We start from the raw sequence: 103777 nt of genomic DNA on the forward strand, positions 1-103777 counted from the left end.
ATATCCATGCCAAATTCCAGCGCAACCTTTCGGCATTCCCGCCATACATTCCCTTATATTTCAAAAACCTACCAACGCGTAACGTGGCAGGAGCAAGCTTGCAAGACCAAGGCTAAAGGAACCCTTGCAAGGAAGGAGAAAGATCTAACTATTTCAAAAGCCAAGGTTGTGATACAAGGGAGAGATCAGTCTCCCCCATACTAATAAACTCTAATAAACTATCAGCCAAAATCATTAAAATGAAATAAAAATAGCTTAACTTTATCTAAAGGCACTGAGGCATATTCATATACATTTACTACTCTCGGTAGTGTAAGACCAGCTTTTCATAAGCCTTAACGGCTAATGAAATCATGTAAATTACATTATATTAAATTAAAGCTTACTTTTATTTTTGTTCACAATGTCACTGCTTTTTTTTTTCTATGTTCCCATGTTGCTCCTGTTTTTATTGGCATAACGTACTTCATCTTACCTAGCACTAAGACAGCTGCGACTGTTGAATGGTGCCTTGTAAATAAATCAAACTACTCTTTTTCTTATTTATATCCAATTGTGCAAATCATTATATTTTACGAGGCCGGTGGATTACACAACATCCATAAACCTACCCCTAACCTTAAACCATTAACTGTAGAAAGGACGATAATAGACGTTATAATATCAAGAAATTTAAATCAAGCTGTTCATTATAGCCGAGACAAGTCTTTTAATGATTCTTACATGGCTTACTTTAGTCGTTTCTAAAAAATCTTCACTTGGAACCTCTGGAAATCTTCATGTATTAGAACGTAATCACTTGTTATATTATTAGCTTGTGTTAGGATAAGTTCAGCGTTATAACCAGCTGCATTAACAATGAAGAGTCCGGACATTCCAAGTTCATTTAATGGTCTTGTTTCTATACCAATTGATCAAATTTCTTTTTTTAGAATTATTCGTACACAGCTTGATTTAAAACTACAAAATATCTAATTTTCCATAGTATTTATTTGGAAATTTAACTTTTTAAAGAAGCCGTCAATTAATTACATGCAGTTTATCACAAAGTATCACAATAATGGCAAGCATGAAGACCTTTCAAGACTAAAAAACATAAAGCCGTGTTGAAGAAACTGCGAAACCCTACCCTACGGAGAAGATGACAAGACGGCGAAGCGTACCAGAAGAAATGTCAAAAACGCCGAAGTGAAGCCGAACTAAAATCGTGGAAAACAACCTACAAAGTAAACCTTACAGGAGCCTAAGGGGAGGAATCAACCAACCCGGGGACCCACTAGCTAGGCTAACTACAATTATGTTAAGCCGAACAAGACGTCTGTGGACTTCAAGCCGGAGGTGTGTGGATGGTATGCTTTGCAAGGTTCATCCAGAGCTGATACCCCCCCCCCCCCCCCCCATTCCCAACCGACAATTAATTTACTGACCGGGGTGAGTCGTTTTTTAGAGAGATGCAAAGATGGGCAAGGGGGAGCTGGTAGGTTACATTGTTGAAGACAGTGGTCTGATATGGACACAAATTAAAGGTTCTGTGGCTCGAGTGGATGGACCATGGGTGACCCGTGGCTGAGGCGTTGGACAATTGAGCTTTACAGTTCCGACAGAGAACTCTGGAAATCGTAGGAAAACTGGAAACATAAGAAAAATAGTCATCAGCATTTACATCCTATAAATGGCTGACGCTAAACCGAGGGACCTGAGAATTGAGAAAAAAAGAATTTTTTTATAAGCATTTCCTCCACTGAGAGCTCGATCTAATCCTAACAAATAAACACTGGGTCGTATAAACAACACTCACTCCCCCACCGTGGTGATTAGACGCCCCCCACCCCCTCTCCCTGGTTCTTTGATCTTTTATAATACTGCGATCAAGTGTCGATTATCACTATATTGTATTCGCGCCTCTTAATAGGATATTTCTATCTCAAGAAAATTACTTTGATTGAATCAAATTGAGAAAAGATTCCCACACAGGCCCATACATTTATTATACATGCACTATTGTCATACTATCCCTCTTACAAAAACGGCGAACGCGAATAGAGTTTGAGTTGGAAATGTATGGATAAGTAATGAATGCAAAAGTCTTGCACAAATTAATTCAACTCAATTAAGCTTTTCTAAAATAGACTTGAAAAGTAAAAATACCACAGAAAACTAGGCTAAAACGTCGTTGCCAGGGCGACGTCACGTGTCGTACGAAGAAAGATTTTCATGACAAAAAGTGTCAGAGGAAAAAATAATCAGCTACTAGAATCCTAGGCCTCCCAAAATGAAGGTTGTAAAGTGAAATACACTCGATTGAAGAAACATTTGACCAGTAAGTTTATTTTGTATTCTTCTTTCTTGAACAGAAGAAAATAAGCTTAAAATTTGCATATTTCACGGCTATTCACGTTTGTGAATATTTATGATTACGTAAAGTCATGCAAAACGTATAATTCACATACATGTATACTCCTGCTTCTCAAGTCTTCCATTGTGAATTTTACGTCTTGCACGGCTTCACCTTATAACAAGTATTCAAGTCTAACCGCTTGTAGTAACAGAAAAATGTGTAGGGGCATTTTTAAGATATCTCGATTGGTGCAAAGTAGGAACTTTTTTTACTGATCTGCGCTTTATTTTAACTGTTTTTAAACATAAATATCTTAAAATTAAAGACACCCATGAATCTCAATATACCTTTAGAATGTTTTGCTATGAGATAAAACCTTTTAACAGAGAGGATAAAGTTTCAAGTTTTATTTTGCCAGAGATATTGGTGAAAAATACGGGAATAAACAAAATCACTCCGTAAAAGTTGATTCATTGTTTACTTGAAAACGCTCTTACAGGATTTTTTTTTCTAATTTCGCCTGCAAGTTGTCCAGATTGAGTACTTTAAATCCCTAAAGTTTTGTCATAAAGTCTCTGACTAGATTTGCGATAATCGACAATGTTTAAAATGAGAGGCTATGCGCTACCGTTGCTATGGTAATAGTTGTTGCTTGGAAACCGAAGGCAAAATTAGCTTTGGTCATATGTTGAAATTATGATGTAGTATGAAGGAGATTGAAGTTTGTCTTCTTTGCGAGATAATTTCAAAACTTCCACCCTAAGTCCAGAAAAACTGCCGCGAGCCTCCTTAATTGCTGATGAAATTAAACCTACGCGGCTTGTTCGACCAATATTCCTGGCTTCATTTCAACAGCAAAATATTACACAGAACTCTTTCAAGGCTACAGGACTGAAAATATAATAAAGCTTAATTGTTTTAAATAAAAAAAAATTGTAAACTGATTCTTACCTTTATTTAATTCCTTGCCGTAAATAAACACCGTCCCTTCACGGTAAGCTTGGCTGATTCGATGTTTCAATACCACGCAAATTCGTCCGGACATTCATGTTTCAGTGAACTCCGGTTCGACTTGACTTCACTGGCTTCCCCAGCCGTCTATTCTGTTTTAAACAGAAACTACAGGTATCTGCTTGATAATTTGCAAAGCTAAATGCGTTCAGCGAGGAAAGGCGAATTTTGTGCATTGCACAGTGAAACTGGCTTACCGACCCTTTACCTGTGTTTGAATGTCTTCTTGAGCTGCTCCTCACTAACAATACGTTTGTTTCCTGTAGATAAGCCAATAAAGAAGGCAAATTCAACTCGCCATTTCTCTTTCGTCTTGTTTGCACAGAACAGTTCCAACATGTCGCTGCTTCGTGTTACTTCGTCAACTGAATAGAGTGTGTGCACGGCGGCCATGTTGGAGGACTAAAACAATAGAGGATATTTGCAAAAAAATGGAATATATTTCCCAAAGGAAAATCATTGTATTGGTTCGGTCCTCCAACATGGCCTTCGTGCACACACTCTATAAATGATTTCAAACATGGCGCGAACGTGCCAACGTGATTAACATTCTCTTCACTGATTGCTTCATTTTAATAAAAGGCTTATAACGTATACGTATGGCGCGCTTTCAGGGTCCAAATTACGTATGTAAGTGTATGGTTACCACACAAATTAAATTTCCAAATAAATTGTCAACTTACACCATGATTTTCAGTTAGCGACCTCTGTTGACGTTGATGGAATCGTTTCGTTGCGTCATGACTTTCAAATGCGCGCTTCTTACTGGAGTTAATTTGAAAATGGGTAAGGCGCATGCATTGTTGCTTTCGAAATCTCTTTGCGTGGTTACTTGCAAAATATGTAACACTATGATTATTTGTTGATGAAAACAAAGGAATTATTTTTAAAAAAATACGACTCATAAAACTATGGCCATCTTTACCCGTGTCACATTCGTGAATAAAAACGCGACTCGCATTGACTTTTAAATCCACTTTCGTCACACTAGAATGACTTGCGAAGTTTCAGTGCCTCTTTTGTTAGATGGACTGGAAAGGCAAACTAGGCTATTGTAGGTTAGGCGGGTTTGTCCCCACCTTCGCTGAAAATAGATAAGGGTTGCTAGTAACTTTTTAGTTAATTCAGTTTAGTTCTTATAAAACAAACGGCCGCGAGAGCATATGGCAGATTTTGCTCCCAGCGCGATTATTTTCCAGCAAACAGAGCCCAGTCTTGGCAGTATCGATCTGCAAAGCGAGTGAGAAGCATAAGTTTATTTTAAAAGCTTAATACAATTTATGTTATAGCATTCTGTACAGTCTTCTACTTCGATAGGGCAGTCTGTATGAAATAGCAATCTCTCCATCTACTTATCATTAACGTGAATTGTTTAAGGAGCCTTCCACCTGCTACAAACGTATTCAGAAGAAACCTTTCAAGGTCACAGTACTCCACCAGATTTATTGCAAAACAGAAAAAACATTGATAATAATTCGTGCGTCAAGCGAGAAAATCGGCATGTATGGAGGCAAAAAGATTCCAGCACTTTTCGTGTGGTGTGTCTATAGGCTCTCAGACAATAATTAAACTGTGTGTGTATTTTAATGGTTTGTGTTTCGTGTACCATGATCACCAGTTGTCATCATCAGCAGCAGCATCAGCATCATCATCATCACCATTATTTCCTTCCAGAGAACGATGTTTTCACCCTTGAACTAGATGAGTGAGGCGACACAATGTTTGCGTTGTTCTGTGACGAGATTGCAGCCACTCATAAACAACCAGTTGGAGAAGAACCGCACAGGTGGAGGCATATGAAGAGGACAGGAATGTTCTTTGATCACTTGACAGCGGTTCTCCACGTGTGCTATGACCAGACTAGAAAGAGATTCAACATGGGGCAGCAGCATCCCCGTCAAGTTCAAAAGTAAGCAAGGAGGAACTCAAAAGGGCTATCCATTAGCAAAGTATTTCACAGAGCAGCTTTAGACACTGGATCGATAGGGAAAGATATCACTTATTATACTCAAAATAGGGCCACAAAGGCTTTACGAGGGTAACATTTTTTGGGACGAATGATCACCGAACCCGGGCGCAACCGAGTTGACATTGTCTTTTCCACATTCTAGGGAAAATAGACTAATTTTTTTATACAGACAACAGGATAATTGCAAAAATTTGCAAACGAAACCTAGCAATTTGGGGTTGTATTCTCGGGGTTGGGATTGTATATCAATTTTATTATTTTTTTTTTACTAGGTACCTAGCGAGTGTAACAGGTGTTTATCCTCTTGTAGAAGACGAGGATTAAGCCAATCATGCCCACACATTCTCAATAGTCTATTGTGAATGTCTTCAAGTTAGTGCTATTGACCAAATTAACTTGTTCAGCTGTCTGCCATACATCCATCCCTGTACTCTTCAATTTACGAAGCTAACCGAAACAGTTGTTATTTTTTGGAAATATATTTTCCTTAATAACAATCTACAAATCGTCGTCAAAATCACCTTTTTGTCCCTTTAATTTCTTAAATTAACAGCTTGTTTCCCGACAATAATACAGTCACAAACGTTCACTCACAGAAGGCCCAAATAGCTCAGGGCATATTGACAAGCCCAGTCTATACTCGCCTCAGTGCATCAGGCGTTCAAGTTTAATAGCAAAAACAGACCCAACGCCACAGTTGTAATTGATGCGGTGGAAGCCCTCGGAAAAGATGATCTCGCCTTGTTGAAAAAACAGGAAAGGACAACTGTCTTTTTGCAAGAGTCAGTGTCTGTAGCCTACACGACAATGACCTCAAGGCTTAGGGTCTAGTACTCGATTCAAGTACTGACAAGGTCAAGAAGAGATTTTCGCCAGAACCTCTTTCTAAGGAACTATTTAACAAAATTTTGAGAACGTCGACAAAAAGATGAACTATCACACGTTTATTTTATTGATGAAAAAATCTAACTTTCATCCTTAACAAACTTTATGTCTTTTAGATTAGAGCATCAATTTATGTTATTCTTTGCAAGCAACAAACATCGATTGAGCAACGTTTTATATTGCTATAAAATAATCAGTAATTTCGAGTGAAAAACGCTAAACTGTACTACTAAAGCACCAAAATAGTGCTGACTGGATGTAACTGCAAATTACAAAATATCATAGAATACAAAAATATTACAAGGTCTCACATCGTCAGATTTTCGCAAGACTGCTCTCGCTTTCCAAAACCATATTAGAGCCTGCTTAAAAACTGTAAATTGATAATGAATAAAATAAACATTGAAATTGACATTATGTCAGTGATTGTGTATGTCAAGGACTGCAGGCAACATACCATCACACATCATTTTCAAACGTGCTAGCAAATTTCAGAAATGGAGAGCTAATCCTTTTTGAAGTTCAACATTCAAATGTGGTTTGTTTGTTTGTTTCTCCCAATTTATGCTAGGACGCGCCTAAACTGTTTGTTTTGGAACATTGTCACAGGGCACCATATGTGGTTTGAGGTCTATACACTCCCCCGGATTCTTCAAGTGACTCATCATCGTAAGGGGGAGGTGGTTCAATTGCCCGTGATGTTTCAGGGATGTGAGGCCCTGTGACCTCCGTTTGGTGCTGTTGGTAAGGAGGTGGTGGGTAGTTACGGTTGTCATGTTGGTATGACGGTGGTGTCTGTTCCTGGTAGTGCTAGTTTCCCTGTGTTACCGTAGGTGCTGGTGCATGTACCTCTCTCTGTCTCATTAGTTCTCTTTGCTGTCTTCATTTTTTTCGCCGGCCATGGATGCAGACCACGATAGGAGTCATTACAAAAATAAGAAACAGCGAACCACCTATTGCAACAACTGCAAGAGCGATTTCGTGTCTTTGCCTACAGCTAATGTCGTCAGTACAGGTACCGTCACAACAGTATTCGTCGTTATTAGTTCCACAATCAGAATGCTTTGAGCAAGGTAAACCAGAGCAACTATCCCACTCGTTACTGCATTTCTTGTTACAGCGGCAAAGGCCATTGCCACAATCGGAGTCAGAATTGCAGCTTTGCCCGAAACAGTTTGATCCTGTCACGCACTTACTATTGCAACAAATTTCATCGGGGGAATTGGCACAATCACAAAAGTCGTTACAGTGCAATCCCAAACAAGTTGATACGTTCACGCATGTCTTACTGCAACAGCTTTCACCGCTCTTTAAACAATCCAAATTGCTTACACAGTCGCACCCCAAACGACCGTTTACGCATCTGCCCTCGCAACAATCTTCATCGTTGGAACAATCCTCAAAGCTGCTACAGTTTTGCCCCAAACAGTTTGATCCATCCACGCATGTTTTGCTGCAGCAAGTCTCGCCATTGGAGCAATGAGAATTGCTTTTGCAGGGGCATCTTAAGCGATGTGACACGTTCACGCAAATATTACTGCAGCAACTTCCACCGTTTGAGCAATCCGAGTAGGACTGACAGAAACATCCTAAAAGACCGTTGACACAGGTACGGTTGCAACAGTTTTCACTGTTAGAACAATCATCGAGGCTCTTGCATTGTGATCCTAGACAGCTTGATCCGTTCACACACTTATTCACACATAACTGTCAGCAACATAAACATCGTCATCGTTATCGCCTGCGACATTGTCATCATCGTCACCATCTTCACAAGATCATATTTAAGGTTCCATAAGGGAAAACAGCTACCATTAATTGTTAATACAAAAGAAAACACGATGGCAAAAGAATACATTAAAAAATATCAGTGGAAGAGCTCGTCTGGAAAGCTAATATTAATAGAAGTTTTAAAGAAAATCTAAGTGAAAAGACTTCGGGTGGTGTAGTTGTGGAAATCCGGCTACAGTCAACTCTCTCAAAGTGACCACCTCTCGTAAGCGACCACTTCGTAAGCGAGAGAGCTTGGATTTTAGTAACCAGAAATTATCACCGTAGTTGCAAAGTTGAAAGGAACTGTGACTTTGGTAGCATTTGCCGAGAAACCAATACCTACTTCTTTGTCCCAGTAGAGCGCAAGGATAAAGATCCTGCCTTTTATATGCGAGCAACAGGATTAATGAGCGGCTTATCGAGAGCTTACGACTACCTTTCTACAAGGCAAAGGCTAAGATCAACTCACGAGAATTATAGCCTAAACTTCGCGGGACCAAACACAGGCTCCCATACAACGGGAATCGGAACCACATACTGGCAGGAAAGCGACTCTTTGGTGTGACTATCAATAAAACGCCTATCAACCCATTTTACCTGACAGGGGTGGGATAAGCTTAGTGTAGCTTACTCCACCCGGATCAAGTCACAAATTGCCCGTCCCGAAGTTCATACAGGGACTGGGCCCTAGTTTACACATTGTTCAAATTGCATCCTATGAAGAAATGAGCCCCATCGCCAGAAAGATTAGGTACCAATTGGTACGTTTACCAAGTTTGTTAAGTTCAATCCCATTGCGTAAGAACCAGGCTGTGACCTGTCAGAGGTCGCCCAAATTCCATACAAATGTTTCTTACTCTGAGATGGCGTCCTTAAATCGATACAAAGTCTAATTTTTTTCCGATTTTTGAAAGCCTTCTACATGGTGGCAATCTGAGGACACAACCTCAAACTTGGTAAACTGACTAATTTTAATGTGATCTTTCTTGTGATTGGCTCCAATTTCTAATTAAACGTTACTTTAAAAACTCGTCCCCGGGCTCCATTTGAACTTTGGAACGGACAATACGCCAAATAAATAAAACTCGTTCCAATTTTGCAAGCCTTACCTAAGTTACCACCGAAAAAAAACATATAGAAATGACCCCTTTTTTTCCAATATGAACCATGACTAATTCTACATAACTTTCCCTACCCAAGTTAAATTTCAATCTCAAACATTTCCTTGTTTGAAGTCTAAGCAAAATGCAAATATTGACACCCTTTATAAGGTCTGGCTTTCTCCGACACTACCAATGTAACAATTCTGCTAAATTTTATTTTTCTTTCCTCGTTATTGCGTTAGACGGCTTGCACGTCTGAGGCGACTATTTAGACGTCTGTTTAGTGCGGACGCTTATACTTTCTTCGTATGAACTCCAAAACGCCCGTCTAATTTCCTGTGTTTACACTTGACGTCTTCTAGTATTAAAACACATCAAAGCGAACCCAGAGGCTGTGTGAACGCGACAATTATCGCGTATGAACGGATTTGCAAGAAAACAATTAAAATTGTTATTATTGTGGTTAGCTTTTGAAATTGTAAATTTTAATTTGTACTCACACATGTATTGATACATGAATGATTGGATTTCCTGGATATTTTAGATTTTTAAATTTTTTAGATTTTAGATTGTTAGCTAATTTTTATCTTTTTTTGTTTTTTTAATTTTATCTGTATATTTGTGGGCTTCCTGTAAAGTAGCTTTTAGCTAAGTGGAGTGCCACGTAAAATAAAGTTCTTATCTTATTATCTATCTTATCTTATCCTGGGATAATCCGCATGAATATATGGATCTTTCTGAAGGCATTGCTCAAAAAAATTTTCAAACTTGGACATTGCAAATTTAAAATGTAATGCATTATTTGAAGAATTTCAATTTCAAATTTGGGCATTCCCTCTGCGAACTGGCTGGTCTGGCCGACTGAAAGTTCTGACAAATGGTAAGCGCCTTACGGTCTAAGATCCAATTTTAATGGTAGCAGACCTGCACCTTTCAAAAGCAGTATTTTCACTGGACCCTTATAACTTGCAGCTGTATTGCTTTTTTAGGGTTGGTAGCATTGTTCTGTTGTTCAAAGTTCTTTTGTCCTCTCGACCAACCATGTAAGACGTTTCAAACGGTCGCCCCATGGATTGGAGCTTTGTTGATAATGGCCTTCTGGTGGGTCTCCTATCCCATAGGGAAGAATTTTAATCCCAGAATTCTGCAGTATCTTTTGCCTGCTAGATCGGTCTGACATGGAACATCGATTTAATGTCAGATTTTGCTTCAAATCGTTTGGAGACAGGGAGCGAAACTGGTATATTTTGGTTTAAGAGAGCGGAGTTTGGGTTTTGAAACCCCTTGGACACCTCCATCCAAATGTCCAAGGGGTTCTTGGGTGATTTCAGTAACAGCTACTGAAATGGTCGAATATTGATATAAACGGATAAATAGTGAATGTTTGAACTGACCGTTTTAAGAATGTCGCAACAGTTATAGGCTGAATCCATGGATATTTTTAATACGTCACCTGATAGCCAAGAAATAGCAAATATTGAAATTAAAAAATGAGGAATTTAGCACCGGCATTGATATATACCCGGGGTTTTTACGCTTAATTAAGTTGAAAAGTATGCACTTTAATCTTCCTTCCCAAAAATTTAGCTTATTTTCCGTGAAAACGAGCCAAAATTGCAATTACACCAGACAGTGGTTAGGTATAATGCAGCATATTTGAAACCAAACCAACTCAAATGAACTTTTAATACATATAGACCAAGTACCACCTGTCCTACTCCCTCGAGTATTCAGCGCATCTAACAACAATCTATTTGTGATTTGTGGATAAATCATTTCCAAATAAATGTTTCTTTGGTCATGGCCAGTTTCAAGGGTCACAGAATCTTCAAATGAAGTGTTTTAAAATACCTTGCAATATTGTACTTATAAGCCGTAGAATAAAATGGAAAACCTATATTGAAGTAGATAACTAAATGTATTTTAAAGGCCAAGATTTTAGACGAGCTTTCTGGCACGAAAACAAGCTATTGTTCCATAGAATTGAATAGATTCTGTTCTTCTTCAATATAGTTGTTTTGACCTTCTTGTCTTTGTGCGGGAAAGCAATTATATTGAACGTACTTGTACTTTGCTAGAACGGAATTTTCCTGTTTGATGCAGCCACAACGTGATTTTAATTTTAAACAGGTAATTGTATTATTTTCATGCTTCACCTGAAGTCCTTACAAGTAGACATTTTTGCACTCAAATGACGAATGTGGTGAAGCGTTCATAACTGTAAATAAGGGATTCGTTCTTCTCTGAATGAATGGTTGGTTAAATTGTTTCAACATTAAAATAAAAATTATTAAAACGACCTTTCCTGAGACAAGTTTTTTAGCTGTAGAAAAAATGATTAAGTTCCATCTTTTGAGTCTGTAGACGAAATCCTTAAGTGTGACCATTCAAATGAAAGCTGTGAGGAGATCTTTTTCTGTTGTGCGGTGAGCTTCTTTCAATTTTCTTTTTAACGAAATTTGCTTCATTTTAAACTTTAAGCGTCTTTGGGATTTGAAGGTTAAAAATCCTGCTTGTTTTTGTACTTGCGTTTGTCATGGCAACGTCATTTCACGCATTAATGCCACCCACCTCCAATGACGAACACGGTTGAATACACAAAATCAAAATAATAGTCCACTAAAACAATAGCATATTACTTAGTTCCTGTTTGGCAATATAAAAGATCGGTGAAGCAACATTGCGCTTTCAATCGGAGACGCGTAGCGAGGAGAAATAACTGCACTGAGCTGTTCGTCTCTCTCCTGTAAGCTCGCCATGAAGTCGTTATGTTTTCTGGTCTCTTTTTCGCTCGCCATGCTCTTGGTGAATGCTTTCAACACCGAGGAACATGTAAAACGTTTCTTCCGCCCAGAACACAGGCCTTACTTGCCCGAAACAGGTCAATCTCTGCTCCAAGATCTTGAAGATGAATCTGCTGTAGCGAACGTTCCGCAGAACGACGATTCTACCAAGTGCTTGGCAGTTTGCGAGCCAAAGTGCGATAAGCTGGATATACCGGATTTTTTAACGGTAAATATCGCGCCGTATTGTCTATTCGCTTAACAAATACAGCCCTAGAGAATAGCACTAATAACTTGAACTCCTACTTCGTAACACTTTGTTCCCACACCTTTTATGATCATTTCTCCAAAATGTGTTATTAGATTTGTAGTGCTCAGAAACTAATTTAGATTTCTTCTTTCAACAGCGAAACGCAAGCTTCTTCCAGTTCCAATACAGGCCAATCAACTGTGTTCTTGCGTCCACTGTGGTGTTTAAGAAAAGCCACAAATGTCAGTGGCTGTGCTTGTACCTCTTCGATTGCTGTCGGGCCTGCAATGCCAGGTATTTTAAATGTCTCAAACGACTTGGAGGGTTCCTCGGAGGTCCAGAGTTTTGTTACCGCGACAACTACACGTGCATGTGCAAGTGCCTGGAAAAACACAACCCTCCAGAGAGTCCATTCCTACCGCGGCAGTAACCCTTTTGGTTGGCTAACCTGACGCTAAAAACATTACAATGTAGTATGCCAGTGCTCGGATACCGTATTGATAGATTTTTGCGAACCATAAGTTCATCCATTCAGTTATAATTTTAGCCTTGTTTGTATCTGCAAAACTAAAACATTTCAGTGCTGTTGTAACTAACGAGTTAAATAAGAAAATAAAAGTATGAAAGGAAAAGCTTGTTGTTTAAATTCGGTGTGTTGAAAAACCCCATAATATCAATCAAGAAACCATAGATGAAATCCCCTACCTTATTAGAACGCTTGAAACCTCTCGCCCAAACCTTCATTTCATTTTATTTCATTTTTTAGGGAGGGGGAGCGGGATGGGAGGGGGGCAAATATTTTTAGAGTTTTCACCCTTCACAGAAAAAAAAAAGAAAACATTCCATTCGCAAAGACTGGATGAAGCCTTTAAGATCATCGTCAATCTCAAGTTTTTTTCTTTCTTCCTTTTTTTTTCTCGCACGTCCAACAATTTTCCGTGACTTATTTTCTCTTTCTTGTCCCAAACTTCTCGAACACTAAAAATATTTTGCACTCGGCTCACTATGCTTCAGATAAAATTAACAGCGTCAACTGGAAGCAAAACAACATATGAGAAACCACAAAAACTGTGCAACCAGTCTTTAAAGTAATTATCCCTTTACCACTGATTCAATATATTTAATAAACGCACGTTCATAGACAGACAACATTGTTCTCCTGGCCGCAGCGTTTAAAGTTGCCCTTAAAGGTTAAAGAAACATAACTTTTCCGTGATCACTGCGATCAATAGACGAGGTTATTACCTTTGTCGAGCACGCCATCGGCTTGTAATACTAGCCGCAAACGCTTTTGTTTCTTTCAAAGGCACAGAACCGTAACTTTTTCCGCAATCGCAGCAAAATAAACGAGATGATAGCCTGTCACGTCCTTAGAAAATGGCAATGAAACGTTTTAAGAACGAACACTTGAATTCTGTTAATTCTTGACAATGACCACATACGCCACAAAAGGTTGTAAATAATCTTAAGCAACTGGCCCCCAAGAAGCTTTCGTACAAACTAACCCAAAAAGGCCTCAATGAAGCAAAAAGAAAAAGAAAAAAAAAACAATTAAATCTTCGATGAACAATTACGACAATTTCATCTATTTTGCGTAAGTTCCACTTCAAGAACGTGCTATATTGTATCCGAATATCTTGATTAGCAGACCATCAATCTCGGCCCATTGCGGAAAACTTAACGGGCCTGTTACTAGATACAAATAAAGAGGCTCTTCCGAAGCCCAGCCCACAAGATGTTCGTAAGTGGATACCTCTCACAAACCAGGAAAAAATTCCGATGGACAAAAGGGATCCTTTTGTTTCCAGTGATGAAGTCTATTTTGCACGATTTTGCTTCCAGAAACCCCCGATTTTGCACCCGAAAAATGCAGAGTTTTCCTATGTCACGCAACAAACATAAACAATTTTTCAAATTGAAACTGAAACATTTTGCAGTTTGCTGCATTCTGACTATCAAAAAGCAGGGGTGATTGTGTATATCGCTTTTTAATAACAGCAGCCGTGTTGACGTTATGCGCTGATGACTCAATTAACTATTGTTTTTCAAAGCAACGAATCAACAACAAGAAACAAACATGTGAGTGAATCACTGTTCCGCCTTCGTAATATAAAAGCTTTTTACACACCCACAACATATTCAGTGCGTAGATACGTTTTCGAAAGAGCGACGTTTGCATCCGTAGCTTCGTTCTCGATTTTCTCGCCAACATGAAGTCCTGGATTGTTGTTTGCCTCATTGCTGTGGCTATTGCTATCGTGGGAGATGCCCAGTCTGTCTCACCTGCACAGCAACTAAGAGGTCCGGCTGTAACACAGGAATGGGTTCCACCATCAACTCCAATGCCAACCACCATGAACCCGCACAACTGTGACTGCAAAACAGAATGCAAAGACCTTCACCACAGTCGGGTTCCCTTCAAGGAAGGGGTAAGAGACTTCAAATTTTCAGCTTTCAACTAACCACATTTCAGTACCTAATCATCCCCGAGTAAGAAACCACAAGATTCGTCTTTCTGAAAAAAGATTCTCTGAGGCACTCGTTACAAATACCTAGCTGACAGTAAGTTTAAACTTAAACTAGACTAAATAAAGATACAGAGGCTTTTGTCTAAAGGAAAAAATGGAAAGTTTGTAAAGTAGCATTTTAATATTCGTTTACAACCTTACTCACAAAATATACAAATATTTTTGTTTTGTTTTAATTTTAACGAATTCCGGAATAAAATAATAACTTGAATATATTACACTCACTTAAAACTCCATCCAGAGACTGGAAAATTATCCGTATTGCGTTCAACGAATCAATTTGCCAATTGGAGAGGAGCATTCTAAATAACGATTTTTATTCTTTTTTCTCAGGATATACATGAATATCTGAGCTACGAGAGCTTCCCAATATTGTGTCGCGATGCCTCAAGTACCTTTTTCCAAGGGAAAAAGTACACTTGCAAACAGACCTTCGACTGCTGTCGAAAATGCAACCTGATCTTCTACAAATGTTTGGACGTTTCTATGGAGCCCTACGGCAACTGCATCCGTGCCGCTTACAAGTGCATGTGCGATTGTATCGACAATCGCTCATTCGACGAGCTGCCTTTTAAACGTTAATAGACATTGCGTTCTAAACGCAATCAAGTGCATAAAACGCGTGCGTGACGAGGTCGTCCTAGATGATCTAGTATTAGCAGGTTAAATTTAAGTTTTTTGAGCAGCTTTTTCCCCATATTGTTCTTGTTTTGAAGAAGATTTCTGAATTAAATCGTTTCGCTTTCCGCTAGCCGACAGCTAAAATGATGTAACTAGTTTGAAATTCCTGTAAACTACGAATAAACATATTTGACAGCAACTTGAAATGTTCTACGTGCACTCCATTTGGCATCTGTTGTGTTTTCTTATTGTCATTTTTATTTGATAATTTTATATTAACTCCATATTCTTCTCCTTCTTCATCTTCTAGCTCCTTCTCTTTTTTTATTTATTTTTTCTTTAATGGGAGGGGAGGAAAGACAAAGAGCCAGAAAATCAGCCAGCTGTAAAGCCTTTGCAAAACAAACCAAATTGTATACAATTAAAGAAACAAAACATAAAATATCTTGCAAACTCCATCAAAAATCCATACAAAGAATTTTGTCGCGAAAAAATTCGACAAAAAAAATTTCTCAGCCCACTCTCCCTCCCGCTTCCCGCCTCCCGCCTCGTTTTCCCGAACCTGCTATATTTCGATCTTCTTCCCTCGGTACCTACAAAGTCCGAGATCAAGGGATGCCAATGTACTGTACTGTGTTATACATCACAGAGCTCAGGCTCTGTTAAATAGAAAAAAAATTGACCAACTACGTGACATTTCAGAGGCGCTTAACGAGAACACTTAAGCAAAACAATTGTAATGTTCTCCTCTATGTTGCCAGATCGTTAAATTAAGTCATTTTTTTGTTTATGCTCATACATTTTGATCTTTTGGATCAACTATAGCTGAAGATTTAGGTAGCAGGAAATAGTATTTGGGAAACGTAATCTTATTCAATGAATTTACAAGCTGTTGTGGGGTTTATGGAAATATTGATTTGTACTCTGAACAACCAATTTACCCGTTCCGCAAACAAAAGAAAGAAGTTTTCAGTGCCACAACATTTTAAAGTGACATTTTGCCAAAGACGCGTACGTTTTCCTTTAGAACTAAATCTGACACAATTAAGGTCTTCCGCAGAAATATAAAGCCGAGATTTCTGTTGGGTATCCCTGACATTTGCAAGATACTGCAAGACAAACTATTGGAAATTACAATGCTTAACAGAGTGGACAACCAAATCACAGATTTAGGGTCTTAATCTGTGAGAACCTTTAATGCAAACCGGAATGTAAATCAGCGTTAATTGCTGCCATAGATTTAACTACCAAGGATTGTACGCTGAATAAAAGCCAACACCTCTAGGAAAGTGATGTTTGCGTATGTTTATAAACAACTTATTCACCACAGCAACAAAGTTGACAAACACCAGGCTTAGTCGTGAGCTGAGTAATATTATTGCTCATTCAAACAAAACCCCCAAAATGGGTAAGCAATAAACAAGTCAATAACAATTCAATAATAAAGAAGCTCTTCACTGTTCCTTGGAAACAAGCTTTGATCAGATTTCTAGTAAACTCAAAACAATTGTGTGTCCCGAAGGTGCATGCATGTCGACACGAAACTTCCTACCAAACTAGGAGTTAAAGTGCTACTGTGATCAAAATTTTACCTTTCCTTTTATCTTGAGCATTCGAAAGTATAGGAGAAAAGCAGTACCCATGCCAAATTTCAAATTGGAATTCCAACGGGAAGCTTGATTATTTCAAGCGTAATTTCCACATTTGGTTTGCCGCCATTACTCACAACAAACCTGTCCGTGAACCATAAGGAGAGTTGGGACGAGTAGAATGTGACGTCATGTTATCCCTTTACTTCACTGAGAATCATCCCAGTTGTCTTCAAAACTACCACGCGCGTTAGAACTGAAATCAGGGCCATATACTGATTCGGTAGAAATAGGGAAAGAACTTGAGCATTGAGACTGCTTTTTCTCGCTTTCGATGCCACCAAGATGATAAGATGACGTCACGAGAGGGAAGCCGCTGTACTAAATTTGTCGGCTCATGTAATTTCTGTTTGAGTAATGACGGACGCATTTCACGTATTCAGGCAGCCTGTCGTCAGGTTGGTCTGATTTATATTTTTTCTTACAGTTAAAGGTCTAAATATTACTCGGTAATGAAGCCCAAAATTTCCTTAACAAAATTTTCGATTTTCGTCGCAGTGGCACTTTAAACTTGTGTAAGTACTTGGCAGAATCCCTCTAGGAAGGAAACCACTTAATACTGATCGCTCACTACAGCCTTCTCAAATTGAAGCGATCGCAATCTACTCCTTCAAAACTTCCTTAGACTAAATTGATCCCGAAAAGCGCGAACGTAGTAGCTGAGGACTTAAGGATTTCATGAACTAACTGCCTCACGAATCAATAGCTTAGTTTTTGTCCAATAAAGCTTCCCCAAAACTGACAAGTTTATCACCACTTTATTTGTTGTTGTTTCACAAATTCATGTCACAAATTGGCTTCAGCCCCCCTTCCGTAATTCCACCAGAAATCTTAACCCTCAATTCAACTCCCCCAACCTCCAAACCCGAGCCATTCCTACTCTGCATTAGACCTCTAGCCGTTTGAGTCGCTTTATTCGAATGACGAATCGATTTCTTTAATTATTTTATACTTTATCGGTATCTTTTACCTTTGTACCCATTGCCGCACAATGACGTACATATGAAAATAAATAAATGATTGTCATTCAAGTTATTGCATACAGGATGGAATATTTGCCACAATATTTCAGGTTAAGTGAAATTTGGTTTGTTTGTTTTCTCAAAAATTCAACCAATTTCTTTAGAAGTGGTTATAGTCATATGGTGAAAAACAAGGTGTTCTAAAGATGTAAAAAAAATCGCAATTATTTTGAGATCGATGTAATTATTATGTACCGCCGGAGAGTCCCAACAAAAAAATAGTTATATAGTCCAAAATTTTGTGGACACATTTTTTAAATATAATTAAAATCCACGCTTAAATGTCACGGCGTTTCGACCTCTCCGAGGCCATTTTCAAGTGCAAGTAAAATATAAAAACCGTAGCATAGATATTTTACAAACAGTTAAAAATCGGTAAGAATGTCATGAACGCTAAAATGTGACAAAACATGTCAATAATAAGTATTATAAAGTTAAAAAAGGACATAAAACAATGAAACAATGAAGCAATAATGAGGCTTGTAAAGAACTGATCTAACCAAATAATTTAGCTTAGATGGAATCACACTGTTTGTTTAGTGATGGTTTCAGTTCTTTGATAAAAAGCATTTCAAAAATAAGACAATCAAGTTTGTTCTGACACTTTCTTAAAATTTAAAACTTTGCGCAATGTCATTTGGGGCCATATTGTGCTGCTCCCTCAGGTGGTTTCCGATTGTCGATCCCTTATGTTCCTCAATTCGCTGGTGAAGGTGTTGGCACGTGTAGCCGACATAACCTGCGTCGCACAGGCTACACTCGCTCTTGAAAATGGCCTCGGAGAGGTCGAAACGTCGTGACTTTTTAGCGTGTATTTTTATCACAAAATCTATTTCTAAGAAATTACTCATCAAGATAATTAAAATCAGTTTGGTAAGCGGCAGGATTTTTTGCTTATTTGTCTGTTTTTTTACTTTATCTTCTCATAATTGCTCTCCGCTTGACTTTGGTTCCTGTTTGTAGCAGAGGCCGTCCACAATGACGAGGTTTTCGTAAAGCAAGCAGTCCCTTACATTACATATTTCTCTTCAAAGATGGTGGTTTGAATGCGATACTAACCAGAATGGTATGATCTGCAGAGGCTAATCTGTAAACCGTGAGCAAAGCCCCCCTGAATGTTCGAATTCTCTCTCGTCTAAAACTATTGGCAAACATGGCTAAATCTGTTGGTTGCAACGTCCTTGGACGCGCAAAGCGTCCACCAAAACTTGTTAGACAAAGTGAAACGTTTGATCTAAAACAAACCGTCTAACATTCCTCAATACGGGGTGCTGTTGCAGCGTTAGTGGACCATGTGGCAAATTGTTCTACAACAGTGTTAGAACGCTTCGCCAGGGCAATAACGAGTGGTCGCAGTTTTCGCTCCTTAATTCCCGCTTAGCCGATAGGCACCCTGTTGCATGACGTTCACTCCACCATCAATGGATCCTTCCACGGTTTTTTATACTTTTGACATGGACAAGTCATCGAACATCCATCGACACCGCTGGAAAGAGCGCCTTAAAATCAATAAAGTTACTAAGTTTGAGAGTGATTCGCGAGATTTTACAGACGTTTGTATGGTGGGGGCAAGTTTGTGCCCTCCACCATACAACCATACAAACGTCTGTAAAATCTCGCGACTTTGCAGAGCTATATCTTCGCTCGCTTCTGAAATATCACTTTCATACTTGGTGAGTTTACTAACTTTAAGGCGCTCTTTCCAGTAGTGTCGATGGATAATCGCTAACTTGTCCTTATCAAAAGTAGAAAAAAAAACGTGGAAGGGTCTATTTGAAGAGGAACAAAGGATGAGTTAACTGGAATTCAGTTTTTCACCATCCTTTAACTTTTATATTTAACAAGCTTTCCTTCACACAATGGCCTGCACATTCATAAGCTGTCTTTAAGCAGTATTCTCTGGAATGTTTGAGCTCTCGGCAATTGTAAAAGTCCATGTTGCATTTTCGACAGCAGTTAAAGAAACAGAAAGCTATATAGGGCTTTTCGTCTTGATCAATCCTTGATGTTTCCTGGCAGAAGATGGGATGGTTTTCAATCCAGATTAGTTTCTGTGGAAGAAACAATCAACATTAGTTATCTGAACGATTATGTAATTCAGATACGTATTTTAACCCCTCTAACATTCAAAAAGTATCTCGACAAGAATATTAAGTTAAGGAATTATACAAGTGTTGGCTTAAGTACAATTTAGTATTATTCAATTGTGAGCACCTACATTATTTGAAAGAAAATCACTTATCGATCTTGATCGGGATAGCAGACCTATATTGCATGGCACAGTTTGTATATTTGATTCGCATAGACGCGATGAAAAAAATAACAGCCGAGTTGGTTTGACTTGAAATACACGTGTTAGCTGAACTTTCCTTCGAATTTTGAACGATATAATTACCCCTTAAAAAAGGAAAGGAATTAATTTTCCAGTTTAACGAAATTTTGAACTGAAATTAAGCTGAAGAAAACTACAGATTTCCTTTACGACTTCATCGTCCGACCGAACACGCATTCAACCGTTGGGCGCCCCTGGTGATACCTGAAATCCTATTGTTAAACATTAGGGTGAAATTATGACTGCACTTTCGCCAAATCACATCAAACAACTGAAAACTAACAACTGCTAGTATCGAGTGAAACGCCAGGTCAGTTTTATACAAACACCTTTTTTAGCCGCCTTTTTAAGGCGATTTTTAATATCGTTGTGAATCTTTCTATCAACGTTGTTTTAATGAGAAAACTGATCTACATATATATAACGAATATCATTAAAAGACAGAAACGTTAACTTACGTCAAGTTCAGAGCTTTCAGAATCCAGGCAATAATGGTTACAGTCGCATACGAGGTCTTCTTCCAAATATATTTTTCGTTTCACTGCGGGATCTGACACTGTACTTTTGTCGTCTACTTTCATATCCACGTTCCCCAGCTCGGACGCTCTGGAAATTTGTGGGTCGCCGATCTTTAGCGAGCTTCTACTTTCAATTCGATGTACTTGGTGAATCATTTCCAGGGAGAGCCACAGAAATGCTGCTAAAAAATGCCTCATGGTTCATTTTTCCTGTGCCGTTTGAACGGCGTGATGTAATTTCAGTATCACTCTTGCGCTGGTCATTGCAATAACGCAAAAATACGAGCGAAAATATAAACAGCCATTAAGGATTAACAAGCCAAAGAACTCGTAACGGTCGACAGGTTTTTTCCGCATTGCGGTTAACAACCCAAGTAATTTAATAGAGTGAAATAAGCACAGTGTGACTAATTGACCATTAATAACTCAAATTTGGTCATCGTTTTATATAAAAAAAAAAAAAACAAACGTAATGCCAAAGTGTAGAATATGGCCCAGTAATTGTCCTCGCTTGGTGATTTTGTCGAGATTAATATTGCCCAGAGCACGAACTTGTTAATTTTGTAGTTCGATAACCACTGTCTTTTGCAACCATACTTTGTGGAAGTTAAAGATATAGTGAGTTCGAGCATCGGTTTGATTTTGTAGTTTTAAGTCAAGTTTGGGTGAAATTTGACATGTTCCACTCCACCAGTCCAAGTTTAAAACAACACTCCCTCCTTCTGTGCACAATATTTACGTTTTAATTAACAGCCCACACATGACAAAGAATTTTCAAGGTTTGCTGCGTGAAAAATATTGAGAAACGATGCACAGCATTTTTGAGCTACTTCCACTGAAAGTTAGCCCGCACAAACCATATTTCATCCTTCCTAACTATGAAAAATTACTTTTTCACAGCATGTAAATGGTATCAGAGTTGAATGGAATTGAATGACTGGTTACTCGAAGTAGCTTGCTTGCCTGTGCACTCATAATTTAAACACGTGCTGATATTGGTAAGGGGAAATGGGGACCCCATCACGTTTCTCAACAAATGACACTGTCCTTTTACGTTAGACGAAATAATAAAATGGGCATTTTGCGTGAAAAACTGATGTTATTTTTGATACAAGCTAATTAATTACTAGAAACATTTTCCAGAATTACATCCAAAGCACTGTCTCGATTCTTTTTTCCCCTTATGAGTTCTTGTAAGATTAAAAAATAGCAGGCGAAATTAAATCACAGTTCACAGCTACTGAATGAAATAAAAGATAGGAGGAGGTTACTGAATCTACGTATACATATTTTAAAACAATGTACACGGCCTGTGTAATGAACTGTACACGTTTGAATTATTATTAAAGGAGAGACTATCTCAGATATGTATGAATTTCATATATTTCGCTTCGATTCCTTCACCTCCGGACGGGTATATAAATGCAAGACAACGACCAGCTTCCAGTTGGCTTGATAGTTCAACTGGTAGAGCACTGCACCCGCAACCACTTTTTTGTTTTGTTTTGTAGTGGTTTGGAATTCTAACGAAATTGTAAATGGACACACTCTTCAAAAGTAGGGCTAATATTTAATATTTTGTCGACTATAAATGCTAGGACAGATTTCAAATGCACTCTGCAAAGAACCAATGTGTGTTGATACTTTAAAGGTATTATTGTGCTAAAACGTTTCATGTACGTGAAATTATACAAACTAATTGTGAATGATGTATTATTCAGTAATGACACAGGCAAACTCGGAAAAATAAATTCCGAGTGCTCCTATCAGGAGTCGAACCTAAGACCTTACGATTACTAGTTCGAATGCTCTACCACTGAGCTACAGGAGACTCGTGGGAGCTAAGGCCATTAAACTAGGTTCATGGGAACCGAACTAGTAATCGGAAGGTCTTAGGTTCGACTCCTAACAGGAGCACTCAGAATTTCTTTTTTCCGAGTTTGCCTGTGTCATTACTGAATAATACATCATTCACATTTGTTCACCAGGCTTATATTCAACATCATACCTTCTCTTAAAACAGAACTCCTGCTTTGTAATGGTTTGGAATTTTGTTTTTAATTTAATCTGAACGGAAAAACTGTTTAAAAGAAGGGTGAATTTTTTGTCGAAGTAATTAATGTTTTCTGAGACAGATTCTGTAATGAAAAAGTGTCTGTTGATACATTTAAGGTAGCATCGACCAAAATAATGAATATGGGTTTGTTGTTTCACTCGGTGAAAAATAACAACATTGACAGTTCGCTAGCCGCAAATGGGTATAATATATTTGTGAAACAAAGAAACAAAGCACTTCAAAACGGAGGGCAAATATTTGGTCGTGGTTTAAAAACACTCAACTCAGGGCCAACTATAAACGAAACATTTCTTTGGTAATATTGGTTGATTTGTTCAAACAAGGTTTTGCACTTAACAACAATAATACAACGTGCAACCGACGCTCTTAGTCAGCAACCCACGAAATACTTCATGTAATGTTTTTGAAAATACATGTACTTTGTGGGTTAATCAACCAGCAACTGGGGCCGAGACAGTTTCCTTAGTTAACAGCCGCATAGGTAAATTATTATTCAAATTTCAGTTATCTGGGAAGATATCGCCGAGATTTGAAACCTGAAAACAGCAACTCAAAATGATGGATCAGTAGTTAATACTTAAAGCCCTTAAACTCGATGGAGGTGCTTCAAGAGAAGTCATCACCTCTTGGTTGCTTATAATGACAGACTCTTCACATGTAATTGGTCCTTTTCATAGCTGTGGGTCATAGGAAGCCCTAACTTTTTACTTTAAGACGGAGTGTAATGCATGGATTCCACAAAATCCCGGGGGAGGGGGCATTACCAATAGTGCGCCAACTACCCAATACCCAATCTTTTGATTCACAGCATCAAACTGGCGCACACAACCACCTAAAACTACTGCACATAACTAACAGTAACTCTCGTTGCAATAGTCAGACATTAGGACTTCACCCACAGATTCAAAAGTCTAAAGCACCTTGCACAGAAAAATAGGCGACATCAAATTATCGTGCTGCTCAGTGGCCAGTAGCTTTAATGTAATGATCACCGTCATGGATTTCAATCAATTAGAGCCATATCTAACTTCTACGTTACCAAACAAAAAAGTTAGAACAATCTAACAAAAGATCGATGTATCTTTTCAGTCAATGACACACATATTCGGAAAAAGAGAATCCGAGCTCTCCTAGCAGCAGTCGAACCTAAGAAATTCAGATTACTGGTTCGGATGCTCTGCCACTGAGCTACAGGAGACTCGTGGGAGCTAAGGCCATTAAACTAGGTTCATGGGACAAAAATCCTGCATACTGCTAGGATTTGAATGTCGAACGTGTGGTATATGAAATAAATGTGATGGTATATTTCCAGCCTGGTGAATAAATGAGAATGATGTATTATTCAAGAGAGTGACGCAGGCATACTCGGAAAAAAGAAATCCGAGTTCTCCTACCAGCAGTCGAACCTAAGACCTTCCGATTACTAGTTCGGATGCTCTACCATTGAGCTACAGGAGACTCGTGGGAGCTAAGGCCATTAAACTAGGTTCATAGTACAAACATCCTGCATGCTGTTAGGATTTGACTGTCAATGAGTGGTGTTTGTGAAAGAAATGTGACGTTTGTTTAACAATCTAACAGAAGTTGGAAGTTGGAGCAAATTCTGACTTGGTCAAAGGTTAGAACCACCTAGTAAAGCATAATAAACAGCACAACAGTAAAGAATTGTTTTTAACAAATTTTCTTAGAATGGCCACTCACACTTTAGGACTTCATCGACAAAGTCTTAAGTTATAGAATCATCTTGTACTGCATCATGAATAGTACCTCACTAACTTACTAGACATAACGATTGAAATCAAACAGGGTTGCCATTTATCAATCTAATAAAAATTCCCTGACTTATTTCTACTAAATACCAGTTTTCAACTTACCACACCAAACCAATTCTATCCCAATAAAACCAGTGACGAGGCCACAGAAATCAGCTCCCTCGTAGCTGCCTTTTGAAACAATATTACCTTTGCGAACAAAGAAACCCTTTCCCAAACCAAGTGGCTACCTTAAATTACAATTCCCTGACTTTGAGGTAGAATTTAGTATTTTCCCTGACTTGATACAGAATTCCCTGACTTCCCTTACCTTGAAAAGAAATCTGTTTTCCCTGGCATTACCCAGCTGACCGTTGCAACCCTGCATGTGAAAGTTACTGAGTAGGATTTTACACGCAGACTCAAACGTTACATACAGTAAGTGTTACTTCAGAGTTCAACAGTACGAGTGAATGAAGTACAAAAATAAATAAATGAAACTCAAGTCTGACGCTAAAGCGTTTCCCAGTTTATTGGTTGGCAGTAAAGAAAATATAAAAAAATCCTAAACGAATGCTCTTGACCGCAAAAAAATAGCGTATTTACCTTGCGTTATGAATATCTACATTACTGATTGAAAATTACATTTTGTTTCTGAACTTCAAATGTATTCTATTTACAATCACCGACTGGATAACCAAAATAAATCACATTGTTTATATATAAATGATTCTGATTTAGTATATTGTTGATCTAGAGTTCTTCTGAAGTAAAACAAACTGGATAAAGAGATGTTTTCAGAAAGTAGTAAGTTTTCTAAAATTTTCAAATTTGAATAACACGAAAAAGAGTACAATAAAAATTTTTAAATTAAACTTGCTCGCTTCAGCGTTGCATGTTGTCAAGAAGCTAAGATAAAAAAATCCCAAATTTTGACAAATGCGTTAATGACATTTTAAGTCTAAATGTATTCCTCGCAATTTCAGTCGCATTGTCGTAGTTTAAGCCAAGAAAAACTAACGAAAATCGCTGAGATAGTCCAAAATACCGAACAGCACAACCAAGCAATGTACTGCACAAACCTGCAGTGCACCAACTTTGCCATGCGAATGACTTTAAATCTGAAATCCTTTTAATTCACTTTCAATAGCCAAAACATCATATTTACATTAAACAGAAACGTTGAAATGATGGTCCAGTGTTAATACTTATTTTTCAAGTGCACGGAAACTACTATTACCGTAAAAGCTATCTACGCCCCATTTTTTTTTATCACTTTCAGGTCTCAGGATAATAATACTTCTCGCCAATGATCTCTTAACGGGTGGACGTATTACAGAGGGGGCTTAATAAACCTTTAAGGTGTGGATAGCCAACATTGAAATGGATTGCAAGTCGAAAAAATCGCTCATTTTGTTTACGTTTTTCGCATGTGTAAAACAGTGGACTTGGTTTGTTCTTTCTTCGAAAAATTACGACTTCGTTTTTAGGCAAATGTATTTTTTTGCCAGATACACTCGATTGAAAAAATGTTGTCAGATAAAAGGTATAAACACTGAACGATAAGACCAAACAGCTTTTTGGGAAGTGTTTGATCTAGGAGCTTATTTGTATTCTTCTTGTTGGAAAATAAAAACCGGTGCGATTTGGGGGCTTAAAATTCACATATATTTCTGGCGGACAACAAGAAAAAAAAACACGAAACATGTACATGCCAGTTAGAACACCCCATACTTCTTTGCACGAGATAAGCTTTATTTTTTTGTTTGCTTGTTTTTTCATTCCAGTGAACACCGTATCCTACAGATGACCAAAACACAGCGAAATCCGCGTGGCATTTCTCTTTAAGTCACAGATTCAAACCCGCTCAGAATTTACACCCTTTGGAGTGGCATACATTTATGTACTGGGGGATGCCATTAAAGGAAACATGCATGCACTCAGCATCTACGCCTTTACCCAAGAAAATACTCCTACATAACAGTGACTGAGAAATTTTGTTTTCCCCCATTCCCCCGCCCTCCCCGAACTCGGTTATTTACACTCTCAGGCTTCGAAGACGACCAGAAATTACGAAATTTTAGGTCTTGGAATTTGAACAAATTATTTCTAGTTACAGTAGTTTACTTTTTATAGTACCGTATTCAAATATCAATCTTATGATATAGCTAAATATAAATCTTAATTACTTCTAGACGTTATAGCAATGCAATTGGTACATAGTCTCACAAGTTAGTGCAGCTGCTATCGGAAGTCAGCCATTTGCCTCTTGTGTGAATGATTGCAGCAGCTTACTTACAGGCTCAACTTTAATAAAAGTTGTTACTGAAAACTAGTTCCCGGTCTGTCAGTCTTCACCTAGCATGTCTCCGTCTCTTGCCTCTGGCTCGTCCGCCTTGCTTATGACGTAATCTTCACGTAATTTGTCCAACTCAGCGAGTTCGCGCTGCAAAGACACAAGTCAGAAATATTTACGTTATTTTAAAACAGAGCAAATTTCATTCATCTGCAGTTCAAATAATTATTGTGTTCGACGTAGAAAGAACGCAATCTTAATACAGATTGGAGTCGAGATTGTATGGGAGAACGTTGATTGAATGGATCTTGGGACGCGTATCTGGCATCCCCCGCAGATTTTGCAGGGGGGGGATGACTTCATCACCAACTTGGCAAAGGAGAAAGAGCCTGGTGACATCGAACGCATTCCCTAATCTTTGATTATTACTGGTATGTATTTCATCTATTTTCACCGGCTTCCATTACCATTCAATATCCAAACTAATAAGACAGTATTTTGAAATACAATAAAATCCGACGTTTCGCCGGGCCATCATGGCTTCACTTTCAAGGTAATAAAATATGACAGCTGGCACCTTGAACGCTTTAATATATTTCTGATAATTTTTCCAGCATAAATTACTTCAACAACGGTCATTTTTATTACCTTGAAAATGTAGTCAACGTTTCCGAAAATTACCGTCCAAGTCGAGAACAGTTTTGAAAGTTCCATTCGATTTCAATGTCACTTAAGAAAATGGCGTTGAATTTCTGGACACTTTCGAAACTTGCCGTTCACTGTCTTGTCACTGTCAAAAATTACCAAAGGGGCGGCAAACATTAGCGAGGAAGATTTTCCCGTCGCTTTAAACTCACAAGGAAAGAGTATAAGGAGAAGTCTTACCTTGACAATTTCCAAGTGATATGCTCGCTTTGTTCGGATCATCTTCATGGGGAATGGATTAAGAAGCTGGAAGGCAATCTGAAATAAAAACTCATCGTTTAACTACACGTTTCTTTGCTACAATACTGTTGAAAGTGACGTTCCCAGAAGAGTCCAAGAGGGCATGGATTTAACCCATGCTGAATTCAAAATATAGGTGAGCTCCGTGAAATCGCTGCGAATGTCATCGCTAGCATACAAGAACCATTGGATATCACTGAAATATTTCACAATTGTAACTTACGCGGGTTTTAAACGTGTTTCAAAATCCCATAGCATTAAAAAAGGAAAAACAACAACAAAGGAACCACAGGATTGATTGACATGAATACATCACTTCCTAACTCTCCTTACGACATAAAACCCACAAAATTAATAGCATAGCTGATTGGAATAGCGAGAAAATTATCCAACGGGTATACTGCCCAAATCATCACATTCTCTCAACTAAAATTCAGAGCAATGTATCGAAAACAGTGGGGAGAATTTAGAAGTCGAAGAATATTACTAGCCTGGAATAAGCTGTTTGCATCCGTGATTTTCTCTGGCATTTGTCTCAGGAAGTTGAATATACTCATGTGATCCTCACACTTCAGAAGCTGCTCCTCGCTGCTCTTGAAGACTGCAAGTGCGAAACGAAACAGCACCTGGTACACAAGAGATAACGAAATATAAGCCTGGGTTTATTATTTTATTTTATTTTATGAAAATAATAATAATAGTAATAATAATAATAATAATAATAATAATAATAATAATAATAATAATAATAATAATAATAATATTTTAACAGGAAAGCCTCCTCACCAACAGGTGATAGAAGGAGAGGTCCTGATATAAAATATCACTAATTACTAGAATTACTAAATTAATGAGAGGCTTAACAATATATGTATTACAAATAGAACTAAAACTCATATACTTAAAAGAGATTCCAAAAATTTACATCTAAAATGGGATATAGTATTTGAGGTTCTCAAGTCTGTGTCTAAAATATTCCAATCTTTGAAGGCATAATAACACGTTCTTTGCTTTCCCCAATTAATTTCGTTTTACAGATGGAAATCTAAGATCGTCCTTGCTACGTGTACTGTATCTATGCACATCGCTGTTCTTCATCGCAGTTCGATACAGGACGACCTGCACCGTTTGCCACATCTTGCATCGTCGATCGAGAGAACACAAGAACGAACAACAGAACAATGTTCCCTACCCTAAAAAGCAATACAGCTACAGGTTATAAGGGTCGCGTGATAAGCGATGGAACTAACCTTGTTTCCTTCATAAAGAAACGTGTCCCAGACTCGTAGTGTTGTCTGCAACAAAAATGATCTAATTAACACCGTGCCTCAGATGGAAAGTACTATATCAATCACGAGAACTGAAGTTTGCCAAACATCGAGAAGCAGGTCGAAAAAAGGACACACAGCCGAGTTTTTATTTCACCAGCTTCGAGGTGTTTGGAAATTGGATGAAACACTATTTCGAGTGTTTGATAACTTTTCCAACCGTTGATAATTCTTGGAGAAATTCAAAGCAAAAGTTCACAAAATTCTATGATAATAAGCATCATGTTTCCAAACCTCCTTCACGGTAGTGATTTCCTTTGTTTTCTCTTCATGAATTATAAATAATTTGAGGAATACTGTTCTCAAACGGATTATTAATTCATAAAGGGAAAGCAAAGAAAATCACCGCTGTAAAGGAGGTTTGGAAATGTGATCCTAACTGTCATAAAATTGGGTGAAATTTTGCTTTGAATTTATCCAAAAATCATTAAAGATTTCAGAAGCCACATCAAACACGACAAAGAGTGTTTCATCCTATTTCCAAGTACCTCGAAGTTGGTTAAAAAACAAAATCTCAGCTGCGCCTTGTTTTTTCAGACCATTTCTCGGTGTTTGGAAATCGGATGAAACACTCAGTTCCTCGTGAAACATGTATAAGCACTGCGGATGAAAGATAATAAAGAAGAATGATTCTCGCAGTTATCTGCGCAACAAGAGCTTGAACGGGATTCGAACCCATGCCCTCTGCGATGCTGGTGCAGTGCTCTACCGACTGAGCTATCAAACCAACTGGGAGCTTGCCTGGCTTGATAGCTCAGTTGGTAGAGGTCATGGGTTCAAGTCTCATTCAAGTTTTTCGCAACAGTCTGGTTGCGTAGATAACTGCGAGACTCTTTCTTCTATACACTCTTCCCCATGTTTTTGATATGTTACTTTCACAAAGCAAGGCAAACTATTACAGCACACACACCTGTACTGGAAAATTATCGACGAAAACAGTCAAAAACCAGTTGAACGACACCAGCGACAAGTCAACACTGACAATGAAAAAAAAAGCATCAGCAACGATTGTTAGATTTACTTGAATATGGCGCTCTATTGCGCAGAGAGGTGGGAAGTGGTTGTAGGATCAAATTTTTGCGATTCAGACACACATAATTTCTCGGCGATTAAATTTTGGCGATTCCAGTTTAAAAACCGAAAAACAACAACTAAACTTAACTTTAATTAGACTTAACGCAAGTAGGAAGTTTGGGAGTTTGCTTATCGCCGAACTCTGGAAGTTGAGGTATACACATGACAATCTATAGTTAGCCGCCAGTCAAACGTAAAAAATGAGAAAAGTTTGTTAAAGATATTGGCCCAGTTGTTCGAAGCACGATTAAGCTAATCCTGGATTAACGTGACCTTTGATTCGAGTTTAATACCTAATCAATAAAGAATCTTCCAAAAGATTTTTGTCCTTCAGTATTGACTTAGACTTCTCTTTACCTTTAGCTTAACATCAGCCTTTAAACCCATTTTTAAGGAGCGTGATGAAGACCTTGATTAACTTCTAATCGTGGATTAGTGTTAATCGGCTTTCGAACAACCCGGCCAAGGTTTTGACTTTGACAGCTCAAAGCTGATACGTTCTTTTGTTAGTCTGTGAGTTTACTAAATCGTTTAATGATTTACTATAAAAGTTTCACAATTAGGTGAATGCGTCCTCCGAATGTGCAGTACAGACACCCAGTGTCGATCAATCTCCAAATTCTTCACTATAAAAAAAACATCAAACATTTTAAGTCGATCGTGAAATCGTAATTCACAGACTCACAAAAATCTTATCAGCATTAAGCTGTAAAGTGAAAACCTTATCTTTAACATACATTGACAGCAGAGCTGGAAGTAATTTTCTTGCTTGGCTTTACCGTATTTCTAATCGGAAATACGACAAAATTGTTCGGACATCGCCATCCTAGATTTTTCCACACCTACACAAGAAATAATTTATCGGCATACATGACGCGTAAGACGTGTAAAAGGATTTTTGCAAACCCAAAGCACACTCTTCAAATCGTGACTCAAGTAAATCGAGCTGCGAGGAATGCTTTTACAGCTCAATTAAAAATTTTTGAACACGACTAGTTAACAACTTTTCCAAGACATTTTTACGTAATCTTTCTACCCGCATTGGAGCAAATATTGGTCTATGTCGGACAATGTCCGCAGAGGATGCGCGACTGTTATTTCTAGGAATTAATGAATTCCTGGAGTAATTAGGTGCTGAAAATATTCCTAAGAGTAAGAAATTTTTCAACATCCATGTTTTTGACCCCATAAAGAAATTCACAAAATGAATTTAACTAAGTAAAGCTAGAAGAATTTCAAGTCATTCAATACTCGAACAGTATTTTCCCAATAGAGACCCCATTGTCATAAGTACGTAAATTATGATCATCTGGGTGAGTGTAGTCCTGAGAAGGACTGTTTGTGGTGACTTTGACTGACGTTTCGACAACCTGAGCGGAAGTCATCTTCAGAGTCAAGTGAATTGTGGAACGTCAGTAGGTGGTATATATGTCTCTGGTTGTTAACCCGATTGGTCAACGACGTCGAGATGTTATTGGTCGTTTGTCAGTAAGCCGTGATGTTATTGAAAAAGACCTATGTATTTCATACTTGAGAGCCTCAAAGTGTGCATGGAGTCTTGGCAGTTTATCGACGAGCAGATCTCTCAGTACTCTCTGATCCGCTTGTGATGCCACTAAAGTCTTGGAGTAGTAATCTTTTGGAATGAGATGTTCAACGATAGCAACAAGACACCTGAAATGAAACAAGAACAGTCGAAAGTTGGCTAACGAACACTACTACAAAACATATCAAAAACATGTTATTCTCGTTTTAGAGAACGAGGACGATTATGCTGAATCGCCCATACTACTTCAAAAAATAGCGAACTATCGGACGGACACACAGTTTAATTTATAAAGTCGACACTGAAAATCTTATTTAGTTTAGTTTCAAGAAAAAATTAGTTTATTTTACAATTCACTTGTTAAAAGTGGTTGATTTTGTAAATGTTATTTATTTACGTTTGTATATGTCATTAATTTAGGTAATTTATAACTGACTGCTGTTCCCCTTATCTCCGCCCGCCTCGACTAGCACCTGCTATTTGTGGGCGGAAATGTTTTGCTATGTAAATAACTGTTGTTAATAATAATAAAGGTAATAATAAAGGTAATAATAATACTGTATACACGGTCTGCGCATGTCGCGATGATCCGAGAAACATCATGGGGTTTTTAACCTCTTTTGTTAAAAATGGTGGAATAAGACCTTCACTTAGCTACAAAATAATTCTAGAGCAACGAGAGCAAAGCAATCAACCCAATTCTTGGAAAGAATAACTCGTGACCTGTTCTAGGGCATTTTGGAAACAAAAATGCGAGAACTTGAAAAACGTTAGGCTAATTTTTTTCAAGTTTCAATCCATACCGGCCTACTCTGTCTCCGGCCAGAGGCACTAATCGACAGTTTTATTGCACTGAGGTGATAATGTATAGCAAAACTAGACAATTACTTTTTGCGTGGTCATGACTACGCGGGAAAAGCAGATCTTAGCAAGGGGTTTTCAAATGTAACATTAACAAATCGACGGCAGTTTTCTATGTTCTATACTCTTAAAGACCATAAAATGACGTCAAAAAATGTTCAAAACTCACGTGGAACCACGAGCCGCAGGCGAATGGTTTCACTGCCAAGTTTTGGACATTTTATGGCGTCATTTTATGGTCTATAAGAGTATAGACCATAGCAAACTGCAGTCGATTTGTTTTTTACAATAACATGGAAAAAGTACGAGCGGAATTGGCTATTTTTTTCGTTGAGAAAGCATGCGCGTTACATCTGACGTCATTTTTATTGTCTGTACTCTTATAGACAATAGCTACGAGCCAATCAGCGCGCGGGAATTTGGACAGTTATTGTAAAAAGAAAATTCGTGATAACCGCGCATTTTTCAAAGATAATTAATCTTCAATTCGGGAAAAATGACAAACATTGTTTTATGTTCTTAAGCTTTTGGAATTATAGTTGCAATGGACATTTCATAGAGTGTCTCCTTAGTAAAGATGTCTCCTTGCTGGAACTGCCTATGCCTATGGCCAATCTGTTTTGACAACTATTTCGCCACATATCCAAACATTTGCCAACATGAATTCATTAGCATGGTGCGCAACTTCAGCTTGAATAAAAAACTACAGCCTCTTATATAAACACAAAGACACAATAAACAAAAGAAACAATAAAAATGTGACCACCACCGCCCACACCACCACCACCAGGTAACCGGTTATTTTTGTCGTTTATCCACCTAAATGTACCGGCTATCGTGAAAAAATAAATGTTTCCAAAATAATCGAAATCGCTTTCAAAATTAATCATATTTGGGGAAAAAAATTCGTACTTGTTTTGGGAATTTCCTGCCAAAAATATTGCAAAAACATCCAGCAATTTCAAAAACAACGCTGACTTCAAACTCCACCATGTTTGGTTTCCATTCTTCCCGCGGCCATCTCGCTCCCATCATTCCTTGGGAGACAATAACAAGATGGTGTCCACCCCTATTGCAAATTTATTACTTCCTCTTACAAATCTTAACAAGAACACTGGATTATTTTATTTAATTAATCATCAATGAGAACAACAACAACAACCGAACATTACAGCAACAAGGACGAGGACAACTACAACAACAAAAACAATTAAAACGAGGACAGTGACAACAATAGCAACAAAAAGGATCAGTAAACATGGCAAAGAGTAACTAACCAAAACGATTCTTCTTCGTCTAGATAAAGTAGAGCGATGGCGACTAGCCGATTCAATCCCTATAAATCGAATCAAAAGGAAAAGTTAATTGATGCGGCCTGCGCAAAATGATAGTCACGGAGGAGTACCTCCCTGTGACACTATGCTGCACATGTTGTATCGTTGGAACAAGGCAAGCTGAACGTAGTCACTGCACGTTAGGTTCTGATAATAGGCCATTTCTGAGTTGCTTTGAACATCGTTATGAATGCGAGGTTTCTTGCATAGTTTTTATTATGAAAATTAGTTTTCATTCGAATGCAAAAAAAAAACTAATTTGCACATTAAAAGCTTTGCACTTAGCCTCGCTTTCGGAATGAGGTTCACAGCAACTCGGAGATGGTCTCCTTTTGACTGCACCGTCTACCAAACTCCTTGAATTTTGATTGGTCAATTTGAAATGATGTCGGCCACCAGAGACTTGTCAAAGAGATGTCAAAACTTTGTCACACGCTAACTAAACATTTTTGTCACCACGACCCAGTTGTTCAAAGCTTGATTGAGCCAGTCATTGGTTAACGTGAACTTTGATTCGAGTTTAATTACTAATCAATAAAGATTCTTCGAAAATATTTTTGTCCCTCAATTTGACCGGCAATTTTCTTTTCCATTAGCTTGAAGTTAGCCTTTTAAAAACATTTCTAACGAGCCAGATTAAAATCTCGGTTAACTCTTAATCGGGGATTATCGTTAATCGGCTTTCAAACAACCGGGCCAGGGTGACGATAAGGAAACGACGATACCAGATTTTCAAATCGATCCGATACGAGAACTATATTTTTCGATATAAGCCAATGTTTTTCGATGTGGATATCGATATTATGTCATCACACAAGAGCGGCTGTACTCAGCTTAAAAGAGTCCAGAAAACAATAAGTATTAGGCCCTGAAACGAACCGCAATATTCAGCTCGAATGAAGAATCAACAGCACACACAAATAGGTAATTCTTTTTGAACACGAAAATGCCGATACTCCGCTAACAAGAATTAACCTTGAAGGAAAAAAACAATTTCTTCCAACTCAGCATGGAGTATATACACGTGGCAAGTTATTCTCAGCGGTCACGTGGGTAGTATCGAAAGGTATCAAAACAACCAATCAATATTTGTCACGAGTATCGATATTATTCAGGGAAACCTAAGTATCGCTGAGATAGATATCGGCCTAACTTTAGAGAACTGTTCGGTCCATAGCACTGTAACCTTTAGAAAATTTATCACAAAAAACATTTGCACTCTTAGATATTCCTCTCTAGATCAAACAATCAGATTTTTTCTGCTTACCTGACAGTATCCAACATCAGGATTATGCCAACTGTACGCCAGAAGAACTTCCCTTAGTTTAGCAGTCTGATGCAAAAGAAAAAAGAACAAGATGAAAATAATAAATAAACAAAAAAATAAATAAATAACATGCAAAAAAAGCCAAGTTTGTGATCACATCGGGCCAACCACTGACACCACAGCTGTAAGTATACACACGGCGACTCCTTTGCTGCTTTTCATGGCCTCAAATGAAAAAAGGAAAGACTCCAGGGACCTGGTTGTTCGAAAGTCGATTAACGCTAATCCAAGATTGAAAGTCAACGGAGGTTAACTTTCTCGCTCGTAATATATTTTTTTTAAAGCTAATTTTAAGCTAACGGTAAAGAAAAGTCTTAAGTAAAAACTGAGGGACAAAAATCTTCTGGAAGAATCCTTATGAACAAGTAAATAAACTCGAATCAAAGTTCGCGTTTATCCAGGATTAGCTTAATCGGGCTTGAACAACTGGGCCTGTTGTTTTCCTTATCATTATGTAATTTATTTAATGTAATTTCTATCACGTTAACTCTTTCCTTTCTTTCAGTATAACGAGACACTGCAAACTCATTCGTTCATTTGAAATTAGAGAGGTTTTGAATTGAGTGTCGAAAGTAATTTCGCGTTTGCTTTGGTTTTGCATTACTACGCTTTGTGATTGGTTAACAAAACTCGCGCCACTTTCATAACCAATCGGAATCAAAACCAAAGCCAATTGTGTTTTAACCGCACGCGTTTTGCCGCGCTTGGCGCCAGTTACATGCATTTACTTCGAGTTCTGATTGGCTCGTTGTGTTGCTGACATCTGTTGCGATTAGCCAGAGTAATTACCTTGGTTTTGTTTTTACGACACTCAAAAAACCGCTCTAAAATAAATGAATTTAAAAAATTCAAACTTGCCCCGTCAGCATCCAGTTTCTCATAATGCTTGTTATTCGGTAATGTGCGTAACAGGTCCAACTCTATCTGCTTAACCGCCGGTGACGGTCTTCCTTTAATAGATTCCAACAGCTGTCTGTAATACCCATCTCCAGCGATCTGCCTTGTCTCCTGCACGCACTGGTCAATACAGTGATTCCATATGGTGGCCCGGTGTTCGTGTGGGATTCCAGCTCGTATCAAAGCCTTCAACTCAGGCTAAAGAAGAAAAAAAGGAGAAACTTCAAGCCCAGTCTACAGAATGACAAGACAACCTTTTTTAATCTATTCGGGAGAGTTGTGTGCAAAAAATAATTTCGGACGCGTAAAGCAATCGGGACTGTCGAGAAACGGGCGCTGGGCCTTCAACCATAATCAAAAGCAAACAAAAAACGTTTGGTTGAGATTTGGTTTAAGCACACGTCTCCTTTATTGTGTGTGTGTTTTTTTCTTTTTTACTTAAAATGACCATTTTATCAACATGTCTCTTTCCACCAAGATGTATAGCTAGGCAATGTTAAAGTCCATTGATGGCAAAGTCCAGTCAGCAACTCCGTGGCTTGAGGCACCCCTAACTCCGTCATTGGTATCACTCACTTTCATAGGGGAGAGAGGAATGAAATTTTATCCGTGGAAAGTTATTTTTACATGCCCTCAAGCCCCAACTCATGAGAATTCTTCCCCTTTTATCAGATGACCCCATCTTCACCAAAAAAAAAAAAAAAAAAAAGGAAGAAAAATGGCTTACAAGTTCGCGAGTTCTTTTTGTTTGTTACTAATGAAAATTGTTTCGATGGCTAACAGGCCAACTGATTCCTTTACCCAGCTTTGAAGGCTCCTTTTTTGCATGCCCACTTACACCCCCACCCCACTCCTCACATACGACCAGCCCACTCCTCCTCATCAAAATTCAACGACCCCTTAGGTAAGTTAAGTATATAACTGATTGGCAAATGTGAAGAGATACGCGGGCGACAGACACTCATAAGACCCGTGGCTCAATTTTGGCCTTTGTAGTGTTAAGAAACTACAAAGGATTTCTGTTTACCGCTGTGTGTGCGAGTTCACTAACCGTTTTCTGAAAGTCTCTGTTTTTGTGTGTTATCATATAGTTTTCCCACTTGACTTCCACTGACATCTCATGAGTACTTAGATTTGCCTGGAGAGAATGAAATATGTTCATCTTAACGCACCCTGTCACCTCCAAAAGCGCCGAAGTTGGCAACAAACCAAATCAAATAACATTTGCAAAATATCCAGAACGAAACAATATCACTTCAAGATTTCATGCACAGACAAAAGTTAGAATCACTTTGCAAAGCATAATAAACAGTGCAACAGGAAAGTACCGCTCAGTAGCTTTCATTTGAATGGTCACACTTAGGGATTTCATCCGCCGACTCAAAAGTTAGAACCACCTTGTACAGCATAATAAACAGCACCACAGGAAAGTACCGCTCAGTAGCTTTCGTTTGAGTGGTCACAATTTAGAATTTCATCCACAGAGTCAAAAGTTAGAATCATCTTGTACAACATAATAAACAGCACCACAGAAAAGTACCGCTCAGCAGCTTTCGTTTGAATGGTCACAATTTAGAATTTCATCCACAAAGTCAAAAGTTAGAACCATCTTGAACCACATAATAAACAGCACCACAGGAAAGTACTGCTCAGCAGCTTTCGTTTGAATGGTCACACTTTAGGATTTCATTCACAAAGTCAAAAGTTAGAACCATCTTGTACCACATAATAAACAGCACCACAGGAAAGTACTGCTCAGCAGCTTTCAATTGAATGGTCACACTTTAGGATTTCATCCACAGACTCGAAAGGTAAAACCATCTTGTACAGCATAATAAACAGCACCAAAGATGGTGGGATGGGGAAGGTATCGAGGAAAGTCTGAAATTTTTCGCAATCTGCTCTCCGCCAACCGAGCTTACCTACCATAGTTTTGTTCGTTTACCTTGAGTTGTTCTGATCTCCTGTCCATTTTCTTTGCCATTGACAAGAATGCTTCTTCGTCATCACCATCGAGGTTTTGTCTGAAGCCCCAGCGGTCAAATGGCTGAATGCTGTCACAAGAAAGAGAATTAAGCAACGTAAGTATGGGAATGCTTGCCGGCGAAATGAAATGATTAAGGGGAAGGTGGAACAGACCGGTTTCTGATATGACGGCGCCAGTGAAACAACCCTGGATGCCAGGTCGTGGTCAAGACGAACCGCTACCCGTTTAAAGCGTGGGAAAAAGAACAATTACTGCACAGCGCGAGAGAGCACACAAACACAGCCAAGAACGGGAAATGTGCACCTGTTACCAAGCGCGGAAAAACACGCTACCTGTTCAAACTGCGGGAAAAAATGCAATTATTGCACAGCGCGAGAAATCACTCAAACACAACCAAGAACAGGAAAACGCGCACCTGTTACCAAGCGCAGGAAGACATGCTACCTGTTTAAAGCGCGGAAAAACATGCAATTATTGCCAAGCACGAGAAACCAAACAGGTACAGCTGAGGACCGAAAAACACGCAGCTGTTGCCAAGCGCGGGAAAACATGCTACCCGTTTAAAGAGCGGGGAAACGTGCAATTACTGCACAGCGCGAGAAAGCACACAAACACAGCCAAGAACGGGAAATGTGCACCTGTTACCAAGCGCGGAAAAACACGCTACCTGTTCAAACTGCGGGAAAACATGCAATTATTGCACAGCGCGAGAAATCACTCAAACACAACCAAGAACAGGAAAACGCGCACCTGTTACCAAGCGCAGGAAGACATGCTACCTGTTTAAAGCGCGGAAAAACATGCAATTATTGCCAAGCACGAGAGACCAAACAGCTACAGCCGAGGACCGAAAAACACGCAGCTGTTACCAAGCGCGAGAAAACATGCTACCCGTTTAAAGAGCGGGGAAACGTGCAATTACTGCACAGCGCGAGAAAGCACACAAACACAGCCAAGAACGGGAAATTTGCACCGTTTACCAAGCGCGGAAAAACACGCTACCTGTTCAAACTGCAGGAAAACATGCAATTATTGCACAGCGCGAGAAATCACTCAAACACAACCAAGAACAGGAAAACGCGCACCTGTTACCAAGCGCAGGAAGACATACTACCTGTTTAAAGCGCGGAAAAACATGCAATTATTGCCAAGCACGAGAAAACAAACAGCTACAGCCGAGGACCGAAAAACACGCAGCTGTTGCCAAGCGCGGGAAAACATGCGTTAAGCGTGGGAAAACGTGCCACTACTGCCAAGCGCGCGAAAGTACACGACCTCAGCTGAGGACGGAAGAACGCGCACCTCTTGCCAAGCGCGGGAAAACATGCACTAAGCGTGGGAAAACGTTCAATTATTGCCAAGCGCCAGAAAGTACACGACCACAGCCGAGAACAAGAAAACGTGAACCTGTTGCCAAGCAATTGAAGACGTGCAGCAGTTGCAAAAGCGCAGGATAACACGCAGAAACCTTTCCAAGCACAAGAGAATGTGTAACCAGTGGAAACGGCAAGAGCATGTGAAGCCACCACAAAGCGCAAGAATACGTGAGTGGATAAAAACTAGGCTGTGATACCGACCTGGAACGGGAAAGAGTCAAGATCTCACGTGACTCGCTATCGATAGCGTCCTCCACCAGCCGACTGATGACCTCATCATCCAAGGGCCATCGCTCACCATCTGCAAATAGAACCGCTCACCAATCAAAACTTGAAGCATTGGAAAACGCGGCTAAGTCACGATTCTGTAGGTTACAATGAATGTTGTGCCGCTAGCACTGATGACATAAATGATTGATCAGAGAATTAACTCTGAAGTGTAAGGGGTCCGATTCCCGCCGAGTTCAAAGATTGCTTCGTTGCCTCGTGCGGTTTCTTCATTTCCTTACTAGAGCTAACGCTCAATGGTTCAGTATTGTTAGAGATTATGCACCACGTTTACGGCAAACGGCAAAAATGACCACGTGACCATGTTTACTCTATATTTGCCATTCGCTGTCTTCAGTTTCTCAGAAAAATTGAGTAGTTTTGCGATAGCATCAAAGGTCAGAGTTATCTTGTAGTATTTTCATCAATGTACTCAGTTTTTCAAGAAAACATAAACGCGAATGTCACGTTTGCCGTTTGCCGTAATCGTAGTGCCTAATCTCTCCATTGTTAACAATTACTCTATGAGTATATATGTTTTTTTTATCTTTTGCTGTGGATGGCTTTGATGGACTGGGATTACAACTGGAAAAAATTGCCAAGTTTTTCAAGTTTTTCCTATGCAATTTGGAGAAATTGATAAAACTGATTTATAGTTTGTTCTTCATTATTACAATCAGTTTATATTTTCTTTCGAATGCTCTACAAACAATTTCATGTCATAGAAAAGGCTCTGTGTTAAACATTTGGGTAGCTCTGATCAAAATACAGTAAAATCTCACTGTGACACTGCGCCTTCAAGTTGCGACCGTAACTGCGATTGTCTCTCATTTGTTGATAATCAGTATCTCTTACCTCTTCGTGGTTTTTGGAATTCCCTCAGCACAAGGAAGTACTTGCTCTTGTATTTACACATCTCTGCTTCAACTGTGGCCAGTCGCCTGAAAGAATATCGGAAAACGCGAATATTAATGTAAAGCTGTAACCGATATTCCGAATAAAATCAAGTATGACTTAAGCAGTACTTTCCTGTGGATGAAATCCTTAAGTGTGACCATTCAAATGAAAGCTACTGAGCAGTACTTTTCTGTTGTGCTGTTTATTACGCCGCACAAGGTGGTTCTAAAATTTGAGTCTGTGGATGAAATCCTAAAGTGTGACCATTCAAATGAAAGCTACTGAGCAGTACTTTTCTGTTGTGCTGTTTATTACGCCGTACAAGGTGGTTCTAAAATTTGAGTCTGTGGATGAAATCCTAGAGTGTGACCATTCAAATGAAAGCTTCTGAGCAATTCTTTTCTGTTGTGCTGTTTATTACGCCGCATAAGGTGGTTCTAAAATTTGAGTCTGTGGATGAAATCTTAAAGTGTGACCATTCAAATGAAAGCTACTGAGCAGTACTTTCCCGTGGTGCTGTTTATTGCACTATTCAAGGTGGTTCTAACTTTTTAAGTCTCTGAATGAAATCTAAAGGTATGAACATTTCACTAAAAGCCACTGAACACCACTTTCCTCTGATACCGTTTTGATCTTCAATATTTTGAAGAGGGAAGTCTGAAATTTTCTCAATTTTGAATTCGACACATTATCAGTACTTACATTTGCTGTGCCTTAACAATCTCTGCATCATGAGCTCTTAGCTTGTTGAACTCCAGAATCTCGCTATTCAAAAAGCTGTTTTGTAGCACGTATGCTTGGCAAGTTTCCTATGGAAGAAAAAAGAATGAGCTCTTTCTTTTCATCATGTCTCGAGAATGCTCAAGCCTGATTTTCATCAGTGATGCTAGGATACGGTCAAACAAAGCAGCAAGCCTAATAAAACGCGCTCGCCGCAAGCATAAGTAAAAACTGCTAGGACTACAAATTTTCCTATCCTCTGTGTTTTCACTTTGAAGCGTTCGAGCTCGGTTTTGACTGAGTGACGAAGGTAGTTCGTATTTGTTTTGATTTTGCATAACTGCGCTCTATGATTGTTCAGCAAAACTTACGCCACTTTCTCAGCCAATAGGAAGCAAGACCACGTGATCGAGACCAAGGGCCCTTTCCCATTTGTCATAGCCTCCTACGCACACGTTCTTTGGGCTCGTCACGCATTCATTCCTCCCCCACGAACGAGGCTATATTTGTCAGAACTGGCCCGGCTCATTTGAAAACGTAATTCACCGACTTGAACAACAGTTTAAAGGCCACTTTTTTTAATTGCATGAAAATAGCGCAGTCTACTCTTACAATGCACCATTTTGAAGCAGTCGTTGAAACAGTCCTTCAAATTGGTACAATCGATTTACGGATCGACCGCTCTGGCCGCCAGTTATGACAAATGGAAAGCGCGCCAAGATCACGGCTTGATTCCACGTTTTCCCGCGCTTTATGCCAGCTACATGTATTTGTTACGAATTCTGATTGGTTCATTGCCCTGTTAAAGACCCATGTTCACCCAAGAGACTTTGCGCGCTTGTTCTGTTTTGTTTTGAAACGGTTCCATTGGCAAAAGCAGCGTTTTGTTTGGATGGCACATCTACCGGGATTTTCACACACTTCATCGTGTCGCGCTGGCACATCGGCGGCACTCTCTATCAGAACTGTTTTGATTGTCCAGAGTACTTAACTATTTAGTTTACAATAGAGCTTTGTCACTCGGCGGCCATGTTGAGTCTCAGGAAAATAAAAAGCTTTGTTTTCGCACGGCAAGCCTCGCACTGAATTCGCGTGTGGGCGAGGCTTGCCGTGCAAAAACAAAGCTTTTTATTCTCCTGAGACTCAACATGGCCGCCGAGTGACAAACGTCTAGTGTGGTAACTGGTTCGAACTACCATTGCTTTGGTTTTGAGATTACTGTACCCTATTCAACAAAAAACGCTCGACAAAAATTCTTTTAAAACGTAGTCCGATGTAAAATCTGCATTGTAGTAAATACCTTGAGTTTTCCTATCTCTTGGATCTCATCAATGACGTTTTCTGCGGACTTGGTTTTTAAAGATGAGCTGCAATAATACACAAACAAAATATTTCAACATTTGTTAATCTAAGGGGAATTACTGGTGGGGGGTGGGGGGAATTCCATCATACCGGTAGGATTTTCATTCCGGTAGGAGATGTAAATCCAATAGACCATTTCCGAGTTGCTTCGAACCTCATTATGAAAGCGAGGCTAAGTGCAAAGTTTTTGTTATGAAAATTAGTTTTCATTCATATGCAAACAAAACTAATTCATGCATATTTCATAGGTTAGCAAATATGGCGCAGTGGTGAGAGCACTCGCCTCTCACCAATGTGGCCCGGGTTCGATTCTCGGAATCGGTGTCATATGTGGGTTGAGTTTGTTGTTGGTTCTCTTCCTTGCTGCGAGAGCTTTTTCTTCGGGTTCACCGATTTTGCCCTCTCCTCAAAAACCAACATTTCCAATTCCAATTCGATTCGGAATTTGAGGGCCACAGGTTTGTCAGTCGTAACGGATTGTTAAGTGTCACCCTCGTTAAAAAAAGTTGATTGATTGATTTTTATTTTATGCAAATATCCCCTACTGAAGCAAGAAGGTGAAGGATAAATGAAACAATGCGTTCGGTAGATAAGGTAAACAAGATACCTGTCAAAGGCTTCGTCATTTTCGTCGTCCGGTTCATGAACTTCAACTCCTTCTACTGTAGACTTCTCAAGTGCGTACAGCTAATGAAGAGAACAAGACAAATCAAAAGAAAATGCAAAACGCCTTAAAACAGGACGGTCAACGCTTTTCTCCACACTGACTGTGTTAATGGAATTTATCAACAACAACAACAACTTCATTTATTTATCTTAATTTTACAATAATTGTTGAATGTTTACCCACAAATAGCTAGCGAGCTAATCGAGGCGGGTAGCGACACGAAACTTGGTTAAAAATTGTCCTGACAAGTTATAATAAGTATTATTACAACAATAAATATTCACAAGTTTCAATAAATATCATTACAATGGTAAGTCAGTATTCCTACGTAACAATAAGGTAGAAGGGTAAATGTTTTTAAAAGGAAAGAAGAACACAAAGTTACAAGTTCCACATATCTATTTATCTTTCGATTGATAAGTGATTTTAAAGTAAATTCATTTTTTGAAGTACAGTGGGTGTGTCAAGACATGCGTATTCCTTCTTTAGGATCGGAATGAGCGTCTCATGTAATTAAAGCATGAGGACGATAATGCGACTTTCAGCTTAGGATGGTGCCTCTAGTTTGTACAAAAACGGCCATTTTCTCTCTCAACACAGGTGTATAATACCCTCAAAAGTCCCTGTTATTGTTAGGGTTTTATTTTTCACATTTAATGGCTTTCAAAGCCGTCTAATTTTAGACTAGAAACACAAATTCTTTAGCGTCTAAATCTATTTACCTGGTTTGTAAGCGAGACGACAACTTGGTCCTTCACAGCCGTCATCTCCTGGTACATCTGAATTTGGTCCCTACACTCCCGTAGTTCCTTGTCATTGGCTCTGTCATAAAATAGCCAAATTTTATTTCAAATAGCCAAATATATGATTTATTCAATTAACAATTAATACCTCCAATGTTTCTGAATTTGTTTTTGACAAGTAGCCAAGTGCATGATCATTGCACCAGAACAGCCAACCGCTATCGATCGCATTCTTGTCGCACAAATCTTAAGCAATTTACAATCCTTTACCAAGGTCCCAAAATCTGAAACTCTCTCCCAATATCAATTACTTCTTCATCTAGTTTTTTCACCTTTAAGTAAAAAATGTTGGAGTTTTTATTTGTAAAATAATGAATTGACCAAGCCGCACTTACGCAGCACCATATTTTCTATTTATTAATGACAGCCGAAGTGGCCTCTCTTATAAACTTGTAATTTGAATGTTTTCTAAATAAATGATGATGATTGATACACATGATCCATAAAGTGGTTTTCAACTAAGTGTTGTAAAACAAAAAACAACGAAATCACTCCAACCAATCACAACAAAGGTAAAACCCACAATCGATGAATAACCAATCACAACAGAGGCACAAACAACAATCAACGAATAAGAACACGAGTCAAATGCAAACTGCGCCAAGCGCGGGAAAATACAAGAAAGTCACCATGCTTGTTGGTTTGCAAAATCAAAATGTAAGCAATCTGATTCCATCCGCGCAAAGTTATTCGTATAGAACTGACAACAGCACAGGCCTTAAAGCATCCTGTACTTAGTATTTGCATATTAAATCCAGATGCTTGTAGTTGTTGTTGTTTTATTTTTTTTAACTTCACAGTGATGTTGCGAAAACATCGAAACGTTGTTAGTTCAGATTTAATTGATAGCTCACTTTCATTTTTCCATGACCCCCCAAGATTGAGCAGGATAATTGTTTTATTTTTCAACACATTGATAACAAAGCACAGTTTTATTGTAGAAAAACTGAAGATGATCTTTATTTCTCCCCGACACACGGAATTGCCGTACGTATATCGCAGGATATTTGCTGACTACGGATGACGAATCTTCAGTGCACCATGACCATATTTGGGCAGTTTTACGATGTGTTCAATAATAACATGGGTTACCTGTTCGTTTCGTAACAACCTCTAAGTCTCGGTCACTATCCTCCGACATACCCACTGTCTAAAGGGGTTTATTTGCCAATATTTGTACACTTACTTTATTTTATTATCAGCCTTTTTTAGTTCTTCTGTCTGTTCTTTTAATTTTTCTTCCAGCTGTAGTGAAAAAAAAACTTTAACGGTAAGAAATTTGAAATGTCCAAGACAAGCAAAAAACCAAAAACGTGATTGTCGTCCCTGCCTCGTCCCCAAACGTCTCGTCTTGGTCCAACGCGGCGCGCATGGTGTTGTGGGACTGTCCCATCAAGCCCTGCGCCCCTATTTTCTACGCTTTGCACGGAATGCGCAAGTGCCTGGAAACGAGGCAGAGACAACCGACACTGAGATTGAGAATCAAGAGACGAATTCCTGAATTAAAGAACGTCGGGTCCAATTTGTTTTCTGTCATACGTAATAAGAGGCGATGAAACTGTTGATGAAATACTGTCCTTGTGTTTCCTTGTCTTTTCATACAAGCCACTAAACAATGACGAGCTACTGTTGATTTTTTTTCAATGTTAATAGAAAAGGATTATGCAAGATTCTAATTTCTGAAGATTAGGAATATTCGATAACAAAATGCACCTTCCCGACAATTAATAAGCAAGTCACATGCCAAGTAACTTTGAACAAACGCCGACTTTGTTTACATGTTTACGCTCAGTAGCATAAATTAATTAGGATACACGACAAAACTATAACTTAAAATAAATGCACTCCGTAAATTGAAAGAGCTTGGCAAACTTGTACTCGCTGAAAATTTGAAAGTGACATGTTCAATAGTTTTGTGAAATGAAGTATAAAAGTGGAAAGACTTTCCAAAGAATATATGGCTGCAAGCTATATATTTTCTTTGTAATTTTCAGTTTTTGAAAGCTAGTTTCTTCAAGAATATTCAACAAATCACCTATTTCCAAGAGTGACATGCCCTTTAGTTTATGGTATCCATGTATTTGGAACTTATATTTTGATACATGCTAATAAGGTAAAATTTTTAAATTGTTTAAAAACAATGACGTCAGCTAACAGAAGGCGAAAAACTTCGTTAAACCAACCTGAGCAATGTAAATCAATTTGTCTTTCATCTCTTCAGAGAACGATCTCTGTTCATCTTCGTCTCTTGCTCTTGAAGTAGAGAAAATTAAACAGTCGCACAGGTAAGTTTATTTAAAAAAGTTCAAAGCGAGAACGGAGCACGTGATACGCACGTGGAAGCCATTAAAACAGCAGTAAGGATCAGGCCTAAGGTAAGCTGCACTTAAGGACGGTGCCTACTAATACGGAAGTATTTTTGCGAGGTTTATGACTATGCAGGAAAAGCAGATTTTAGCAAGAGCTATTGGAAACCAAAAAGAAAATTGGGGGTAACCACGCATTTTTCAGATGCTTAAGCAACAATAATTAAAATAAAAAACAGTAAAATACAAAGTAAGTTATGGCGTTTTTTCTCCATATTAAAGCCTTGTTATCTCTGACAAATCCATGGTTACCCCCAGTTTTCTTTTTGGATACCAAGAGCACTTGCTAAGTTCTGCTTTCTCTGCATAGTTTTAAACCGCGCAAAAGTATTCCTGTATAAGTAGGCACCACCCATAGGAAACCTGAGTATCTCGAGATGCGTAGAACGTATGCGCAGTAACAAAAGTAGGCACCGTCCTTAACTGTCGCTTAATTTTCACGTGCGCTGTGATACATCACCTGATAATTAGCGGGTTAATTTAGCACTTACCTGATATTACTTTGTTCCAGTTCAAATTTCCTTTAAATGAAGTAAAAAAAAAACCCAACCAAGTAAGTGATAAATGCAACAACAACATGTAACCTGAGGCCAAGCGACGAACGGAAAGACATTTAATAGAAAATCCAACATGACATAACAGTTTTTTCCTCACCTCAGATGCTCGTGGAGACTTTCAATAACATCTTGTCTAACTTGCACTTCACTGTGAACAACAACACCACCAATTGGTACAATCACAAAATTCAAAATTCCTTTCTTGACCGTGGGTTCCCATAAGCCTGTGAAGCAGTAGTTTCCTTTCCAAGCAAGCACGACAAGCGAACGATTTGATAGCTTCTTTTTTGTTCCTTCTCCCCGGAAGCCGCCGTTCGCTTCTCTCGCTCGCTTGATCGTGGACGAACGTACTTTGGGCAAAGTCTCTGGGCTCAACTGCACGCGTTTCCTTTCCTTACCTTCCTCTTCCCTCCCCCACTATTTTTTTTGCTCCTATGATACGATACGATAACTTTATTTAGACACGGTATCCCATCAGCTACATAATAGACCTTTATCACACGGCGGCCATGTCGATTCTTGGGTGAATAAAAAGCTTTGTTCTTGCACGGCAAACCTTGCACTGAATTGGCATCTGGCTGTGCAAAAACAAAGCTTTTTGTTCACCCAAGAATCAACATGGCCGCCGATTGATAAGGGTCTATTAATACCGTTCTTCTCCCTCTCTCCGGAGGCTTTCGCTCGCTTCTATCGCTCGCTTGGAAAGGAGAGGACCGCAAGGCAGACTAAGCTCGCATCAAACTTATTAAGATTAACACAGCAACTAAAATACGAACAAAATTATGGTACAAAATGTTGCAAGAGTAAGAATGTTCATCTTTGATTAGGTTACCAGGTACTTACTCCTTTGCTGATTCCAGTTTCTTTTCAGCAGTAGCAAGAGCATCCTGAAGCTGTATTTGCAAAGAAATTTAATTAAAACCAAAGTAGCGGTGTCACAGGAAGCGAGCAGTAAATTCAGTGACTTAAGAGAAGATGGAGACAGCTCCAGTTTATTACCCAGTAAAATAACTTCTCTACTTCAAACAGGTTTAATAGCACAACGAGCCCAGGGATTTGTTTTACCTGGAAGCCCGCAACAAAACGAGGCTGACAGACCACAGGCAGCCCAATCAAAGTATATTTACAGATTTGAAGCTGTCGATCGCCTGCTCTAGACACACCACAGAGTTATAGATTGAAATTTTTAACTACACAAGAAATTCGCACACAAACTGTATAAAATGTGATCAAACATCTGATCAGAATCACAGAATTTGATACCTTTTCACAGTCCAAACATCGAGATGCTGGTCTTCCAGCTGCCACAGGTTGGCTTCCTGTTCGGCTGTTGGCGAACTTTCTGCGAAATTAAACACTTGTCACCTTATGGTTGTTGGCAATGATCATTGAAGAAATTAGTGTAGCTACACTTGCTGTGGCCGCAAATCCTTATAGGACGGTGTAAAATACAATGTAGCCTTCACCCGAAAACGTAACCTTCAGTTACCCTTGGCCGGTTTCATCTAAGCGTGTACATATCACGAAAAAAACATTACTTAATTTAGTACCAAACAGGGCAGATTTTGGCAATTAGTCTAAAGTCTTAATGTGCATATTTGGCAGATAGTTTACGGTTCTCCTATACGGGCATTCTCTCCCAATTAAATAAAAAAAATAGCGCCCATAACATTCAGTCTAAGGCTAATAACGTGAAGTGTATGAAATACTTCATGAAACGTAGCCCTTACTGACTTAAGCAAAATGACTCTAAATTTGAGATTGATTCAGTAGTATTCTGGTAACAGCAAAGCAAACTGAAGTTAAATGCTGAATGTCTTCTGCGTTAGCGAACGAGCGAACCTTGGAGATACCAGCAAGCCTATTTTTTTTCACATTTTTTATCAAACACGTAGCTATTTCAGACCAAATTTATGTAATTGTTCGTTACCCTTCTACCGAACTGACCTCTAAATTCAAACCCATTTTCTGACCTACCTGTAGTTTCTAGAATCCACACCAATTTCTGTACACTCGATACAATCTATACCCTATTTCAAACCAGAAAGGCTCGATAACCATACCCTTTGGGACCGCACATAATGTAGGGCTCTTATATGGAGGGGACCCCCCCCCCCCTCCCCATCCCCGGCATTGGCCATTGTTTCGCCGATGATCTTGGAACATACTTATGTACCGTTTTCTTTCACTTCAAGTTCTCCTCTTTCCAAATTAAAGAAAATCAGTATTTTCTTACCTACGAAGCGTACCAGCCTTGAGAAAATTGGAACTGAAAATTATTAAGAAAAAAAGGAAGTTACCAAAAGTTAACTACTTTGAAGGAATTCCAAGGATTGCCACTAAAACCATCGCTAAAATTGATACTGTTTGTGAGCTAACAGGCTCGTCTGGCTGGCTAACAGTTTTGACAAATCGAATGCCCTCCTTAGGATGTTTACCAGGCGAGCTTACTCTGCTACACACCATTTGTGAGTGTTATTGCTAAACAAGACTCAACACCCTGCCATTGCTATGCAAAGATTTGCAATAATTATTCAACACATTGTAATTCTGCCCAAATATAGTCATGGTGCACTCGATATTCGTCGGCTGTACACAACAGATATCCTGCGATGTACGTAATTTCGTGTGTCGGTGAGAAAAATGGCAAAATATAGATCGTCGCCAGTTTCTCTGCAATAAAACTGTGCTTTGTTATCAATGTGTTGAATAATAAAACAATGATCCCGCTCAATATTGCGGAATATCCCCTGATTTTAGCCAACTCGGCCTACAGCCTCGTCGGCTAAGTATCAGGCAATATTCCGCGCGATTTCGCAGGATAATTGTTAAGTAACATAACACAAATTTACCACATATTATTATGCATACAGTTTCTTATGTTATTCAGGATGTCCAAGCAATACAGTCAACTCTCGCCTCGTGGACACCTCGCTATTACGGACACCCCAATAATACGGACAGCAGCTAAATCCCCGGCAAAAATAGAGTACAGACATTTGATTGAAATAAATCCCCGCTATTACGGACTCTCGCCATCAAGGACACTAACGCGCTGTCCCGAGGCTGTCCGCAATAAAGGGAGTTGCCTGTAGTCCTGAACTGTTGTTCGTAGAACTACACTCCTTCGCGGATGATCGTAATTTACCGACTTAGAACGGTTTCCACTTGAATGCTATAAGACCAAAACCAAACTAATTACTTTGGCCAATCACAACAGAGGTAACACAGCAAATATACCAATCAGAACTGGAAACAAATTCACGTGACTGGGGCCAAACGCGGGAAAATGCGTGAGCGCATGTCATGATTGGTTTTGACTTTGTTTCTGATTGGTTAAGAAAGCGGCACGAGTTTTGTTTGCTAACCAATCACAAGGAGCGTAACAAAGCAAATGCCAAAATACTTTCGACATTCAACTGACAACCGCCCTAGTTATTTCTTTATTCATTCGTTCGTTCGTTTATTTATTTATTTATCACCTGTGCCAGTCACACAATTACAAATTCTCTACGCTCCCGTTTTTTTGCCCTACTAAGACCACTGCAAGTATGTTTCTGTGTACAAACAAATAGTGATCACACCTGAATGGTCTTGTCTTCTCTTCCGCGCTTTCTTGTTGTTGGTTATTGGCTTTCGTGCACGTACTCTCTCCCTCGTTTTTGATATGACTTTGAAATGAACTGGTAAATGATTCAGATAGTAAAAAATTAATTAACTCTTCCGCAAAATTATCAGCTCAAATTTCACTGGGAAACTTAACATTCCTTTTGTTTTAGAAAGGGCAAATCCCGGGCAGGGGGGAGGGGAGGGGGCTCCCATGTAAAAGTGACAGGGGTGATCACCGTACCTTTTAGGGGTTAACATTCGTGGTTTGGTACCCCTTAGGGTGCTAAAATCTAAATGACTTCCGTGAGAAGCATGGCGGTACCTTTTAGGGTTTACCGTATTGAGCAGAAAAATATGACAAGAAGTAAATGTTAGGTCGCTGATTTTTGTGCAAGAATTTCCCTATAGCCCCTTTAATTTCTGTATAGAGTAGAAGCGTATGTCTAATTTAAGTATGGGATTGCATGGAAAATTGCCAGAAGCGTTATTTGGAGTACATTTGCACCGCTAGATAGTGACTTATCCACTGGATAAAGTTGGCCGCCCTTTTAACAACAACGGGGGCCTGGTCTTCACCTAACCTGCGTTCAGGCGTTCCTTTTTTTGGGGGAGCACGAAAGTGTGACTCTCGCGCTGCCACACTTTCGGGCTCCCTCGAAAAAATGAACGCCTGATCGCAGGTTAGTCTTCATCAGGCGATGGTTTCAGCTGGGTGAAAACAACAAGGATCCGGATCCTCCAATCAATCAAACAAATATCAAAATACGTTAATCACCACTAACCATGGGGCTACTTCGTTTTGAGCTATCATTTCAAAGCACGATGCTTAAACACATTTCACGACAATAAAAAGAATATTCACACAAGTGCAAACCGAAACATGAGTATACCACTGTATTCAGCTATTAACCATGCGGGGAAAGTTAACTTAGAAATAGAGACATTTCATCTTGGCATGTTACTGTTAGTTTAGGCAACTTCTGATTAGCCTGGCGAGCAGGCGTGATTTTTGTGCGTTTTCAGGCGAGCGGAGGAAAGCGCAAGCCACGCGCGGAGCGCGCGTCACGAGCGTGTCTCCGCTCCCCTGGAAAACGCAAAAAACTCACGCCTGTTCTGTAGGCTACTTCTCATGAGCTAAACAAGTCACTGTTGGGCCTTAAATGGAACATAATTACAGACCATTACCTCTTGCTTTCATCATCTACAGGGTCATTTTTCTCATCTGACAAAGATTGGACTCCCGAGTTCTTTGTTTCTTCACACAATTGCTGTTCTAACATTTCGCTTTCCATCAAAGGTGCCGATATGACGAGGGGAGGGGTCTGTTGTGATAAATTCACTGATGATCTTTTGGCACTAAAGAACATTTTACAACAATATTAATTATTACGAAATTTACAAAACCAACAAGAAAACACGTGGACTTTACAACTGAGCTGTCTTGTCCCACCCCACCCCAGTGAGGTAAAATTTTTGAAGACTCAGTATTTCAAAATGTGTGATTTGCATGGAGCTTGAAGAGGTGTATTTTATCCATAGCCTTAACATATGCTGTACTTCATTTGTAGCCTTAATACAATAAGGTGTATTTTATTAATTTGTAGTCTTTAAATTAAGGTGTATTTTATCAGGCGCTAAAGGACGGTGCCTACTAATACCGAAGTATTTCTGCGCGGCCTATCACTTTGCGGAGAATGCAGATCTTAGCAAGGACTATTAGAATCAAAAAGAAAATTGGGGGTAACCCCGCATTTTTAGAAATAATTAAGAAACAATAGTTCTAAAAAGCGCCAAAATACAAAACAATGTACAGTGTATAACATTTTTTCCCAAACTGAAGTTTAATTATCTTTGAAAAATGCGTGGTTTACCCCCAATTTTATTTCTGGATTCCACTAACCCTGGCAAAGATCTGCTTTTCCCACGTAGTTATAAACCACGCAAAAATATCTCTGTTTTAGCAGGCACCGCCGATAGAAACCCTACTTCATTGGACCATTGCGAGATATGCAGAACGTATGCGCAGTACCAAAAGTAGGCACCGTCCTTAAATGAGCTAAAAGAAAAAGACCTTCTTATACGTACCGCATATTATTTATCTCAGTCTTTAGGTTTGTGAATGAAAAGTTGGAGAGAATGCTTTGTGACGGAGACTTCAATGTCGCAGCTTCTTCGCCAACAGACTGTGGAGCGGGTACTGGCTGGATGATAGGTAGGGCAGGAACATCTGATAAAATTAACAGTTAAAGAAACATTTAAATGATGACTTTTGTGGCTTAAAATTATTGAAATTGCTCCAAATAAGCCCTATATTGGCACAAAGACTGGTCGTTATGTAAGACTAAACTTAGTTGCGTATTTAAAATTTGAGCAAAATGCTAGTAAGATAAACGAGAAATAGCTACGTGTATTTACTTTTCTAGAAAATGTAAGTAATGTTCACGTCGGTCATGTGGCTCTCAATTCTTTTGATAGGAAATGTTGCCGAGATCTTTTTACTTGGAGTAAAAACCCGCGATAATTTTACAATAACTGTCCAAATTCACGCGCGCTGATTGGCTCGTAGCTATTGTCTTTAAGAGTACAGACAATAAAAATGACGTCAGATGTAACGCGCGCACTTTCTCAACGAAAAAATGGCCAATTTCGCTCGTACTTTTTCCATGTTATTGTAAAAAACAAATCGACGGCAGTTTCCTATGGTCTATACTCTTATAGACCATAAAATGACGCCATAAAATGTCCAAAACTTGGCAGTGAAACCACTCGCCTGCGGCTCGTGGTTCCACTTGAGTTTTAAACATTTTTTGACGTCATTTTATGGTCTATAAGAGTATAGACCATAGAAAACTGCCGTCGATTTGTTAATGAGCAAGATTTCCATTTTTATCACACTGAAAACAAAGTGCAAAGAAGCGGATAAAATATTGAGGCAATGTTATGTGACGTCTCCCACACAACTGTATAAAAACTATTCCAGTTGATAAGACACAACCTGATTGTATTTTGAGTTGATCCTTGTGAATGTGAAAGTTACAAACCTGGGTTCTTTTGATCTTCTACCTCTTCCTCCTCTGCTAGTAAGCCACAAGTGGACTGCTGTATAAACCAACAAATGCACAGTGAAAACTGTCAGCCAGTGGTAATTTTCCCGCACAAAAAGTGCACACACCTGCTCATTCTATAATTTTAGACTACTCATACACATCAATCTTGGGGATGGTCAAAAAGTACAGTGTATGTCAGGGAGGATGGAGAATGCTTTCAAAATCACTTTTAATGCATGAGATTAAGACCTTGGTTAACTTGTCATTGTGGATAAGCGTTAATCAGCTTACCAACAACCATGTCTAGTACATTCATTTTTATTCTTACCCCGAGAGCTGAGATGTCTCCTCTGTTCTGAACAACAAGCGTTGCTCTTTTTTTACTGTACTCACGTCTTCTTCCCTAAATTTGATTTAATGAGAAATATTCAATGAGCAATCTCTTTCATATTCATTATCTGCTGAGGAAAGTATTGTTGATAATTTTAATTTTCATACAATAAAAATGTAAACCCCAGTACTTAAGATTATATAATAATCAACAAGAGGCTAGAGCAAGCCTTAACTTCTGCCTTACACCTAATTTAAAGACTTTTTACAAAGACTCATAGAGCTTGGGGTACCTGTGGAAATTCATGACAAAAAAGAATTCAAATGTCGGCCATTTCTAGACTTGTGGTCTCGTGACACAAGCAAAGAATGAGATCTGACCTGCAGTTCTTGAAGCCAAAACATCATTGTTTGTTTATCTTTTGCTTGAAGTTGGTATGTCCTTCCAGACGTGCTGATTGAAAAAAATATTGTTTACAAGAAAATTTAGTATAAGTTAGATTGGTTGAATCACTATTGATAAACGTAAACCATACTGCATTTGGAGGATAAGTGACAGAGATGCGTTAAGGTATCAAAATTTGGATAACAAGACTTAAATACAATGTACTTTAGGCAGGCCTGGCCCTAGTTGTTCAGAGAGTGGATTAACTTTATCCAGTGAATATGTATTAGTCGGAGGGGATAAATTGAAGGGGTGCACGGAATAAGACTTAAGTGACTGTTGATGTAAGGTCAAATTCTCCTTTTGTTACCCAAGCGAATACAAGAAAATTTGGAAGGAGATTCTAGCAATTTTATCACAAGTCACTTAGGCCTTTTTTTCCAGGCACCCCTTAGATAGCAACTAACTACTTTGGCAACTATTCTTCCATGAAAATCATTCTCACTGTGAAATTTGAATCAATAGTTTGCACAAAGAACTGTTGAAGTCAGAATGCTTCAAGATTCTACAGGATCCAAATCCTTGAAGTTGAAGGTGCCTCACTGTGGTACAGAGGTGTACACAATGCTCCAACAATTCCATTTAAGTTTATGAGGCAAGGTGATACTCCTTATGACCAACCACCCATCAAGTGGATGACAACCAGTTACAGGAACCATTGCATCTTTTTCCTGTCCTAGACAATCCTGTAGGAATGAGTGACTGCTGGCATTGAACCAGGGCTCCAGACAAACCATCTTCCTTCAAGGCCAAAGCTGTACTGTTCCCAAAGTACAACAACCAAATTGAAATTTGGAATTTATTTAAGTAAGACTACAAAATCGATATTGTACCCCTGGCAAGAACTGAGCAAACCAGCTAGAAAAGGAAATAATTAAGTGGTTCAGGCTCACTATCCTTGGAGTCCTACTTACTATATGTATTTATAAGGAAAACATGATGGATGGGAGCCAGAAAGATAGAAATGACATCCAGAGACTGAATAGAAAGCAAAGACTTGGTGATTCCAGAATAATATTAGACTAGTATAATTATAATGTTATGGCTCTCACGAGTTTTTAATTAGCACACAAATGCTCGATTGTCCAACATTGTTTCAAATTTATCAGAGAGGGGGGAATTGGAGGGGGGGGGGGGGGAGCATCCACTTACCAAATCTCAAACTGAGTTAGTCTGTCTGCATCTTCAACCTCAAATGAGAATGAAGCATTTGCTACATCAATGTATCTGAAAATAAACAAGACGACATTTATAACTCACAAGACAGGTAACTAATAAATTGAACCTAGTCACTGCAAAATGTCCTCACAAATTACTACTTAACAGTACCTTTCCCCAAGAAAACAGTTTGCCAAAAGCTAGTTGCAGAAAATACATGTAACTCCTGGAAAGGTATTAATAGCATTATCTGAAGGCATAAGAGTGACTGCAAAGTATAGCTTCCTTGCAACTTACAAGATCACAGTTATCAATCTGAAGTAATATATTGTTGCCATAAAAAAAAATTGAGATCAAGTTTAACTCGCTTTCTTTGAAGCTATTTTAGAGGACATCTATGATCAATAAAATATTTTTAAAACACAACATAAACTAACTGGATCCTTCAAAAGCTTGTCGTGAATTTAAGGGCCTAGCTATAAGTAGAGTGTACATGTGCATTTGAACAAAAACAGAACCAGTCATCTTTAGTAATTTTGCAGTTCCAGAAAAAATCCATACCCACCCCATGGAAGGTCATCAGAAATACCGGTACCTAAAGGCCGGGAGGGGGTTCTTAAGAGTCAAAATTTTAGAAGCAAAGTATGAAGCTAAACTGGAATTTCCTGGGGAGACAGAGGTGCAAAACGAAAAACCTTCCATGTGGGGAGTATGGATATTTTCTGGAATTGCACTTTTTAAGAAGAATTCATTCCATTCTTAGCGGGTTGATTTAACTGTACATGTATATTAATGCTTTGATTGAATATAAATCTACCAAAGCAACTTTTCCCTATCAAACGCGCATACTACAACTTAGACTCTTTCTCACTCTTTCTAACAATAATATTTTTTTTTTAGTTCAATTTAAAACTGGAAGTTAAAAAAGAGTAATGCAATTCATTGTGGATGAATGATTAGCTAACTCACATTACAAATTAAAGAAATATGCAAAACTGTATTTTGGATGTGTCCTAAAATTCTACAAGTAGCTTACCCAAGTGGTGTGCAATCTTGTGGAGTTCTGAAATAGTATAGTCTGCACTTTCTCTCATCATACACGAACCTAAAAGAAAGAAAAAAGACCGTTTTTGTGGTAAGACTTTGACTTTTGTTTGTTATTTTATTTGTTTGTCTCATTTTTCCATTGTTTTTTTTTTTTTGTTTTGGCTTACAGTTCTGTAATTATTTCTTTTATTAAAATTATTGGCTTTGTAGACAACAGAGAAAAACTAAAGACAACAATAACAGTTTAATATTAGAAGGAGGCAATGTGGACAAGTGGTAAGGGCGGCAGACTTGTAATCTGGAGGTCCCAGGATCAAGTCCAGCTCCAACCACTAACTGGAGTTGTACCTCTCATGGTAGCTCTAAGTTCAACTCCTCTGCATGCAGCTATATAATGTTAATAAAATTCTGTAGAACAAACTATTGCTAGCTGAATATGCAGAAAGTCTCACCATCTTGTTTTCCATGTTTTTATTCCCTTGGCTAAAAAAAACAGATAAATAGATAATTAAAGAAAATTATTTTCTAAAAGAGCTGTCAGTGATAATGTGCCAGTGGGATCCAAGTGGAAACAAATCATTATTTGGTTTTATCAGCAAAGCTGGTAAGGTAACTGATTTGGCCACCATATCACCTTTCTATCAATGTAACTCATGTAATAAAAATAAATTTAAATTCATTAAAAAATGAGAGGTGGCAGAATTATCATGATTGCAGGATTCTGCCATCTCATGCATGCACTCAGAATTCAAATATTAAATTAATAGTCTACATACAGTTGCCTGCTTAGTGACCTGGCCTCTGAGTGGAAGTGAGGCTTTCCACTCAAAGGCCACTAAGCGCAAAACTGTAAAATGGACCATTGTCACTCTAGACTTGGAGATGAGCAGATAAACAAATTAAAATTATAATAATTAACTAAAGGTGACTATTGTAAGTCTGTTCACTGTTAGTTTATTTACCTCCAAGCTTGTTTAGAAATCCACAGAGCTTTGGAGTTCCACTGGTAATTCTCTGAATCAAATAAAGATTGCATATAATCAGGTACTATTAATAGAAGCTGACAGGTGGTGCAACAGGCCAGGGGGGAGGAGTGCTGGGATATATTTGTATTTATTTAAAATAAACAAATTGAAAATAATCACTATAGTTATATCTTAGTTTGGGTGATGACTGTAAAACACTCAAATGTTGTATACATATGACAAAGCTTGAAATAGATTTTAAGGTCAAATAAATTGTAACTAGTTTTAAATTTATTTATTAATAATAAGTTTACTGCCCTTTGATTGTTCTCAAGTTATGGTATATATGGAACAAAGAGATTGATCATGAAAATTATTTTATTAATATTATTAAAAGTGTTTCAAATCATTTTTACCAGAAATTCATCTTAACAGACAATGCATAACTTCCCCATAAGAAAATTCTTATACCAGCTCTGATTCCCATGAGTTCCCATTTAAATCATGGAAATATTGTATAACCCATGATATTACATGTATGTGATGGTTTTTAAAATCCTCATGGGTCTTAGATTTTGAGTTGTTAGACGACAAGTTAGTCATTTAGGTGTTTTATTTATTCATTTATTTTCTTATTTAATTCTTTTTCTCTTTGTTTAATGAATCATTTCTATTTTGTGCTGTTAATTTTCTGTTCCTTTTGAGCGTGTAAACAACTACAGTGTATCAATGCTACCCACCTTGAATAGCCCTTGCTAATTGTGGGTATCTAATATTGTAATAAGTCTTCTCTTATAATAAATAATTGTTGTTGTTGTTGTTAAAAAAAAAAACTGTGAAAATTAAGATGGATCTAGCCACAGGTAGCCCAAGCTCTAAGAGCGTTTATATAAAGACCTTTGTTTGACCTTTGTAACATCGCGTTGTAATTTGAGTGTCAACGATGGGTTTTATGCAATGACATCAATTATAAGGGTTTGCATGGGAATTTACAAACGTGTTTAGGAGTCAAAAATAAAGAGTATGAATTACAATGCCTTACCTTATCTTCTCGATATCTTGCCAGTGTTTGTGTGTCGTATTTTGGATGTTTCAGCATGATTCCAGTAGTTTTAGGTTCACTGTTTTCCTCTCTCTATATATAGAGGAAAACAGCAAATCTAAAACCTACTGAATCATGCTGAAACAGCCAAAACACGGCCGGATATGAACACTGGCAAGATATCAACCCCCTCAGGGAGGAAAGCCGGACCAGAGGGAGTGGCAGAAATCGAGCCTAATTCCCATACAAACCCTCATAATTTACACCATTGCCCAACACTAATCACGACACTCAAATTACAATGTGACATTACAAGGGTCAAACAAAGGTCTTTACATAAACGCTCACAGAGCTTGGGCTACCTCTGGTCTAACATGCATGCAGGGCTTAGCAAATTGTGACACCCAGCTATATTGTGCTGCAAGCCGCTCATAATTCCCATGTCACTGTATGTTACCGCGACAAACATTAATAATTGACAGTGATTTCAAAATACTTGTTGATACTTTGATTAACTACATTCTCAGTTGAGCACATGTTTTCAGGTTAGGATCGCAGATCATCAGTTTTCAGTATTTCAGTTCAGTATTCAGCTAACCAGTTCCAGTCCAATTAAAGTACAATGTCAAAAGAAAACCCATCACAGAAATCGAATGTTGTGGACCGTTGGAGAATCGACACAATCAGCAAATATTCTCATAAAACCCCAATTATACGATTTACTGGTTTTCTAATAACGTTGCTGATTGTGTCCATTTCCAACAGTGCATTGTATGTTATGGCAGAGGTCACCAGCTAGGTAAAGTTACATTATCCAGCTAGCTGCCGAGCTCTACCGTCATTTCCTGGATGAGTTCTACCAGTGGCCATTGTCACAAATAAAGAATAAATTCAAGGTTGGAATTTTTTCATTCTTGCACAAAATGGAAAATCAAGGGCCTTGGATCCCTTCTCTCCCTTGTTTGCAAAATCAACATAACACCATATTATTACTCAAACATCATCTTCATACATGCACTATAGGCCACCTAACTTGGTGCAAAAACAGTCGCGTCTATCGATTGTTCATTTAGATCATGAACCTCAAGCACACAGAGTAAGCTTAAATAATTTGTGGTTATCAGCATACCTAACTAGTGACGATCTTCTCTGCACTGGGTTATTAGTTCCTTTAGACTTGTTCTGGATTAACAACGTTGTAAATAAAACACTTAAATGTTGACGTCCAATACCACTTAAGCCTATTTCCTGGTCTAGAGTGTTGTTCTAAACAAATCGATACTTAAAATTTTCGGATAACGAAACTCGTTTAGGGGCGTTATTATCAACGCTACAAGAATGATTTACTGGTGTAATCAATAACTATGGCTGATTAAAGATGCCAAGGCAAAGATTTCATAACGTGATCTCGAGCTAATTTCTGCAGACAGCGAAAATCCTCAGCGCAATCAACGAGATGCCGTCAGAGAAAACACTCTCCGAGAATTTCGCGTATGGTTTCGTACCTTAGACTTGCTATTCCCTTCGTTCTTTTCAAGCGATGTCTCAGAGCACTCTGGAGTTGTATCTTTACCAACTGTGGAGTGCTCTATCTCTGCTGGAACCGCGACAAGCTCCCACGAATCCTCCATGTTTTTGGACACTTTACCACGAAAGACTGGGGTTAGTAGATTTTCAGTAGGAGTCGGGGGCATGTCGGTGGGTGGACGGAAAAGTGGGACTCGTCTGTTTATTATTTAGTAATTAGTTTGAAATTTATAAAATTGATAAACCAGAATTTGAAAAAAAATAAGATACATTAAACAAATAAGTAAATAAATTAACGTTCTACAGGTTAAAACGATGGAAAATGAAACTTTAGAGATAAACAAGGATTTCCGGCTAACTTCCCGAACTTTGCCGACATCGTCTCCGGACAATCTTCGGCTTACTCGTTCCAGACCCCAACTTGGCTCGCACTTTGGACTCCCTGGTCTTCTCGCTTGGTCCACTATCCCGATCTCCTCGACTTTCCTCGTTCATGGAAAGTCAAACATTCAAAAAACGCAAGAACATCAAGAAAGGAACCAATTCTTCGAAGAAAACGTTTTTTCAGGTAAGTTCGCTTCGATTGTCATAGTTAGCTTCGATCAACTATATTTTCAAGCCTTCTAAAACTTTGGGACAACTTTCGCACGTGTTAAAAATTGACAACATGGCGACCGGCTCGTTCATTGCGTCAACTTTTACTTTTCTTTTGTGTATGTTTCAAGATTCAAGCAAAAAAAAGTTACAGCGTTCTTGAAATTCTCATTTACTGATAAATTTAAAAGCTGTAGGTATTTCAATATATCGTGTGTTTGCAATCATGCACGTGGCTATCCAGACCATGTGCTCCTCGCGAAATTGACAAATTGAATTTTTGGAAATTGATTGTCGTGAAGAACGCTTTCGCTTGCTTAAATGTTGGCAACTTGAATCATTAATTCTTCTTTAGGGATAAAAGTTTTGTATTAAAAGTTTGCTTATTCTTAACTTTCATTTTGGTGTACATACAAGCGTATAACTTTATTAGCTACACTTACTAGTTCTCGTAAGACGTAAGCTTATAGTTGTGACATGCATGGCACACATATGGTTAAATGAGCTTTTACTTAATATAAATTGCCCGAAAAGCTGATTAAAAACAGTGGGAATGACATCTCTGCAAGAACCCTATTTGAATGTATACATGTACGTAGTTATGTCATGATCATGTTTAATTTCAAGGCCAAAGTTTCGTCACCTGTGATGCATTCGCACATACAAAGGCCGTGTTTTCACGACGCCAGATGTCTCGCTTAAAATTCTTGGGGGCGCTATGTTTACAGACTTCGTTAAGCGACTTAAAATTGATGGGTGTTTTCACGAGTACGACTATATTTCACTCTTGAAATTTGAGGAGAGCAGGCGCGCGAAATTCAAAATTTAGGTTGAGGAAGCCACAATTGCTAATTTTGCCGTGCTGGAATAATATACGGCCTTAAATGTGTAACATCGGCAACATGGTCACCATAATCACTCACTTGAGATCATGGCACGGAAAATTGTTCATCTTGTTTCGGGGGAGTCATAAAAATAGAACGCATGTTCTGTTTTCGCTTTGACAGCCTTATCAGATAAATGACCGCAAGTTCCTTCTCATTGGCGGAAATTAATTACCGAGTCGCTTAAGCTACCTGGTTTGGTGGCTTAAATTTAATGACAATTGCATTGAAGTTTGCCGACTCGCTTAACTTTAAGCGAGTTAGAAAAGCAACTGTTTTCACGAGATTTCCGTTTGCCACTCCGTAAGCGACTTGAAAAATTGCTCGTGAAAACACGGCCAAAGTGCCTTGGACTTCACAGGAGATAAAGAGATTCCAGGCACAGCCTGAGCTGTTTTATACCATCTGCAAACTAAGGGTGTGTTCGATTGACCCTATTCCGGAATAAGAATACCCACAATGATGACAAGAAATCCCTCATAAGAGGTTTTTTGGAGTCACTGGAGTGCAAAAAATTTAATGCTCTTAAATTATCATATTTCAGCGATAGTTTGCACAAATGTCTTCCCAAATTTACTTAAAAATAGAAAACATGTAATAGCTATTCCGCTTACAGGGCTGTTACTAAGATGTCAAGTTGCTGGATAAATACAACAAGTAGGCGGGGAATCAAACAGCTAGGAATTTCTTTTGGTTCTATTTCTCTTCTATTTTCCTATGAAAATAGCCAGGGTCCACGTTCTTAGCAACCGGGGGAAATCCCAAGCCCCCGTCTCTTAATGACAGCCCTGCACTTACTCTTATTCCAGAATACGTTCAATCGAACGCAACCTAAAAATCCACTTGCTACAGTTATGATTCCTATATATTAGCAGGGCTTGGAATGTCCATGTAGGAATGCTATATCCATAGGCATACCACACAGTCATTCTTTAGTTAAGAATCTTTGTCCTGCCCATTTTGAAACACGTTTTCCTTTAATACCCCTACTATCTTCCCTTGAATCTCTGAGGATGTTACACTGTGAGCTGTGTTCCTAATTTAAAGGGAGGTGCAAGAGGTTTTAACACAAAAAACAAGAATGTCCAGTTCAGTAAGAAGAGGAGGCATGGTGCTGCTGTCAGGAATGAAGAACCTACCGCAAAGAAGCAGCGCAAGGCAGCTAAGAACCATATATTCTTTAACAAAGAGGTAAATAGTTTGTAATAATGATATAAGGCTTTTACCGAAATTATGGTAAAATGTTGTTAATGGCACTTGGCGTGTAAGGGGGTGGTAGGACAGGCAGGTTTTTTCCCCAGACAACAACATATATGTGAAGGCCTTATTCATAAAGGAATGCTCTCTGTTCAGTATGTTTAGGATAATAGCCTTTCATGGCCAGGAAATTGTGCCAATATGTATGCTGCATGACTGTTTAGAAATTAAAATATCTTACCCCTTCTTGGATTGGTTCTTTGTAAGCTCTATTCATTGCTAGAAGTTTGCCATCTTGTGTCGATTTAGTTTTGGTACAATTTTACTTATTGGTTGAACTTTGAGTCACTGTCTTACTATAAAAACTGCAGAACACTATCTCAGGGCATTATCGATATCCTGGCAGTACTGCACAAACACAAACACGTAGTATATACTAAGCAACTTTTTGTACCCACCCTCCCTTTCGAAGAGGATTTTTGTCTAACTGGTTGTGGCTCATTTACATCTGCATAGCAACTTGCCCCAAGCTCTTGGCATTACTCGTTTCTTGCCATCTTATATCTTTTCTCAGAGGAGGAGTGAATAGTATCCCATGATGCATTGTGTTTCAAACAAATATATCGAGAATTTTGGTGACGTCATCACTTGATTCAGCTGCTTGCCTCGAGAGCAGAGATGGCGTCGTTCAACACAATTCCAGGTGAAAGTGCTTCTGCACTGCAAAATTGTCGCATGTTGTATATACATTGTATTTCAAAGGAAAACTTTATCGCCCGACCTCGTGATTTATATTGTGTGGAACTCGTCTGTCGGGAAGTTCACGTTAGTTTCTTGGACAAGATGGCAGAAAGACGAGTTGCTCTCTTACCTGTTTCAAATGGCCGTCACAACGTGGACGTTTTGTTTGCTTCCGAAAGTACTCCTGCGCTTGTGTCATTGAAAGCAAGTTGCGATTTTAAGGTAAGAACGATTGTATTAGTTCAAAAACAATGCAAAATATTTTCTCAGGTTGTTATTTACCATGTATGCTCATCCTTTGTTTGCGAATTTCTTTTGACACTGATCCGAGAGCTGCACCTTTTACTGCTACTCTATTGTGGGATTTTGATCTCGTTCCTGCACCAGCGACAGCTTCTGTTCGCCCAAAGAAAATTGCAAATAGCGAGGAGATCGACCAAACACTTCCATCCCTGAATCTCGATGTTACATCATCATGCAATTGCTTCGATCACGAGAATGGCCTTTGTCTCGCCAGTTTTCGTTCTCACAGAGATCCAGAAGACGAGCACGAAGAAGAAGAGATTCTTGATCCGCTGAGGGACCTACTTATTAATTCAGAGGACGAAGATGATGAATCTGACAGTGATCCCGACAGTTCAGAACCAGAGCATTACGCTGATACCACTCATAGCACTGAAGAGCAGGAGTTTGTGGAATATTTCCCTATCATTGGATCGAACTGGGAGGAACGATACCAGGAAGGTCTTAACAAGTGTTATGAAGTGAGAGTTAAAAAGGAAACGGTACCAATTAGAGTTGAACATGAACCTGAGAACATTGCAGATTGTAATGCACTAAAATTTGAGGTTGTTGCAGATGGAAAACGGTTTATCCTGGGGTATTGTGGGGTGAAAAAAATTCCAAAACTAAAAAAAGCCCTGCACCATGGTCAAGTCATGTCTGTAGAATTGTGTAAGCTTAAAAGAGTATGGTATCCAGTGATATCAGAGTTTAGATTCTCAGGAGGACTGAACATTGTGAAAAAGGGGAGATGGGGAAAGGATGATCCACACAATGTTTACAATTCAGTAATTGACATTTAATATTAGAAGAAGCTGAAATGATTCTATTCCTCATTTCTCATTCCAAATGCAGCTTAGATAATGATGCAAGATATTAAATTTTTTAATAAGCTTGGTACATGATCTGAAAAACTATACAGGTTAAGGAGCATTTTCTTAGGAAAATCAGAAAACACCCTCTAAAACCTGTGTAATTTCTCAATACCACACTTAACCCAATAGTGCAAACTACATGCAGGCAGCGGACTAAGAACCTGCAATTTATTAAAAGGTGTTATTCTAACACTACTTTACCGATTGTTTGTTGGTGTTGTAGAAACTATTGATATTGTGGTCAATCTTTTAAGCAACTGTGGCAATGTACAACACAAAGAAAATAATTTTTTCAGTTCAATACCACTAGTCAGAGCAATTTTTGTTGAAGTTTGATGTCAATAAGAAATAAAAAAACATATCATTTGTAATAATAATAACTAATTGGGCGAGTTTTTCTTTCTAACATGACCACATCAGAGGGTCACACAAAAACTGAGGCTTGATGCCAATTATCAGTGGCACTGGTAAACTGAACTGCTGCAGTGGCTTATACATGGATTGATGACATTCATGTAAACTTTCAAACAAAATTGTATAGAACAGACTAGGAAGGGCCAGCCTTGAAAAGGACAATGTTGGGAGCATTGACTGTTTTTCTATCTTTGTCAAAGCAATGTGGTTGTAAATGTGAATTTCAAAGGACAAGGTTTTACTGTAAAAGTTTTAGGATGATTTACATGAGCATTGCAAACTTATCAGCTTGTGAATAAACAGTATAAAATATCATCTAAACAATAGATTGATCAATTCCACACTAGTGATAACACGAAAGAAAAAATTCCAAAACTCAGAGCAAAAAAACTCAGCTATGTCTACCTGATCACATCTCAATTTATTTGACTGTTCCAGCAAGTGGAACGAAAACATTCAAATTTGCTTTGAGTTTTGGAAGCTTTTTTCTTTCAAGTTAAAAATATCTTACACTATGAACAACTTATCCAATGAGGATCTACACAATAAAAAATTGCTAAAATTGTACAAAATGCATTTTTTTAATTAACATTCCATTGCTAGATTTCAAATTTCTTGCTTCTCCTTTTCATAGTAAAAACAAGGAAAGTCTACACTACAGTTTTATTAGTGTAAACAGCTAGAGCAACTGAAGAGAACCTTAAATATTGCAATGGCCAATTTTCCTGACATGATTCAACAGAACCTCACTGAATGACCCATGAACACTGAGAATTCTATCTGGAATTCCACCAGGCCAAATGGCATCCGGTCAAGTGGGAACAATGACTGTCCGGTACTAGGGCGTGTTTTGGCAATACACATAGCCAACTTGTAAATCAGATTGCCTTTGTTGTGGTTTTTGAGGGTTTTCATTCCCTTCACAGCCAATGTAGCAAAATCTGCCAGATTGGTGTCAATTCCATTTCTTGTTGCAAGTTCAAGAAATGCCAAGTTTGCAAGTTCACTCAACTTTGAATCTTCAATGGATGAAATTGTGCGGAAGTCAAGGTAGGATGCTGGTGCCCTGGTACTGCTTGTGGAGTTTGCCACTGGATCTTGAAGGGCTGGCATTTGAGTAACTTTGTCCACAAGTCTGCGGGGAGATTCCACAACACCTCTTCCTCCAGTATCTAGAGTTCCCTCCATCTCCTCTAGATAGTTGCTCAAGGTCAAGTTGTAATGCTCTTCTGCAGCATCAATGCTTGGGAAATTCACCTTGAGTACATTAAAAACCCTGGCTCGTATCCTTGTATCTACCAAAGGGAAAACAAATACTATACATTACCATTTATGACCGTATTTCAATAAAGTAGCCATGAGCATTAGAAAGTTGAGAAAAAAATTAACCCTGGCAGGGGGTACACCCTTTAATGGTCTATAAGGGGAGGCTCTGCCTGAAAGGGGTACTTTTCTTCAGATATATGAAAGGGTAGGGATTTCACGAGTTGAAGGATATGAAAGATAGGGAATTTATTCCTTATGGTAGTTAGAAGGGTTATTAATAATTTTAAAATAATGCAAACAAATGTCACTTAGGTGGCTGTAACATTAGGAAACCTGCTTATGACCTCTCATGGCATCTTGTACAAGCAAGTTAAAGGAAGAAATGTACTTATTCATAAGCTGGTGCAAATAAAAAAATAAGAACAACAGTGCTCCACTTTATTGCTCATTTAAATGCAGTGTATTTTGATTTTGAAAGAATGTACAGTATGAGCTTAGGCAATCCTTTCACATTGTCATATTGTCTAAAAAAAATGCAATAAGACAGATTCAAAGGCAACTGGATAATGTTTCTTACTTGTCAGAAGCACACTTGACCGTGTGCTTGCCTGGATGTGACGTGCACAATTTTTCCAGAAAGGGTGATGGGCTTTAAATGCTGGCCACTGAGTACTTTCTGGAATACCATATTCTGGGTCCATTTTTGCCAGCCCCACAAACTCAACTACAGCTCTCTCTTCTTCAAAAGACCATTTATGGTAGCGTACAGGCGATTTTATCAAAGATGCAGAATTGTGAATACCAGAACTGATCACCTGATTGAGATAGGGAAAACAAAAACAATAATTATTAAATAATACACATTAATATACAGGAGGAACAAACCTATCCTTTGAAGTCCCATGAATAAGCTGTGAATTCAGGATATGTTGGCCAAGCAAAAAAATCATAGTGGGTATAAAATGGTCCAAGCATGGAGAGCTCAATAACTAAAAGATTTCAGAATTATTGAAAAGATCGAGGAGCAAAAAGAAATATTGAGCATACAACTAGCAGGACTTTCCAAAGAAATGAAAAATGCTTACCTTGTGTCTTGGACTCGCATCAAGAGAAGACTTCAAATCTGTGGATTGGCTTTCATTAACATTTTCGACATTTTTACCCGAGAAATCCAACGGCTTCCTGACGCTGTGGCTGCAATGCCTTTGCCTTTTTTCTGAAGGCTTATTTGGTGTTGAGCCAGTGGAGATGTGGCTTCTTCTTTTCGACATAGAAGTTGACGAAGAAGGTGGCGGGTCCATAAAACTGAAAGAATTGATGAGGACCACGATAAATAAAGAGCCAATATCAATCGAACTTGAAATTTTTAAACGTCTATCGAAATTGAAGCGGAAACTATCCCCGAACACAACAGCACTCGTCTTTCGTAATATCATGCGAAGTGTGAAAATTAAGCCATATTCGGAAGCCAAAAACATGAACTAAATGAGGGTTCTTTTGGGTTCTTTCTGGTCAAGACTAATAACTCGTACCAGTTAAACACATACAAATCAATATTTGAAAAAGAAATAAACTCGCTATTTGCATAAATCAGCATATTCATAACTTCGTCGCGGGTCAATGACCATGCCCTCTTGCGAAGGACAATTACACAGTAAATTTATGCCTGTCCAATTCCCGATCTGGGTTGTTTGAAACGAGTAAATAAATAAGAAAGAAATAAAGAAGAATATACTTCTGGGTACGTACCTTTTAAAGCGAAAATAAATATGCAATCACAAAACGAAAAACGGGCCTTTCTTCAGTCGAAACCCGCCATTTTGGATGTTCTGCTGTGATGAGCTGTTGCATTGCATTGTGGGATACTATTCATTCCTCCTCTGATCTTTTCCTTTATTTTATCTGATCCAGCCTATACGGTGCTGGGGAGAAAAGAAATTCTCTGCCAATACTCTTGTCCTATCCCACATTAGTGCAGTTTCTGCGCCAAATCAGAGCTTATCTGGAGCAATTTGGAATTTAAGACAAAAATGTGACATACTTATTTAATAATACATGTAATTAAGAAACTAATGTAAGGAATCTGGTTTATTCCACAGGCTTCCCAGCCTTGTGAATTGCCAGCTGCCTAGAACATTATCTGTTTTGAGACCTGCTATCAAGGTATTAAATACAGGTTTTCAGTGAGAGAAAATTGAATCATTTTTTTACCAGCGATTATCGTCACTGACATCAATCATACTTCTGTTTTCATAATACACGTAAATGCTTCAAATTTTGACATTATAGTGACATAATAAGGTTAGTGGTGGATCTCTAGTGATGCATGTCTACAGGTCTGGGATGCTCCCGTGGTCCCATCTTAAAATTCCTTATAAAAAAATGGTATGAAGGGAGAATTTTATTAATATCATTATTCTAGCTGAAAAATTTTCACTCCAAACCCATTGACCCCATCGACACACAATGTCCTGAATCCATTGCTGATATATTGTTGCATCTTACAGTGTGGACACTCGAACCCGTGAACGGCTAACTAAAGGCTTTTTTGACTTTTTCTCTCTCTGCAATATAAACAGACCAAAGAAAATTTATCACTGGCTAAGAACTTTACATCTTTTTTCTGTTTCAATGTTGTTAAAAAAAGGTCAGATTCACTTTTTTCAAGGGAGTTACTGATTGGACAGCATTTGAAAAAAAGGCGAAGAAAAGCCTTGACTGTTCACGGTTTGAGTGTCCGCACTGTAATGTAACCCTTACAAAACTTATAGGATTTAAATGATTTAAATCTTTCAGGCTTGCAGTTGAAAGACCACATACAGTATACATGTAGTGGCATGATTGTACAGTGTCTTGCTGGACAGTTTACTTTATTTCTTTTCATCTATTAATGTTTTGATAATTTAGCAGTGCATTTGAATGCCAATTAATTGCTCATCTTCAATATTAATTTTATATTTAAGCTGGAAGAAGACCAAGATGTGAAAGAGTCAGGAGACTTTTCTAAGTTTCGACTGTCAGAGGAAACTGTAGAAGCACTCAAAGGTTGGCTACTGGTTCTATTCATGCAGTCCTTCAGTTTGTTACAATGTGTAATGAGATATCAAAGCAGCGATTACATGTATGTGACAAAAATGGAAGGAGCTATGAATCCCTTAATTTTCTACTACAAGTCCTTGTTTAACTCAGTGTTTTTACTTGTCAACATTTTCTTTTCAAATAATGAAGTTGCCACAACAGCTATGGAATATTAGTGTCTTATAACACGAAGACAATATACAGTCAACTCCATTTATTGCGGGCACCCTCAGGACCACGAGTTAGTGTCCTTAATAGTGAGAGTCCATAAGAGCAGGAATTTATTTCAGTCAAGTGTCTGTAATTTATTTTTTTCCGGGGATTTAGCTGCTGTCTGTATTATCCGCGTGTCCTTAATAGTAAGTTGCACACAAGGCGAGAGTTGGCTGTATCTGGCAAGAATATTATATTGCTGAATGAGGAACTTGCACATACAAATACAAGTAGAAAAGCCTCAGTGGTGTTGTAAGAGGAACTGCAATCTCTTGGGATTTTATTTTATTTAATGTATTTCTTTTGTTGATGAATATTTTGCTTTGATTTGTAGGCAAAAAAATCAACTATTTATTCCCTATCCAAAGTGAAACATTTGACTACATTTATGATGGACAAGATTTAATTGGACAAGCAAGTAAGTAACTTCTTTTCTTACACATTCATCTTGTTCAGTTCCCACAATGCCTTTAATTTGTCCCAGGAATGAATTCTTTGCCCATCATTTCCTGCAATCTGACACCCTTGAGCCATATTTTTTAAAAAAAAGTTTAGTGTCGGTTGTGATTTATTTCTAATGGTGATGCTTTTTTTAAATGAGTGTAATGTATGATTTGTTTGTTATAGAAAAAATGTCTTACTCATGTCAAACATAAGTCAAACTTTAAGATTCTCTGATTCTTCCTTATATTTGGCATTTAAAATTTCCCTAATCATAATTTTTTTGAGGTACAAAGGGATGTATGTACTTGTAAACTTTTTTTGTGATCTTAATATTTGAATTGTGTAATTTTTTTCTTTTTCCTAGGAACCGGTACAGGAAAGACGGTATGTCTGAATTTGACATTCATCACACTGATTATAAATTTAAATGTTTCCTAATTTTGCTCGTGAAAATATAATTTATTATAAGAAAATTGTACCAAAGTCATTCATCTGTAACAGCCTAGTGTGCATACATGTAGCTTCATATTTTAAAACAATCATGCATATAATAATAATAATATTATTATTATAGGTTCGGAAATACCTACTTAGCGTCCATCTATGGAGTTATTAACTTTGCAAAACTTATACATACTGTACAACCTTTCAATGGCATTTTTGACCTGTAATGTAAAATATGGCTCTTATAAGTTTTTTTTTGTATTAATAAATTTTATTTCAATGTCTTATAAGTCACTTCCCACATAATCATTGGTTCAAAGATGAAACATTGCCCATTCATTTGACATCTGTTTAACTCCCATGCATGAAACTCCCCTTCATGAAAGTAAAATGCCCTCTAAAATTTTGAAAGGGGGCTTATTGGGCCCTCAGCCATCTGACAAAGTCCCAGTTTCATGTAATACACACATTTATTTTGGTACTTGCATGTGTGCATACCAGTTTTGATTATTTATCCATGGTAATAATATTGTTTTGGTCTGTTTTGTAGCTGTCTTTTGTCCTGCCGTTAGTTGAGAAGCTCAAGTTGGAAAACCTCTCTCAAAAAAGGGGTCGGCCTCCAAAGGTAATAATATTATAATACAGTCCAAGCCAATGCAACTGTACACAAGTACAGGGATCTTAATTTGCCATCATCTGGACTGCCATGGTAGCTTTGAAGAAGCTGGCTTCACGGGGAAGCTAATCCATCATAAACTAAGAATTAGTCCCCAGCCTGTTGATTTAGTCATTTTCAAACAGTCTCAGTGTAGAGGCTCGTTTCATTATCCGTGCAGGCCATAACAGGCAGACTTTACCAATCAGTGATGACTACAGCCCTGATATATTTCCAACTACTTTTGCCCTATCTCAAAATGTGTTCCCAGTTAAATTCTTTATGTCTAAATGTTCTAGATGATACAACCCTTTCTATGGAGCTAAAAGCTAATGGCAAACTCAAACCACTTGACTCTGATGCCAATTCCTTGCCATTGCTCAAACTGAGGTGTACTTTGTTTGGTTTGGGTGGGGGAGGGGGGATTGGTGGAGGGGGGGGGAGTGTCCCAATTGCCAGGTTTACATACCCTACCCCTTCACAAAATTTTAAACATTGGTTTCCTTGAGAGGTAATGTCACTTTGTGGTGTAGTCACTTAGGTTCAGTGTCAATGTTTCTTGCATTTGGAGAGGTGTATTTACCATTTCGTTTTGTATAGGTCTTGGTCTTGGCTCCAACTAGAGAACTTGCTAAGCAGGTAAGATCCCAAAAGAAAATGCTTAACTGCTCAGGAGATGATGAAATAAGTATCAGTACAATACAGCATAGGCAAAGATAAACATTCCAACACAACAGTCAACTGCAGCTGTTGAACCTTGAAATTGAGACAATTTATTGTGGTCATCCAGATCCCAGACCTTTTGATTGATGCAAAAGTTCGTTTTTTTTTTTTGTTTTTTTCTTTTTTTTACTTTGTTGCAGGACATATACATGACTTTGTTCATGTAGTTACTTTTTGCAAGACATCGATATCCTTGTAGTTCACATTATCTTGCATGTATTTGCTTTTATTTTATACACTAACTTTGTACATTATTTATTTTTAATAAGTTCTCAATAAATCCTGGTTGTATGATTGTGTTATAAACACGTGGCTGCAGTTGTTCACAGAGTGGATAAGTTAGTTTCCAGCGGATAAAATGTGTTAGTTGGAGTAGATTTTATCCGCTGGATAGAGTTATCTGCTCTTTGAACAACCAGGGCCTGGCAAATTGATGACATATATGGTTTTGTTTGTAGGTTGGTGAGCAGTTTGACTTATTCAAGTCAGATCTCACAGTGCACTGCATGTATGGAGGAGTCTCGTATGGGCCACAAGGTACCTGATAAACCACTGAATAACATTGAAATCCTTTAAAAGCCTCATTAGTGACTAACATGTGTTTTCTTGGCACGCTCTCACTGCTGGATCGTTTATTCATGCTAATGATACCTTTTTTTATTGTTTTTCCGTTATTTCACCAGCCGCAGCAATTAGAGACGGGCTAGATGTTGTTGTAGGAACACCTGGAAGAATTCTTGATCACATGGTTAACGGCACTCTTGATCTCACTCAACTGAAGTAAGTACATGTACCTGTTGCTTGTCAGTCTTAGATGTTGTCCTCTGACCAAAGATTTGAATTTAACCATAAAGTTAGATAATCATAATAAATTTTTTAACTTTTGGATTTGGCAGCCTTTTGCTGTCCTTAAGAGATCACTTAACATTGATTTCTGTATTTTGATATCAGACTGTCTTTGCTTGCTTGGGAATGTTCTTTGTATACTACATTCATTATCTCAGTTACTCTCAGTCTGGCCTTAAGGTCATTCCCCTAAAATAGAACCTACACTCAGATTTTTTCCAAACTTTGCCCATGTGTGGTTCACTATATGTAAACTGCAAAAATGAAATGAAAAGAGGGGGTCCCCATGCTTGTTCTTCAGCAACGAAGCATTGAAATATGGTAATTTCTGCATGTTTGGACAAAAAGGACTATAATAGAGCATTTGCCAAAAACAGGAATTATTTTCTGAAGAGAACAGTGAACAGCTCATTTCACAGAATTTTTTCCCTGTTCATGAATCATTTTCAATGTGAAATCTGTTTTGAAAACTATTCCTAACCAGAACTACTGAGATATTCAACAAAATAATCTAATTCGTTGCCTCTGAAGGTAGGCCAAAATGTCCATTGGCTAGGTATTAGGCGCAAGATTTGATATTTCTAACACTAGGATTTTCCTTGAATTTTCACGGTAGTTGGCAAACGATACTGTGGTTAGAAATCTGAAAAGAGAAATTAGGTTCACCGAGTTGGTTTTGCAGATATTTCACAAAGCAGTGGTAAATCAAGCTTCAAAGCTGGTTTCTCCGTGAAGGGACTGGGGCGAGTCTTATAAAAACACCTTAATTTCCACGCAAAATGCAAATTAAGAATTTTGTTGTTAGATGTAAGTCAGATTGAGTGATACTCAGTAGTTAGCTATACTAGAAATGAGTGTAATTTTTTTTTTATTTTGCCATTGTGCGCAGTAGAGTTGCGCATTGCAAAACAGGGGAATGACCTTAAGCTTGTCACAAGAGTGTTAGGTCGTGCTTTAGATCATTAGATTAAGTATTAGCTTTCAGGGTATGGGAATTTTACTTATTGAGCCATTTTCTGTAACTTTGCTTCTACCCCACCCCTGGAGCTAAGTGTTAAATAACTTAATATTTCTATGTCTTGCAGACATGTTGTTATTGACGAGGTTGACAGGATGTTGGACATGGGTTTTGCACAGTCTGTTGAAGATATCATAGCAGAATCATATCGTGGCTGTAAGTATTCATGACTAGTTTTTAATAGATAAATTAAATTAAACAAAAGGCAAAAAAACTTTTTCCTATCATGTGTGCATGTACATGCCTGTCTTTAATCCTTTCACTCACAATATTTTTCATGTTAATTCTCTGTACTGACTGCCAAACATTCCTTTTAATGTAAGTTCTGAGAATTTGGTGTTACATCAGACAATATCCGGTAGTTGATGATCAATTTTCCTTATTCTCATTAACTGTCTTCTTGGTAAAGTATTGACATTGTAATGAGAAATTACATATTGACTACCCTTGGAAGTCAAAGGGTTGAATCAGTTGGAAACATTTCAATCCTAAAGTAAATTAAAGTATGATCTTCTTCTGACCTTCAGCCAGTGCAGACAAGCCACAGACACTTCTGTTCAGTGCAACATTACCACCGTGGGTTCTTAGAACAGCAAAGAAATACATGAGCGAAGACAGGAAAATAGTGGATCTTATTGGAGACCAAGAACTGAAGGCATCAGAAACTGTGGAGGTAATAATATCGTTATTGGACTTCAATGATATGGCATTTGGTTTAATGTACAGTGGCCAAAAGTTTTTATTTGAGGCAAGGCACTGTAGATAGAGGTTTGCTGTGAAAACATCAGTTATCAGTAAACTACATGCTGAACAAGAAATAATCAAAGATTAGGAAGTGCGTGGGTGATGACAACTACATTTGATGATTGATAAGGCTCTCTCGCCTTTGTGATGTCATCCACCCCAGATTAACTGACGTATTGTTTTCCTTTTCAGCATCTAGCCATCAAGTGTCCATATGAGGCGAGAGCATCCGCAATAAGAGATGTTGTACAGGTTTGTACAGTGTTTAAGAGTGCAGACAAGAAAAATAATGTCTGTAATGCGTGCGCTTTCCCAAGAGAAAATAATAGCAAATTCAGCTCACACTGTTTCCACGTTTTTGTAAAAAAACAAATCGACGACAGTTTTCTATAGTATTCGCTTTTTTACGATAACTATCAAAATTCCCATGTGCTGATTGGCTCGTAGCTATTATCTATAAGAGTACAGACAATAAAAATGACGTCAGATGTAACGCACCCGCTTTCTCAATGGAAAATAAAGCCAATTCCGCTCGTACTTTTTTATGTTATTGTAAAAAATCAAATTGACGGCAGCTTTCTATGGTCTATACTCTCATAAGCCATAAAATGGCACAATAAAATGTTCAAAACTTGGCAGTGAAAGCCCTTACCTGTGGCTCATGGCTCCTTTTGATTTTTGAACATTTTATGGTCTATAAAATTAAGAGTATAGACCATAGAAAACTGCTGTGTATTTGTTAATTAGAATTTAGATAGTTAGCTATTTGTCTGTCATTTTATTCCTCTTTCTTTTTGCTTGTCCATAAATTTAATACATGTTTCTATTTAAGAAATGTCAGTTAGAGATAAAACATTAATTTAATTTCCTTGTGATCTCCTTTTTTTGTAGGTTTACTGTGGTGCCCATAGCAGAACTCTTATATTCACTGAAACAAAGAATGATGCAAACAATTTAGCATTGAATTCTATTTTGAAGCAGGTTAGTCCAATTTTTTTATTAGAATTACATGTATGCTGCTTACCAGATTTATTAGATAGTGCCAGATAATTTATAATATTATTAGCCATGTGTGTGTTGTTTATTTATCACAAACTTTATCTTAAAACCATTGCAAAAAGAAACAGTGGGCAAAAGAAAGTTATCTTTAATCTATTGATTCCAGAGTTAATTATTATGTGTGGGTCCATATTGCCCAGCAAATGTTTATTTTACAGCAGTGTTTTCCTTTCAGAACAACAATTTGATACAACATGTATTTTCTTCATTTTTAGGATGTACAAGTTCTACATGGAGATATTCCTCAAGAACAGAGAGAAATTACCCTCAAAGTAGGTCTTCCCAATATTGTTATTTCTCAGTAAAAAATATTATTGCATCGTTAGAGCACATTTCAATTGAGTGTCGAAAGTAATTTCGCGTTTGCTTTGGTTTTGCTTTATTTTGCTCTGTGATTGGCCACAAAACAAGCGCCACCTTCTCAACCAATCAGCAGCAAAACCAAAACCGAGTGAGCCTTGCTCGCACGCGTTTTCCCACACTTGGCGTCAGTTGCAAGTATTTCCTTCAATTTCTGATTGGTTCATTGTGCTGTTTGCATCTGTTGCAATTGGCCAGTCAGAGTAATAAATGGTTTTGGTTTTACAACACTCAAATGAAAACCTCTCTGTATATAAAAATATGTAACATGAGTAGATATAAACCCATTTCCTGTTGATAATTTCAGTTCAAAAAGGGTAAAGGTTATATGGAGGATTCGCATTGTCTCCAATGTAGACAAAAATATTAATAAAAAAACAAAAAAACAAGAAACGAGGAAGATGTTATGTGTGAGCAAAATCGATGCCATGATCAGACTAAGTTAAAATACAAGGCAAGTGAATTTAAATGTTGGAGATCGAGTTAGGTAGTGGTCCGGAAATAAACATGAAAGGCAAATTTTTAGACTGAGGTGGACCCAGTCAATGCTAATAAAATTATTTTACAAGACTTGCTCTTAGAAGCCCCATGCCAAGTAGTGACTGGCATCAAGATTCCTCTTTCAATATGCAGTAAACTTTTTCACTTCTTGATCAAATAGACAGGCCAGTGGCATGGAAAAAAAGAGGAATTTATCAGTGCTTGTGGCACCAGTATAACCTGAATTTTTTCAGGTTTTCTTTTTGTAGCTGCTTATTAGTTGCATACATACATGTAATGACAATTATCAAAACATAAGAAATACTTGGGGAACACTGGAGAGATGTAAAATAATACTTTTTAACAACAACAGCAACAACAATTTAATATATAAAATTCAGATGATATGAGTGGCTTGTCCAGCAAATAGCCACAAAGCTAGTCAAGGCGGGACAAGACGAGCATGAGAACATAATAGAAAAAAAAATACAATCAAACATGCTGGGAAACAGAAAAACTAATTAAGAGTCCTTTAAATGTACTGTGAATGTTATGAGCATGTACTTGTATTCAAACAGGGAGTATATGTTTTCTTTCATTTTTCACCTACTTTTGTGTCGTCAGAGTTTTCGTGATGGAAAGGTCCGCTGTTTGGTAGCCACTGATGTTGCAGCAAGAGGTCTTGACATCCCAGAAGTGGATCTTGTTGTGCAGAGTGAACCACCAAAGGTGCAGTTAACTTAACCACATATTCTGTTTCAATAACTTCCATTTTTTTAACTGTCTGGAACTTTGGGAATTCATCCATCAATTACAACAAATTACACCAGCCCTACCCTTTACAGCAAGTAAATGACCAGTGCCACGGGATGCTACTAATTTTCTTCTCAGTAGCTTTGCTTTGTACAATATACAACCACAGTTAAGAATTCCACCCTCGCACGAAAAACTTGGTGGGTGGCGCACAACTCCTTAGAACCTCTAATTTCATTGGATCTGTATGTGACTTGGCAGTTCTTTTCCTAACTGAAGAAACAGTGAACTGTGGTGCAAGTAAGGAATGATTGTTTGGGTAGACGGATGGACATTGTTCTGAAGAATAAGTGCAGTTTCAGGCATTTGAATCTCGAGGTGGCATAGTTCTTACTATTAAATAGTTTTCACCTAAAAGACTATTTCCTATACAACTGATTACCGAGAAATGCACTTATTCAGCGGCGCAATTTCCATCTGTCCACCCAAGCTATCCCAGACTATCTATCCCATAATCCCTCACTTGCACCAGTACAGGCCCCAAAAATAATAATAACTTTTAAATTATTGACTTGAATGGCAAAAAGATTTGAAAAACTCAAGTTTACAAAATTATAATAGAATGCATATACATGTAGAAAAGGTAAGAGCTAAAAGCGTCAAAGGCTACGATATTATTCAAGTTCAACAGATATAAAAGAAATAATAGTTAGAAAGAGTCTGTTAGTAATTATCAATACAGAAAGGTTCCCTTTAGTTTCTGGGATGGAGAATTTCAGGGCTAAGGTCCATTGTATCTGTTTTTCACCCTCTGATCCATTCTAAGAGCTGTGTGGTGACATAGGATTGACATTATGCCTTAGACTACTGCTTACATGTACATGTATGACCACACTTAAGGATTATTGTGATTGGCATATGCTCACGTTTTAGAACTCCACTGTTTGGCATGAGTAGCATACTTGAATGGGAGCACATCGCAGGGAATTTGCTTAGTATTTGCTTTCTTTTGCCAGGATCTTGACACATACATCCATCGTTCTGGAAGGACAGGAAGAGCTGGTCGTAGTGGAATCAGCGTTATTCTTTACAAGTCAAATCAAGAAGCTCAGTTACATGCAGTGGGAAAAAGAGCTGTGAGTAATTCTGTTGTTTACACAGACCATTGCCGATTGAGCACCAGTTACCGTGACCATAGGGCAACAATAATATGTATTGGTAGTTGCTTGGTTACTGATGGCAATGTTAAAACTGACCAGAACCACCAACAGTCGAGGTTTTGATCCTGAGGTGTGGGGTGAACCCTTACCCTAAAATGCAGGAAGTTCAACTGCATTTTGCAACCTTTTACTAGTCAGACTAAAGACCAACAATCCCTACCCTACATATGTAGATCCCAGACTTGCAATTTTCCAGAAACTTGTTCACCATCACAGTCCAGCCAAAATAAAATCTACCTTTTTAAAGTGTCAGTTGCTGGCAAACCTAGTCTAGGCTAAATTCTTCTAGCAATTGATTAGTTTCCTGGAAAGTGATACTCTAATCTAGAACAAAACCCTCTGATTTCTATACTCTATCCCAGACTAAACTGCTTGAAAACCATACCCTTCACAGCAGCACTTACCCAATTGGCATATGGCTTGTATATGCATGGGAGTACCCCCACCCCCTCCCGGGTCTTGAGAGCCCTATGTGTGATGGCAAACAGGTTGAGATTTGAATTTTTACATCTTTAATGAAATGTTTTTTGTTTACAGGGAATCTCCTTCAAATTTGTATCACCCCCACAACCAGCTGACATTGTTAAGGCTTCTGCTGCGGATGCTCAAAAGTAAGTGCAGATGAACCTTTTACCTCTTGTGATTGGACACCCACAGGACCTGATTCAAATATCCAGATAAGAGAGTTGTTTATATATGGAAGGTCAAAAATCAAGTGCTTTTGTTTCAGCTGCAGCCTCTGCATTAGTTATTGGTGTAATGTAACCAATTGCCAAGTGCATTGGCCAAAGAACTGTGTGCTTCATGTGATTAACTGGTATATGAGAGGAGAATGTTGAGCCTTCCATGGCCGGAGAAATCTTTTTCATTCTCTCACTGATCGAGTGAGACACATTTGGTTTTAAATGTACCAAACACGTTTGAGCCACTTTTTACATTTTGATACAGAACACAGTCATTTTTTTTGCTGAAAATGGCGTAAAGTTAAATAAATTCAAAATTGCTCCATAACTTTTGATTGGATTTCAGAACTTTTGTCAGCTTTTAAATGCTTAATTTTTATATCTTTTTTCAGACTGGTGATCATATTAAGGATTGTGTGTGAGCACCTTAAAGGGTGATTACGTGTAGTGAATTATAAGTTACTTTCTTCCTTTTCATTTACCTGTACAAGGTTTGTGGAAGCAGTTTCACCCGAAGTACTTGAGATGTTCCGTGAATCTGCCCAGATGCTGGTTGATAAGATTGGCGCAGTGGAAGCAGTGGCTGCATCCCTGGCACACATTTCAGGGACAAAAGAAATTAAATCACGCTCTCTCATTACTGGAAGAGAGGTACTAAGTTATATAAGTCTTGCAGTTCTAAGCATGGTGGTAAAATTAAAGTGTACATGTACATACACCAGTGGTAGCTACTGTCACTGGACCGGATAAAATAGGTTTTAAAAGGTTTTGTAGCCTTTTGCAATGATCATCGGTTGAAACACCTTCCACTATCATGAAATACTTTCAAATTTAGCAACGTTTTAATATTTTACGTTTGCGGGCTGGATTTTTTTTTTTTTTTTTTTTTTTTTTTTTTTTTTAATGCAAATCTTTATTGGAAATAACAAGATTACAATTGGTAGTTTTACATTTCAGAAATACACACAGTTACACAACACTGGACACATGCACAAAAAACGTACACACAAACACAAGTTGTAACAGGCATGTTAAATATAGACCAAGTAGACTAAGTAAATAATGAATATTAAAGAGGTTGAATTATGAAAGGCCTTCAATGCGAAGTTTGAAGGCAATACGTTGCTTAAATTCATCAAAGTTGATTTGTTTTTTGTTCAGTTTTTGACAGTAAAGATAATATTTTGCAAATAACAAGCAATAATTAAATTTTTTAAGCGACATATCTGAAGACGATAACTGATCATTACCAAATTTACCAAATAGAAATTCTTCGGTGGAGGGTGAAAGGGAGGTGGCATGTTCCCTGTTGAACCATTCCATAACGTTACTGATAAAGGACTTGGAAAAGTGGCAGTCGATGAAAGTGTGACCCATCGAGTCACCTTCATTACAGTATAGACAGTCTTTGTTATTTTCAATACCAAAGTAATACAATTCCTTCTTTGTAACAATAATTCTATGTAAAAATTTATAATAGAATTCTCTAAGTTTAGGTTCCTTACAGATTAGCTTCAATTTACTAAAATAGCAAGGCCAACTCAAATTCATCGACTGAATTTCGTGTTCCCATTTTCTTGAACCAGTAGCCTTAGTTACAAATTTTTTTGTAATAAGCCAATAGAAATCTTTGCTTTTCACCTTGAGTAAGTTTATTGAAACAGTTGGCGACAGAGAGAATATAAAGTTGTCCTTTTCGAATTTGCGTTTGTTAAGCGAGGTCTGACTTGCCTTTTCTCGCAGATGTTTCGGAATTGCTGCAAGGACTTGAAAATATCGAAGAAAATTGCACTTAAGGTGACGGTATTTTTGGAGGAATTCCTGATAGGAAAGAAATTTCCCCTCATCATTTAAAACATCCCGGATAGAGAATATACCATTAAGATGCCATTCGTTGTAATAAAATGGCTTTCCGTTTATTAAGATTTCTCTATTATTAAATAGCACTAAATCTTGCTCTTGGTAATATCCATACAACTGTTTTAACTCCAACATGTGGATTAGGATTTCTTTATAAAAAAGTGGAAGGTCAATCTGTTTAATAAAATGGTTATCGTAATTACATCGAAGTAAGAAGTTAAGTCCACCATACCTTTTAAAATAATAGCTTGGGATATATGACCAAGATTCATCTGAGCAGTTTTCACTTTTTAAAAGTCTGGGTATCCATGCTAAATTAAGGGACTTAAATGTGGTCAGAATATTTGGTACGCGCAAACCGCCATCCATATAGTCCTGGTACATTACTTGCCTTTTTATTTTATCAGGTTTTTTGTTCCATATAAAATTAAATAAATAGTTGGTGATCAACTTGACACTCGCTTCTATAGGCATGCTCGACATTGAAGCCGAATAAATCAGCTGTGGAACTCCTAAGCTTTTAAAAATTAGACATCTACCAAGTAGAGTTAGACTTCGGGATCTCCAGAAGTTAAGCCGGTTGTCCATTTTTTCAATTTTTTCGGTAATGTTCTTCTTGTAGTTACCTTTTTCATCGTAAGAAATGAAAATACCAAGAGTTCTGACGGGATCTTTAGTCCATTTTAGACCCAACGGTTTAGAATCACTAAAACGCCAAGGTCCCAGCCATAGTGCTTTTGTTTTAGGCTGGTTAAGCTTCAATCCCGATACACGTTCAAAGACATTGAGTAAGGCAATGGCATTTTCAACTGAATTTAGATCTTTACATAATAAGGAGGTGTCATCAGCAAATTGACTAATTTTGAATTCGTAACCGTGGATTTTTATCCCCTGTATATTTTGATCTTGTCGTGTCTTACTCGCTAAAATTTCCGCTCCTAGAATAAAGAGGAGAGGGGATAATGGACAGCCTTGTCTAACTCCTCTAGACAATGGAAAGGATTCTGTACAAAAGCCATTGTTTAAGACTGAACTTTCACTTTTAGCGTACAAAATTGAGATCCAACGTTTGATACTTTCACCAAAGTTGAATACAGAAAGAGTCTGTTGAATAAAGGACCATTCCAGGGAATCAAAAGCTTTCCTAAAATCAAGCAAAAGAAGGATTCCCGGAATGTTTTGCCGTTTTGTTTGTTCAAGAACGTCTGTTAACAAACGAATGTTCTGCCCGATGTATCTTCCTTTAACAAATCCGGTTTGGTCTGGATTAATTAACTTCGGTAGTATACTTTCTATTCTTTTAGCAATAACTTTAGATGCGATCTTATAGTCGACATTTAATAAAGTGATGGGGCGCCAATTTGACAGAAACAATAAGTTAGAATCTTCTTTTGGAACAAGTGTTATGACACCTCTTCTTTGAGAAATTGACAGCTCGCCAACGTCGTAAGAAGCATTAAGACTGTTCAGTAGATCCTGACCAAGAATTTCAAAAAAACAGTTGAAGAATTCGACAGTATAACCATCTTCTCCTGGAGACTTTCCTAATTTAAATGTCTTCAATATATTCTGGCATTCTTCAAGAGTTAGCTTTCCTTCAATTTCATCCCTTTCATCGTCAGATAGTTTCGGCAGTTCTAGATTGGCAGTAAAGTTATTGAAGTCACTGTCATCGCTTTTATCACTATCCACCTCCGATTTATATAAGTCAGCATAATAAGAGTGAATTTCGCACATGATTTCTTTTTCATCTACAATGACATTACCGTCGGGATCTGGTTTAAGTTCCGCAATGACCTTCGTGTTAAAATTCCTTTTTTCTATGTTGAAGAAGTATTTGGTCGGCTTCTCGCCTTCCTCCGTCCAACGCACTTTAGAACGAAATATTGCCCCTTTTCCTCTAGTGTCATAAATGGCCTGAAGATCGCGTTTCAACCGATCGTATTCTTTTAGTTCAGGGTCGATGTTTTGAAGGCCATTACTGTTTGTAATCAACGTATCAATTTCATCCAAACGTTTTTGAATGGCTGTTTCCACATTCCTACTCTGCTTAGCTTTGTATTTAGAATAAGGAATTGTTAGGCTTCTGATTTCCATTTTGATTAACTCCCATTTGAGTCTTTTGTCCTCAATGTCATTATATTTTTCTTTTATTTTTGGATAATTGTTCTTGATTAAATTTACATATTTCTCATCTTCAAGCAAAGAATTGTTAAATTTCCATAGGCCAGGGCCGCGACAACAATTGCTAATTTTTAATTTTAGTCGGACCGCTTTGTGATCAGGAGCTATAGAAGTTCTTGAGTCGGTAGCAAGAACGAATTTCATAATGGAAGTTGACACCAGAAAAAAATCTATTCTTGATTTGACTTTTAGATATTTAGATTCGTACGTAAAACTTTTTTTAGATGGGTTCTTCTTCCTAAATACGTCGGAGAGATTCAACTCTTCCATCATTAATAACAATTTGTCACGATAGGTTGTTGGTTTCCATTGCGCGCCACCTTTTTTATCAATACGCTCCAAGGTTACATTCCAGTCACCGCCAATAATTACGTTATCGATTTCGGCATTGCTTAGCAATGCCTCATTTAAGCCTTGGATAAAGTTGTTCTGTTGCACCAAGTTATTAGGAGCGTAAATGTTGCAAATAGAAAGTTTTACCTTATGAATAATCAAGTTAATGATTACGATCCTCCCTTCTGGATCGCTGAAATGGCTGGTGACGGATAGATCATAAGAAGAGTTAATCAGAATACAAACTCCTTTCTGACGATTGGTCCCATGGGAGAAAAAGATGCCACCTCCCCATTCATTTTTCCACACTACTTCATCTTTTGGTTCAGAGTATGTTTCTTGTAGGAGATAAAATAAACATTTTTGGCTCTTCAAATAACTGAAAATACTTCTTCTTTTAAGTTGGCTTTTCAAGCCTCTCACGTTCAAAGAAAGTAAACTGCACTTAGATAAATCTAACATGTCGGAGAAAAAAAAACAATATTACATCAACACCTAAAACACAGGTACACAAACAACCCAATAATAGGACGCTAGGCACAAGAACACAAACATAAAGTCTATGAAATCAAGAGGCAATAAAACAACCTATGTACTACCCTTCGAGCAACAGCCTATAAATCGACAGATCCGCTAGATACCGGCATATATGCTAATAGTACACTCTTCAAGAATACAGGATAGTTAATAGCAATAAATGGCATCCTAGAGTTGCTTTACGTCCTCGATGGAAAGCATTTTCCTTGGTCTCCCCGAAGGGGCCGTTTTGATAAATACTTTCCCATCCAACGACCAGAAACTTATAATCTTTCCATCTTTCTTCTTCTGTAGAGCCAAGGACATCATTTCCCTTCTGTAATTAGTCAAGTTTTCATTAATAAAGATGCGGTGGTTCCTTTGTCCGGAGGACAAGGAGCTCGGGAAAATACTTGAGAGGGTTACATTCTTGAGCTGAGTGCGAGCTTTGTATAATTTAGTTTTGTCTTTGTGATTTGCAAATTTAACAATTATTGGCTTTATTCCCTGTTTACGATATAGACGATGCGATATCTCGATCTTTTCAGCCGTCATTTCCACTCCAACTGCCTCAGCCACTTTGCACACAATCTCATCGGTCTGGGCATCGATGTCTTCGGGAATGCCGTGTATTTCTACAGAGTTCTTCCTAGAATATTGCTCAAGCTCTTCAAAGCTTACCTGCAATTCTTCAATGTTTTCCTTCTGTTCCTTGACTGTATTTTTAACCCTGTTTAACTCGATTTCCAGTGACGCTACGTATGTGTTTTGGTCCTTGAGTTCTTTTTGTAGTTTGGTGACTGCGCTGTTACTCTTTGAGATTTCGTGTCGAAGCTCCGCAACCTCCTCAGTCAGTTTGCTATTATCTTTAGCTAATGAAGTAATAGTGCCTTGAATAATGTCGATGGCACCCTGAATATTCTTGAGGAGGTTGTGTATATCCTTTAGATTCGGTTCAGCTTCGCCTAATTCCTCCCGAAGTGGTTCGTTGCAATCAGAAGGAGACGCCATGTTCAATTGGTCACCACGTGGTTGTTTGTGGTCTGGTGAAACAATTTCGTCGCCAGATCCGCGTTCAGCTCGCTTCATACTTCTTAGCAACAATTCTGCGATTCAAGGAAAATGTTTGATGGACTTCCTACGCATTTTTTCTTTCTATCCTGACCGTTTCACGAAGGGCGGTACGGAGCTCAATTACACACGTCCGGCCATGATAGTGGCCCAAGCCTCTCCCTTTGCGGGCTGGATGCTGTTGATTGATTGCTGCTCTTCATGTAGCTAAGACGTAGTTAAAATGATAATGTTCTGATATATGTTTTGTTTCTATTTTTTTTTTTTTTTTTTATTTGTCAATGTTGATTCCAATGCAAAATTAATTCGAAAATGCATGCATAAGTTTCTAAAAACTGATTTGTAACCAGGTGGTTGCATAATAAAATAATATAAAAATGTTACACTGGTTGAAAGGTATTAAAAAGATCTTAATGTCCCAACGTTTCGGCTACTCACATAAGCCTTCTTCAGGCTAGAGGTAATAAAACACAAGCGAAGTGACAAGTTTATTTAAGATCGCGTCGTTGCTAGTAAAAGACGGAATATATAAGAGAGGTAGTTTTTGTCCAATAAAGTCAAGGCCCTGTACTCTTGGGGCAGGTACATGCCGTCATCGCAATTGAGTGGACTTTTGCACGTGTTGATTTCCCATGCTTCCAAAAGGCGTCAGGTTCGCCAACTTGAGCTGGCACGTAATATTGTAGACGATTCCCACGAGATTGTAAATAGTGTTCGGGAAGTGCGATATTCATAAGTTGTCTTTTCAAAATAAAGTGCATTATGAGGACAGAGTGTCCACAGGCAGTTTCTGTGCAGACTAAAACAATCACTCGATCTCTCAAACTATCTTGGCAGAATATTGGGATGTTTTTCATCATAGTCTGCAGTCTGCAAATTTTGCAGACTGCAGACTATGTTCTGCAGATTGATAAAATATTGTAGACTGGCTGTAAGTCATAAAATAATATAAAAAACTATCATTCATATAAGGAGTATAAAAAATAATGCACACCTGAACAAACTGTTAACAGAACTGACAAAATACCAGTTGCTGATACAGAAATGGTAAAAATAAGCTTGGCAGTAGTGTGCCTGTAGGCTCATGAAGGCTCTACTACCCTACAAATTGTCCAATGAAGTAAATTTAACATTACCATTTAAACACAGTCCCCTCAAAATTAGTTTGTGATAGCAATGTGTTCAAAAATAGAGAATAATGCAATGTATGTTGAGTAATTTCTGTTTTTCTTCTTCACCACTTCAATAAGTCAACTACATGTACTTGCAGGTGGAAGTATTTTTGCATTAATTTATTTGCTTGTAAATTTTTTTTATAATTAAGTTTTGTTGTTGTTATATTATCTGCTCCTTTTGAACAAGAGCTTCCATATTTCCACAGGGATTTATTACTTACTTAATGACAGCCCCTCAGGAGATCCGTGGAACAGGTTTCATGTGGCGTGTACTGGAAAATGCCTTGCCCCAGATTAAAGAAGAGATTGAATTTATGAGACCTTGTAACGACAGGAAGGTATAATCTTATAATGACTTGTTTTGCTTCCCTTGCAATGTTCTAGCCTCCTACATCAGTGTTTTTGAGCTTATCATACATTGCTTCCCCTTTCAAGGTTCTTGTTAAGATTTGTAAAAGGAGGTAATAAATAAATTTGCAATAGCAGGTGGATGCCATTTTGTCAATGTCTCCCTGGGAATGATGGAAGCGAGATGGCCTTGGGAAGGATGGAAACCAAAAAGGCAGAGCTTGAAGTCACCATTGTTTTTGATGAAAGAAAATGCTCAAAACAAAGAGCGATTTCTCTACAGGCGATGGATTTTCAATGTGATATTATCTGCTGGATGTTTTTACATTATTTATGGCAAGAACCCTGCCCTTGAACAGACCTGCAAACCGTGGGATTTGTTATTTCCTTTAAAGTGCTAGCTTCTATATGAGATTCAGAAATTAAAAATTTTGTACCAGCATGATAATTATAATGAGGGAGCGAGGGGGTGGGGGGAGGGTTAAGATTTTGAAAATTGTTGTCTTACTCCTTCTCATGATAGTGATGGTAATCGTTAAGACACATGTCTTGTTCCTTAACAGAGTGTGGTAGTGGATGTGCCAAGTCATCATGAAGAGACTTTTGAGGTGAGTGCTCAGTGTAATAAAGTGACGTGCTTAAATCAAACACTTGTTTAAGTGTTGCCCTAGCTTACCTGGTACACGTAGCCTGAGGGGAGGCTGTGGTTTAAAAGAGAGGCATTTTAGGGTCATGCTAGGATTAGGGGGACAGCCCTTGCCATTAGTCTAGAATGAGTCTTGTTCCAAACCCTTTGACGTAGGAGTGTCAACTGTAAGCAAAGTGAAAAGGCTTGAAACTGCCCTGTTTTAAAAGTGGACGTCAGATAAAAGTGTTTTTTGGAAATAACTTGTTGGGAAATAAACAATACCAGTCCAATACTGAAATGCTCAGGTCTCAACTTGCCAACAAGAAACTTTTCTTGTAACTGTTAGAGACAAAGTTTTTCATTTTCATGCAGCCTTATGAATGCTCTTGGTGACGTTTGAAAGGGAAATTAAGCAGCAACAATGACAAACCCAATGAAAATGTCACTGGAGAATCCAAAAGTATGTTCATGATTATTCCAACTGCTCAACTTATACAATGTGGGGGAGGGGGGGACTATTCAGAAACTAAATTTGTAGAAAGGCGTTCATAGTTAACAGAGATCAGAGTTCTATGTTGTTTACTCAAGATATCCACAAAACCTTGAATTTGGTTATATTTTCATGTTGTTGTTTTGCAAAGGAGAGGAAAGAAATGTTCCAAAATGTTAATGCACTTGCAAAGCAATTGTTTTTGTGGAATGTTGTTTTTGTTCATTCCACCAATTGTTTTAAAACTTTGCTAATATGTTCTCATCAATAGCAATATTGGACAGGATCAGAAGGGAGTAATAGAGACGTCACCGTGCAACGTATAACTGAACTGCCAGAACTGAGGCCACGGATTGGCGAACAGGAGGGCAGACAGCACTTTGGAGAGCGATTTAGTCAAGGGAGAGATGTTTATCAGCGATATGGACCAGGACAGTTTAAATCAAGAAGTGGTTACGGTGGAAAGGAATCTTTTAAAAGAGATTTCAAGCCTGATATGTATGGTGAACGAAGAAAAAGAAACTTTAATAACCAAGACAACCACAGACATGTTGGCCAGAAATTTGATGACTGGCTTGACTAGAAGATTTGAACGAAAAGAGGAAACGTTGGGGGCTTTATCAACAGTAGTGAACATCGGCAAATTGACCTGCTGTGAACATCTTTTTATCTTCCAGCAGCTTTATGTGTTTTACGCAGTATTTTCCCAAGTAGTAGAAGTTAAAGGGGCTGCGTCAGTTTTTTTTCTCTTTTCTGTCAGTAAAACTTAGGAAAGCAGATTTTTTTTTCTCACTGACTAATACGGACCTAAGAGTAGTAGTGTAGTTTGCATGGTTTTTGTACTTGACAATAATTTTATTATTGAAGTGCTGAGCATAACCGTCTTATGTTGCATTTTGCTGACTCATTTTTCTCGAAAACTAAGATTATGTGTAAACCAGCGAGGAAAAAAAAACACTGAGCACTGTTCTCTGACAAAATTGAATGCAACACACAAAAATTCAGACACTTTTGAGAAGGATAAAAAATCAGCCGAAAATTTGATATAAGGCGGTTATGCTCTCAGCTTTTCAGATAACAAGTCCTGCCATTTGGTAAGGCAAAAATTGCTGGAAGCTGATCTCTGAGTGAGGTTTTTTGCTTTAAGAATTCAGTAGGAACATTCCTTTTAGTACTTTATGATCAAGCATTTTTCTCACGAGAGAGGGTACATATTTGCAATAATTTGAAGAATAATTTTGGCAAAAAGAAACATCTAAATCTTAGGCTGACATGGCCCCTTTGCATGAAAAGCAATAGCCAGAGTCCTGTCCAATACCTGAACGGTAAAATCACCAAATGAAGGACACGAAGGTAACTTTTGTTATTAATCCATGATTGGATGGTCTTCATTCAAAGCGTAATAAAAAATTGTGTCAGTTGGGATACATCTCATTCATAGGATAAAGATAATTATTTTACCTACATGGTGATCAAAGAATGCAAAGGATTAACCATGTGTAGTCAAAAAACAATTCTTGGATAACTTACAGATCTAGATAGAGAAGTTTGCATTTGCAGATATAAGAATAAAATTGCAGCAATTTCTCCCATGTATTTGTATACTTGATTTCCTTACATTTGCATTTAATCTGCAAGACCTGTACGTTTGTATAGAATCTAACCACAGTTTCCAAAGATGTGAGGCCTCGATCTAGCACAATTTAGATATAATATATCAAACACAAGAAGGTGTGTTTCATCAGATATCCAAACACTGAGAAGTAGGTTGAAAAAACGAGGCGCAGCCGAGTTTTTTTAAACGACTTTGAGGTGTTTGGATATCCGATGAAACACACTTTCGAGTGTTTGATATGGCTTCTCAAATGATCAATAATTCTTGGAGAAATTCAAGGCTAAAGTTGGCAAAATTTTTATGGTAATTAGGATCACATATCCAAACCTTGGTCACGGTAGTGATTTTCTTCGTTTTCTCTTGATGAATTATTAATGAGTTTTAGATGGTAGAATCTTAGTTTACAACTGTTGCTTCAGCACTTCTAAAACTCATCAATAATAATATTCACAAAAAGAAACCAAAGGAAATCACTACTATAAGGTTTGGAAATCTGATCTTAATTATCATACATTTAGTGAGCATTTGCTTTGAATTTCTCCAAGGATTATTCATGGTTTGAGATGGTTATAAGAGTATTTTCATCCGATTTCCAAACGCCTCAAAGTTGGTTAAAAGAGAAACTCAGCTGTGCATTGTTTTTGTTTTGTTTTGGTTTTGTTTTTTGTTGTTGTTGTTTTGTTTTGTTTTTTCCAAGCCGCTTATCAGTGTTTGGAAATTGGATCAAACACTCTTCCATTACATCACATGCAACAGAATTGTACCGTCTAAGTCAGCCTTTACAAGCAGATGCACGAAGCCGCTGTTTGTTACTAGTATTAAAGGCCTGGACCAGTAAGGAGTTGCTGTTCAGTATGTTTGGTCTATCGCAGCATTCTTGTTCCCATTCATGATCAATTCATTTTCAAATGGCCTTCTGGTCATTCGTTACCTGAGGTTTCTTGTGGGTGTAGTTATGTTTATGTATTAAAGTTGCTGGGGTTGCTGTCCAACTATCATACATTGAAATCAAGAGCAATTATTCAATGTGTAATTTATTAAATTAGTACATTAATCTTGATTTATTTTCTACTAAAAAGAACAAAAAGCCTTACTTTCTTACAGTGTTAAATAAAGGGCATTACAATATATTTATTGATGTAAAGTTTTAACTCCACAATAAATCAAGTGTATCTTCACTAGCTATATACCTTACTACAGTCCTTATATATTCTCCATCTTAATTAATCAGATAACAGAATTTTTAATAGAACGTTTGTAGATTGAATATTAATATTTTTCACCAAAGAAATATGCATAGACAGAAGACTTACCAAACTACCTAGGTTTTGTAAAATAACCCATGAAAAATATTCACCATGTTTCTATGAAACAGCTTGACCTGGCTAATCAGTTGGGTACCGCTATCGAACCTGTAGCCTGAAGTTTGATCATTCAGAATTCAACTGCAACTATCAGTAATGTTATGTTTGGTTAATTTTCTTGGTGGACGTATATGTACTGCAGGAAGTGAGGAAGTGAAGTTCCTTTGATGTGTTCTAAATGTTATGTCAGTTTGCTTGAAATGGGTTGAGAATTCAGATCATTCTTTGGATGTGTATTTGCTATTCACAATGTCTTTTGATCTTTTCATTTCACTTCAATACAACCATTCTTTGAATTTTGCCACCCCAGTCTGATCTTTGATTTCTACTCTGAAGCCCATGACTCTTCAAGTTTAAAAAGAGAGTAGTCAAAGTTAAGCTAAAATGAAAAAGTCCCGAAAAATAGACCATTTCTGAGTTGGTTTGAACCTCAATAAGAAAGCGAGGCTAAGTGCAAAGTTTTTGTTGTGAAAATTAGTTTACATTCATATGCAAACAAAACTAATTTTCGTGTGAAAAGTTTTGCACTTAGCCTCGCTTTCATAATGAGGTTCATAGCAACTCGGAAATGGCCTATTACTGTTTAGCAATAGACTGCTTAACCAATAAAGATAACAGCGGTTTCCTCCTAAGGGTGTGGGGTAGAGGAATTAATTTTATAGCGTTAAAAATTTTGACCTGACTGCAGCTTTACTTTCCGACTAAATCTCAATTTCTGAGGTGATCATTAGACCACCTGAACAGGTATCCACAAAAAGGAACCATTTTTTCACTTTCATCTTCTTTCCAATTTCTTGAATTTAGCTTCTGTAAAAAACAAAAGACAGAATTATATTTAAAATTTGTGATAGGCTAGGACTGCCAAAATGTGGCTACAGTATCATGTTCATCAAAAGTTTGTGGTTTTGGCCTATGGGTATTATTTGGGTTGGATCCTATAGGTCCTTTTTTTAGTGGAGAGGGGAGGTGTTAGTTGTGGCAGCTGATTGTTTTTTCCATTATTTTGTGCCTCCCCTTGGGAGAGAGGGGTCCTTGCATCATGTTGTGAACTTGATATTGAACAAGTTGTAATCCTACATGAATTATTCTCAAAAAGCCGGGTGGCAGAAAGCAGAGAGGTAGACCTAGTGGTTGGGGTGGGCATGAGTTACATGAGCTTAGAGTGACTTGAAATTGATGAGAATGCTAAACATCCTCTCCAGTATTCTCTGATGTTATTTCCCTTGCTCTGGCTATCCTTGACTAATAAAAAATGGAAGGAATTGTCCATTACCTAGCCTCTTGGAATATGCATCTAGTCTGTAAGCAGCTTGTTCAAGGCTGGCAACACTTTCCTCTACCTTTTCAATCTGCTCCAGATAAGGCTCTAGGTTTTTATCTAAAAGCAATCATACAAAACCAGACCTCAAGTTGGAAACATTTCATGAGGGACTAGTTGCTGTTTACAGAGTCTAGAAAGCCAGTACTGAAATTACCATCTTCCACAAAACATGGTCAACTTTATACCCTTGGGCCTTTGCGCCAAGCGCCCGATTATTTGTTGTTGAAAATGTACCATTTGGGTATGGCTGGAACCATGACTGAATGAGTGGGGGAGGGAGGGGGGATTAACAGTAAGCTAACACCCCTCCCCCCTTCCCTGTAAGACAATTTACTGTTAGCATTTTCTCTGACAGAAACCACAACCAGCAAAACAAACTTATAATGGTGATCATCTGATAATGAAACCCAAAACCTTAGACCTACTCAGAACAATATCATTATTGTTCTGTTCTTCAGTTTATCTGAGGATTCTTAACATTACAGAAATCAGACAGAGTGTATTTTCAACAAGATCTTACATTGCTTGTCCAGTTCCTCCATGGCTGATATAAGTGCCTGGGCAGTAACGGACATCTCACTGTACTTTGTAACTGTTAATTTATTCAACTTTTCAAGAAGAACGTAGTCCTCCAGAGAGCCTGAAAATATCATTTGAAAATGAGTAAGGTTTAGAGAGGAGGAAGGGGGTGGGGATACATACACTGAACATTGTAACTGTCATTGGGTATCTTATTACTGACTGCAATTTCAATAGAACGTCTAATTTTAAAGGTGCACAGTCCAAATAAGAGCCAGCTGGGTTTATTAATAAGCCTCCTGAGGTCTTTCTTAGCTACAGTTGAGTTCCGATAACTAAAACCCTCACTAACTTTATAATAGAACCTCACGCTAACTCGAATCAAATCGATTTCTCCTGGATTGCCATCATACAGTTACTGTAATTTTTCCCTCGGTAACTAGAACCCTCGATAACTCGAACCTCCTGCTAACTCAAAGCAATTTTTGTTTCCCTTCAGGTCATTTTCATATAATTTTACCCTCGATAACTCGAACCATGTTTGTCTTTTAAACCTGCAGAGTTCGCAGTACCTAGTCTTCTACTCCTGCTTTGCTTTGTTTTGTTTCACATTACATTACCTTTTGATTTGTAACTTAGAAATACAGTATTGTTCCATTTCACTCAACTTCTCGAAAATTAAATTTGATTAAAATTGACACTGTATTATTGAAATACACAGTAAAAACCGTTTCTTCCCTTATTTCTGGTCATTTGTTCTCAACTCCCGACAACTCAAACCTTTTTCAATTTCCATTGAAGGTTGACGAGTTATCAGGAGTCGCCTGTAAATCCCTAAGAATGAAGCATGTTTAAATAGTATTTAACTCCATACACTGCTGGGAAAAGAGACGAACTGACTATATATCATTACAAAAGATAAGAAACGTTGCTTCATGCAGTAGCTTATTAGAAGACGTATATGTATTTACTCTGTATAGTAGCTGTCCAAACATTCATGTGTGCTGTGTAAGTGTTGATGTAACATGTGTTAGCAGTATTATAAATATTTCTATTTCCCCCTATTTTATTTAACTGCACTGAGGTAATGGCCAACACGAAAGCCTTGCTCCTTTGACCACTACGCACTTCTTCCGTAGAATGTAAAATCACTAAATAAATTGCTCTGCACGTTTAATTTTTCTTCTTCCAATAAAATAGATTGTATTTCGTTGTAATAAGTATGAATAAAATTGAATTGAATAGCTTGTTAACATTCTTTTTGAGAAAATAAATAAAAATTAAGCTTAAGCTTCTAAGGGTTAAGCTTTTAAATGCTTTCATAATCACTTAATACATCAGTTATATGCACTCTTAGCACACCTGATTCTCAGTCAACCTTTTCATTAACTTACCAGCTAATTCCCCTCTCAAATACTCGGTTAGCTTTCCGAACGCTTCTCTACAGCACTCCTTCAAAGACATCACTTCTCCTGGGGTGATGTTTGGCTTGTCCATGCTAGCGGTACCTTGTAACACCGCCTCAGAGGGGTCTTGTTCTAAACCTCCAGATGTTTCTTTCTCGCTGCTCATAGCTTCTTCTTGTTGGATCGAACTTTGCTGTACATTTCCTTCTGTCGTCTCCGCCATATTGGAACTATTTTGAACCCAGGCCCTTCTCCAACTCGTCTTCTGTGAGCCACAGAGCACCCAAGCTGTTGTTGGGTGAGTGTTTGCAAAATGCTTAGTTTGCAAAGTTCGGTTTGTAAATTTTGACGAACGCTAAGAGGCGTATATTGATAATCAGAAAATATGGCACTTAGTGATATTGTTCATAGCTTTGGAGAAATTTAAAATGCTGATCACACCATTAACCCATTAAACGGGTGAAATGGGTGAAAGACCTCCAATTAGGCTTTCAACTATGTGAGACAGGAAGCAGTTCCAATTTCTCAATATTTGGAACAAAAAAAGTCAGGTGTCAGTGTAGACTGCTAACTGGCTCTTTCTAGATTTTAGCACAAAATCCAGAGAGAGACAAGCTTGATCTGAGTATCCGCTCCGAAATAGTTGATATTCAGGTTAGACAAGCTTGGCTACTAGGGCCACGTTTGATTTCTTGATCACATGATCAACAAAACAGGTGCATGGAATAAATCCCTTAGTGATTCTTGGTCTCATTTTAAATTCTCCTTTGTTCATAGAAGGTAGAACAAGGAAATTTGTTAGGAGAATCTAGCAGTCTATCAGGTGTCACTTAGGGCTTTTTTTCCATACACCCTGCCTTCAACTCACCCACACAACTATCTAACAAATGAAGGTATTGCTTTGTACTGTATTAACAATTTAGCAAACAGACCACCTTGGCAAGCAACTCTAAACCACTCTATTTTTAATATGAATATTTTTATACAATAAGTTACAACTATATTTCTTACTAAATATGGGGGAAAATGAACCTCAGTTTTCTCACAAAACATACAACTGCCTTTTTCCTATACAAAGGCTGACAATAAAATAATACCTGCCAATAATTCTGACTTATATTATGTAGCAGGTGACGCCAAAAGGATTTCCCCTGAAATATGCAGGCACAATCTTTCCCTTGATTGTATTGGCAATAACTACTTTCTTACTCTCCAGATCTAGTCAAAAGAGCTACAAAGAAATATATCCGACAAATTTTCCAGAATTTTCAAATTAGGCAAATTCCCCATTTTCGTCTTTTGCCAAAATTTTCATCTGGTCTATAAATACTTACTTAAATTTTCTCCATTCTTCGAATCCTGAAATTGAGAGGAAGGGTTATAAAGTGAGGTTTACAGGCAAACAACCCTAAAATGTGTACTTTTTTATTCCCCTGCCAAAGACTCATACTTTCATTTTTGAAATTTTCAATTTTTCAATTTCTGACTTCATATTATCTCTACTGCAATATAGCAATAAAAAAAATCCAAAAAAAGTTCTGATGTTGTTTTACTTGCGTTTGATACAAGATCTTTCTTCAACCCAAAAAACTGTAGCAAACCACCTTTTAAGACTATTTTCCAAAACAAGGTCTTACATATCAGCTCAGTCTCCATGGTATGGAAATGACTATTTTATATACATTTTGTAATTATGATGGGATTTTTAACAATAAGATTAACTAATATGAAATTAGTCTATTTTTAGCATATAACAAAAACTCTAATATCTGACTTGACAAAAATTTAAGCCTTCTAAAATATCTAAACATACATGTAATTTTGTATATGTGTTTATGAGTTCACACAGTTTAACTGAAAAAAATTCCATTATTTTGATTATTTTGATGCATAAAAAATGCTCCAAGAGCTAGAATTGCATCAAATGGTATTGGCTATCATCAAGCTTCTTTGTCAGGAGAACATCGAGTCGTGAAGTGTTTCCATTCGGAACATCTGGTCTTGCTCTTTCACCTGTCAACAAAAATATGCCACTCTTCATAAAACCAAACAGAATATTAGTTAACCTCAATAAAAGATCTTATTCCTTAACTAAAGCCTCCTCTGCCGATGGAGGAGAGGAAGAAGAAAAATTACTTAATAACAAGTGGAATACTGGTTAAGACAACAAAGTAATAATAATCATTACTGTGGGTGGGGGGGGGGGGGTACTCCCTAAAATGGACAAGGGGAGGCTCCGTCCAAAAGGGGAAACCTTTTTCAGGCTGGAAGAGGAGGGGAGTATTCCCTATAATGGACCATGAGAGGCTCCACCCAAAAATGTCACCTTTTTCAGGCTGAAGATTAAGAAAAGGGTAGGGATTTTACAAGCTGAAGTATAGATTTATTAGGTAAAGGGTAGGAAAAGCTATCATTTAGGTTTTCAAAAGGTCTTCTAAAATATCTCAAATAGGTAGCCCACCAAAAACGGATGGAGTTTTCCACTGCAGGTACATGTGAAATGGCAACCATTTTCTATAAGCGTATGTGAAAGGCTCACCTCTGCTATCAAAAAATGGTACATAAAAGGGTAAAGGTTTAAACCTCTCGGTTGAGTCTGTTTTCTTAACATTAATTATTAAAGAAAGAACAATTTTTACATTTTTCATTTATTCTCTCCTACCTTCAAAACTTTCATTTCTTCATAATCAGGATCATCTGTTGGCAGCTCATGTCTGCATAATGGACAAGTGTTGGTCTGGGGAGAAATTTATACACAAAAATGAGGATGGTGTTATCTTCTCGTTTGCAGTGTAAACCATTCTCACAAGGAATGTGAAGTGAAAATTAGGCTTGGTTATTTTATTGAGTGACCCAATAAATAGCCCATACAAATAAAAAAAAATAATAACATTTGGCAGAGCTGGTTATGGATGGACCTCTCCTCAACCCAGTGGGAAGGACAGCATTGCTCAGCTTAATCTTTCAAACCCCAAATCAAAATGCATATTCCCAGATGTCACCATTCTCCTTATTCCTCTTATGGAACTAACTAGAGTATCTTTAATGATCATTTAAGCCAACTGTAGCAACAGCAGAATGCCCATGGCAACAAAATTTTGTTTTGGAATAACACACAGCACAGGGCAAGCGAGATAAATATTCAAGGACATGTAGATCACATGGCAACCATCTTTTTAATACTACTCAAGGATAGTGGTACAACAAGAAAATATTGGTGTCACTTAACCACATGGCAAACAATTTTCATGTATGTTTGCAGTTTCTTGCTAAACCATCCCTGAATGAAAAGTTTATGTAAAGGTAAAACATAAAATTATAATATCTCACTTGCACAACAGCACTTAAAAATGACTAGACAAGAGGCAAGGATGAAAACAGAGGTATCATTAACTAAAGGTTTGGGCAGAAGGCAAATTGGCTTTTCATGAACGTAAATTCACCCGTTGCATTTAACTTCTCAGCCAATTTGTTTTTTGTTTCTGTTTTCTTTCTGAATCAATAAAAGGTCATATCCTATCCAAGTGTGCTAACCTCCCACCCACCCATGAATGGTTGCTAAATATATGTAACTACCTTTGATAACCACGGAAGAATACAGTTCTGATGGAACATATGATCACAAGGCAGCTGCTTGACTTCATCGCCAATCTAATAAACAGTAATAATCAACATAGTTAGGTCTCTAAAAAAATTAATATCGCCAGACTGTGCATAGTTTCCTTAACAGCAGAGTTCAGATGACTTGTCAATTCAAAACAACAAAATTCTCTTATTTTTTCTCTTTTCTCCAAGAATTATTAACGCTATGAAATAGATGATAATTTAAAGCCACTTACTTTAAATTCCACTTGACAAATTGGACACGTACAACCTTGAGCTGAAAGTAATAAAAACTATTCATTTAATTAATTACAAACCCAAAACTTAGTTTGTTAAAAGTGCACTCTCTGTTGTGCTGTTAAAACTTAACAAAGTTTTTTAACCTGTTTTGATAATGATGATAGTGATGACGATGGCAGTGATGATGATGATGATGATGATGACGATGATGATGATGATGGCGATGATGATGTTAAAGGTAAAATATGGAAAGTGATGGTTATAAACAGTGATATACAGGGATTTTCTATATTGTATCATGGCTTATTATTATTCAATAATAATTAACTAACCAATATGCTCTGCAGTTATGGTCACATTTGGCAACGCTTCAACAACATCCTTAGAAGCTGGTGGTGCTTGAATTATATCAAATGCAGCCCTGAATGATATTCAGAATAAAAAAAAAACATTTTATTTATAATTATAAAATAGCCAGGGTCAAGCAAGCACTGTGATTGGTCAAACTGAGTTCTGTATAACTCCACAATGCACGAAGCATACGTATGGTGCGTACATTATAATTGTACATATGCACGGAGCACACGTCAGAGTTTTTGTCTGTGAAAAATCTGAGAAATTCAGAGACAGAATGCACTGTCACTCCAGGGATTCGCAAAGAACAGTCTCTTGTACTGATGTTTCCAGACTTTTAATCAACTTCAACTTGTCTCTCAACACCTTAAAACTTAAACTTGACTTGGAGTTAACTTCTTGAACTTGCTCACGATGTGACGAAAAACTAAAACAGTCTGACTTTTTACTTGATTGCGCTATCGCGTGCCCTGTCGTGATCGTGTCATGATCGGCAAGAGCGTGCGCTATTGGATTCACACTTGTCTGAGGAGTTGCGATTGTTTATATTTTATAAAAGAAATAAAAACTTGTTCCTTGTGCATTGTTGAGTTATATAAGCACTTGGGAATTTTTAAGAACACTCGAGAAGTGGCTCGTGCCTCTCTGCACTCCGCGTGCTTATATAACTCAACAATGCACTTGGCACGTTTTTTATTTCTTTAATAAGTGGTCACCAACTCCCAACAGAGAATACCGGTATATTATATATCCAGGTCCAGGTCCAGGTTATGTTTAAGCGTCATTGTCTGAGAAAGTGTTCCAGGGGCCAAAACTTGTGGTCAACCGATTTGGCTGAAACTTGGCACAGAAGTTGGTTGCCATGAAGATATTTCAAAAGCCAATTTGGCTCACTTCTCTGACTTTAAGTTTTAGAGTTTCAGGGGGGGTCTCATTTTTTGCCCTTTGAGCATAAAAAATCCAGCCTTTCAGGGGTCATTTTGAAAGTGCCATAAAACCCAACTGGGCTGCCAAATGAATTTGACTATGAATATTACTATAATAGAGCTTTCATTTCATGCATGTAACTTTGCCCTCAAGGTATTGGACAGAGAGGACCCTGGGGCTAGAGTTTGGCCAAAATTAATGTCAAAATTACAACTCAAAATTGCCATTTTTCCAAAAATCAGTGTATCTACCTGCCTTCTTGCATAACATCCGTACCTAAACCATTATTTACTTTAGTGACCCAATTATCAAAATCAGTTGAGAAAAATTTGGCTTATCACGGTTTGTTGAATTTTTGTCACAAACACTCCATGCCTCTATAAGGTCATGCAAAATGGAATTTTGAGCATAATTCATGCCATAAACAAACCAAATTGTTGACATGAAGCCCTCATTCTGTATTTGGTCAGTGAAAATGAATTGTTAAAGCCAAATCAGTTTAACTGTTTAGAAATACTCTGATTCTTACCTTACAATGAATGATTTTCCAGTAATCAGAGACCGATGTATGCGCAAAGGATTTTGGGATCGCCAGGGGGCAAACATTGCTAGTCGCTAGAAAGAAATGTATGGCGATAAGTTGTTTCTTTGTCAAAAGCAGTGGTTTTGGACAAAGAGTAACGCATTTTCGCCGTGATTTTGTGAGAAGCGGAGGTGACTAATGTTTGTGCGTGGAAATTGTAAGTTTTTGTGTGGTTGATGCAATAAAATCTATCGATAAACACTCTTGCGTAAGGTTGATTGTGAAATCTACTGAATCTACATCAAGTTATTGTATTGAAAAAGTACAAACTTAGGCAGCTTAGGTGTAAATTTCAGGGGATTGACTCAATAAAGCCTTTTCAGTTGTAATTATGTGTGTCGATAATTGTCTAATCATTCTGTGGCGTAATCAAAACACAGGAGAAAAATAATAACTAAAGCTCCCACTACACAAACCTCACTACAGAGCGGATCGATATCGGCGAAGCGATATTAACAAAAACACAAACGGACTAAAGAGGTCCTCAATTTAACGCATTGCATAGCTTTCAAATAAGCTACAATGATAAAGAAAGGATCAAAAGACAGATAGCCGTGATAAGAAACCCGACATCTAGCGACAAAAGCAAATAGCCGGGCTCAGCATCACAAAAGCCGCAAGATACACGTACACCGTTCAAATCCTATCCTTTTAATACAGTGATAAAAAGAGAGGCTATACTGTCACCGGATGCACTGAAATGGGCCATACCAAACCTGAACCAAATGCCACAAAGTACATAAGAACGGCAGTCGCTTAACAGAAACAACAAGAGTTCTAATAAACGATACGCATAACCCAGAAATGACCTTTGAGATCAAAATACAAAACACGCGACAGTGACCATCACGCAAATCCTCCAAACCATAAATAGCATTTAATAAGAAGAAAATCAAGCTCTTAAAGAAAATTTTCGGGGGACACCGCTCTTTTCATAAATAAGAGGGTGTTCTCAAGAAGATATACCCGCGAGGGCAAAACTGAAACACGCACGTGAGCGCGAAGGCTTGTCAATCCTATATTTATACACCTCATACAGCACAGTGATCACCGCCTGGCATAGGTTGTTAATATGGACTGTTAATATCAGCTCACATACAATTACAACTGAAAAGGCTTTATTGAGTCAATCCCCTCAAATAAATACCTACGTTTGTATTATTTCGAGACTATTGGTCACCATTACTTGATGTAGATTCAGTAGATTTCACAATCAACATTTCGCATTTATCGATAGATTTCATCCCAGTTATAACACAAAATTTTACAATTTCCACGCACCAACATTAGTCACCTCCGCTTCTCACAAAATCATGGCGAAAATGCGTTATTTTTTGCCCGAAATCACTGCTTTTGACGAAGAAACAACTTTATGCCATACATTTCTTTCTAGCGACAAGCAATGTTTGCCCCCTGGCGATCCCAGAATCCTGTGCGCATAACATAGGTATCTGATTACTGGAAAATCATTCATTGCTCTTAAAGGCCTTTGATTAGCACAACAAATACCCTGATTTAGCAAAACAAGGGTTAATTTGTACTTTGAAAACCTAGTACCCATCAAACAGCACAAATGATGAAGGCCTTACCTCGATATAACGATCTTTCTAAACGATGCTTGAATTTTCATTGATTAATATTCAGTTCCAAGTCATAATTCTTCTCTGTTGCTCCAAGCATGGAAAGTCGCTATATTTTGTCAGGCCTGATTTTTATTATGATTACAAGATAAAGTTAGCTTAATGAACTGACGTTCGTTAGCATATAATTTATGTCTGTTAACAGCCTGAACAGTTCTTGTAGATACCTACCAGTAAAGGAGCATAGCCATGCATACATAGATATATACGTAGAGATATACAAGCTGCAGTTTATAGCAGTGTCGATGTGACCCGTTACCTCAGAGTCCTCTAGAGCGGAGTAAATGAAACCATCCGTCAAGAAGGAATGCACAGTTAGGAGAGCTCGATAGTAAAACAAAAAACTTGTGTTGCTAAATGCCATAACCAAACGAGGCCAGGGCATTGAGATGATGCAAAATCAACTGGCCCGCCATTTTGGACATGGGAGCCTGAGAGTGGGGACTGGACCGAGGTTACGTTCTTCTTCCGTTTCGCGGGTATGTTTTATCAGGTGTAAGAAATTCAAGGGTAATTTCACGATGGCACTTTGTTCCTTTGGAGGGGTAAGTAATCAGTGCGGTGCCACCGCATGTGCTCCGCACGAAACAGGAATGGTTCCTTTATTATCCTGTGAGAATGAGATGACTGAATGGTTGAAGGAAAAGTACAAGGGGTCAGGTGCGTCCAGGGCAAGAGGAACACCTGGTCATACCAAAGCAGCAGGTGATGCAAAATATCTGTTAGGGATCATACACGCGCACAAATGGCTTTTATCGCGTTCTAGTGGACTCTTTTCTATTGAAGAGAGACCACGATATTTTACGATATTGTCGTCTCAAATTGTTTGTTTATGACTGATTAAAGATTTCCCGAGGTAATTTACCTGATTCATACGAAGAGAAACAAACATTCAACAAATTGTTCACAAGAAGGGCAAAGGGGTTGACTAAAACCCTAACTTTGAAAGGTAAGAGCGCAGTTATTTTATCGCAACAATCTCTATGATCAAAAACAACGATAAGAATAACTTGAAGTCGAAGGCTGTTTTTCGTCTGCTCGCTCTGTTTGTTTACATTCAGCGTTACCTGTTCAGACGCTTATCACGCAATCACAATTCCAGCGGATCCTATATTTGCCAGTTTCGTCTAAGATAAGAGAACTCTTTGCAAACATGCTGCATCGAAGCTTTTCGATGAAATTGACATTTTGAGCGAGAAAATGTCTTGTTTCACGGATAACTTTCTTGGTAACAAAAATTATTCGGATACATTTTTTAATTACTTTTGATTAGTTATTTTAGTATGTAAATAGAGGCGGTATAATTTTAGGAATCTTATACCCAGTTTAAAACCTATCTCAGATTTATCGTTGTATTCTGATACTCAACTAATTGATTAAACATTTTTTCTACAAAAAAGATGAATCACGATAAAAAGAAACTACATTCGATTTTGAGACGGTATTACGACTTGCTAATGACACCATGACATACGTACAGAATGTTTTCCCGCGCCATATATGGACACTCTGCTTGGCATCGTTAAGAAGTCCTTATATTGTCTCAAAATCTACCGAATTAGTTTGTGTTATGCGATAAAAGCCATTTGTGCGCGTGTATGATCCCTAACAGATATTTTGAATCACCTGCTGCTTTGGTATGACCAGGTCTTCCTCTTGCCCCGGACGCACCTGACCCCCTGTACTTTTCCTTCAACCATTCAGTCATATCATTCTCGCAGGATAATAAAGGAACCATTCCTGTTTCATGCGGAGCACATGCGGTGGCACCGCACTGATCACTTACCCCTCCAAAGGAACAAAGTGCCATCGTGAAATTACCCTTGAATTTCTTACACCTGATAAAACATACCCGCGAAACGGAAACGAAAAGCTTCGATGCAGCATGTTTGCAAAGAGTTCTCTTATCTTAGACGAAACTGGCAAATATAGGAAAGCGGTAGGGTTTCCGCTGGAATTGTGATTGCGTGATAAGCGTCTGAACAGGTAATGCTGAATGTAAACAAACATAGCGAGCAGACGAAAAACAGCCTTCGACTTCAAGTTATTCTTATCGTTGTTTTTGATCATAGAGATTGTGGCGATAAAATAACTGCGCTCTTACCTTTCAAAGTTAGGGTTTTAGTCAACCCCTTTGCCCTTCCTGTGAACAATTTGTTGAATGTTTGTTTCTCTTCGTAAGAATCAAGTAAATTACCTCGGGAAATCTTTAATCAGTCATAAACAAACAATTTGAG

The 103777-nt window shown here is 38.0% G+C and overlaps 9 protein-coding genes across 10 annotated transcripts; 3 read left to right on the top strand and 6 right to left on the bottom strand.

Annotated features, from left to right (window-relative positions):
- The first annotated feature begins 11755 nt into the window (after positions 1 to 11755).
- Positions 11756 to 12744, top strand: LOC146450479 (uncharacterized). The gene is made up of 2 exons (XM_085100365.1): positions 11756 to 12091; positions 12270 to 12744. Exons 1-2 carry the CDS (start codon positions 11837 to 11839, stop codon positions 12540 to 12542), a joined length of 528 nt encoding a protein of 175 aa, XP_084956491.1. The 5' UTR covers positions 11756 to 11836; the 3' UTR covers positions 12543 to 12744.
- A 1072-nt stretch (positions 12745 to 13816) lies between these two features.
- Positions 13817 to 15654, top strand: LOC146450480 (uncharacterized). Its single transcript, XM_085100366.1, has 2 exons — positions 13817 to 14541; positions 14974 to 15654. The coding sequence occupies exons 1-2, from the start codon at positions 14323 to 14325 to the stop codon at positions 15220 to 15222; spliced, it is 468 nt and encodes a 155-aa protein (XP_084956492.1). The 5' UTR covers positions 13817 to 14322; the 3' UTR covers positions 15223 to 15654.
- A 3903-nt stretch (positions 15655 to 19557) lies between these two features.
- Positions 19558 to 21950, bottom strand: LOC146450481 (uncharacterized). The gene is made up of 2 exons (XM_085100363.1): positions 20723 to 21950; positions 19558 to 19983 (listed from the first exon to the last, which is right to left on the bottom strand). The coding sequence occupies exons 1-2, from the start codon at positions 20978 to 20980 to the stop codon at positions 19747 to 19749; spliced, it is 495 nt and encodes a 164-aa protein (XP_084956489.1). The 5' UTR covers positions 20981 to 21950; the 3' UTR covers positions 19558 to 19746.
- A 3168-nt stretch (positions 21951 to 25118) lies between these two features.
- LOC146450482 (TBC1 domain family member 2B-like) lies at positions 25119 to 60525 on the bottom strand. The gene is made up of 35 exons (XM_085100368.1): positions 60369 to 60525; positions 57819 to 57870; positions 57309 to 57339; positions 56846 to 56914; positions 55804 to 55878; positions 54588 to 54660; positions 54205 to 54279; positions 53871 to 53928; positions 52915 to 53056; positions 52015 to 52185; positions 50805 to 50903; positions 49457 to 49489; positions 48484 to 48562; positions 48064 to 48113; positions 47318 to 47368; positions 47155 to 47184; positions 46481 to 46550; positions 45484 to 45542; positions 44217 to 44316; positions 43435 to 43514; positions 42766 to 42832; positions 41448 to 41554; positions 40704 to 40789; positions 39783 to 39882; positions 38164 to 38272; positions 37270 to 37356; positions 36180 to 36416; positions 35262 to 35327; positions 33938 to 33996; positions 31784 to 31927; positions 30090 to 30156; positions 29102 to 29146; positions 28343 to 28477; positions 27792 to 27869; positions 25119 to 27056 (listed from the first exon to the last, which is right to left on the bottom strand). Exons 1-35 carry the CDS (start codon positions 60492 to 60494, stop codon positions 26958 to 26960), a joined length of 3009 nt encoding a protein of 1002 aa, XP_084956494.1. The 5' UTR covers positions 60495 to 60525; the 3' UTR covers positions 25119 to 26957.
- Positions 60526 to 60823: 298 nt separating this feature from the next.
- On the top strand, positions 60824 to 91251 carry LOC146450483 (nucleolar RNA helicase 2-like). Of its 2 annotated transcripts, XM_085100371.1 has the most exons (22): positions 60824 to 60958; positions 62916 to 63059; positions 68743 to 68806; positions 69607 to 69688; positions 70269 to 70352; positions 70743 to 70762; positions 71373 to 71447; positions 72078 to 72116; positions 72659 to 72737; positions 72884 to 72980; positions 74132 to 74220; positions 74592 to 74737; positions 75001 to 75060; positions 75700 to 75789; positions 76083 to 76139; positions 77332 to 77436; positions 78477 to 78596; positions 79218 to 79291; positions 79855 to 80014; positions 86709 to 86840; positions 87414 to 87458; positions 88240 to 91251. In XM_085100371.1, the coding sequence occupies exons 2-22, from the start codon at positions 62950 to 62952 to the stop codon at positions 88549 to 88551; spliced, it is 2040 nt and encodes a 679-aa protein (XP_084956497.1). In that variant the 5' UTR covers positions 60824 to 60958; positions 62916 to 62949; the 3' UTR covers positions 88552 to 91251. The 2 variants fall into 2 exon arrangements, with proteins under 2 accessions (XP_084956497.1, XP_084956496.1); XM_085100370.1 differs by lacking the exon at positions 68743 to 68806.
- LOC146450484 (uncharacterized) lies at positions 66113 to 68536 on the bottom strand. The gene is made up of 4 exons (XM_085100367.1): positions 68393 to 68536; positions 67729 to 67948; positions 67221 to 67458; positions 66113 to 66672 (listed from the first exon to the last, which is right to left on the bottom strand). The coding sequence occupies exons 2-4, from the start codon at positions 67942 to 67944 to the stop codon at positions 66113 to 66115; spliced, it is 1014 nt and encodes a 337-aa protein (XP_084956493.1). The 5' UTR covers positions 67945 to 67948; positions 68393 to 68536.
- On the bottom strand, positions 84003 to 85484 carry LOC146450485 (uncharacterized). Its single transcript, XM_085100362.1, has one exon. The coding sequence runs from the start codon at positions 85343 to 85345 to the stop codon at positions 84446 to 84448; it is 900 nt and encodes a 299-aa protein (XP_084956488.1). The 5' UTR covers positions 85346 to 85484; the 3' UTR covers positions 84003 to 84445.
- LOC146450486 (biogenesis of lysosome-related organelles complex 1 subunit 2-like) lies at positions 90241 to 94457 on the bottom strand. Its single transcript, XM_085100372.1, has 4 exons — positions 94182 to 94457; positions 92789 to 92908; positions 92221 to 92325; positions 90241 to 91754 (listed from the first exon to the last, which is right to left on the bottom strand). The coding sequence occupies exons 1-4, from the start codon at positions 94414 to 94416 to the stop codon at positions 91723 to 91725; spliced, it is 492 nt and encodes a 163-aa protein (XP_084956498.1). The 5' UTR covers positions 94417 to 94457; the 3' UTR covers positions 90241 to 91722.
- A 681-nt stretch (positions 94458 to 95138) lies between these two features.
- Positions 95139 to 98486, bottom strand: LOC146450487 (E3 ubiquitin-protein ligase RNF181-like). Its single transcript, XM_085100359.1, has 5 exons — positions 98369 to 98486; positions 98033 to 98073; positions 97770 to 97844; positions 96856 to 96930; positions 95139 to 96206 (listed from the first exon to the last, which is right to left on the bottom strand). The coding sequence occupies exons 3-5, from the start codon at positions 97806 to 97808 to the stop codon at positions 96147 to 96149; spliced, it is 174 nt and encodes a 57-aa protein (XP_084956485.1). The 5' UTR covers positions 97809 to 97844; positions 98033 to 98073; positions 98369 to 98486; the 3' UTR covers positions 95139 to 96146.
- Positions 98487 to 103777: the final 5291 nt, after the last annotated feature.

Source organism: Pavona decussata, unplaced genomic scaffold, assembly GCF_977016875.1.
Source record: "Pavona decussata unplaced genomic scaffold, jaPavDecu1.1 SCAFFOLD_464, whole genome shotgun sequence".
In the NCBI taxonomy this organism is placed as follows: Eukaryota; Metazoa; Cnidaria; class Anthozoa; order Scleractinia; family Agariciidae; genus Pavona; species Pavona decussata.

What these genes read in the sequence shown, in the direction of transcription:
- LOC146450479 (XM_085100365.1), top strand. Translation starts at nt 11,837, where the DNA reads ATGAAGTCGTTATGTTTTCTGGTCTCTTTTTCGCTCGCCATGCTCTTG. An exon ending in ATATACCGGATTTTTTAACG is followed by an intron (nt 12,092 to 12,269) that starts GTAAATATCGCG and finishes TTCTTTCAACAG; the next exon opens with CGAAACGCAAGCTTCTTCCA.
- LOC146450480 (XM_085100366.1), top strand. Translation starts at nt 14,323, where the DNA reads ATGAAGTCCTGGATTGTTGTTTGCCTCATTGCTGTGGCTATTGCTATC. An exon ending in GGGTTCCCTTCAAGGAAGGG is followed by an intron (nt 14,542 to 14,973) that starts GTAAGAGACTTC and finishes CTTTTTTCTCAG; the next exon opens with GATATACATGAATATCTGAG.
- LOC146450481 (XM_085100363.1), bottom strand. Translation starts at nt 20,980, where the DNA reads ATGAGGCATTTTTTAGCAGCATTTCTGTGGCTCTCCCTGGAAATGATT. An exon ending in CTGAAAGCTCTGAACTTGAC is followed by an intron (nt 19,984 to 20,722) that starts GTAAGTTAACGT and finishes TTTCTTCCACAG; the next exon opens with AAACTAATCTGGATTGAAAA.
- LOC146450482 (XM_085100368.1), bottom strand. Translation starts at nt 60,494, where the DNA reads ATGGAGGATTCGTGGGAGCTTGTCGCGGTTCCAGCAGAGATAGAGCAC. An exon ending in GATGTTTGGACTGTGAAAAG is followed by an intron (nt 48,114 to 48,483) that starts GTATCAAATTCT and finishes TTGCAAATACAG; the next exon opens with CTTCAGGATGCTCTTGCTAC. An exon ending in ATGCAAACAGCTTATTCCAG is followed by an intron (nt 27,870 to 28,342) that starts GCTAGTAATATT and finishes TTTTTATTTCAG; the next exon opens with ATTGCCTTCCAGCTTCTTAA.
- LOC146450483 (XM_085100370.1), top strand. Translation starts at nt 60,884, where the DNA reads ATGGAAAGTCAAACATTCAAAAAACGCAAGAACATCAAGAAAGGAACC. An exon ending in AGAGAGAAATTACCCTCAAA is followed by an intron (nt 76,140 to 77,331) that starts GTAGGTCTTCCC and finishes TTGTGTCGTCAG; the next exon opens with AGTTTTCGTGATGGAAAGGT. An exon ending in TGCAGAGTGAACCACCAAAG is followed by an intron (nt 77,437 to 78,476) that starts GTGCAGTTAACT and finishes TTCTTTTGCCAG; the next exon opens with GATCTTGACACATACATCCA.
- LOC146450484 (XM_085100367.1), bottom strand. Translation starts at nt 67,944, where the DNA reads ATGGACCCGCCACCTTCTTCGTCAACTTCTATGTCGAAAAGAAGAAGC. An exon ending in ATGCGAGTCCAAGACACAAG is followed by an intron (nt 67,459 to 67,728) that starts GTAAGCATTTTT and finishes TATCTCAATCAG; the next exon opens with GTGATCAGTTCTGGTATTCA. An exon ending in GTCAAGTGTGCTTCTGACAA is followed by an intron (nt 66,673 to 67,220) that starts GTAAGAAACATT and finishes TCCCTTTGGTAG; the next exon opens with ATACAAGGATACGAGCCAGG.
- LOC146450485 (XM_085100362.1), bottom strand. Translation starts at nt 85,345, where the DNA reads ATGAAGCGAGCTGAACGCGGATCTGGCGACGAAATTGTTTCACCAGAC.
- LOC146450486 (XM_085100372.1), bottom strand. Translation starts at nt 94,416, where the DNA reads ATGGCGGAGACGACAGAAGGAAATGTACAGCAAAGTTCGATCCAACAA. An exon ending in TTTGAGAGGGGAATTAGCTG is followed by an intron (nt 92,909 to 94,181) that starts GTAAGTTAATGA and finishes TGATATTTTCAG; the next exon opens with GCTCTCTGGAGGACTACGTT. An exon ending in GGAGGAACTGGACAAGCAAT is followed by an intron (nt 92,326 to 92,788) that starts GTAAGATCTTGT and finishes GATTGCTTTTAG; the next exon opens with ATAAAAACCTAGAGCCTTAT.
- LOC146450487 (XM_085100359.1), bottom strand. Translation starts at nt 97,808, where the DNA reads ATGTTCCATCAGAACTGTATTCTTCCGTGGTTATCAAAG. An exon ending in TTCTTCCGTGGTTATCAAAG is followed by an intron (nt 96,931 to 97,769) that starts GTAGTTACATAT and finishes ATTTCTCCCCAG; the next exon opens with ACCAACACTTGTCCATTATG. An exon ending in AAGAAATGAAAGTTTTGAAG is followed by an intron (nt 96,207 to 96,855) that starts GTAGGAGAGAAT and finishes TTTTGTTGACAG; the next exon opens with GTGAAAGAGCAAGACCAGAT.